The 144,179-nt window shown below is 39.2% G+C and overlaps 5 protein-coding genes across 12 annotated transcripts in view; 1 reads left to right on the forward strand and 4 right to left on the reverse strand.

Annotated features, from left to right (window-relative positions):
• Window positions 1-760, reverse strand: part of GPR135 (G protein-coupled receptor 135) — a 3,600-nt gene extending 2,840 nt beyond the window's left edge. The window contains 1 exon segment of the mRNA XM_027111759.1: window positions 1-760. This exon segment is cut by the window's left edge and continues 117 nt beyond it. Coding sequence (XP_026967560.1) covers window positions 1-295 — 295 coding nt within the window. The 5' untranslated portion in view covers window positions 296-760.
• A 4,539-nt stretch (window positions 761-5,299) lies between these two features.
• On the reverse strand, window positions 5,300-17,872 carry L3HYPDH (trans-L-3-hydroxyproline dehydratase). Of its 3 annotated transcripts, none has more exons than XM_027111390.1 (5): window positions 17,253-17,872; window positions 14,345-14,514; window positions 11,742-11,864; window positions 11,515-11,652; window positions 5,300-6,601 (listed from the first exon to the last, which is right to left on the reverse strand). In XM_027111390.1, exons 1-5 carry the CDS (start codon window positions 17,758-17,760, stop codon window positions 6,476-6,478), a joined length of 1,065 nt encoding a protein of 354 aa, XP_026967191.1. In that variant the 5' UTR covers window positions 17,761-17,872; the 3' UTR covers window positions 5,300-6,475. The 3 variants fall into 3 exon arrangements, with proteins under 3 accessions (XP_026967191.1, XP_026967189.1, XP_026967192.1); XM_027111388.1 differs by having other exon boundaries at window positions 11,488-11,652; XM_027111391.1 differs by lacking the exon at window positions 14,345-14,514 and having other exon boundaries at window positions 11,488-11,652; window positions 17,131-17,872.
• A 55-nt stretch (window positions 17,873-17,927) lies between these two features.
• Window positions 17,928-36,388, forward strand: JKAMP (JNK1/MAPK8 associated membrane protein). Of its 4 annotated transcripts, none has more exons than XM_027111392.1 (7): window positions 17,928-18,033; window positions 20,017-20,108; window positions 20,682-20,836; window positions 26,321-26,527; window positions 29,771-29,952; window positions 33,422-33,498; window positions 35,381-36,388. In XM_027111392.1, exons 1-7 carry the CDS (start codon window positions 18,030-18,032, stop codon window positions 35,597-35,599), a joined length of 936 nt encoding a protein of 311 aa, XP_026967193.1. In that variant the 5' UTR covers window positions 17,928-18,029; the 3' UTR covers window positions 35,600-36,388. The 4 variants fall into 4 exon arrangements, with proteins under 4 accessions (XP_026967193.1, XP_026967196.1, XP_026967194.1 ...); XM_027111393.1 differs by having other exon boundaries at window positions 17,963-18,033; window positions 20,035-20,108; window positions 35,381-36,285; XM_027111394.1 differs by having other exon boundaries at window positions 17,973-18,033; window positions 19,985-20,108; window positions 35,381-35,662.
• Window positions 36,389-42,159: 5,771 nt separating this feature from the next.
• CCDC175 (coiled-coil domain containing 175) lies at window positions 42,160-111,793 on the reverse strand. The gene is made up of 19 exons (XM_027110758.1): window positions 111,622-111,793; window positions 109,789-109,874; window positions 107,681-107,792; window positions 103,935-104,070; window positions 101,072-101,300; window positions 94,727-94,849; window positions 84,969-85,078; window positions 81,377-81,458; window positions 73,216-73,352; window positions 70,921-71,031; window positions 70,018-70,089; window positions 62,458-62,593; window positions 61,777-61,908; window positions 56,197-56,335; window positions 52,184-52,263; window positions 50,561-50,713; window positions 47,272-47,374; window positions 43,635-43,678; window positions 42,160-42,330 (listed from the first exon to the last, which is right to left on the reverse strand). The coding sequence occupies exons 1-19, from the start codon at window positions 111,779-111,781 to the stop codon at window positions 42,160-42,162; spliced, it is 2,316 nt and encodes a 771-aa protein (XP_026966559.1). The 5' UTR covers window positions 111,782-111,793.
• A 14,096-nt stretch (window positions 111,794-125,889) lies between these two features.
• RTN1 (reticulon 1) overlaps window positions 125,890-144,179 on the reverse strand; it is a 246,872-nt gene continuing 228,582 nt past the window's right edge. For 2 of the 3 annotated variants that reach the window (XM_027111396.1, XM_027111398.1), the window contains 6 exons: window positions 144,070-144,179; window positions 141,372-141,510; window positions 139,871-139,940; window positions 139,315-139,361; window positions 139,172-139,230; window positions 125,965-126,759 (listed from right to left, as the gene is read on the reverse strand). The exon at window positions 144,070-144,179 is cut by the window's right edge and continues 98 nt beyond it. In XM_027111396.1, the coding sequence (XP_026967197.1) occupies window positions 126,717-126,759; window positions 139,172-139,230; window positions 139,315-139,361; window positions 139,871-139,940; window positions 141,372-141,510; window positions 144,070-144,179 (468 nt within the window). In that variant the 3' untranslated portion in view covers window positions 125,965-126,716. Of the gene's footprint in view, window positions 126,760-139,171; window positions 139,231-139,314; window positions 139,362-139,870; window positions 139,941-141,371; window positions 141,511-144,069 lie in introns of all 3 variants that reach the window. The other variant, XM_027111397.1, reaches the window with a different exon arrangement.

Consider the following 144,179-nt stretch of genomic DNA (forward strand, 5'->3'; position numbering starts at 1 on the left):
TCCCCGCCGCCCCCTGAGATAGCAGCGGCGCCGCCGCGGGGCCCAGCGGTGGCCTCTCCGCCGCGCCGTGCCCGCCGAGGCCGCCGCCAGCCGAGGCGCCAGTGTTGTCGCTCCCGCTCCCGTCGCTCTGGTTCCCCAGCGCCGCGGCCGACGCGGTGCTGAAGGAGAGCACGGCCGTCGCCGTCGCCGCAGAGGAAGTCCGGCCAGGCGTGCCGGCCGCGGATGGGGCGCCGGGGTGTGGGCTGCCCGACAGGGTTGTGCTCACTGTTGGGCGCACCGGCGGCAGCTTCTCCATGGGGCCCCGCGGCGGCCGCAGGTCTGCTCATCCCGCACCGGGGGAGGCGCCCGCAAGCCCGAGATGGCTCGGGGCCGGCGTCAGGGGCCTCTGCCTGGAGTTGCGCTTGGCCGAAGGGTTGACCGTAGCCCGCGACCCGCGGAGCTTTTGACGTGCGTTCCAGGTGTTGCCAAGGAAACCGCGTGTTTACGCGAGAGCGTGGGGCGGGACGCCGGCCGAGTACCCCCTAGAAAAGCCGGTCCAGGATGTCACCTCTCCCCGAGGTTATGCGGCCAGGGAGGTGGGCTTCAAAGAGTGCCAGGTCGACCCCCTCAGGGACCACTGCCCAGCCAGATCAGATAAAGCGGGACTGGTCCTCACACAGATGGCCAAATTCAACAAGGGTTCACTCTCAAGCTTTCTTGGATACACATGTCCTACAGAGAGGCGAGACGCGGGGGGCGGGGGGGGGGTTGCTTTGCTTCCTGTGGGTGTTTCTGGCATCTACAGGTAGGAAAGGAATCTAGAACCTGAAGTGGAAAACAATCTAAATTCGGAGATCTTAAACCTGAGGGAGCAGAAAAACTTAAACCAGGTGTTCTCAAACTTGAGCATGCAACAGAAGCACCTAGGGCTTGTTAAAACACAGTTGACTGGGCCCAGCCCCAGATGTTCAGATTCAGTAGATCTGGGGTCTTGTCCGAGAATTTGCATTTCTAACAAGTTGCTGGGTGGTGATGATATTGCTGGTCCAAGGACCACACTTTGAGAACCACTGATGTAGTAAGCTTATTAAAATGCACATTGGCTGGCTGACTCCCAGGAGTACTGAAGATGGGCCCATGAATCTAAACGCCAAAGGTGATTCTGATACAGGTGCTTTGAGGAGCTAGGATATGGATCCTGGAGGCAGGATGTCACCTTGTCTTCAAGGACCTGGACCCCAGGACCATTACTCTCTCACACGTGTCAGGGAAGAGGGGAGAGTCACTGGTTCCTTGCCCTGCTGGCAGCCTTCATCAGTTCTCTGGAATGTGGTATGTTTTGAGTTTAAGGTGCTGGCAGCCAAGCAGTCGCCACAGACGCAGCTCCAGGTATCTGGCGGGAAGATACAGGAACAGGAAGGGCCTGCCTGCCCAGGGAAGCTGCATCTCAAGTTTCTGGGCATGGCCTCTAATGAGGGAAAGTGTGATAAACCCTTGGGTTCTCTAGAGCAGTGGTCTGCAAAGTGTGGACCCTGGACCAGCAGCATCAGCATGACCTGGGAACTTGTTAGAAATGCAGATTCTCAGGCCACACCCCAAATCTACTGAATCTGAAACTCTGGGGATGGAGCCCAGCCATGAGCCCTGCAAGTGATTCTGATGCTCGTTTGTGAAACGCTGATCTCAGGAATGACTAGTATACCTTCAGGTCTTAGAATCAACAATATTAGTGTTTTGGGCACTTATTTTAGTGAGGAAAAATATCCTACTGGAAACTTACAGTATAAGTAAAGTTCATTTAAGGTGGTAAATAAGACTGGGTTTCTCGGTCTCAGCATTATTGACATTTTGAGCCAGGTAAATTCTCTGTTGTGGAGGCTATCCTAGGCACTGTAGGATGTTTAACAGTAACCCTAGCCTCTACCCATGAGATGGCAGTAGTGACAACTAAAAATGTCTTCAGACATTGCCAAATGTTCAGGGGGACAGGGGAGGCCAACCTCAGCTGAAAACCACTGAACTAAGCCAAAAATATATAACAGATTAGTTTATTTAGGTTTTCAGAAACAACAAATAAGGATCCTAGCCCAAAGACCTTAGTTTTAGGCAAACAATGTCATAAATGTTTAAAAATATAAGGACTGTAGGAAGAGAATCTGGCAACTGGGAGACCAGTTAAGAAAAGGCATTGTGGGACTTCCCTGGTGGCGCAGTGGTTGGGAGTCCGCCTGCCATTGCAGGGGACACGGGTTTGAGCCCTGGTCCGGGAGGATCCCACATGCTGTGGAGCAACTAAGCCCGTGCACCACAACTACTGAGCCTGTGCTCTGGAGCCCACGTGCCACAACTGCTGAGGCCCGCGTGCCTAGCGCCTGTGCTCTGCAACGAGAAGCCACCGCAATGAGAAGCCTGCGCACCACAACGAAGAGTGGCCCCCACTCCTCACAGCTAGAGAAAGCCCGCGTGCAGTGGTGAAGACCCAACACAGCCAAAAATAGATGAATAAAAATAAATGAATAAATAGATTTGGAAAAAAAAAGAAAAGGCATTATAATAGCCTGGGGGAGAAATGAAAGAGTCTGAACTAAGGCATTTACAGTGAAGAAGGAGGCAGTATATGGATTAGAGTCTTTGGATATAAACAATACATTGAGGGCACTGTCTCATTTAAGCAAAAGCAGAATTTACTGGAAGGATAGGGGGAGTTCAAAAGGACAGTCTAACAGCCAACCCCAAGAACAAGAGAAGTCAGGGCAGCTCTACAGGTAGAGATAGCAGAAAGGAACTGAGGGTGATCTCTTTAGGGCTCTATAGAAATAAGTCTGCTTCAACCATTTTTCAGACCTTATGTCATTTCTCTCAAGATCCCAGGTCTTAGAGGAGACAGTCTGATTGGAGTACCCCTTGTCTGGCAGCCCCATCAAGGCTATGTGCAGGGGATGGATGGTTTCCCAAAGGAAAAGGAGAGTGTTGTTGATAAAAGAAGGGGAAAGGAATGATGCCGGCCAAATCCACAGACGTCCACCTCAGAGCATCAACAGAGAGGACAAAAGAGCATGAAAAAGGAGCCAAGGATAGATCCCAGGTTCCTGGCTCGATGGATGGTGGTACCATTGATCAAATTAGGGAATATGGGAGGAGGGGCACATTCTAGGGGCAGATGAGTCTGCTTTGTCCACCAAGTAGTGAATCTGCAGTATGGCTCTGGAGCTTAGGATTTAGAGACTTGGGAGATGTCAGCCTCTCTGCAAGAGAGAAAAACGTGGGCATGAATATGACTTAGGAACAGAGTATTGAGTGAAGAGAGAAAGGAACCATAGGTGGAATGCTAGGGAGTAGCAAAAATTAAGAAGCAGGTAAAGGGAGAAAAGCTAAGCAGGTGAGTGATGTATTTGATGAGGCATATTTGGCCAACTGAGAAATCAGCTGTCCTGTGTTTTGGGGTGCTTTGTTTTACTTTTGCTTTTCAGAAAAGAGGAGAATGTAAGTTTCCAGCCTCTTCTCAGAAAAGTTGCTGTGATGATGAGGTCAGCTCTATTCTTTACCTTCAGGTAGGGAGGTAGCAGGCTTCTTATGTATCTCAGAGCGAAGAGGAGAAGTTTCCAGGTAGGGGAGACTCACCTGTAAAGCCTGGGCCCAAAAAGGGAATTAAAATCAATTGGTTAAAACTGCAGTCCTCCTACCAGCAGTACCAGCATCAGCTGGGAACTTGTTAGAAATGCCCCACCCATGCCTAGGAAATGAGAATCTACATTCTAAGATCCCTGGGTAATTCACACCTACACTGAAGTATGAGAGGCATTGTCCTAAGGAGGGATGGTACGGAAATTGTGGAATTTAAGGGACGAAGAGGAGGGTGCCCCAACTCTTACAGAGTCTAGAGGACCTGGAGCAAAGATTTGCAAGTGCATGGTGAAGAGGAGATGGACCTGGGCCCACACAACTGCAGCACCCGATGGGTTCTAATGGGGCCTGAGTACTAACCTATGGTCTTGAGAACCTCAGTGGATGGCTCTGTGTCTGAGCTCTGCACCAAGGGAGTAGAGGTTGGTGCTCTAAAATGTACCACACTTGCCTGCAAGAAGCAAGGAGCAGCATCCACCATGGATTGCATAAACCCTTGGGTGACCATTAAATCTGGTCGTTAGATCAAGCATAGTTTCCAATGAGTAATGAGGTCGAAACCAGATTGCAATAGTTGAGTAGCAAATGGAAGATGAGAAAATGTACCCAATGAGAAGAGAGTAAGGAATCTAGGAGCTTGACTGCAAAGGGAAGGCAATAGGGGTGACAGACAGCAGGCTGAAGAGGGAAGGTGGACAAGGGGTGTTTGTTTCATTTTGCTTATGATGATACTCAGTAAGACCTTAGAGGAAGGAACCAATGAGGGGAAGGAGGTTGCTTGAAAGAGGTTAGTGATGAGACAAAACCCTTAGCAAGGATGGGAAGGGATAGATGTGAGCAGTATTCAGAAGGTAGAATCAACAGGACTTAGTGACTGATTAGACACTTGGAGGTGAGAGGAACAGCAGTTGATTTCCCTAGTGGTTTTGACTCCACGGGAGACACGGTGAAATACAGAAGGAATGAATATTTTTGCAAGGGTTTGGCTCTGGTTTGGATTAGAAGTTAGGAAGATTTAGGCAGTATCTATTTTTCAATGTTCAACAAACATAACATTTTTGTTAAAGTATTATCATAGAACAAGTTCTGGCTGTCCTGTCTTAGAGGCAGAGGAAGTGTAGCAGGAAAATACTGGACTTGGGGTCAGAAGCCCTAGACTGACAGCCTTAAATGCGACCTGAGGGAGTTAGCTGACACTTCTGGCTTGCATTTCTCTCATATTCATGAATGAGACAAAAGCAGTGGCATATCATGGGTGGGCGGAGGGAGTGCCGGCCTGGGTGCAGTTGATCAGGGGGTGCACTGTCTGTAGAGAATTTTGAAACAATAATAAAACTGACTAAATGTCAGTCCGCATTTTTGTTATCATCACGTGCTAACAATTCTAAAGAATGTCAGTGATAAATACTCCCCACCCTCGGTAGCCATAGAATAACAATCAAATTTCACAGTGTACCTCGTTAGAGCAGGGGAGATGTGTGTGCACATTACAAAATGCTATAAACTTCTAAACAATCTATGTGTCTTTTTTTCTTCAAATTAATGTGACTTGTGAAATTTAGAGAGCAAATAGTGGTTCTATTTCTATTAAAATAAAGTACAGCAAATCTCCCTAATCTGTAGAAAATTTCTTGGTCATATTTAGTGTTATTTTTTGGAGGTAGGTGAATTTTTTACCACAGATTTTAAGAGATAATGAATGGAAAACATTAGTTTTTGTGTATTTAATAGGGAAATCAAGAACATTAACTTTACAGCCTTCCTTTTGGTCAGGTAATTCAATCAGAGACCTGATAACTGGGTCTACACAGACTTGCTGGATGACACAGCCAGTTGAAATGAATTGATTATTTCACTGTATGCTCGAAAAAAGAAATACTATTACTTACCTCAAAAAAGAGTCTACTGATTCAAGGCTGACAGAGTTCAGAGCACAAATTAAGGTCAAAACAATGAATCTAAAATAAACTGAGAAAATACCCCCCACCCACCAGAAAAAAAGTCTACTGAATATTGAGAAAATTACATGGTGAATAATTTTTAATACTTCATTTTATAATGCTGATAATGATCAAATTTTATTTTTTAATAGGTTCACAATTAACTAGCAAGAACGCCAATAGTTCACATGTCCTTCATGTTTTAAATTACCTGGCATGTAGTTGGCAGAGTATGTTGACTTGCCCCACTGTAGAGATTTATTGATTGACTCCTACTGTGTACCTATACTTCAGTAATGCAATAAACAACCCCTTTTATAAGAGCCTTAACGATATATCAAAAGCCTGATTCTTGATCTTCTCTCACGAGTTTATGGGTATAGGAGCTGGGCTCTGCAGCACAGAGGACATCCCTGCAGCAGCTACAACAACTCTCACCCAGAGAAGCTGACCACCCCATTACTTCCCAGTTTATGACTGCTAAGTGTTGAGGACTTTATAATAAGCTGTCTCCCTTGCATGCTGCTTAGAGAGAGGGCATTATTTTACTCAAAAACTGGAAGACTAAAATAATGAACTTGTAAGACTCATTGCTGTGAGGGCTACAATTGAAGCTATTACTCAAAGAGCATTTAAAACAGAATATTATAGTAATTACCACAGAGGAATATTTAAAAGTAACAAGAACTAAGGTTTTAATTTTACCTGATATGTTAATAATTAGAAAAGTATTCTGCATTTTGTATTCTATAAGCAATATACCAATACACATGTATAAACAGGAATAATGACTTTATATTTAACCACAGTGTATTATTTTAAGAAGAATGTTAGTTGGCTTACATGTACAATTTGGATACAGTTTTCCACGTAATTCAGAGAAAATTTACTTATGATAACAATTTAAAGAAAGCCCTTAAAAGTCATATAAGTCATTTGAGAAGAAATCCATCCCTCAGTGGGTCATCATCTTCTACTATAAAGTTTGCTGTACCTGTGTAATGGGCTTGTCCAGATACTTCCACTATAACAGCTTTAAAATCACCACATTTTACTTCCTGAAAAAGGAAGGTAAAAGGAGAATATCAAGATACTGCCCTCATAGTTTATCTAGCCTAAAAGTTGTATTCTCAATTTTTATCATTTTAAAGAGAACCCAAGAGTTAATCATATAGGCAATGGGAGGTTTTTAAGGTAAGTGACTGGATTTGTGTTTTTTATTTAGTTTAGCTGTAAAGTAGGGAACAAATTGGAGAGGAGAGAGACTAGAAACCCAGCAATGTGTTAAGAGGAACCTTAATTCATCAATTAAATCTAGAGACAGGAGGGCAGTTTTTAGAGAATGGAGAACAAAATATAGAGATACTCTGGAGGCAGAATTGATAGACCTGGGGACTGATGTACGTAGGAGGTGAGGAATAGAGATGAGTTAAATATGACCATAGTTTCTAGCTTGGAAGTGAAGCTGGCGCCACCATTAGCTGAGATGGGGAATGAGACAGGAAGAACACATTTAGGAAGGAAGAACTTGTAAACAAGTTGAGTTTGAGATATCTCTGAGACAATCATCTTGAGATGAGTTTAGTGGACAGTGTCAGACTCAGGAGAGAGGCACAGGTAAGCATGGTAGGGATGAAGCTTTGGGAGTCATCATTAGTGGGTGGTTGAGAGTTGAGTTCACTCTCACGTGGGTGAAACTGCCCATCTGCATCAAACGTTTGCCTAAGAGCAAGAAAATATGGTGGTTAACAGTACAGGCTCTGCTCAGAGAGACCCACATGCATAGTCTGGCTCTGTTACCTGTCTGTTTGACCTCTGGCAAATTATCTAAACTCTAATTCTCCATTTTATCACTTGTGAAAAAAGGATGATAACATTACTGACCTCAGAGGATTCTTGGGAGAATTAAAAGAGACGGTATATGTGAAGTGCTTAGCTTGGAAATTGACACATAGTCAAGCACCCAATAAACGTTGTCGATTATTATTTTGTCTTGAGTCTCAGACTTGAAGATAACGTATTCCAAGTTTTAGCATATAACATAAATGGTTTCATATCCCATAAGATCAGCGTATTATATATGAATCCCTAACTTAAAGCAAATTCCATATTCAGAAAAGAACAAACTTTAAAAACAGCTACATTAGGATATAAAACTCTTTATTAGGATAAGTTATCTGCTATATTAAAGGACTCTTTGTGAGTAGATTCATTTATTAGATGCAATTTAATCATACTACAGTAGATTTTACTTACTACTATGAGTAAATTCATTAATTAGCTGTTAGCTCATTTATAATTTGATTCCGTTACAAAAATACTTTCCACAACTTTTCAGGACTTTCACATCTTATTATATAAAATGGAACATTCCTATAGAATAAAAACAAAAAAAATCCAAACCCTAATTTAATGGTTCTCAAACATTTTGGTCTCAGGATCCCTTTATACCCTAGGATTTGAGGACCTCACCCACCATTACCCTGATACCAAAACCAGACAAAGACACTTAAAAAGGAAAATTACAGGCCAATATCTTTGATGAATATAGATGCAAGAATCCTCAACAAAATATTAGCAAACCAAATCCAGGAATGCATAAAAAGGATCATACACCATGATCAAGCTGGATTTATACCAGGGTCACAAGGATGGTTCAACATATACAAATCGATCACTGTGATATATACTACATTAACAAAAGGAAAGACAAAAACCACATAATCATCTCAACAGATGCAGAAAAAGCATTCAACAAAATTCAACATCCATTCATGATTAAAAACTCTCATCAAAGTGGGTATAGTGAGAACATATCTCAACATAATAAGGGCCATTTATGACAAACCCACAGCTAGTATAATACTCAATGGTGAAAAGCTGAAAGCCTTCCCACTAAATTTAGGAACTAGACAAGGATGCCCACTTTCACCACTTCTATTTAACCTAGTATTGGAAATCCTAGCCATAGCAATCAGACAAGAAAAAGAAATAAAAGTTATCCATATTGGAAAGGAAGAGGTAAAACTGTCACTATTTGCAGATGACATGATACTCTATATAGTGAACCCTAATGTCTCCACTCTAAAACTATTAGAACTAATAAATAAATTCACCAAGGTTGCAGGATACAAGATTAATATACAAAAATCGGTCACGTTTCTAGACACCAATAATGAAATATCAGAAAGTAAAAAACAATCCCATTTAAAATCAGGTCAAAAAAATAATACCTAGGAATAAACTTAACCAAGGAGGTGAAAGACCTATATGCGGAAAACTATAAAACACTGATGAAGGAAACTGAAGATGATTTAAACAAATGAAAAGATATCCCATGCTCTTGGATTGGAAGAAATAATATTATTAAAATGGCCATACTACCCAAAGCAATCTACAGATTTAATGCAATCTCTATCAAAATACCCAGGCCATTTTTCACGGAACCAGAACAAAGAATCCTAAAATATATATGGAACCATAAAAGCCCCCAATCCTGGGAAAAAAGAATGAAGCTGGAGGTATAACCCGTCCAGACTTTGGACTATACTACAAAGGTATAGTAGTCAAAACAGCATGGTATTGGCACAAAAACAGACAAATAAATCAATGGAACAGAATAGAGAGCCCAGAAACAAAGCCACACACCCACAGTCAACACACGACAAAGGAGGCAAGAATACACAATGGAGAAAAGACAGTCTCTTCAATAAGTAGTGCTGGGAAATCTGGAAGAAGAGAACATAGGCACTCTTTGACATAAGTAGAAGCAATATTTTCTTGGATCTGTCTCCTAAGGCAAAAGAAATAAAAGCAAAAATAAACAAATGGGGCCTAATTAAACTTAAAGGCTTTTGCACAGCAAAGGAAACCATCAATAAAACAAATAGACAACCTATGGAATGGGAGAAAATACTTGCAAATGATGTGAACAACAAGGGCTTAATTTCCAAAATGTACAAATACCTCATACAATTCAATATCAAAAAACCCAAACAATCCAATCAAAAAATGGGCAGAAGGGACTTCCCTGGTCGTCCAGTGGTTAAGACTTTGCCTTCCAATGCAGGGGGTGTGGGCTTGATCCCTGGTAGGGGAGCTAAGATCCCACATGCCTCAGGGCAAATAAACCAAAACATAAAACAGAAGCAATATTGTAACAAACTCAATAAAGACTTAAAACATGATCCACATCAAAAAATCTTTAAAAAAAAAATGGGCAGAAGAATTGAATAGACATTTTTCCAAAGAAGACATACAAATGGCTAACAGGCACATGAAATTGTTAGAGAAATGCAAATCAAAACCACAATGAGGTACCACCTCACACCAATCAACATGGCTGTCATCAAAAAGTCTACAAATAACAAATGTTGATGAGGATGTGGAGAAAAGGGAACCCTCCTATACTGTTGGTAGGGATGTAAGCTGGTGCAGCCACTATGGAAGACAATACAGAGGTTCCTCAAAAAATTCTACTCCTGGGTATATATCTGAAAAAATGAAAACACTAATGCAAAAACATGCATGCACCCCAATGTTCATAGCAGTACTATTTACAAGAGCCAAGATGGGAAAGCAACCCAAGTGTCCATCAACAGATGATTGGATTAAAAAGATGTGGTACAGGGCTTCCCTGGTGGCGCAGTGGTTGAGAGTCCGCCTGCCGATGCAGGGGACACGGGTTCGTGCCCCGGTCCGGGAAGATCCCACATGCCGCGGAGCGGCTGGGCCCGTGAGCCATGGCCGCTGAGCCTGCGCGTCCGGAGCCTGTGCTCGGCAATGGGAGAGGCCACAGCAGTGACAGGCCTGCGTACCGCAAAAAAAAAAAAAGATGTGGTACACACACACACACACACACACACAATGGAATATTACTCAGCCACAAAAAACAGTGAAATAATGCCATTATTATGGATGCCATTATTATTATTAACGTGGATGGAGAGAATATTGTGCTTAGTGAAAGCCAGACAGAAAAACACAAATACTATATGATATCACTTATTTGTAGGATCTAAAAAATAATACAAATAAATGTATATGTGAAACAGAAACATACTCACCGATATAGAAAACAAACTTGTGCTTACCAAAGGGGAAAGGAAAGAGGGTAGGGACAAATTAGGGGTCTGGGATTAACAGATACAAACTACTATCTATGAAATAGATAAGCAACAAGGATATACTGTATAGCACAGGGAATTATACCCAACATCTCATAATAACCTACAGTGAAATATAATCTGCAAAAATACTGAATCACTATGTTGTATACCTGAAACTAACAAAATACTGTAAATCAACTATACTTCAATTTAAAAAGATTTTAGGACCTCAAAGAGTTTTTGTTTATTTCAGTTATATCAGTTAATATTTTCTATATTGAGAATTAAAGATATTTGTTAAGACCCTGCTGTATAAAAACAGTAAATAAAATTCTAAAATTAAAAAAAAAAGATATTTGTTCATTAATGCATTTAAAAATAATAAACCGATTACATTTTGTCATAAACAAATTTTTGTGAAAATAACTATATCTGCCAAAACAAAAAAAAAATTAATGAGAAATATGGCATTTTTTACATTTTTGCAAATCTCTTTAATGTCTGGCATAACGAAAGGCAGCTAGTTTCTTGTATTTGTTTCTGCATTCAGTCAGTTGGTATACCACCCATCATGTAGCTCCTGGAGAACTCCACTGTACATTTGTGAGAGAATGAAAGTGAAAAGGAAGCAACGTCTCAGTATTATTATGAATATATCTTTGATTTTGTGGACCCATGGATAGGACCTCAAGGTCCTTTCCACACTTTGAAAACCAATATCCTAGCTGAACGGAAGTTTTTTCAGGCCTGTCTTAAAATTCTCTTCTAAGAGCTAAGTGAAAAACTTATGTAACACCCACCTTAGTTCTCCACAGTCTCAAAAGTAACATACTTACAAATGAGAAGCTAAGGGTGCCACTCACCCTCACAGCCTTCCCTGTGAATACTGAGCCGGTTGCACTGCTTTTAAAGGCTCTGGTCTGGTTCAGTTCTAGAAGCCCTTTGTAATACTGTAGGGCAATTCGGGCTGTCACTCCTGAGCCGGTAGGACTTCTGTCAACCTGTCGCAGAATAAATGAAGATGAGAGTGTTCACAGTGTTCTAGTTCCATATTACCTGGCTGTGTGCCTAAAAATTCCAGTTTTAATACCTGTTCATCTGCAAACACACAGATGTTGGTGGTTGGTTCCTCACTATAAGTGTCTTTTCCATCTGTTAATATAGTTCCATATAGAAAGGCAAGGTCTTCGCTGTCAGGATGATTAATTTTAAACTGTAAATAAAATAATTATCAACCACACATAAAATAAATATTTTCATTCAAACTTATCTTTTAAATAACATATATGGGGTACTTAGACATAATTTTTCCATCTTTATCATTTAAAAAATATTTTTTGGGTCACAGCACTAAATACTAGAAATTATGTCTTTCTCTAGATGAATAAAGATAGTTTTGTTGGAAGTTATGATTTTTATCATAACTTTGAGCCCTTTCTAAGGAAGTCGGCCTGCACATAGCCTCTACTAAAGGAACAGTCCTATTTTATACACATACCTCCCAAAACACATACTCTTTTAACCGCTGACCCCAGCACTGACCCCAGGATGGTCAATTCACAGGCCACCCATGGCTGCTCAAGCAGGAGGAGCTAAGGCAATCCTATCTCACCCTCAGGAACTTGAAGGGGATAATGTAGAAAAATCAAGCAATGAGTATCTAGAGCTGAAATTAATACCACTGATAGATACAAGAACTGTCAGAGGCCATGAGCAAGCAAAAAGTATAAGGATGCAGAAGCTATTAGGTAAGAGAAACAATTGGATGGGTCAAAAAAGACTTAGAAAGGATGAAGTCAGTATCATAAAAAGCAGCAGGTACACACAGAGAGAAGCAGGCACTGGCAGGGGAGCTAGGGCACGTCAGTGGTAAAGCTTGGTCAGGTCCAAATGTGCGATGCTTCCTGAACTTGGGAGGTCTGGTTGTTTAACTTCTGGATTCCTGTAATGCCTGGTAGCTTGGCTGAGATTACTATAACCTTACTTCCATTGTATCCTTACAGTTAGTATATTCCACTACCACTTACTTGTCATTTAAAGCAGTTGAAGAGATTTGGATTCTTAAAATCCAAAGAGTTCATCTATAACCCAGTTAAAGAGGCCCGTATATTGGATCTTTGTTCTCTGACCTCTTAAAGCCCCTATGCCCCACCTCCACAATAGCACCAGTACATCACACTGCCCACAGGGATGCTTCCCCCACTAGACTGAGCTCCTTGAAGGTCGTGGGGTTTGGTCTTCCTCTGGGTCTCCAGCATCTAGCATGGTGTCCGACATACAATAAGTCCTTGGTAAATGTTTGCTAAAAGGACAAAGATGAATTTATTTTATATTTACTTTAGCTCCCTCCCCCCGGCAAATGGCCTTTGCCTAAATCTGCATTAGCAGTATGAATAATCAGCAATTCACAAAGTAGTCCTACTGCCTGCTTCACCACTGACAGAACTACTCATATTTTTTTCAGAATCCTTCCTCTCTCAAAGTCCACCCCTTGCCACCTTGGTGAGAAGTTCTAGCTTTGAGAACTTCAAAATTACTCCTTTTATTAAGAAAACAATGCCTTTTTCTCTTGATTTTATTAAAAATAAGGTCAAATTATTTTGTGTCAAACTGTTAAACTATTAGCTGTCTGCTTACTAGAACAGAAAATGGATGTAAATTCAGAGTTTCAGAAGTGACTATGATAAAATAATTCTACCTATTGGTATTGACAGTCCTGGAAAGATGATAATTTAGAACAGGGATATGGTATATATTCATTTTGTTATTTAAGTTATTATGTTAAAATAAAGCCTCAGATATGTTAAATAGGCCCATAAATAACTAGTAGAAGTATATTAGATTCTATCTTTCCTAAGTTATTTTTTACTTAGAATGATAAATTCTCATATGCTAAAATATGTATATGAGTTTTATATATAGATCCCAATTAGGTAAAATTGAGTTTTATATATAGGTCCCAATTAGGTAAAAAGGCACACTTGTGCTAGAAAGGAAAGAATATTCTAGAATTATTTATTATCTAAACTGATTTTATAACAATAGTTTTCCCAAGCCAAACTAGAGTTACTTGAGTGGTTATTTAAGTAACTTCTTAGCAATATAGGAAAAATTCACTAACTAGGAATTAATGTTCTCTGTGAAATAAGAGAAAGTCTGATCAGATTTAATGAAATCTATTTTGTAAGCTATATTTTACATTCATTATTTTCAAGGTTTGCAGAATGACCACATATATCAAAGCATTTCAAATTAGTGGAATATTATATAATACATTTTCTATGTTTAAGTAACCACAAATTATATTATTATTATGCATTATTAAAGTTAATAACAGTTACCATTTATTGAACATTTACTATGGCTAGGCACTATTCTAAGTCGTTTACACATATTGACTTATTCTTACAACTCCCTATGAAGCAGGTATTTCATAATTTCCATTTACAGCTAGGAAAACTGAGGCACATGGAAGTTATGTAACTTGTTCAAGGTTATAAAAGCTACAAGTAGCAAAACTACAACTACCAGGTAGTCTTGCTCTAGAGTCTAAGATTATAACCAGTACCTTATTCTTAGTACTACTGATAATTTGAACTCAGAGATATTTAATTTTCTGTATAGACATGTCATTTTTATCCCCTCCATGTCACAGAGGAGGGTATCTGCTATGATAGCAGCATCTGTACTGACCTGAGCTTTCACCGCTTCTGTCACTGCACTTGCTGCATCCATGAGGTCCCTTGTCTTTGTGGAACAAACATCAAGTCCTAACTTTTCAGCACTAACAAACGCATAAAATGCGCCACCATATGCAATGTCCACCACCACCTTTCCATGACCGGGAACATCCACTAGGAGATCTAAAAAAGATGTGTTTGAAAACAAGTTTGTTTTAGTATTTCAGCAATAAAAATCAGAGCATTTTAAATATATGTGTATTTCTGGGGGTTGGGGTGGGTGTATTTTTTCCTACTGTAAAAAGGAATGGAGCAAAAATCCATTTTCAAAATGAGTATGCATCATGTAATTAATAATAGACCTTTAGCTCAGTACATCTTTCTATTTTTAAGTTAATGAGGTTTGTATAAGTTTTAGAACATGAATGCCATGTTTTTCCTAAATCATACATACATATTTTGTTAACTATTCTGAAGATCTTTTCTAGAAAACATCATAGAGGCAGAGAGAGAGGAAATTCTGGGACATGAATGTGTGAAAACTATGAAGGAAAATGTAGGTGCCTCTCATGCAATTATCAAAAAAGGGGCCAGCCTGTGGAAGGATGAAGCTAAGTCAACCAACAGGGCAGAGAGGGGTCTCAAATTCAGAAATTAAGTTGTGAAAAATAAAATAGTTCTGGTATTCCTGAGTTTGCACAGTGAGTCATACAAAGATACCAGGGGGCTACCAGTTAGAGTAGAACCACAGGACCCTTTTAACACATGATGTGTCAAAACAGAGCAAGTTTATAATCAAAGGAGTAAAACACACCTGTGGAACTTAAGAGCAAAAGTGAATCAAAAATGTCTTTATCTTGATGCTGATGCAACATGAAAAGCAGGTTTAATGAAAGGAGACTCAGGAAATAGATGGAAATGTGGGACTGCCAGAATGGGGAAAGCTAAGTGTGGCTTTGAAGTCCTCATGCGTAAAATGGAATTGCTGTTTCCGTCCTAAAGGGATTGTTTTGAGAATTCCATGTGATAATGTGTGGGGAATAGTGGGCACAGCTTAGGAATACAATAAATGTTAATATTAAAGCCAAAAGTTTAACTTCCAAATGGAACAGGGCTCTTAAGAGGACAGATATTTACATTTGCCAATCAGCATATTCTTCTCTGAATTTCATTTATTTACACAACAAATAGTCACTGACTGTGTACTGTTCTAGCACTTAAATACAGTGAATAAAACTAAAGAGTCTTCATTTTAGCTGGGTGGAGTGGAGATGAACTCAGCAATCCTGAGGTAGGGACTGTTGTCATCCTCATTTTATAGATGACATTGAGGCATGGAAGCCCTTCCACAAGGTCACAGAGATGGGGAGGGGCAGAGCCGTGATCTTGGACACTACCCATCTGCCTTTTATGCAATTTTCAAAGTAGAGAATTTAAGGATTTCATTTTCTTAATGGCTCAAAGTGACCATTAATGCCCACTGATTATAGTATGGTCACACAGTGATGCTTTCAGGAACTACTGTGCTTGTGGGGTTGACTGCCCCTGCCCTAACCAACCCCAAACTATGATGTACGTAGTTGGCGATCCTGCTGCCAGCTGTCATTTCCCACAAAATCTAGAGTGCTTCTAATCTGCTGCTGGGGTGGCCTAAGGGGAAATCAGGTAGCCAAGCTAGTTAACTGCTGAGGTTTTTAAAGATGTAATCCTAACATAAATTCCTGTCTCCCTCAAGTTCCCTCCCAATCCCGACGTGACACCATTCTTTCTGGGAAACTGGCATCAGTTTGCCCAGTGGCATTCTTTATCAACTTGTGTGTTTCAGCTGCCTGAGGTATTCTAAGACTCTCAAACACCTGGGCTATTACTGCATCATTCATAACATTTATAATCAGGCTAAACTTGAACCCAAATCCACGAGGAGGATCAAGATCAAATTAACGGAATGATTTGCACAGCTGGAAGACTTTGAAGAAAAGGAATGATAACCCTATTGCTGGATTGACTAAATTAGCTCCCAGCTCACTTCCAGTCAGACTACTAAAGCATCTTGATAGAATTCAGCCTTTGCTGATGGAATTTGTAGCAATCTCCCTCTTTGTAAGGATGAATAGTTACACTGTTTTACATGACATACAGGCTCTGTACTAGAGAACCCACCAAAGCCTTTTAAAGGCTCTGCACACCTAGAGAACTGTAACTAGCAACCCTATATATTCTGCAGTCTTTCTATGTCTAGGAAGATGTTTTTTAAAAATTCTAAGTACCTTGTATACTCATTAAATCCTCAAAAAAACCTCAATGAGATAACAAATGAAGATACAATGGACACGGAGGGCGTCAGTAATTTGACTAAGTTCGCATAGCTTTAAGGGTGTGTCAGGATTTGGACCCAGGCAATGTCTGTACCTGTTCTTAAAGAATTAGACCAGCAACATCTGTATCTTCTCGAAAATATTTAATTCTTCCCCCAATAAGTGGGAAAGGCAATTTTTACAGATGACTTTTAGTAACGTGTTTACTAACTTGTCAGGGTGTAATAATGTGTCTAGCAATCATATTCTAGCCAGCCTGGAGCTCCGGTTCTTTGCACTTTCCTTGACCCTAGTGGACCTTGCCTTACCCAACTGTGAAATCTCTAGGAATGCCTGACGAGTGGAGAATGAGTCGCTGAGTATGGGAAGCACAGAATTCTGTACCCCTCAAGACTCTCCCCAAACCACAGACGGATAGATCTGCGGGGTAATCAAATTGCATGCACCAAACAAATTCGCAACACTTACAGTTATTTAGAATTACCTTTTTACTGATTGTAAAGGCTTTGTGGGGTGGGTTAGTTGCGGTGCGTGGGTTCCAGCCAAGAGAGACAGTGTAATTAGTTGGGTCCTGGGCTGCAGGGCCGGAAGGGTCCCGCCGGTTACCTGTGGCCAGCGCGAAGGCCGGGACGCTGTGGAAGCGCACCGGGCCGCCACTGCGGCCGCCCTCGCACTCCACGAAGGCGGCTACCAGCCCGCACGGGCAGTGGATGTTGACCAGGGCCTCGCGGGCGCCGGCGGGGGGCGCTGGCACCAGCCCGAAGTCGAGCGCGAACCGGCCCAGAGCCAGCACCGCGTGGCCGCACATGGAACTGTAGCCCTCGTTGTGCAGGAACAGGACGCCCAGGTGCGCGTCAGGCAGCTCGCTCGGCACCAGCACAGCCCCGTACATGTCCCGGTGCCCCCGGGGCTCGAACATCAGCCGTCGCCGCACGTGGTCGAGGTGCTGGCGCATGTAGCGCTGCTTGGCCAGCAGCGTGGGGCCGACCACCTCCGGACACCCAGCCAGCACGATGCGCAGAGGCTCGCCGCCCGTGTGCATGTCCACCACCGACAGAGCCGGCGTCCTCGTGTCGTGCGGAGGCAGCCGGGGCACAGCCGGCGGGCTCGCCATCGTCTGCGTTCAGACGGGGAATCGACAACCGCACAGCCGCTCGCGTTTCCAACCCGCCTCCTCCCCGCCAGAGGGCCAGGCCGCAGCGCCACCTGAAGGGCGGGGCCTTCGAGCCGAGACCCGGAAGCCCGAGGCGGGGCGGGGCTTCGGAGCGGTCGCCCGGGTTACCAGGAGGCGGAGCCGTCGAGGCGGCTTTGGCCCGGATGTCCGGGCGCTGCGGCGGGGTCGGCTGATCCACGAAACTCTCCAAGGAAACCTACAAGCTGCCGATGGGTGAGTGATTGCCGAGGTCCCGGGAAGCATTTATCCTAGTCTCTGCTTCTTCCCTACGCTCCCAGCTCTGGGCTCGGCCACAGCGGGTGGCCTCCGGATAGCGGCGAATCCTTGTCCCTTCCTCCCAGCAACTCTTGGCCGGGCCGAGGTGGGATAGGGGTAGTCTCTGCTCCAGACAGGCTGCAGCGAGGAGACCGACTGCAGAGGGGACGCCGGCTGCGTACTGGGGGAAGAGGCCAGGCCTTTGTTGTTTGTTCAAAATGTCACCTCAGTCCCTTTGTTTCGGTCCCTTTGTTTAACATTCCTGAGAGTTGACTTGACAATTTAAAGCGCGGGCGTAAGTGCAGGAAAACAGGAAAGGAAGCAGAAGCTAATTGCTGCTTAACGGTTGAGTCCTGCTTCAGCATCAAACGTTAAGTTTGGGGGGCCTTTCACAAAGGGGCATGACGGTTGCAAAACAAAAAATCTAGACCTCCTTTACTAAAGGAAATCAAAGGGGAAAGTGAGCGTGCAGTGGGAGCTAGGGTTTTTTTGGTCGACGGTAAGCTGTTGCGTTCAGTTTATCATACCGGTTTTCAGGCCTTGGATTTTGAGAAATTTTAGAATATTTACACTCAAATGTATTTATTATGCATCTGCTAGATGCCAAACCGGTATAGAAGGTTTCCAGTTCTTTACCTTCTGCCTGCTCAAAAAATCTGAAACAACTCGTTTCCGTCTATTAGTTTAGAACATTGTGATTACAACTGGTTTAAAAATAAGTGTCAAGTAAGGTAAAGAAGGCCATGGGTTTTTTAAAAAGTCAGAAATTTGATAAAAGTGAAAATATTAAACTTGAGACATTTTAGTCAGCGCCATTTCTATTTTTCTCTTAAGCACAAGGAGAAAGAAAAAAGTCTACTTGAATTTGAAAGAAGAAAGAGTATGGTGGATCAGGCAGTCTCTAGATTGTGAATTCATGAAGAATTTGGGAAATGATTGTTCAAGAATACCCATAGAATGCATAATTTCCCAAGTTAATTCACATTTGGCCACAGTTGTTTTGGATTTATTCCACACGAGGCTGTAGGTTCTTTGCGGGTAGGGACTCTGTCATGTTCCTCCGTGAATCTTTAGGGGCCCTTCACCAGTGGAATCAGACACTTAATGCATGTTTACTGAAGGAATGAGTCAATGATGGAAGGGAATCAGATGTCACTGATGAAACAAACTCCTTCGATAGTTTCTCCCTGTAGGTGAGGTCAAAGACAATCTGTAGGCCCTGAGTTTTTTGGTTAAAAAGAGCTGCTTTTTATGTTGTCCAAGCCTTGAGATCAGAGGGTTGATTCTAATGCAGTGGTTCCTAAGTATTGGTCAGAGGCCCAGTGACAGCCTTGATGAAATCTTCACTTGTCCTCTACAAAAATGACCAAAGTTAGGATAATTTACAAGCTTCTTGTAAGGTGAATGTATTTACTTTAAAGGCCTTCCCTTTATTCTGAACTTATGTCCTTTCTGCTTTTCTGGTATTAAAGGGTGTTTTGTCATGAAGGAAGGTGATAATAGATTTCGTGTGTATGCTTGCACTTAATGTCCTGACTGGGCAAAATAAAAAGTATCCATCCTCTCTTAGTCCTCTAGTTAAAAAAAAAAAAAAAAAAAAAAAGGAAATTCAAAAGGCTAGGCCATCTAATCAAGGGGAATGGCTGGTTGGAGCCACTGGAGACGTACCAGGTTAGGCTTTGAGTTGTGGGCATGAAGTCCGCTCTGCTGGTTGAGGACCTTAATCTTAAGGAACAGTATTAGCAATAAGGTTCCATGTAACCTTCAATAGTGTCACAGTGTAAAAGGAAACCTTTAAATAAATGCATCAAGACTTTTGTCTAATACATATTTTTTAATTGAAAGTGTGTTGAGATATTTCTGCCAAATGTTTCAGCTCTTATTACCTTATTTTTTATAATCACAAAAGATGTTACTATACTGGCATTTGTTTTTAAAAAGCTGTCGATATTCAACCAGCATGCCTTGGACTGTATTGTGGGAAGACCCTGTTATTTAAAAATGGCTCGACTGAAATATATGGAGAATGTGGGGTAAGTCTTAACATTTGTATGTTATTTCATTTGTAAAATCTTTTTGCTTCTGAAATCTTGTCACATGTAGAATAACTTTTTTCTTCGATGTATTCAACTTGTAAAAGAATATGGAGGCATTAATAAAATCCTTATTTGTGTTGTCATATTGATTATATATCTATAATACATCTTGACGGTCACAGTTACTAAGTTTTCTAATTTGATAGTTTTATAATAATTTCTAATTACTTTTTATTAATATAGAAAAGTGATTTGGACAATAATTTAGCATTACAACTCCAGAGCATTTCTCTGCAGTTTTTATATGGTGTTAATAACTAGGTTTTTCATGTAATATTAGTCAACTATTTTAGTAACTTAATAAAGAGTCCTTTAATAACCTTATACAGGTATAGCAAATGCAATGTAGATTGCTTTTTATTTTACTTATGCTTTCTCTTTTATTTTTAAAAGATGCACATGTAAACAGATGTTTAAACTGAAATGTGATGTCTTAGTGAATGATTTTTTGGAGGTGTTAACGTTCTAGGATAATACCTCTACATAAAATACTGTTCTTATATATCATAGGTGTGTCCAAGAGGACAGAGAACAAATGCACAGAAGTATTGTCAGCCTTGCACAGAGTCTCCAGAACTTTATGATTGGCTCTATCTTGGATTTATGGCTATGCTTCCTCTGGTTTTACATTGGTTCTTCATTGAATGGTACTCAGGGAAAAAGAGGTTAGCACTTTCTATGAATGTAACTGGGTGGACTGATGTTGGAATAGCTATCATTTAGAAGACCTTATCAAGTAATTATACTTCTGTTTTTGTAAAAGTGGCAAACCTGTTTTTCCTTTATCTTCTGATTACTTTTGACTGTGGCAAGGAAACTTAATGCTAGGGCATGCCTCAGTAAATATTAAGGGAAATATCCTTTGTCTGTTTTACTCTGAGTGATGCTGAGGGAGTATTTTAGTTATATTTTTATTTCTTAATTTCATTGGTTTTCTACAAAGACTTGGCTATGATTACAAACTGTTTATTGTTCTAAAACAAATACTTTGCAACTTAATACTAGTAATCTAGTATAATGTAGTTAAAATGTTATAGCTGCAACCTAATTATGAAAACTCATACTAAAACAAATCCAAAAAATTTACTGAGCATTGTGTTTTATGTTGAAAAGATCAGGGAAGGAGATACAAAAATAACTGATGTGGTTTATAGTCATACTCTTGTAGAGAAGACAAATGTATACATAACTAATTATAATACAAATCAGTCTTAAAAGTATATAACAAAAAGTATATAAAAGCTTTATAAACAAAATGCTCTGGAATCACTAAGAATGGAAGAGATAAATTGTGCCTGGTGGCACCCGAAACACTTCAAAAAAGGAACATTTTAGGCAGAAGCAACAGCGTGAACACTGGCAGGGAGGTATGAAACGTGATCTCTTGTGAGTGGGAATGGAAGTAGTTGGGTGTTCAAAGTGTGGATTGCATATGAGAGAAAGGTAATAAAAAGGAAGGTGGGAAAGGGGGTTGAGGCCAGAATGTGAAAGTTCTTGGTGATGTTGTGAACCTCATCCCCCTGGGAATGAGGAACCATATTCTACTGTAGTACATTTCAGCCATCCTGGCTGTTGGTTCCTCTGACATTTCAGCATCTTTCCTGCTTTAAGTCCTGTCCCTTTCCCCAAACTCCTCTCTACCTGAAATACTCTCTTCTCCCTGCAACTTTTTACCTACCTGCCTTTTCTTCCTTCAGATCTCAGGTTAAATTACACCTACTCGGAGAGGCCTCCCCTGACCCAATCTAATGTAGGCTTGTCCCCGTTATTTTTCTTTTTTAATAGCACTCTCATTTTTTTGTTGTTTTTGCTTTGTATTTAGCAGTCAACACAATTTGTAGTTATGTTTGTCTCCTCATTTAATGTTATTTCCCACCCCTGACCATAGGCTCCATGAGGGCAGTGGCCATCGCTGTTGTTGTCTATGAAATCTCCAGAGACCAGCACAGCCGCTGGCACACGGTAGATACTCACTTAGTATTTGCCAAGTGAATGATGTATTGGTGAAGGTTTTGGTTTAGAGAAACAGCATCTTGGATGTATGTTTTAGGAAGATAACTTCTGTGGAGGGCAGATTAGTGGTGAGACATATTAGAAAGCTGTTGTCCAAGAAATAGTGATGGCCAGTGGTAGGAACGGAAGTGAAGAGAAGGTCAGGTGGAAGTAGAATCAGTACTTTTCTGGATCTACCTAATAAGTCCACAGTGATTATTTACGTTGGAAGAGCATTCATTACTTTTTCAGAAGACTCTATTAAAAAATTTTTTTAAAGCAGCTTTCATCCTGCTTTTAATTTCTGTTAATAGAATGATGAGAGATGAGGGCTAGAAAAGAGATGTGATTAACAGAGCTAAAATAGAATAATTGCTCATTTGGAACTTCTCAGCCCAGAGTGGAGAAGAGGTGGGTTTAATGGATGTACCTCACCAAATGCATTTGAACTAAAACATCAGATATGTTTTGAGAGAGAATTTTAGAGCAGAGGGTAGAGCCTTGGTTTGGGGGTAAAGCAGAGGTGTGATCAGTGCTTAGGCAGGAAAGGAGGTGGGTTTAAAAAGGAGGTTGCATATCCATGCTTTGCCTAGGAAATTGGTAGCAAGGAAGACAAGGACTATCTCTTGCATTTTCCTGAGACATTGCACTTAAAATCAAGGAAGCAGTGGCCTAGCTGACTGAGGCTAGACTCATGTTTCTCGACATTTTTTTCATTCTTTCCTCCTTAAAGAAGCTTTTTAGATACCTTTCTTCCCTCAATTCCACCTACCCCATAAAATTTTAATATCGCAGATATATTGTTTATTGGTTTATATAGTGTATGTATACATGTGCTTTATATATAAAAAGTGTAATATTATTTTATACCCAAGGATCCATTCTTGTCCCCTTGGGAGTGCTAGTGCCCATTGAGAATGCATGGGCTAGACACTAATCAAAACTTCCCTTTCTGGCCTGCTTGCTTTCCCCAAAGTTTAGTATTAAATTTGTTTTTCTTTTGAGGCCAGGGCAGAGATAGGCAGAAATTGCATGTTTTTTTATATAATGAAGCCAGAAGCTGTGCTTCTTCTGTAATTTGTTTTTATGTAATTTATAGCTTTCCAGATGTATTCATGCAACAGTCTTTAGGGATGTTTGCAATGTGCCAGGTGCTGTGCTAGGTTGTGGGATTCAGAGATGATGAAGATGTGGGTGCTCACAGTCCAGCGGATGAGGTAGACAGACCATCACAGTGTATGTGAGGGTCTATAGGAGAGGTGTGTACAGAGGTTTAAGGCTAGCTTAAAGAAGGAAGCAGTCAATTCTGTCCTCTCAAAATAGGGTGGTGTCACAGGAGAAGAAACTGACTTTAAGTTGAACTTTGAAAAATGAATAGTTTTTGAGAGAGGAATTGAAGAAAGAGTCAGACAGTAGGAAAAAGATGTGCAAAAGTCTAGAGCCAAGAAAGAGCACAGCATAACCAAGAAATGAGAGCTGAGGGTGCTATGAGAAATAGGGACTAAATGAGACCAAGATATAAAGAGGTTTGGGGCTGGGGGAGTCTTAGGAAATACTCCTAAGACCTGGGGACAACCCCAGAGCTGATCTTGAAGGATACACCATTTGCCAGATAGGTGACATGTTTTCAGGTGGAGCATGAAGCATGCTGGGATGAATGGAGCAGTGAGGAAACAAAGTAATTTCGTAAGGGCAGGAGGTGTGGGAGGTAAGGCTGGTAGGAAGTATTTTTCCTGAAAGGCAGATGGGATCCACTGAGGTAGTTTAATAAGGGGAGTTTTCAAAGCAGATTCCATTTTGTAAAGATTATGTAGTTGACTGCAGATGGATTGAAAGGGAGCATGATGAGAAGAGGAAGCCAGTAAGAAGGTTGCCAAAGTCATGGCAAGAAATAATGAGGTTGGGATTTGGCCTCTAAAAATATGAATTCTGTAGGGAAGCAAAAGATTGGATTATGTAATATGAAAGTGTACACGTTTACTTACATATTTTGTGTCTTCATCTGTGTAAAATGGCACAGGAGTTCTGCTTCCAACACCATGGGCTAATTAGGAGCTCCAGGTCACCCTCCTGCATGAAATAACTAAAGTCTGGAAGAGACATACTGTTTAAGACATTGCTGGTCTCACAGGAATAAGGGGGGATCTCCGAGAACTCTTCTTTTTCAGAAAACAAGCAAACCCACCCTGAGCTGGGGCCAGAGTGACAAACCAGGCAGTAGCGTTGGGAGGGTGGCCAGAGGTTAACTGCCGATAGCAACTGGGTAGTCCTTTCTGTTCCACGTGATGTTGAGTTGGGATGCACCCATCTAGAGGCTGGACTGGGCTGTGGTGTTCAAAATGAGTAAATCATATGCTGGAGTAGGTGCTGGCTGTCAGTTGCGAGCACATGGGGGCTGCTGACCAGCTGCTCTTTTATCTTTGGTATTCTGCAGCTTAATTATAATGTGAATTTCTTTTTATTTATTCTGCTTGGGATGTGTTTTGCTTCCTAGGAAGCAATTCTGTGAATTTGTTTTTCATTCTTTCAGATGAGCCCAGTCAAACCACAGAACAGTGAGAAATAATCACTGGTGGTTGTTTCAGGCCATTGAGTTTTAGGGTAGTTTGCTGTGCAAGTGATAGGTAACTGAAACATTGTGCAAATAGAAAACTCAAAAGCATCTATAGAGAAGCAATCATAAATAATGAGAGTTTAGTGAGGAGGCTGGCTGTAAGCTAAGTATATAAAATCAATTACCTCCCTATATTTCATTTACAGAATCACAGTACTGTGAGGTAGCCAAGACCAAGGTAGCTAAGCTACATTGGATTTATACTGTGGAACTTGACAAGCTAATTCTCTAATTTATATGGAAGTTCAAAGGCCCAAGAATGACCAAGACCACTGAAAAAGTAAAAGAATGTATGTAATATCAAGAATTATTGTCATATTCTGTTGTCTCAGGGATAGATAAATGGACCCCAGGAACAAAATAGAGAACCTAGAAACAGGCCGGTTATATAGGAGACTTGATATGGCAGAAGTGGCATGGCAGCTTAGTGGGAAGAACAGTAACTATTCAAGAAAATGCTGCTGCTGGGACAATTGGATATCCAAATGGGAAAAGCTAAAGTTATATACTAACTTAGACACAGAAATCTCTTCTGAGTTAAAGATTGAAACATGAAAAGCAAAACCTTAAAACTTTTAGAAGAAAATGTAGGATAATATTTTTCTTAGAGTGAGAATCTGCTAACCAGAAATTTAAAAATTGATAAAGGCAACTATATTAAAATTTAGAACATCTATTCATAAAAAGACATCACAAAGAAAATGAAAATTCAACCCGCAAACTGAGAGGAAGACATTTGCAACACGTTTTACTAACAAAGCAGAATGGATAAATAATGGAAAGATCACACAATGGATTATTATACAGCAATGAAAATGACTGAACTTCAGATATAAGCAAAACCATGAATGAATCTTGGAAATGTAATTTTGAGTGGAAAGAAAAATCTCCGAAAGCTTACCTCACTTTATCATGTTGAAAAATAAGCAAAACTAAATAGTGGTTTTGAAGTATAAATACAGTTGGAATAAAAACTGTTTAGAAAAACTGATAAAGAACATTTAGTATAATGGTTATTTCTAGGGGAGAGACAGGAATATGGAATGGGGAGGAACAGGTAGATATAAATTGTTAATGTTTTAGTTGTTGGGTTAGGTGGTGAGCTTACGATGTTTATTATATTTTATAACTAATATGTATTACATATAATCTTTTATGTACTTTTAATGTTTAAGATAATTTAAAATGATGCGTAGATAACTTTAAGACATTTTTAATAATTTGGCGAGTTACTGAAGATAAAGGTAGATCTAATTTCTGCTCTTCTACACATTTAGACAATATTGGCACAGTGTTACCTGGGATGAGTATTTATCCCTTTTTAGTAAACCTTTAGTAAACCTTTAGTAAAGGTTAAATCCTTCTCAAGTAGTTTTCATATGTGCTTGGCTTTACTTACCTATTTAGAAGATTTTTTTGTTTCAGGATTTATCAGTTAAAACTTCTTTTTAGAATACATATTTTGAAGCATATACAGGTTTTATTAAAAGCCACGTAACATGCTGAGAATTTTCTGGTGATTGTGCTTCCTTTGTTTTACTAGTTCCAGTGCCCTTTTCCAACACATCACTGCATTATTTGAATGCACTATGGCAGCTATCATCACCTTACTTGTGAGCGATCCAGTCGGTGTGCTTTATATCCATTCATGTCGAGTATTGATGCTTTCTGATTGGTACACCATGCTTTACAATCCAAGTCCAGATTATGTTACCACAGTGCACTGTACTCATGAAGCTGTCTACCCACTGTAAGTATTTATTTAGATGTAAGATCTTTTTTTTTTTAAATGATGATTATAGATTTCATTCATTTAAGCAGATTGAGCCTTGCGAAATGGCTCCTAGGCACTGGGGGATATATACAGAAATGATTTTCTTCTTTTACGTGATACATAGTCTGAGAAGAGGAAATAGAAATACATCTTAGTATAATAGAAGTGAAAGTATTTTTGTGTTGATGTTGAAGTATGAGCACTTCTAAAATAAGCTATATCTGTTTCTTAAAAAGGGAATTATAAGGAAAACCTTTTTCTTATACAACAGAGAAGCAATATCTGACATACAAGAAGTAGTATAGGCTTTGGAGCTAAAAACAGGCTTGAGTTTGAATCCCAGGTCTGTCAGCTGTTAACTTGAACATGTTAAGAGCCTCTTAACCTCGGCTTTCCTGTTGGTAAAAATGGGAATAATGTTACCTTATAAGGTGACTTAAATAAATGCCTTACATACAGGAAGCACTTATAAGTAGCTGGCATTATTATTAGAGTGTTTGGCGTCATGTTCTGTCTTTCTTTTTTTTTTTTTTTTTAAATATCAAATTCATAAGATTCTGTATAATATTACCCTGGCCTACATTTTTAGAATTTCTGTGAATTAGTGTTCATTCTGATGTGTTTTTCTCAGTAAATGTATAATAGAAGAGTCTGGTATTTGTATTCTCATAGTTGTAGCAAGTTACCATTATGTAATATGCTCAACAAAATAGTACTTTTTGTGCAATTCTTAATAGTACTAAGTGTCAAAAACAAACATGCACGTATGTAAAAAGATACTTTGCAAAAAAAGAGATCCAAAAAAAAAGTAGAAAAAAAAAGCAACAACAAAACAAAAAACGAGATCCAGATATAGAGCTATAAAAATCTTTTCCACCTGCCTACCTTTTAAGTCCTGCAAATTATTTATATATATACAGAGACAACCAGACATATTTATATATATAAATTGTATCTAAAAGACTGATACTATCTTATTTGTTGATTTCATAGAGCTATAACCCTCAGCTTTGATTATTCTCTTGTCACATGTTGTCCTGGGGACTTGCAGAACTTAACCTGGTCCTATACAGAGAAGTTAATTACTGAATCAGATATTATATTTAAATAAGATGTATTTAAAACATCTTATTTAAAACAAAAATCAGACTGATTTACTGCTATTCACATCTATAGTGTTTTGTATAATATCTGTAAATCCTGTAGTAGGAGAGTCAAAAAATATGAGAACAGAGATGGCAAATAGGTACTCGCAGCCCTCATTCTGCAGTCATAACAGCCACTTCTAATTTATTACAGCACTTGTCCTGCTGAGTTGGGTGTAGCCTCAGAGCCTTGTCACAGCACTCAGTCAGACTCATCACACAACTTCATTGATTAGGACATTTTCCATCTGTTCACCATCTTTGAATTAAGTAGGTATTTTTTTTTTCTTAGCAGCTTTACCAATAGTCACTGTGGAATGGACTGTCTGCCTTGTTTTACTAATTATACAAAACAATGTTTTATTAAAAGTATGAGAAGATTTTATAATACTAGCATTTGAATTCATACATGTTACTTTACATAACCATTTAAACTTACATATATGGCTAGACTGGGGCTAAACATTTCTGAAAGCTGTAGGACTACCAAAGTCATAATGAATTTTTTTTTTTGTAAGTCAACAAAATGTAGTGGCGCAATATTAACAGAAACCTTTGGAACACTATTACATTGACTAGTGGAGGATATCTTCTCCATTGGTATATATAAATTCCTTACAAATTGAAAAATATCAGAATGCTTTTACTGATAATTATAGTTTTGAGGGAAAATTAATTAGATAAGATATGGAAAAATATGCAAGCTTCTATCATTAGAAACTTACTGCAAAAGGTAATGTTTACTAAAACTTTGAGTTATTGACAATGAGCAGTAATTACTGTTGTAACAAAACTTAGCTTTAGCTTGTCAGATTTATCCTATGTGCATATGAGGGGCATGGATGTGGGGGGGGAGGTAGAGGATGAGGTCTTCTGGTGGAGAGCAGGGGCAGGAAACAGGTATCTGCTTCCAAAGGCTAGTTTCCTAGTTCTTTAGGACAGGTAGCACATGATGGTTTCCTTCTGATTAAAATAATAGTCTTTTTGGAGCTCTTAAGGAACTACAAGCTGAAGGAATAGACAGATTTAATTTTGTTTTGATATTGGTAAGAGGTAGCCTAAGAAGACAAAACTCATCATCCAAGAAGTGAGGCTTGAAATAATGCAGTATGGTACAGGGCTGGACCTAAAAGCATCATGAGAGCACAGCGACCCGGTATCATTAAGCTGTGTGGAGAAGAGGCATGTGGTCAGTTATTCGAAACAACTCCTGTGCTTCCCTTGACTCCCCCCTGCAAGGGAGAGGGTTTGCGTATAAGATAGTAAAAAAAATAATTTGAAAATCCTCATGGAAAGGAAGTTAAAACTATGTGCATAGAAATATAAATATTCAAAATAAGGAGCTAGAAACTATAGTCTGCTGATACAGAGATCTTTTTGCAACTTTTTTTCTGGTTGTAAAAATTACATTATAGGATATTTGGAAAACAGAAAAGGCATACCCCAAATAAAATAATCCGTAATTCCATTTCTTAAGATGATCACTGCTGAAAATGTCTTTCCAGCTGCACTTTTTATTTTTTTTATTCTTTTTTAAAGAATATTAAGGTTATTCTATGCACATGCCGTTTTGTAGCCTGTTCTTGTCACTTAATGTATGAGGCACAGTTGCTTTTGTTGTTAACATTTCTTTCATAACTGGATTTTTAATGTCTGCATGGTATTCCAGCATAAATGTACTCTAAAATTTAACCAACTTCCTATTGTTGAATATTTATTTTCTTCCTGAGTTTTCTTTATTGTGTGATTCAATAAAAATGCTTGTTCATCAGGTTTTTGTGTATACCTGATTGTTTCCCTTTGATAAATTTCTACAAGTAAAATTTTTGAATTAAAGGATATAAACATCTTAGGATTTTTGATACACATTTCCAAACTGTCTACCGGAAATGACTCAGCATACACTTTGCAGTGGTATTATGAGAGTCTTTTTGGTGAACCCTCCACCAGTCTGAATATTCGATGGATAGACTTTTTAAACCTTTTTCAGGATCTTTGATTTTAAAATGATCAATGATAAAAATACATTTTAAAACATATTTTTGATGTTATAATTTTTTATTTTATTTTCCAGATACACCATTGTATTTATCTATTATGCATTCTGCTTGGTATTAATGATGCTGCTCCGACCTCTTCTGGTAAAGAAGATTGCCTGTGGGTTAGGGAAATCTGATCGATTTAAAAGTATTTACGCTGCACTTTACTTCTTCCCAATTTTAACCGTGCTTCAGGCAGTTGGTGGAGGCCTTTTATGTAAGTTTGTTGGGTAAAGTCAATGAAATATATTTACTATATGTGATAAACAATATTTTCTCTGAGTATAATTTTGGACCTTTTTCTGTAGTTTGGTTTCTGTTTTTTATTCTTGAAAATAAACCATAGTATATATTTTTGCTAAAACATATCATCATTCTTTATCAAAACTGATTTCTGTTTAGAGAATACTTTGTATTTGAAGCTCACGTCAATAGGAAGATTTTTAAAACCTGAGTATAAATTAAAAAACATATAATAGATGGAAATTATTCTTGATATAATAGATGGTTTTTACATATAATAGATGGAAATTACTCGTGATAATATATACTGTTTACCATTAAGTCTTAGTTTTCTAAATTCCTTTATGAAAGACTTAGATATAGTAAAAAATCCTCAATATATTTTTTTAATATATCCACTCATTTATTCAGCAACCATTTAGACTGATCTGTGACTCGAAAGAAGAATGAGAGAAAGTTGGTGTTAAAGAGCTCATATAGTACTAGGAAAGCTATAAGTAGCTGAGAGAACATAGTGAGGGACTTTTTGAACGTGTGACATTGAACATTGCAAGGATGTTGGATACCATCTTTATATGGAGCCTGCCTGGGTGCAGAGGGCAAGCTTCTGGCCTGAAGGAACTGGGCAAGATGGCATCACTGTGCAAGTAATGTAGCTTAGTAATGAATTTGATTCAAAGTTAGGAGGGTGGAGCTGAGGATAAGGCCACGGGAAGAAGAAATTGGAGACTAGTCAGGGGTCTGTTATCCCTCATATTCTGGTTTTACAGATGTATTGTTTCTTTTGGCCTGCATAGCATTTGAAAATCTGTAGTTTTTCCTAGCTCCTACCATTTCCTATTTTCTTAGATTTGGCCCACTTCAGTCATTCTCCTGGATGACCTCTGTAGGCATTTGAGGTTGCTATTCTTGCTCTAGGGACTAGAGACCTGCTCTTAAAAGGATTTCAGGAGGAAGAGTGACATAACTAGATTTGCATTTTAGAAAGATAACTTGGTAGCAGTGTGGAAGATGGATTGGCAGGGAAGAGAACCTGGGGGATCAGTTAAGAGATGACAGCCATAGGCCAGGCCTGACTGTCTGACCTAAAGCAGAGGAACATTAGGAAAGAAGAACTATTTCAAAGACAGAATTAACTAAGCTAGGTAACTAATTAAATATAGGGGTTGAGGAAATGGGAGGAGAATACGATAAAGGAGCTTTCTGACTTAGTAACTAGTGAATGTATGAATAATGAATGTTAGAATAAGCAAATAGGGTGGTGAGAAGTGAATTCAGTTTTAGGTATTCATGGAATATTCAAAAGAGCACAGGTAGTCATTTATCCTAGACAAGCTTGGGAGAGCTGACTAGGCTTAAAGATTTAAGAATTGCCAGCCCTCAAATCCCTGTGTCCTAGACTGCCACTGGTGCTATTGTATAGAACCTCTTGGTTATGAAATGGGGAAAATGGAAAAGCTGTGGAAAGCAGGGAAAGGTTTGGAAAGTTAACCTAAGGAGACTGCCAGACAGTGTTACTTCCTATGTTGTAGCTGCCCATATGGAAAATGCCTTTTCCCACACTGAAAGTCTTTGGATCATTTTGTTAACAAGCCTCCACTCAAAGCACATTCATAGGAGGATCAAGGAGTTATTGTTTATTTGCACTAAGTATAAACTTGTGCAATCTGCTGAGATTAGTCACAGAGGGTATCATACCAACTCATAATTTTATGGTGTTGAAAAAAGGCACCAGCAGATTTGGAGTTTGGTGAGGACTCATTTCTTGGTTCATTGATGGCTGTCTTCTTTCAGTGTCCTCACATAGCAGAAGAGGGAAGAGGTCTTTGAGGTCTCTTTTATAAGGGCACAAATCCCATTCATGAGGGCTCCACCCTCATGACCTAATCCACCCCAAAGGCCCCTCCACCTACTAACAGCATCACATTGAGGGTTAGGATTTCAACATAAGAATTTGGGGAGCGGGGTCACAAACATTTAGTCCGTGACAAGGGAATATAGCAAGTCTGAGCAAAGTAGAGCACCAAGAGGCTTCTGGTAGCTCAAGATACCAGGGTCTAGGGAGAGAGACACTGGGGTAATTAGGAAGATGTCAGTGACAAACTTTTACCTGCTTGGAAGTATTATTGAAGCCAGTTTTTAAGTGTGATCTTCCTCTGAACCACCAGCAGAACTAAAATGAAGATTTCCAGGCACTACCCCCAGCCAGACCTAGTTGCTCAAAATATTACATTGTTTTAGACCCTAGAGTAAGAACCACTCTAAATCCACAAGTTTGGGGCTTGTTGGAAATTTCCTCTTTCTCCTTTTTACTACCATTTCTTTCTCTACCAGTTCTTACTATCATTAGCAACATTGTTTAGCTATTTATAAGTTAATTGGGATTCTTTTGAATGGCTGGTTAGGACCTAATCATTGTCAGTTATTTAGTAATTGGAATCAGACCTGCATAGATAATTCAGAGACTCGGGCTGCCATATCCTTAACTAACATTTGAAAATGTTCCAGATGGGTTCCACTGCATTGTATTGTAGAATGATTAATAGTTTTAGTAACTGAAGTTAATCGTTTTAAAATAATAATTGTATAAAAATAATTCAAGGTATCTTTCTCAATTTGTCCATTTGTTTTAGTGAGCTATAAATTTAGAACATTTTAAGAGGTGGTATTTTTAAGAAAAAATTTCACTTAAAGTATTATTTTACTGTACTGTATTTGAAGTAGAACTGTCTAGAAATTTGACATTAAGAGCACTGAATGATCCATTTAGCCTTTGAGGTTTATTGGTATATGACCTTTTAATTAAAGTTGAATTACTCTTATATATAGCCTTTCTCAACTGAAGTTCCCCATCTGGACCACAAAACACAGAAAATTGAGTAATTATTTTGCCAATTCTCCCAAGTTTGATACATAACTAGTATCATGCGAGATGCATAGGAGAGAAGTTAATTCTTTACAGCAGTGGAAGCCTTCAGGCAGGGGTCTTCAAAGCTGGGCCAATGATAGTTTTACATTTTTTAACTGTTGGGGAAAAAAATCAAAAGAAGAGTAGTATTTCTTGACATGTGACAATTATATGAAATTTGAATTTTATTGTCTGAATAACTTATAAATAAATTATAACTTACAAACTTATAAAGTAAGTTTTACTGGAACACAGACACATCCATTTTCTGTATGATCTGGCTGCTTTCCCACTACAACTGCGGACTTGGGTGACTGAGACATAAACTGCGTGGCCCACGAAGCCAAAAGTACTCACTATCTGGTCCTTTACAGAAGAAGTTTGCTGACCCCTGCCTTAGAGCATTAGGGCTTCACTCTCTCCCAAGACTGGTTGAGAAGGTTTTTGTCTGTGGAAAGAATTATACTGTTTGAATTTTTTGATGGTTTATTCAGAAAATTTAATTTTCAGCATAATACCAATGTTTGTCTTTCAGACTATGCCTTCCCATACATTATATTAGTATTATCTTTGGTTACTCTGGCTGTGTACATGTCGGCTTCCGAAATAGAGGTAGGACATCTTTTTTCCTTTGTTAAAGACTTTTTTTTTTTATAGATTTGATAACTGAATAGGAGAATAGTGCACACTATATGATATGATATGTTACAACTGATTGTTTTAGTAATCCTTGGCTAAACGATGCCACTCAGTGGCTTTTGGCTCATTAGTTCATGAAAAGTTGTATACTAGACAATATTTGCTTGGGAAATTAGTGAAATAGTCAGGCTTAACTCCAGCATGTTAGAGAAAAAAACTCATTTCACATCATTTATCCACATAGAAAATGTATAATTATTGAAATGTTGAACCCTATTAACACTATTTTGAAGGAAACATAAAAATGCTTTATTTTATATAGAACTGATTCTAGGCTTTTTTTTTTGCAGTGAACACTAACAGTCATCAATAATTACAGTGTACATTCCATACCCGTCTATGTTTTGTCCCTAATTTTATTTTCTTGATTACGGATGTCTACTTTTGCCCTCTAATATCTGTAATACTTTGGTGATTTGGAAATATTATTAACACTCACATTAGTTCCGATGCTGTTCCTATCTTGAGATATCCTTTTTGTGCCTCTTTTTAATATTTCAGTGGAAGGCCACTGTTAGAACTCTTAGAGAGTAAACTCTAAAGGAATAAAAGCGTAACATGTCTTAGTACTCTTCCATTCTATGCTTGCTAATCTAGTGCCTATGCACTGTTTTCAACCGCCCACTACAGTTGATATGTGCTCTCTTATAATTCTTAACATAAAAAAGTTCACCCCAGAGAAAGTTGTTAACTATTTTGGAGTGGTTGCTCTTGAAACTCCTGTTTCTGTTACATTAGTGAAAGAATGAGAAGGGGGAACAAACCACCTAGAAATCATAGTGACTTTTAGGTAGACTAGCAGTAGAGGAACTAGACAGTATTTTTATGGTGATTTTTCAGATGCTTCCGTTTGTATTCTACTCCCATTTCTCCTTGGTAATCTTTAATCAACTTTGCAGTATAATTAAAGATAAGCAAATTAGTATTGGCACTTTTATCAACTCTAGGGAAATGGGGGGAAAATGATTGGATATTTGAATAAAATGAAGTTTTTGAATTTTTGTTTATTATCCATAGTTACTATGGAAAGTTCGATTAGCTTGAATCATATTTGTTTCTCTGCTGCTGGGAATCCCCCATATATAAAACATTCATGTGCTACAATTAGCACTCTATACATGAATCAGAAATAGGGATTCAAGTCAGGAAAAGACAGTCAAGTTCTAGGTGAGCTGATGAGCCATTTAATGAGGGATAGTTGCTAAGTAACCAGTTGCAAATTACATTTTAGTGTGTTCATTAGCACATTTAGATATTACTTTTATAATAATTTGTTCCTTCCAATTTCTGTATATTGTAGAGCAGTATTAAAGATACAAGGGAAATCAGAGTAGTCACATGTCATTTCTGCTCCCTTCTAAGGGAGTTAAGGCAGCAGACTCTAGGAATGCTGGAGTTAAGGAAGTTGGGTGTATGTACCTCCTCCTTCGCACTGGTAGACTCAGCTGCTGTGGATCAGGGCAGGAAGAAGGCACATAATGTGGCGTTCCCCTTCCAGTTCAGGTCTTTCAGAAGAAGCGGTAGTGTTTCCAGGGTCGAATGGTGGTGTAGACCAGAACTTAGAGACGTGGGCTCCCATCTTGGTGCTGCCGCTGAGTGCTGAATGTAGGAAGCCTCAGTTTCCTCATCTGTGAAGTGTAGTAGCAAGACTGGGTGATTTCTTAGGTCCCTGTGATTCTGAGGTTATGATTTTGTGTGACAATAATATGTTTTAAAGTAAAATGTAATAAATTATCTAGCCAATTCAGCCCAATAATCTGTATTTCTCTTTTCTTTCTTTTATAAAATTATGTAGAACTGCTATGATCTTCTGGTCAGAAAGAAAAGACTCATTGTTCTCTTCAGCCACTGGTTACTTCATGCCTATGGAATAATCTCCATTTCCAGAGTGGATAAACTCGAGCAAGATTTACCCCTTTTGGCACTGGTACCCACACCAGCCCTTTTTTACTTGTTCACCGCAAAATTTACCGAACCTTCACGGATACTCTCAGAAGGAGCCAATGGACACTGAATGTAAAATGCCAAAAAACCCTAAGAAGTGTTCTTAATAAAAGGAAGTAAAGAAAGAAAAAAATGTATTAGTACTCTTCTGTCATACATGGGAATATGATTGTCAGTACACCTCATGTTACGGGGGGGGGGGGGGGGTGGTTGTTGTTTGTTTTCTTTTTTTGACTTAACAGATTTTGTGGTTTGATGGAAAATACAAAATCCCATAATTCTCCATTATGTAGTATAACACACCATACACTTAGAGCACACAGTTATATTACCCTAGAAACCTATTAGGAAGCACTTGCCTCTCGCAATAATTTAGCTATTCTTTTGTGCAAAATCATGTTTCTGTGTACCTAGCAATGTGTTGTTCCCGCTTTTATTAAGAAAAACTGTAACAAGTATAATCTGGAATCCTTAGCATTGGCATAATTGTGCATGCCTGTTGTGTTTCAGTGTTTCAAGTATACTGAATTATAAAGTCAAACGTACTTGTGGGGTCTGATAGCAAACATGGAAATCAAGTATGTTGTTTTTTGTTATCTATTTATTTTCACCAATACAGTATTTTGATCTATTACAAAAATAGAGCATAATTTATATAACAGGTCTTTTGTTTTAGGTAGTTTGGTTGAAGACATCTTCAGGTTATTCCTGTTCCTGTAAAGAAAAATGATAATAAAATGCTTAACTACAAAAAAATCTCAAATATCTGGCATTTAATTGTATTTGCCACACTAATTGTGGAAATAATTCAAAATGTTAAGTAGTAAGATTAGTGTCTCTTTCCCAAATGAATAAATATACTTCCTTCCCCCATATCTCATTTTTGAAGGATATATGCACGTGCCATATTTTATGAATCCTGAGACACAATTTTTGTCACATTGTGATATCTCAGTTGGTGGCTTCCTAGATTTAACAAAATACAGAATATCTACAGTACATAAAGATTTCCTGTGGTTGGCTGGTAATACGTGTGCTGTGATTTTTATGCTCTGAAGTCTTCAGGAGACTCATTATTGGGAGCAAAATAAGATTTTTGCACTTAATAATCTGACCATGTTTATCCATTTGTATTTTTAGAAGGTTATTTCCTTTTTCTGCTCCTTGGCGAGGGTTGCGTGAGTTTGTTAAATCTCAAACTTCTAAGACTTCCGTTGACAGTTGCAAAATACAAAAGAAAATGCACTCACTTTTTCTGTAGTTTTGTACCTTTTAAATTCATAGCAGTTGTATCCTTTAAGTTATTTTGTTAGTTTTTCTTTGTTGATTTTTTTTCATAGTACATTCAACCACTGGGAGATGGATTCTTTTGATAGGACTCTGTTTCTTCTTATTTTCTGTAGGAATAAATAAAATGTAAAAAGTCTACATGTATCTTATATAGGTTTATGTAGTTACAATTTTAAATTGCCCCAAGAATCCTCAACTGGACGATTGTATAATGGGCGGGGGTGGGGTGGGGGATGGTGCTGAGGGATCATGCATCTGATTACCAGGACTATCTTTTTGTCGCAGTACATTTGGAGTCATTTTAATAATTATTTTCCCCTCCAATGTCCTCTTCTAGCAGAAAAGTGCGTATGCAAAAGGAGAAATTGTGCAAGTAATATGATTACAAGTCCTCAAATGCAAAGAATTTCGGAAATAATACATATTTGCATTTTTAATTTGCTTCCTTAAGAACAAGACTAGAACAATTCATAGCAACTGTGGTTGCTAATGTTACTAAATAATTTGTTAAAATGGTCATTAAATATACACAAAAAACAACCCTTTTTCTAGCTCGGCTTTGTTTTGTCTTAGATCCTTGTTCTGTATTACTACTCTGGCTGCTACAGTGTATAGTAATTACTTTGCTAACTAGCACTGGATAGGTAATATAAAAGTTAAAATATTTTCTTAATTTGGGTCAACTGATAAAAATAACAATTACATTGTTATATATTTGTCTCAAACCAATAGTTTTCAAGACTTGGCTGCCCAATGGAGCCAGCTGGAGAGAGTTCTAAAAACACGCCGGGGTCTCACCCCCGGAGATTCAGGGTGAATTGGTCTGGCTGAGCAGAGGGATTTTTAAAACTTCCTCCAGGTGACTCTAATGTTTGAAAACCATGGTCTAAACTCTCTTCCTAGTTCAGATCTTAATTTTTCGAAGAGATCTTTTGAAAATTTCTGAGCAAATGATTTTTTTAAGTATTTCTTACTGAAATTTTGATTCTGCTTCAATAATTAGGTTCTTTTCCAGAATTAAATGATCAAAATAAATTATATCAAGTCCTTTTCATCACAATAACAAAAAGATAACTTTAACAGAGAGTTACACAAATTTTTTGATCTTTCTCTAAAAATATTTCTTGGCCTAAAAAAGTCTTCTGTAGAGCACATATCAAGTTAAAATATTTGATTAGCACACAAAGTGTTTATCTGTAACCTAAGTTATAGTACATGGTATAATACTCAGGGATTTTTGGAATTTTAAAACAAAATTATTTTTAATACTTCTTTACAAATAATCTGTACACAATTACTATTTGGTTTAGGTATACACCAAGAATTAACTTATTTACCTTTAATTTACAAGAAAGAACGTTAAAGCAAAAAGTAACGATTTTAGTTTTCAGGGTGAAGTCTGGCATTTCACATTCGGCCAAGCCTATCCCCCACTCTTGCCAACTGGTACCCCCAGCAGATCTCCACTCAGCCACGCTATTACTGTTCCTGGCCAGCTTACGTCAGCTGCTCCTTCAGGAAGACATCCCTGTATATTCCCTACGCCCCAAAAGATTGAGAGGTGCCTCTTTACCCTCCATAGCCACTCACTAGAAGGAATCCACCATATTCTAATCATCTCTTCGTTTGCTTCTCACAGTGTATGACCAGTTTCAGGGACTGGTCTTGTTCGACTCAGTAACTGGGCATGTGCTCTAGTACAGGGCTCAAAGGTATTCAATATGCTAATACAGATAGCGCAGTGACCCTGAAGAAGCACCAGGACCTGCAGGGCCACAGTGACACATTGTGGCCAGAAGAGGGCAGGAGAGGGCTGTTAAGCTGGAAGAGATCAAGGGCTTCTCTAGAAGTCCATCAGTGACAGAATACTTTCAACGCGAAATATCCAAGAGCTGAGAGGTGCCTCAGAGATGTTCAAGTGATTCAAGGAGCCAGGGTGACTATTATCTCCTCAGGAGGGCAGAAGATTTCAGGGATCTCAGTGCCTAATTTGTGTCTGAGGCATTATTTATTATTCCTGTTAGTTAGCATTCATATTTAACCAGGGCAACTGAAGAGTGGAAGTTAAATAACATGTAAGAAGCAGAGCTGAGATTCGATCCCAGGTCCACCTTCCTCCAAAGCCCATGTGGTGGCAGTGCTCCAGGAGCAGAAACAAGTGGAGTAAGGGAATCCAGAAATCCTTTACATCTCAGCTCCATTTCCAGTTCTCCAGAGACCTCTCCCGATTCCTTAACTAGGTCAAGTCTCTCTCCCTCTAAGGTTCTCTCATAGCTCTCATACCCCACCTGTAAAATTCCTATGACAAGAGGTTTTACATACATTTGCATAATACTTGGTTCTCCCACTGTGTCAGGGGTGGGCAAACTACAGGGGCAATTCTGCTACAATGGCAGACCTGAGTAGTTGCTACAGAGACCTTATGGGTGACAAAGCCAAAAAATACTATGGCCCTTTAACATTTGCCGGCTTCTGTACTAGACTGTGAATTCCAGTTGGGCAGGGATTATACCTGTTTTCATTCACCACTGTAACCCCAGAGCCTAACATGGTACTTGGCACAGAATAGGCATTCAGTAAATACTTGTGGAATTCAGTTTAGTGTTAATAGTGAAACATGGATGAAACCTTAAAAACAGGAGGAATTTCAAGTATCAGTATACCCAGTTAGGAACATTTCAGTGGCTGCAAACAGTACTGACTTTTTGAATTGAAATTCCTCCAATCAGTAATCTATTGACTGAAAATATTTTCAGTAGAAATATGTGTTTTTTCTTATAAAATTAAGTGATATTCTTTTCATTTCCAACAACAAAAAGAATATTTTAATTTTTTCCGGAATTGGTCACTGTGTAACAGAGCATGTTCATCATTGCATGGCCTAGGATGCTTAGGGTTTGCCATGTTGCCAAAAAAAATCTCACCCACTCCATGAGTGATCAAAGGAGAAGATGCAATACTCTAGCTCAGGGTTTGGCAAACCTTTTCCGTAATAGATAATTCAGGTGTGGCGAGCCACATGGTCCCTGTCAGTGTCTGCCATTGTAGCACAAAAGCAGCCATATGTAATGTGTGACTGTATGAGCATGGCTGGGGTTCAATAAAACTTTATCTACAAATATAGGAATTTGAATTTCATATAATTTTCTGGCACCAGGAAATATTATCCTTTTGATTTTTTCCCAACTATTTGAAAATATAAAAACCATTCTTAGCTCTGAGCCCTATAAAAACAGGAGGGGGCAGCTTTACAGAAAACCCTGAACAAAAGTTTTGGCCAAGCCAATACTTTGCATACTTGCAATACTTCATAATAAATATTAACTGGAACTTGTTCCAGTTGTCTAGAATAAGAACGGTTTAATTAAGAGTCGTATATACGGATTGCCTATCAAATGAACTTAAATTTTAATTAAATGATTGTACCATTTGGATGAAATAAAAATGAATGGCACATGCTGAACTGGCCTATTATTTATATTTTATTTGGGTTGGTTTTCACTCAAAGCAACTATTACTCTATTCTGAACATGATACTTTAAGTTGAAAATGGAAGTAAAAATTAAGATCCATGCTGAGGCTGAATATACAAACCAACAATGGCCACACCATACATGACAATAGACCCATGCAATGACCATATATGTAATGAGCCCAGAACAGTCATAACTTGATCAATGACCACCAACTTCCCTCTTTTATGACCCTTCTTCTAACTTGGCACCAACCAGAGAAAAGCCAAGTATGCTTACTAATCAATCACATAGGCTGTCCTCCTTCTAGTCAGCCTGTTACCAGCCTCCCCATGCAAACAACCTCCAATCGGAACACACCTGAAACCTTCCTTTTTTTCCCCACACTAAACCTCTCTCACTCCCGCACCCGCCTCTGAATCTCTGGCAAAAACAAGCGATGGTGACTCTGACTCCCTTGTTCTACCAAGCTTTATGCCTCAGCTTGTTCTCGTTTGGGTGGCCTGCAATTTTTTCCATGCTGCAATCCTCCACTTTCCATAGGTTATCAATAAGACAGTACTCAAAATAAATGAAAAAGGGAATATGGTATTAGTTATTCCATGGGTTTAGCTTTTCAATATAGTCTATTTTTTTGCTCCAGTGCAAAGATTGCATCAGGTTTCAGACAAAAATGGAAGATTTGCTCGTGTGAAAACAGTGCAATTGACACCTAGAGATGATTTGGCTCTTAAAATTCTGCTTGCTCTACAGTTGCTCGGGATGGCCTGACCTAGCAAAGAAAATGCAGAGTTAAGCAAGATTCACCAGGGACCCTTGTGCACTAAGACATAATAGGTATCACCAACCTGGAGCAGGACCACCAAGACAGCTTTTAGGTTGATAAGAAGGTTCACCCACAAAGTTCCTTATTGGCTGCTAAAACATTATTTCTTTTGTCAAGCAATACCCTCAGAATATTGGTTTTTACCAAATATTGAGATGTTTTTAGTTGTACCACTTTCTCTCATTTTACTTTTATTTCATCTTATTTGTAAATTTTCTACAACCCACCTTTAATATTGCTTATCTAATGATGATGCTTTTAAACCTTAATAACCTCTAACAGATCTGTACACTTGCCAGATGAAATTATTTTCATTTCACCACTTCATCTCTCCCCTACGCTCTATTCTCCTTCCTTCTCACCAGCCCCTTCTACCTCCACCATCCCACCTTCCCAAGGGATTCCAGCCCTGGGACCTCTGGGCTGTACTGTGCGAGGATTCACCTTCACTTCTAGCTGCAGCCCTGATCTGGAAGGAGTTCTGTAGCCCTTGTGTCTAACATGACACTAGAGTAGGGATTGAGGATGATATTCCTCTGGAGAGCCCGGGTTGCTTGCTCATGAGTCAATCGTGTTGCATAGGATGTGTTATCATCTCAGAAGCCCCAGAAGGCATCACTAGAAAACAGCAACTATTGCTGTCTTTAATGCTGCTGCTGTTTTTAATGCTAAACTCAGCTCAGGAAGAAAAGGGAAAATGATGTTCAATATCTTCTGTTTAAGAAGACAAGGAAGTATGTAAAAGAGTTTAAAAAGATTTTGGGAGGAAAATGTTTTAAAAAATCAGAAAGAAGTTGAGATTCAGTTATTTAGGAGATTCACTCAGATGGAAGGGAGACTTGCCCAACACTGCTGCATTACCATATTCAACCCCACAAATGAGAATCAACATTCATTGAACATATGTGACATTATTGAGAATGGATTACTGGGGATAACTAAATTTTTGATAGGCATTCTCTTTTTTTTTTTGCTATTTTAGATGTCACCAGCTACAGTAGAATAGCAGAAAGGTCTTTGTTACCCAAAGCTCTTGAGGTGTTACTTACTGAGAAGGTCTGTCTGCGATTCCTGTTCCATAAGAAAACGCATCTCTTCAATTTCCTCTTGAAGCCAAATACTGATTTGCTCAATTTTTTCATCTCTTTCATGCAGCTTCCCTATCAGATTTTTTATTTCTTGCAAGGTCTCATTACCACTCTCTACCAATTCCTTTAAAAAGTAGCATTTGGGGGTATGTGAATATAAATTGCAACAAAATAAATAAAAACATATTTTGTATAAGTGAGTCATGCACAAGACAAAAATACACAGGCAAAATTGGTACTAGTCATGTAAAATAAGTGTCTGTAGACAGCAAATTCACAAGGTTCTGTAAAGGGTCTCAGAAAAGTGGATTAGCAAATGAGAAGATTTAACAGAGTACTCACTGAACTCCAAATTTTAACTGGGTAGGGTAGTGGTGGTGGTATAAAAAAGCCAGCCCATCTTAAGAGCAGCACAGAATTGCAGAGGAGATTCAGCATGGCTTAAAGCTTAAGAACTTTGGAATCAGGCTGGATCTGAGCTTTAAATCCCCATAAGTTCATCAACTGTTTGGTCTTCGGCAAGTCACTTAAACTCTCTGAGCCTCTGTAGCTTCATCTAAAAAAGGCACTACTAACACTTCCCTTAGCCACTGTTTTAAGGGTTAAACAAGGATCACATGTAAACTTTAAATACTTAGAAAGTAGCAGAACCAGGATTTGAACTACAGCCTACCTCCCTCTAAAGGGGGGAGGGTTGGAGGCGGTGAATGGCTGGTAAAACATGGAGGAGAGATGGAGTTCAGAATTGACAACTTTGTCCTAAAATGATCTGTGTTCAGTTTGCGCTTGAAAAAAAAAATTGTAATTCCCCCATTCCCACTTTAACTGAAGTGGTAGAGTGGGAAGACAGCTTCCCAAAGGATTAAGATTTCATAGTGATATTTGGTACTCTTAAAAATAAGACAACAGGCCCAAAATGGAGTCACTTACTCTAAACCCCATGTCACCAAACTGCGAGACTTAATTACAGTTTCAGTTCTCTCAGAAATGGAATCTTAAACCAGTCAATCAGGAATCTACCTGATCAGTACTAGTCAGGTAATTTGCCTAGTAGACCCCTGCCATCCCTGAGATGAAAGTGACCTTGCAACAGCCAACCTGCCTTTTTTGCCTGGAATAACTTCCTTGTTCCTGATCCCTTCTGACTATAAAATCTTTCATTTGTACAGCTCCTCAGGGCTCCTTCCTGTCTGCTAGCTTGAATGATGCCTGATTCATGACGTGTTGAATAAAGCCAATAAGATCTTTAAATTTTACTCAGTTGAAATTTGTTTTCTAACAGCACAAAGGATACATTTTAGGATATGATGATCACACCAGCTCTGTCACTCCCCACAAATCCTGACCTCTTTCCTTACACACACACTTATTAGGTAGGTGAATATCTTATAAGTATGATACTTATGGAGGCAACACAAAAAAGCTCACCTTAAGTGTAGTCCAAAATTCAGTCCACAAATCCGAATATTGTGCTAAATTAAAGATTTTTAAAATGCAAAAGTTAGTGAAATAATTTGAACATTTTTATTCAAGTAACACTATTCGTTTTTCAAAAATTATTTTTATCTAAAAATTCCTACTTCCAGGGCTTCCCTGGTGGCGCAGTGGTTGAGAGTCCGCCTGCCGATGCAGGGGACACGGGTTCGTGCCCCGGTTCGGGAAGAACCCACATGCCGCGGAGCGGCTGGGCCCGTGAGCCATGGCCGCTGAGCCTGCGCGTCCGGAGCCTGTTGCTCCGCAACGGGAGAGGCCACAACAGTGAGAGGCCCGCGTACCGCAAAAAAATAAAAAAATAAAAAAAATAAAAATTCCTACTTCCAAAATGTCAGAACAACACTTGCCCTCCCACTTTAAACAAGGAGAAAATGGGACTAAATGTATAAAACAAGTATATTTGTTTCAATATCCAGTTTTCAGATACTGGAGAGTGCGCAGTACAGAACTGTGACACCTGAAAGAAGGGGGAGAAATGTGAGCGCTATGACCACTGGGCTCTCTGCTGGGGGTGTGAGCAGAGCAAGGCAGTCTCACACAGATAGAGAAATCTGCTCAAAGATTAGCAAATCAAATCCAGCAATATAGGAAAACAATACTAGGTTTTGAACAAGTGGGTTTTATCCCTGGAGTGGAAGATTGGTTTGACATTCCAAAATCAATCAATGCAATTTCCCATACTAACGTCGTAAAGGAGAAATACCACCTGAGCATCTCGGTAGCTGCTTGAGTCACTGAGGTCATTCACACAGGCACTGCATGTCTATGTGACTGACCCCCTCCAATAAATACCCTGGACATCCAAGCCCCTGTGAGCTCCCCTGCCTAGCACCACTTTGCATGTGTCACATGTCATTGCTGGGGGAATTAAGCGCATCTTTGCAACTCCACTGGGAGAGGATGCCTGCAAGCTTGCACCTGGTTTCCTCCAAGCCCTTTTGCCCTTTGCTGATTTTACTCAGTACCCTTCACTGTAATAGACAATAACTATAAAGTATAACAACTTCTGAGTCCTGTGAATCCTTCCAGCTAATCACCAAGAATGGGGACTGTCTTGAGGACCTCTAAAACAATACGAAGAGCTGTAAAATCTTGCTGAGAAAAATTAAAGAAGTTCTAAATAAATGGAGATATATACTGTGTTCTTGGATTGGAAATCTTCATTTTGTTAAGATGTCAATTCTCCCCAAATAGATTTACAGATTCAACACAAACCCAATTAAGATCCCAGCAGGGGTATGTGTGTGTGGTGCGTATAGATTAATAAGCTGATTCTAAAACTTATATGGAAATCAAAAGATCTAAAATAGCCAAAATAATTCTAACAGAGACGCACAAATGTGGAGAACTTGCATTACATGATTTCCAGACTGAATATGAAGCTATAGTAACCAGGACAGTGTGACACTGGTGTAAAGTTACATATTTAGAATAAAGGAAGAGACTCATAAAACTGATTTTTTAAAAACATCGTTTGAGTAATACAGTGCTAAAAGGAGAGTCTTTTCAAAAATTGTGCTGGCACAATTGAATATGCATAAGAGAAAACCATGACATTTCAACCCTTACCTCATATCATATGAAAAAGTTAACTTGAAATGAATCAGGGATCTAGACATAAAAGCTAAACTAAAAACTCAGAGATACGTAGGAAAAAATCTTTGAGAACTTGGCTTAGGCAAAAATGTATTAGACATGAGCACATGTGATTCATTATTCTATGCGCTACTTTTCAGTAAGTTTTAAATTTTTCTTAATAAAAAGTTGAAAAAAAATGTATTAGACAGGACACAGAAAATACTAACCCTAAAAGACAAACTAGATAAAGCAGTCTTTGTTCAAAAGAAAATTTTTAACTTCTTTTCTAAGACACCATTAAGAAAATGAAAAGTCAAGCCTCAGACTGAAAAAGGAATCATTTCCAGACTATATAACGATTTTAACTCAATAAGAAACACAAAGAACACAAAGCAATACGCAAAAGATTTGGACAGACATGTGGCAGATTGTATTTTCCAGAGATGGCTCCACGATATATTTCATCTCAAATGCTCTTCCCCCAACATGATGCTGACACTCTTCCCATTAGAAGTGATGTCTCTGTCCCCTCCCCTTTTGCCTGGTGACTGCCTCAACCATTAGGACATTGTGGAAGTGGTACTCTGACTACCAAGGTCAAGTCACAACAATGCCATGAACTTCCACTTTGTTTTCTTGGGATGCTAACTTTTGGAACACAGCAGGCCAAGCAGCTACATGCATGGAGTGGCCACATGGAGGTGTTCTGGTTAACAGTCTCCCCTGAATTCATCTGAGAGCCAGCATCGACACCAGAATTGTGAGTGAGTGGGTCTTCAGATGATTCCAGTCCCCAGCTGCTGAATTACCCCCCAGCCATCAAGTGGCCCCAACCGATGTCATGTAGAACAGACAGGAGTTGCCTCCACTAAGTTCTAACCAAATTGACAATTTGTGAGCAAAGTAATTTGTAACGTCATGCTGTAATAGATAATTTGTTCACGACACTTCACAAAAAATGATATATAAGTGGCCAAAAAGCATATGAAAAGATACTTAACAACCTTAGTCAACAGGAAAACTTAGTCAAGAGGAAATATCATGGGGCTTCCCTGGTGGCGCAGTGGTTGAGGGTCTGCCTGCCGATGCAGGGGATATGGGTTCGTGCCCCGGTCCAGGAGGATCCCACATGCCGCGGAGCGGCTGGGCCCGTGAGCCATGGCCGCTGAGCCTGCGCGTCCGGAGCCTGTGCTCCGCAACGGGAGAGGCCACAGCAGTGAGAGGCCCGCGTATCACAAAAAAAAAAAAAAAAAAGAGGAAATATCATTACATGCCTAGTAAATGGCTAAAATGTTAACAATTTTAAGGGTTTTGACAATTTTAATTGTTGGTGAGGATGTGGAGTATCCCATTGATAGTGGGATGATAAATTTGTACAAGTACTTTGGCAAACTGGCCATTTCTTATAAAGTTAAACCTGTTACACTAACGGTGTAACCCAGCGATTCCCCTACTTTGTATATACCCAAGAGAAATGAAAACAAATATTCTCAAAAACACTTATAAACAAATAGTAACCCCAAACTGGAAACAATCCAAATGTCCTTCATCTAGAGAATGGATAAACAAAATATGGTATATCCATTTAATGGAACACTACTATACAGCTGCAAAAAAGAGCCAATGATGATACATGCAACAACATGGATGGATCTTAAAAAACACTTTGCTGAGTGAAAGGAGCCAGGTACAAAAGAGTGCATGCTCTATCATTCCATTTATATCTAATCCTTAGGGACAGAAGGCACCTCAATGGTTTCTAGGGACTGGAGGTAGGGTGGGAAATCAACCACAAAGGGACACAAGGGACGTTTTTCAATGATGAAAATGTTCTATATCTTTCTTGTGGTACTAGTCGTTCTAGTGGTACGTACATTTGTCAAAACACATTGAACTTAAGATGGGTGCATTTTATTATATGCAAACCAGTAAAACTGATTTAAATAAAACTTTATTTTTTATATGTAAAGGTCATTCATGACACATTACTTACTCTGAAGAGCTGTCAGCTGAGACGACAGGTCACCTGAGGTGCACATGAGGTCTTCTGCTCCCTTTCTGTATTGCTCTGTGCTGTTCTTTATGTATGCAATATACTGGAAATTAAAGGCATGTGTTTGCTTTAAGCCATTTAGTTAATTATCCATGCAGTCACTTAGCAAACATTTATTGATTCCTCCTCTGTGTGACCTACCATTCTAGGTACAAGGGTAACAGTGGTGAACATAGCCCTTGTTAAGCTTACATTCTGGTGAGGGAGGTAAAGGACATTACTTCCTGGTAAGCATTTCAACAGCCAAGTAAACATGGTATTCTGAATTTGCCACAAAAACGAATTAAAAGGTATTCTGCCTAAACACACTGTCTTCACAGGAAAAAAAAATGATTTTTTTTTTTTGCAAAATGTGTGTTCAGTACATGTTACAAGGCAGCACTGATGCCTCACTGGAGGCGTTCATAAGACCTCACAGAGATCAAGTCAGGAGAGCCTATGGAATTGCTCACTCTAGTTGGATGTTTCATTGCATTGGGTGGCAGTGGTAGCAGTGGTTTGAGTGTTAAAGTCATGGCTTTCTGTTCTGACCACCCAATGCTCAGGACCTCTAAAGTCTCTGGGAACTCTGAAAGTATGGGCTTTGGGATATAATGTTGGCACTGGCCCAGTTTCAAGCGAGAATTAGTCAAATACTAGAAACTACTGATAAAAATCTTAGAAATAGTGTCTGGTACCGTTGGAGAAGTAGACATGGAACTGTTCCAGAGGACTGTGTTTATAAGCATGTTTCAGAGGGTCTCTCATGCAGCCTTGATCTTGTGGCAGTCTTTGCATGGCTTGCTGGAAGGTTTTGTAGTAAACCAAAGTGCAAGTCACCTTACGCCAAGTCCAAGTCATCATTCTCGCTCTCTTTGAACATGGATCACTATTCGTAGACTTGCCTAGCTCAGCAGGCCTCTCGTAACTCTCCAGCTTTCCTCTCTTAGTCCCCCTTTTTGGTCTCCTCTTCTGTTGACTCTTTAAAAGCTGTCTTTCTCCAGAACTCTGTTCACACCTCACTGTTCTCATTCACTATCCCTGAGGAATTTCACCATCTCCCAGGTGTAAAGCCTACCTCTATGCTAATGACACCCTGTCAGACTTTTCCCTGGAGCTCCTCCCGTGGTGTGATTAGGTGCTCTTGCTCTGGGTGACTCTGTATATGCACCCTGTGTAGACTGTCACACTTAACAACCAAATTGTAATTCCATTTGTATACCCATCTCCCCAGTTAGACTGCGAGCTTTCTAAGGGCTTGGGACCGTGTCTTACTCATATTTGTATTCACTGTGCCTTCCCTAGAGTTTGGGACTCACTGATGCTTAAAATGTTTGTTGAATGAAGGGATGCGATCATTAAAACAGAGTGGTAAGTGAATAAGATAAACGAATAGGGTCATCCAGGGACTAGTAGGTGGACCTTGAATCCAAAAACAGAACTTTTAGAATCAGTCTTTAACATAGTCAGTCATCCATTTGCTCACCCATTGCCAAAACAGCAATGAAAATTCCAGTTAGATTAATAAATAATCTACATCATCTTGATAGAAGACAGCCTGGTGGAATATTTCACAGGTGGATGAAATTTCTTACAAGGTTGTTTCAAGGGCTAGAATGAGGATGTGTCAGATATGTGCAGGTTCTTGCTGATGGTACCTGGGCTCTGCAGAGCACATCTACCTTTTCAAAGTACATTAGTACCTCTTATGCCATTTTAATTCTACCAAAAAACACATGATATTAGTGGGAAAATTGTTGCCATTTAACCAATGGAAAAAAATATTGCTCAAAGAGGTAAAGAGATTATCCCCTTACTTAGAGTCTTGCCACTGTAGGACTGTTTTCATTTTTCCAGTTATTAAAAATTCAAAAAAAACCCCAAAGAGACTCAGTTTCCTAATCTATAAAAGGGACATAATGTAATATCCACATACATTATCCAGGTTATTGTGAGCATCAAATGGGACTGAATTCCTTTTACATGTGCGGCATTGTGCAAAACTCTTGAAATACATTGATACAGATCCTGATCTTTGAGGTCAATAAGGTTTACCAGAAAAAAATATTTTTTAAATTGCATTCCTTTTGCACTTTCAGTTTACAAAGAAGTCACCTTCACACTATGAATTTAGGAGTTATTCCCATTTTAAGGGGAGAAAAATGAAGCTCACAAGTTAAGTGATCTGCCCAAAGTCACACAGGGTTACCAGTGAGTGACAGATTCAAATAAGTAACTCAAGTATAAATAAGTAAAATTTAATCATTTGAGATTGAGACCTTAACTTTAGGGGTTGGATGAACAAATTCCTTTGCTTTAAAAAAAGCTGCAATCAATATGAAACAGACAACCTAACTTTTTAAATAGGCACAAGATCTGGACAGGTACTTCACAAAGAGGGCATCCAAGTGGCCAACAACCTATGAATAGATGCTTCATTAATCATCAGGAAAATGCAAATTAAAACCACCAAGGGACACCTCTATACACCCTCCAGAATGATTAAATTGACAAAGGCCGAGTTTCATAGAGAATGAGGAACAACTGTGCTCTCATACACTACTGCTGGCAGTGGCAGTGAGCGCAACGTCTTTGGGAGACTGGCACTGAGCACTAAAGTGGACCATATGCCTCCCTATGGCTCAAGAATTACACTTGAGATGTTTACCCAAAAGAAATATGTAATTTTATTCACTAAAAAACAGGTAGTAGAATGTTCATAGCAACACTCTTTGTAATAGTCCAAATTAGAAACTCTCTAAACCCCCATCAACAGTAGGCTGTATAAATAAACTGTAGTATTAGTTATACAATGGAATACAATACATACATACAATACAATACAATACAGAACTAAGGAATGAATGAATCATACCTTCACTCAGTAATAAGAATGAACCTCAAAAACATAATGTTGGGCAACAGAGTGCATATTGTATCATTTCATATATATAATGTTCAAAAACAGGCAAAACTCGCCTATGGTATTAGAAGTCAGTATAGCATTACCCTTGTTAGGAGGTTAGTGACAGGAAGGCACAATGGAAGATATCTGGATTCTGTTGATGCTTTGTTTCTTGATCTAAGTGTTGGTTACCCAGCTGTGCACTTATGATTTGGGCACTTTTCTGTGTGTACTTTAAGTTTCACTTAAAAAGTTTTAAGAGTTATTCTCTCTTCTCTTGTAACTAGTGCAGGTGTAGACAATCAACCAAGACCATTGTGCAAAGTGAAGTGCACTTGAACTTACCTCTTTTAATCTTTTATTTGCCAGAAGCAAATCATCTGTTTTTAGGTCATGTACATAGATTTCATTTTCTAAGTGCTTTAGAACTTCAAAATGAGCTTTGATTTTATGGCTTTCGTGATCTCTTAATTGTTTTAATTCTTGCTTCACTTTATTCTGCTCAAACATAAAACCCACAGTTATTGCATAGAGTTCAACTAGCAGGGCCCCAGTGTATTAGTTCGCCTGGACCACATTCAGAGAGGGGTTCTAATTACAACTGACCCTTGAACAATGCAGGGGTGAGGGGCACAAACCCCCTCCACTCAAAAATCTGCGTGTAACTTTACAGTTGGTCCTCTGTATCCCCAGTTTCACATCCGCTGATTGAACCAACCACAGACCGCGTAGTACTGTAGTACTCATTCACTGAAAAAAATCTGCATATAAATGGACCCACAGAATTCAAACCTATGTTGTTAAAGGGTCAACTGTAACTCCTTGACCATCAGCAGAGGTTATGGACACCTTCCCTTGAAAAACTTTATATAAACTCCAAAGCGAATGGACTCTGGGAAACGAGTCTATGGATCCCAAGTTAAGAGCCAAAGTTAAGTTGTTGAGACAATTTCACAAAATAGAATATACTTTGACATATGAACAATTACCTGGCAAAAGTGGGGAAGCAGGGAGTGGAATTTATTGAGGCTCTTTCAGTGAGGACTTAATATTTCTCAAAAGAAGAAGAATATTACTTTATGGATTTTTCAGAGTTCTCTACAGTTTTCTCTACTGAATTCTCTAAGCAGTTTTCTATTATTATACTGCTATAAATCACATAATCTTTGTACATTGTATAATCATCCCTAGCAGCATCTTATAAAGAATATAGAATTATATATATAGTATACTTACTTGTAATTTTCCCCTTCATATGTTTCTATTTCCATAATGCACTGAAAGTTACTTTTGAGATCAGTGACTCTCAAAGAATACATTTTATTTTTAATTAACCAACTCCACATACATATGTTTATCATTAAGTATTGATTATAAAATTTGAAAAGGTAGTAAGCATCTATTCACCTGCTCCCATCTCATTCACCCCCTCCACACCCACAACTTTGGCCCACTTATCCTTGTCTTCATAGGAATTTACCAGAATAGCAGATCTGAAAAGAACCTTAGGAAGCATACTCTGATCTCTACCTTTTAAATAAGGAAACTGAATCCTCCCCAGTGATTTTCCAGTTTTTTGTTTTGTTTTGTTTTTTGAAATTTCGGCCACGTGGCACGGCACTTGGGATCTTATTCCCTGACCAGGGATCGAAACTGTGCCCCTGGCATTGGAAGGTGGATTCTTAACCACTGGACCACTGGGGAAGTCCCAGGTTACATGTTCATTGCTTCTGAAGTTGCTCTCTCTCTACATACAAACACACACACACGTATGTATATGTGTGTATATGTATATATCTATATACATATGTGTATGTTGTGACTAAAAATTTCAAAACATTGATATTAACAGAGTAAGTTTAAAAAATGTGAATTTCTTGAAAACTCTAATGTGCTAGGTAAGTATCACTGTCTGTATATACCAATATTCTAATAAAAGAAAAAAGAATGAATACATTGACTCTTTACCGTCTTGTTAAGGTATCTTAAAAAGTCTCCTGACAATTGAGAAATGTCATAATTCAGTAAATTCTGCTCCTGCTTTTGTGCTATAAAAAAGAGAGAGAGGAAAAAATAACCACCTACAATGTTCTTTGATTAAAAGACAATAATCAAAACAAGACATATGCCTGGTTTTAGAAGCCATACACTATGATAAGGCTTATAACAAACACTGGAAGTCAGGCACTCCCCAATGCTGCATCCACCCCTGTGTTTGACTCCTCAGAATCAACCATTTTAAACTCATTTTAACTTTTTCCTCTTACATTTTCTTAAAAATCTTTTTCTTAAAATTTTTTCTTTAAGAAACTTTTCTTTCTTAACTTCTTCTGCTCGCTTCCTAACATAGTAGAGGACACAGCCCACTTACCCCCATCCCTACACCTCCCGCCCACACCCGCAGCTCCATGTTCCCTCCCTCAACCTCCTCGTGAAGTTGTGGATTTTGTTTAAATGAATTTTAACTGTTTGGATCATTATGACAATGTAAATATTATTCACTGATGAGACAGTGTAGTATGATTACACTTCCTTTCTTATATAGTTTCTTGTTTTTCCTGGAGGTAAAAATTACCTCACTTTTTAAAAGAATTGCTTAGTTTTCCATGTACATGTCATTAATTCATATCAAAATCTATAACAGAATTGTAAAATCTTTCTGAACATTACTTCCCACGTGGTCAAACACGTTACGTAATCCATCAGTTCCCCTTCTCTACCCTCTCCCACTACCTTCTGTACATTTTTCTTTAGTCCTGCCGCAAAGGTGACCTCCTGGGACTTCCCTCTGCATCTCTCTCATGTTGGACCTCCTGCTTTCTGAATCTCATACCTTTTTTTTTCTCTTGATTTATTTCCTCTGTTTATTGAAGCAAATTTTATGTAGCTTCCTGAGACAGAGTAAATGAGATCTTGTATATCTAAATATATCTCTATTCTAAATCTATACTTGACTGGTAGTTTGGATGGGTATCTAATGTTGGAAATTATTTTCTCTCAAAATTTTGAGGTGATGTCTTCTAAATTCTATTATGATATTGATGTAAAGAAGTCTGAGACCATTCTCAGACTTGTGTGAGATCTGCTTTTTCTCTCTAGAAGCTTTTAGGATCTTCTCTTTTTTTTTTTTCTCCTGAAATCCAACAGTGATGTAGCTTAATGTCTTTTCTTTCATATATTGTACTGGGGATTGACAGGCCCTTTAAAATAGGAAGTTCATATTCTCCAGTTCTGAGAAATATGTTTGTAATATTTCATTGATAACTTTATACTTCCCACTTTTTTTCTGGCCTCTTTTTCTGGCCTTCCTGTTAGTCAGATATTTGACACCTCAGAACAGTTTTATAATTTCCTTACCATTTTATCCTGTTATCTCCTTATTTTTTGTTCTATTTTTGGAGAGATTTCCTTAACTTTTCTTATAATCCTATTGAATTCTAAAATTTTAGTTGCTATATTTTTTATTTTTAAGAGCTCTTTTTTGTTCTTTGTTCTTTCTTTTAAGCATCTTGTTCTTTTTCATAAATGCAATATCTTATTTCTCTAAGAATATACTTTAAGATACATTCTCTATACTAGAGAGAACATATATTCTGAGCAATATACAGAGAATATATATGTATTATATATAATAATATACAGAGAATATATACTGAGAATTTATCTTTAAAAGTATTCTTATGTTATTTGTGTTTATGTTTCCACCAAGTTCTGTTTTTCTATCTGCTTTAGTTTATGTCATTCATGCTGGAGTTTTTCCTGAGATGTCTGGTGATCTTTGACTATCTAATCCTACTTAAGGGTGAGGGACTAAAAGGTTTGGTTCCTGGGTGGACTTCACTGTACAGTGATCAGGAAGTGATCACCCATTTTGTTGGGGGGCTCTCTAATGTTAGATTCTGTGGAGCTCTTTGAAACTGTTCAGTGTCCTTGGGGAAGAATCCAACCATCTTCAGGGTGGGGAAGGGATCACAGAAGAGTTATAACACAACTGGCTGGCAGCCTTCATCAAGCTGAGCAGTGGAAGGGGGTCTCAGAACAGCACCTGTTTTCTGCACTCAGCCATATCTGATATCCTGAAGTTTAGAACCCTCTTGCCCAATTTCTCTGCTGGCATTGTGGAGGAATAGTCAGTCAGTGGCACAGAAGAGGACATTTGACCTGGGGGTCTAACTGCTTGCTATAAAGACTTCCAGCAAATCTTCAGCCCCATGACTCATCTCAGGCTTCACAGTATCCCTGTCCTCCAATGTCCAAGACTTCCCTGGTCCTGAGGAGAGAACTTCTTGTCCTCATGCTATGCTTCTCCGTGAGCACTTGCTAGTTAAACTTCTTTTTCTGCTAATACCTCTATCCAATTACACCTTCCAACAATTTGCTGTTAGTTATTATCTGTTGATGTCTTCTCTGCCAGTCTCTTTGTACTTGTGGGTTTATATCTTTAAATAAATCTTTTGCACATATTTTATGAAGTTTTATTAGGGAGCAAAGATAGATGCATGTGTTTTATCCATCATATTTAATCACAAGTCACAACATTATTCTTTATGTGTACTGAGCCTTTATATTCTACCCTCTATAAGTCTCACTCCTGGCAGGTGAAGTATACTTTCCTACTCTCTGAAGCACATTGTTCTTGTGTCCCCTTTCCTTCTTTTCTCCTGCCTTCCTCTCTTTTCTCTACTTTCTTCAGTATTTTATCCCTTTTCTTTGACTTAAGAGAATCAGTTCTTGCAATATACTGCAATATATTGCCTATTTTTATACTCATTGTGTTTCTTATATCCTCCAGCCAGTGCAAGAAGGGATGAAGGAAGGGTGGGGGAGTAGAAAATTGGGAACGGAGTACATATATGATGCAAGTCTTGGTAAAAGTGGTAAAAAAACAAGAAAACCTAACTGAGTTGACTAAATGAAAATGTGGCAAAAGTGGAAAATCAACTGAGGAATGGGAACCAGACCCAGGCACTTTTTCTTATAATATTCTTATATTCTTAAAGATCCACCTTCCTTGAAAATTACCACTATTCACTTTGAATATCTGTTTATTTCACACTTGACCATATTGGGTTTCCACATGACTACCCTGTTTTGACACACTGCTTTAATTCCTATCCCCATATTCATCTTTGCCAACTGGTCAGTCCCACCACAATGCACATTTTTTACTCCCATTCCAGTAAAAAATGTGCAAATTTTCTGTAATTTTGGTCCTGGCCTGATTCCAATGGCACTCCTTCCATCATCTAGAAGATAGAAGTTCTAGAAGTTGTCCTTCTTAATAACCTAAATCCTTGGATAATGATCCTTTACTCCCCAAATTCAAAACAAGACTCTAGGGATGGTTCTGGATCTGTGAAATTTGGGGTTCAGGGTTAGCTGACCACATCCAATTTTTGTGGAGAAAATAATTATCTTCTATATTAAACACACACATGGTGTGCCATGTAATAAAATGCAAAATATGCATACTTTCAGACACATTTCATCTTCTCTATGAAGCCCCCAGATCTGAGACAAGCTCTTATCTATCTCTGCCTTAGGGGCAGATTAGTGAAAAAAGTGTAAGGAGTACATACCTTATAAATGATTAAAGTCATAGCTAGAAAATGATTAAAGTCAAGCTGTAAATTCATGTTAAGAAACAAAAAATTTTCCACATGGCAGGAGATAAAGGAGTTGGTTCTACCTTTAGCAAGTACAGAGAGAAACCATATAATACAGTTGCTACTAATTCTTAATTTTAAACAGTTTTAAAAGAGAAAAGGAGGAATTTGACAAGAGTTAACAGTAAGATTGTGGTGCAGAGAAGAGGAAATTAATAGAAGAGGCAAAAACTAGAGAACAGAGAGTTAAAGGTGATGGGAGAAGTTGGGAGAATTTCACCACTGGCTTGTGATGAATGATCCACTTTGTGTTAGCAGACAACAGTGAAATCCTTACCTGGGCTTGAGTTCAATTACTAAGTGCTTCATATGTACCTGTAAGAGTATCAATGAGATTTTCAAACTGTCTGTTTTTGTCCATGTATTCTTCTTCTGCCACCTGAAGCTGTGGAAGACACTCGACTAGTTCACTTTCCTTTTCTTTGTTAATTTGTGTTTCCTCAGCGAATCTTTGCTTTAAAGACAGTAAAGCTGATTGTGAGTATGATTTTGGAGAATTCACACAGTATTCTAGAGTAGAAGGTAAGTTCTTTGGCGGGGAAAGTTCTGTCTGTCCTGGACTCCTCTTACCCTAAGGTGCATAGAAAGGTATCTGGCACATACTAGATATTTAATAAATATTTGTTGGCTGACTCACTGACTCTCTGGCAATCTATACTGTTAGGAGATTAAATTCACTGGGCTCTCCAAAGATCCTTTCAGTTCTATAGCTGTACTGCTATGGTTCTATTACTGCTACCTAATGTGTACCTCAAAAACGTATTTGAGAAACTTTCTCTTGATTGATCATATTTTATGAAAAAGAACAAAACAAAACCAGGCAGAAAAACAAAGTATATACCAGCTCTAAGAAATGTGGATGTTAGTAAGAAAGGGAAGGGAGTAGAAATAAATGGATATGATACTACAATAAATGGGTTAAAAGTGCCGAAAGTAAAACATGAAAATGCCTGCGTATTTATTCAAACTCAGGTTTTATTTAGTTTCAAGTGGAATATGGTTGAATCTCTCTTAGAAAGTCAGGGTGGATTTAAAATAGCGACTAAGGCAAAGACAGCCAACTGACATTTACTATCCACTCTCCTGCCCTTCGATATCAGGACTCTTTGAGTTTTAGCTGAGCATATGGCTGCCAACTAGAGTGAGTTCTCAGCTTCCCTTGCAGGTGGGTGTGACCAATGAGTTTGTGAGCGGAAGTGGAGTGTGCCATTTCTGGGTCCTGCCCCTCAACAGGAAGGGGTATATGCCCCCTGGGTCCTTCCTCCTTCCCCTGGCTGGAAGAGGATGAGAATGGAAGCTGCCACTTGGACCCACAGATGTTAGTCTCATGCCGAGGGTGGCAGAGCTACCCTTCCGGCCCGCCACCCCTTCCCTTCAGCCTATACCGGGAAAGAGAAATAAATATCTCTCTTCTGTAATGACCATGTCAGAAGTATCTGAGTATCTGTCTTAAATAGATACTCAGACTCAAAGATTTAAACTGGCCATAATTGACCCAGTTTACTCTTAAAAACTTTTTTTATTTTTATTTTTATCTAAGTTGCATACACACATAATTTAAAGGAAACCCTGAGGACCAGCAGAGCAATGCCAGACATGCTTCCCCAGTGGGAGATGCCCTCACAACATAGCCTACCAGAGGCTAGTTTCCATTGACCCCACCAAAGTGGTAAGTTAGTGCAAGAGAAGGAGATCCACAGGGGTAGATGTGAAGGACTCCCTGGTCTAGAAGCCCCATGTTTAAATTGGAACCAACATCTCTTGGACATACCTTCTAGGTCTATACAAGGGACATGCCCATTTAAAAGAGGCACCAAATCCAGGAAAGCCCAATGCTCTGGTTTCCCACTAGTTATTCTCCTGGTCAAGATGCAGCATACTAATAAAGGGTTGTTCTATATAAGCAATGTTGCCTGATAATACAACTGATAATCCACCTTTATCAGGCTACGAGGGGAAGAGCCAGAAAGTTAAGCCAAGGTCGATTTCCTAGTAAAGGTAGAGGATTGTTAACCCTTTAGTACACATCTTGCTTATGTTCACCGCATTCTGGCATCTCTTTGATAGAGCACCTTGCTCGCACCCTAATTAATACAGTGATATGCTGTCCCATTCCAAATTACCATTAGAATCCTTATGAATAATACAGAAAGACAAAAACATACATAAAACACCGTAATATAAAAATATTACTATGCAGAATCAGGAGTAAATTCTCCAGACTGCAGTATTAAGAAACGCATATCTATACTATATTCTGTAAAAAAAGAATGGCCTGGGGGGATAAGGAGGCATGTGAATGCATTAATTCATTCCCATTGCCTGCACAAGGCTGAAGCTGCCAGCAGCACCCTGACAAGAAACCACGCTCTTCTTTATGCTAGGAGTGAGGGTTTGGGTATCAGCTGCTGCTGCAGCTCAGGCAAGGTGGTGTTTGCTGGCTCAGCTTCTTGGAGTTGGGTGACCTGTCAGGCCCACAGCTTCTTCAGATCATTCAAATCTCCCCTCAGCTTCCCTGAGTCCTGAGCCACGTGCATACGTAGCCCAGTGATGAAAGGCTCCGGCTTCTGCTGCAATTTTGGGGCGTTGAAGCCTTGGAAAGGAGAGTGGCCAATGCAGGTACCAGTCCAAGCTCATGAGTTCCACTCATCCTGCGACTTCCAGTTTGACCTTGCTTTCTCCACTTCCTGTCCATCTTTCCTTCCGAACTGCCTACCCTGCTGCCTTTGGGCCCCGGCTCCAGATGTAAAGCTAAAAGACTCACTAGACTACATAAGGAGCTCCCACAATGGCAGAAGGTCAAATCCTCTAATAAACCCCTTTCCTGGTAGCTCTGTTTCTCTGACTGAACCTTGCCAGACACAGGGCTGAAGGACCCAGCAGATCCAACCGTGATCAATGTGTCAGTGCTAGATCAGAGTGATGCAGAAGGCTTTGCAAGCTCTGACAGGAACATTGTAGTGGAGGCCCCTGGGTATCGGAGCCAAGTCTACAGAAGAATTAGTCACAGCACCACCTAGAAGAAAACACCTCTCAAGATTTGGAAGTTTACATTCTGAACCAGTGACTAATATTCAGGGCTCTTTCCCTTGGGAATGCAGTGGGCCTTCTCACTATTAAACCTAATGATTTTGCTCCCCCTCCCTGTGAATTTGGCTCTGTCAGTCCAGAGATCTTACTACTGGTGAGAAGAATGATTCTATCAAGGGTACAATAATGGTTCCATAAACCAAAATCTGAGGGTGGTTCCTCTCCAATTTGGGCTCCTCATGCCACTGAACTAAAGGCAGAAATGGGATTCCAATGTGCCCAGGGTTGCTGATGATGATTTTCAAGGGGAAAAGGGATTTATAATAATGGCGCACAGGCTGCCATCTGTCTATGACTTTGTGTAAATGAGGCAGAGGTGGACAGAGTCCTGCAGGGAGCACACAGCCTGGCAAGCAGACTGTCTGCAGAAATTTTCTCATCTGCAGCCTTATACTTCTAATTTACTTACTTTGCCTAATTTCATTGTATAAGCTTGAATGCAATGTTAAATGGTGTCCTTGTCTTATTCCTGACTCTAAGAGGATTGCCTTCATTCGTTTACCATTAAGTACGACTGGTAACCTCCGTCAGCTCTATTTCAAAAAACGTCTGAGATGCTGACTACTTCCAACCACCTCCTCAGTTATCATTCTGGTTCAAGCTACTTGAACCACCTGGTGTATTGCTCTAGCTTGCTAATTGGTCTTCCTGCATCCACCAGTGCTTTCCTAAATTCTGCTCAACATAGCAGCTAGAGTGATCCTATTTAAATGAAAATCAGATTATTTCAGAATAAATAATCTTCACTCAGAACCTACTACTGGCTTCCCAGCCCATGCAGAGTGAAAGACAAAGTTCTCACAAGGTGTGGCAAGCCTGGGGATGCCCCTTTTAGATCTACCCTCAAGGAAGAATTCACTGTCCTGTGGCAAGGAGTGTGGTTAGCTGACAGCCTCCAGTGTGGTTGGCTCCTTCAGAGTGGCCTTGGCTATCTAGCCAAGACCATGTTCTTTGAGGGGTGGCTTCCAACTAACTGTGTGAGCGAAGAGATGGTACAAGAGTATAGCCATTTCTGCCCAAGGCAGGCCTCTTCTAATGGACGATCCTTGCTCTGGAGTTCCCCAGAGAGTTTGCAGTTTACATAATGGTCCCTGCCCAGTCCTTTCATAGGCATTACACCCTAATAAACCTTTGCACTCCTAATTCCATGTCAGCATCTGCTTCTGGAAGATGAGTCCCTAGAACCTACAGCACTCTCCCCCATCTCTGCTGCAGCCACACTGCCTCCTTGTCAGTCCGCAAATAGGACAGTCCTGTGTCAGAACCTGCATGCTCAGCATGTCCTCTGCTTGCAGCCACCTTCGCCAGATATCTGCACATCACACTTCCTCATAGCCTTTGGGGCTATACCCTTCCCTGATTCCCTGTTTAAAATGGCACACAGACCGCATCACACACACTCACCCTATCCCACTTCCCTGTTTTATTTTCTCTAGAGCATTCATCACCACTGAATATATTACATGTTCTACTGTTTATCTTGTTATTTTCAATCTCCCCCAACCCACTAGAATGTAAGCTTCATAAGGCTTCTGTTTCTTTCCCCCTTTTTAAAAATTTCTGTTTTTCAGCATCTAGAAAAATACTGGGTACCCACACATGCTACAACCAATGGAGAAATGCTTTCCGCCTTGCTTCTTCCTTCTGTTCTTCTAATTTTGTATAGGTTTGTGCAATGCTTTCTTTCCCTGGTTTGTTCCCTGAGTTGTGCCAGTTCCCATTTCCCCTCTTCCTATTTCTGGCCATCCCTTTCTGACGTCTCTTCCCTGAGTTCCTGTATTTCCATATTGCTAATCTTCCTTGGCACTTCTATGAAATTATTTTTTTCTGAACTCATGGAGGGATGTTGAGTCACAGTTTTCAACACCATTTCCAGCACCATTTTTCTGAGTGCTCTTCATTTGATGGAAAGTTTCATTGCCCCTTCACTTGTTTTTCTCATAGTATTTTTGTGTGGAAGACATATCTGCTTCTTTTTTGCTATTTACATCAGAAAGAATTGGCTTTTTCTGGGACCAGTTATCTGCAGAGGGTTTCTGCAGGATGTGGCAGGGTGTGTGTGGTGGGAGGAAGAGTGGGCTTGGACGAGGGTAAGATCTAAACTTTGAAGTGTAAGGACTCCCTATTCCCTTGCCTTCAAATAAAGCTTCTCTTTGGGGTAGTCAGGCCTTCTTTTCCCTCTTCAAACTGAATCAAGTTGAGGAAGTCTTCTGCTACCATCTCTTTTCTCCTCAGCTACTCTTCCAATGGTGGTCTCCAAGAAACATGGCCTTGTCTATCAAGGTAACACCATCACCTTGAAAAGGTTTGTTTTCTGCTGTGTTTCCAGAGACCTAGCCACTCTGGGCCCCTAGGGTCCTTGCAGTGACTTTTCTCTCCACTTCCCCCATCATCCATGCTCTATTCTACCTCAGGTCAGCCCTTGGCAGTTCCCAGGTCAGTGCCATGCCCTGTCTTTAAGGAGGACTTCTGAGATTGGCCTCCTTGGTCTCCCTCACCCTTCATTACTCTCTCCAGCCTCTCCTGTTCCAGCTCTTCATGGTTTTATCCAACACTCTACCTGTCTCCATGCATTTTGCCAGCACTTCCACAAAACTTGGAGTGTGTGATTTTTTTTTTAACTGAAAACATATTTCTTGTTGTTCTATTTCTTTTTTAGAAAAAGAAGAAAGATTCATAATTTAATTGTAGCCTTGTTTATACTAGAAGATTTACTTTACTTCTAACTGATTAAAATAGCATGAAATACACCCTCCCCTGCATATCACCATCTAAAATTATTCTTAGAAGTAAAATAAAATTTACCTCATACTCGCTCAACTCTTGAATTAACTCTTTTTCTTTGGCAACAAATTCCTCTTCCTCTTGTTTTAATTCTAATGTAAGTTGTTCGATCTGTGCCAAAAACTCATTGACCTCATTTTCTCTAAAACTGGTCTAATTAGGGGAAATAAATGAGGATTTATCATTTGTTTTGTAGCAGTCAGCATTAAATTTTCAAACAGCCAGGTAAATTAATATTTCTGTGCATGAGACTTGGCTCTGATTTCAGGTTATATTATTTCTCAATAACCACTGAGGAGGATCTTTTTTTCCCTCCAGAGATTAATTTCTTCACCAAACAATAGCTATAAATGACTTGAGGAAATGGGGAATGGGAATAGTAGGGGATGGAGGATAGGCACAGGATGAATATAGGAGCTAAATAAATGATGTTTAGTCTCCTTATTTTTAGATAGTTTCCCTAAACACTATCTTCAAGTTTCAGTTACATGCTTCAAAATCATATTCTGGACAGAACTGCTACTTTGCTAAATTCCTATAGTTAATACAGAGCAATTGTCTACATTTCTCAAGGAAGTTACATAATTCACTCTAAACATGAAATCAGCAGAAAGCAAAATACCTTTTAATAAGGTAAGGTTTAATGAAATATTGAAGAATTACTGACATGCAATATAGGGAGTAAATACTAAGTTCCTTTACCTCTTGTAATAATTTACTGCGTCTAAGTTCAGCATCCTGCATTTTCTCTAAAATTTCTTGTATTTCAGCCCTTATCTTGTTGGTCCAACGTGCATGTTTTTTTAGCAAACAAGCTATTTTCCACTGAGTTATAATACTAGAGATTAGAACAAAAAGAATTATCATCAGACTGACATCACAGTTTACTGAAAAGATGAAGGAATTCAAAACAAAACAAATCCTACTATGATTATATAAAATTGTTTGTGCTATTGATGTTGTAGACTAGACATATTAGCTGAAAAAATAAGACAAAACATTAACTGCCTCAATGCCATCTCTGCAAGTTGCTTCACATTAAGTTGTGTCAGTACATCTAACAGGACAGTGGACAAACCACACTTTACCTAGAGCTTGCCTCCTCTAGGTAAAGGATAGAAATGGGGAAGGCTCAGGGGTGTTGGAAAAAGAAGAGTCCCAGACAGAAATAGTAAAAGAATTACCTAAACTACTCAAAGTGCTAGTAAGAAATTTCAAGCTTCTAGGTTCTCAAATTTTTCTCTCCACTCTAACATAAAAAAGCTATATAACCAGAGAAAAGTAAAAATGTGCAACTGGAGTCTTAAAAATAATATTATAATAATGACAACAATAATAAAATATAGCTATGTTTCTGCAAGTGCTTTCTAGGTGTCAGGCACTGAGCTACATACTGTACATCGATCATCTCATTTACCATTCACAACAACCTTACAAGGCGGGTGCTACTATCATTCCTCACTTTATAGGGATGGGAGCAGAGAGATTATTAAATAACTTAGCCCCGGTCACAGAGCCAATAAGAGGCAGAGCAAACAAAGTAGTCCATCTGTAGAGCCTGTGTACTTAACCACTCTCCTCTGTCCCTGCACATCACCTTCCTTACTGGTGCAAAGAGGCATTGCACATCTTGGCAATTTTACTCTTTGGTGACTTGCCATGATTAGAATGAAAAACTCTGTTTCTGTTTAATGCCAAAAAAATAAAACTAACAAACACATCTAGATCCAAGAAAACTCACAATTTAATTTGGGAAAATAATTTCCTTGGACTCTAGCAAGCACTCTGACATCCTTCCAACTTTGGGGCACTGTTAATTAAGATAACATATACTGAGATTGGTTCAAGATGGCAGAGTAGAAGGACATGCACTCACTCCCTCTTGTGAGAGCACCGGAATCACAATTAACTGCTGAACAATCATCAGCAGGAAGACACTGGAACTCACCAAAAAAGATACCCCACATCAAAGACAAAGGAGAAGCCACAATGAGACAGTAGGAGGGGCGCAATCAAATAAAATCAAATCCCATAACCATTGGGTGGGTGACTCACAAACTGGAGAACAATTACACTACAGAAGTCCACCCACTGGAGTGAAGGTTCTGAGCCCCACGTCAGGCTTCCCAACCTGGGGATATGGCAATGGGAGGAGGAATTCCTAGAGAATCCAACTTTGAAGGCGAGTGGGATTTGATTACAGGACTTCAACAGGACTGAAGGAAACAGAGACTGCACTGTTGAAGGGCACACACAAACAAGTGTGCACATCAGGACTCAGGGGAAAGAAGCAGTGACCCCATAGGAGACTGAATCAGACCCACCTGCTAGTGTTGGAGGGTCTCCTCCAGAGGTGGGGGAGGGATGTGGCTCACTGCAGGGACAAGGACAATGGCAGCAGAAGTTCTAGGAAGTACTCCTTGGTGTGAGCCCTCCCAGAGTCCACCATTAGCCCAACCAAAGAGCCTGCAGGCTCAGGAGCTGGGTCACCTCAGGCCACACAACCAACAGGGAGGGAACTCAGCCCCACCATCAGCAGACAAGGGGATTAAAGTTTTACTGAGCTCTGCCCACCAGAGCAACAGCCAGCTCTACCCACCACCAGTCCCTCCCATCAGGAAGTTTGCACAAGCCTCTTAGATAGCCTCTCCACCAGAGGACAGACAGCAGAAGCAAGAAGAACTACAATCCTGAAGCCTGTGGAAAGAAAACCACATTCACAGAAAGACAGACAAAATGAAAAGGCAGGGCTTCCCTGGTGGCGCAGTGGTTGAGAGTCCACCTGCCGATGCAGGGTACATGGGTTCATGCCCCGGTCTGGGAGGATGCCATATGCTGCGGAACGGCTGGGCCCGAGAGCCATGGCCACTGAGCCTGCGCGTCCAGAGCCTGTGCTCTGCAATGGGAGAGGCCACAACAGTGAGAGGCCCACGTACCGCAAAAAAAAAAAAAAAAAAAGAAAAGGCAGAGGACTATGCACCAGATGAAGGAACAAGATAAAACCCCAGAAAAACAACTAAACAAAGTGGAGATAGGCAACCTTCCAAAAAAGAATTCAGAATAATGATAGTGAAGATGATCCAGAACCTTGGAAAAAGAATGGAGGCAAAGATCGAGAAGATGCAAGAAATGTTTAACAAAGACTTAGAAGAATTAAACAAAAAACACCTAGAAGAATTAAAGAACAAACAAACAGAGATGAACAATACAATAACTGAAATGAAAAATACACTAAAAGGAATCAATAGCAGAATAACTGAGACAGAAGAACAGACAAGTGACCTGGACGACAGAATGGTGGAATTCACTGCCACGGAACAGAATAGAGAAAGAAGAATGAAAAGAAATAAAGACAGCCTAAGAGACCTCTGGGACAACATTAAATGCAACATTCACATTACAGGGGTCCCAGAACGAGAAGAGAGAGAGAAAGGACCTGAGAAAATATTTGAAGAGATTATAGTTGAAAACTTCCCTAACATGGGAAAGGAAATAGCCACCCAAGTACAGGAAGCACAGAGTCCCAGGCAGGATAAACCCAAGTGAAACACACTGAGACACATAGTAATCAAATTGACAGAAATTAAAGACAAAGAAAAACTACTAAAAGCAACAAGGGAAAAAGGACAAATAACATATAAGGGAAGTCCCATAAGGTTAACAGCTGATTTCTCAGAAGAAACTACAAGCCAGAAGGGAGTGGCATGATATACTTAAAGTGATGAAAGGGAAGAACGTACAACCAAGATTAATCTACCTGGCAAGGATCACATTCAGATTCAATAGAGATATCAAAAGCTTTACAGACAAGCAAAAGCTAAGAGAATTCAGCACCACCAAACCAGCTCTACAACAAATGCTAAAGGAACTTCTCTAAGTGGGAGAAGAAAAAGACCTACAAAAATAAACCCAAAACAATTAAGAAAATGGTAATAGGAACATACATATCAATAATTACCTTAAATGTGAATGGATTAAATGCTCCAACCAAAAGACACAGACTCACTGAATGGACACAAAAACAAGACCCATATATATGCTGTCTACAAGAGGCCTACTTCAGACCTAGGGACACATACAGACCGAAAGTGAGGGGATAGAAAAAGATATTCCATGCAAATGGAAATCAAAAGAAAGCTGGAGAAACAATACTCATATCAGATAAAACAGACTTTAAAATAAAGAATGTTACAAGAGACAAGGAAGGACACTACATAATGATCAAGTGATCCATCCAAGAAAACATAATCATTATAAATATATATGCACCAACATAGAAGCACCTCAATACATAAGGCCATGCTAAGAGCTATAAAAGAGGAAATTGACAATAACACAGTAATAGTGGGGGACTTTAACACCTCACTTACACCAATGGACACAACATGGACACATCATCCAGACAGAAAATTAATAAGGAAACAGAAGCTTTAAATGACACAACAGACCAGAGAGATTTCATTGATATTTATAGGACATTCCATCCAAAAACAGCAGATTACACTTTCTTTTCAAGTGCACAAAGAACATTCTCCAGGATAGATCACATCTTGGATCACAAATCAAGCCTCAGTAAACATAAGAAAATTGAAATCATATCAAGCATCTTTTCTGACCACAATGTTATGAGATTAAAATCAATTACAGGGAAAAAAACATAAAGAACACAAACACATGGAGGCTAAATAATATGTTACTAAATAACCAAGGGATCACTGAAGAAATCAAAGAGGAAATCAAAAAATACCTAGAGATAAATGAAATGACAACAAAAACACAATGATCCAAAACCTATGGGATGCAGAAAAATCAGTTCTAAGAGGGAAGTTTATAGCAACACAATCCTACCTCAAGAAACAAGAAACATCTCAAATAAACAAACAAACCTTACACCTAAAGGAACTAGAGAACGCAGAACAAACAAAACCCAAAGTTAGTAGAAGGAAAGAAATCATAAAGATGAGAGCAGAAATAAATGAAATAGAGACAAAGAAAACAATAGCAAAGATCAATAAAACTAAAAGCTGGTTCTTTGAGAAGATACACAAAATTGATAAACCTTTAGCCAGACTCATCAAGAAAAAGAAGGAGAGGACTCAAATCAATAAAATTAGAAATGAAAAAGGAGAAGTTACAATGGATATCGCAGAAATACAAAGCATCCTAAGAGACTACTACAAGCAACTCTATGCCAATAAAATGGATGACCTGGAAGAAATTCTTAGAAAGGTATAACCTTCCAAGACTGAACCAGGAAGAGATAGAAAATATGAACAGACCAAGTAATGAAATTGAAACTGTGATTTAAAATCTTACAACAAACAAAAGCCCAGGACCAGATGGCTTCACAGGTGAATTCTATAAAGCATTTAGACAAGAGCTAACACCCATCTGTCTCAAACTCTTCCAAAAAACTGCAGAGGAAGGAACACTCTCAAATTCATTCTACAAGGCCACTATCACCCTGATACCAAAACCAGACAAAGGTACTACAAAAAGAGAAAATTACAGACCAATATCACTGATGAATATAGATGCAAAAATCCTCAAGAAAATACTAGCAAACAGAATCCAACAACACATTAAAAGGATCATACACCATGATCAAGTGGGAATTATCCCAGGGATGCAAGGATTCTTCAATATAGGCAAATCAATCAATGTGATACACCATATTAGCAAATTGAAGAAAAACCATATGACCATCTCAAAAGATGCAGAAAAAGCTTTTGACAAAATGCATCACCCATTTATGATAAGAACTCCCCAGAAAGTGGGCATAGAGGGAACCTACCTCAACATAATAAAGGCCATATACAACAAACCCACAGCAAACATCATTCTCATTGGTGAAAAACTGAAAGCATTTCCTCTAAGATCAGGGACAAGACAAGGATGTCCACTGTCATCACTATTATTCAACATAGTTTTGGAAGTCCTAGCCACAGCAATCAGAGAAGAAAAAGAAATAAAAGGAATACAAATTGGAAAAGAAGAAGTAAAATTGTCACTGTTTGCAGATGCCATGGTACTATACATAGAGAATCCTAAAGATGTCACGAGAAAACTACTAGAGCTAATCAATGGATTTGGTAAAGTTGCAGGACGCAGAATTAATGCACAGAAATCTCTTGCATTCCTATATGCTAACAACAAGGTATCAGAAAGAGAAAGTAAGGAAACAATACCATTCACCATTGCAACAAAAAGAATAAAATACTTAGGAATGAACCTACCTAAGGAAGTAAAATACCTGTACTCAGAAAACTATAAGATACTGATGAAAGAAATCAAAGATGACACAAACAGATGGAGAGATATACCATGTTCTTGGATTGGAAGAATCAATATTGTGAAAATGACTATACTACCCAAAGCAATCTACAGATTCAATGCAATCCCTAGCAAACTAGCAATGGCATTTTTTTACAGAACTAGAATAAAAAATCTTAAAATTTGTATGGCGACACAAAAGACCCTGAATAGCCAAAGCGATCCTGAGGGAAAAAAACGGAGCTGGAGGAACCAGACTCCCTGTCTTCAGACTATACTACAAAGCTACAGTAATCAAGACAATATTGCACTGGCACAAAAACAGAAATACAGATCAATGGAACAGGATAGAAAACCCAGAGATAAATCCAAATACCTGGTCAGCTAATCTATGACAAAGGAGGCAAGGATATACAATGGAGAAAAGACAGTCTCTTAAATAAGTGGTGCTGGGAAAACTGGACAGCTACATGTGAAAGAATGAAATTATAACACTCCCTAACACCATACACAATAATAAACTCAAAATGGCTTAAAGACCTAAATGGAAGACCGGACACTATAAAACTCTTAGAGGAAAACAGGAAGAACACTCTTTTTTTTTTTTTTGTGGTACGTGGGCCTCTCACTGTTGCGGCCTCTCCCGTTGTAGAGCACAGGCTCCAGGCGCGCAGGTTCAGCGGCCATGGCTCACGGGCCTAGCCGCTCCATGGCATGTGGGATCTTCCCGGACCGGGGCACGAACCCGTGTCCCCTGCATCGGCAGGCAGACTCTCAACCACTGCACCACCAGGGAAGCCCCAGGAAGAACACTCTTTGACATAAATCACAGCAAGATCTTTTTTGATCCACCTCCTGGAGTAATGGAAATAAAAACAAGAATAAACAAATGGGACCTAATGAAACTTCAAAGCTTTTGCACAGCAAAGGAAACTATAAACAAGAAAAGAAGGCAACTCTCAGAATGGGAGAAAATATTTGCAAATGAATCAATGGACAAAAGATTAATCTCCAAACTATATAAACAGCTCATGCAGCTCAATATTAAAGAAACACACAACCCAATCCAAAAATGGGCAGAAGACCTAAATAGACATTTCTCCAAAGAAGACATACAGATGGCCAAGAAGCACATGAAAAGCTGCTCAACGTCACTAATTATTAGAGAAATGCAAATCAAAACTACAATGAGGTATCACCTCACACCAGTTAGAATGGGCATCACCAGAAAATCTACAAACAACAAATGCTGGAGAGGGTGTGGAGAAAAGGGAACCCTCTTGGTCTGTTGGTGGGAATGTAAATTGATACAGCCACTATGGAGAACAGTATGGAGATTCCTTAAAAAACTGAAAATAGAATTACCATATGACCCAGTAATCCCACTACTGGGCATATACCGACAGAAAACCATAATTCAAAAAGACACATGCACCCCAATGTTCATTGAAGCACTATTTACAATAGCCAGGTCATGGAAGCAACCTAAATGCCCATCAACAGACGAATGGATAAAGAAGATGTGGTACATATGTACAATGGACAGACAAATGGATAAAGAAGATATGGAACATATACACAGTGGAATATTACTTAGTCATAAAAAGGAATGAAACTGGGTCATTTGTAGAGATGTGGATGGACCTAGAGACTGTCATACAGAGTGAAGTAAGTCAGAAAGAGAAAAACAAATATTGAATATTAACATATATATGTGAAATCTAGAAAAACGGTACAGATGAACTGGTTTGCAAGGCAGAAATAGAGACACAAATGTAAAGAATAAACGTATGGACACCAAGGGGGGAAAGCTGAGGGGGTGTGCAGGGGCTGGGATGAATTTGGAGATTGGGATTGAAATAAATACAGTAATATGTATAAAATACATAACTAATAAGGACCTGCTGTATAAAAATATAAATAAATAAAATTAAATTTTAAAAAGATAACATATACTACTTATAATATAAATGAGTTTTCTTTTTTTACCATCTCTGAAGTTTTCTTTCCAGGTTATCGTTCAGGACTTTTATTTGTTTCCGATATGCTTCCTTTGTTGCTCTAAAAACAAGAAAAATATATTGGATTTTGCATTTGTGGGAGCTGTTAAAATGTATAGTAGACTGTATGTATAATTCACATGCACAATAAGGCTACCATCTAATTGGGAGACAAAACAAACCTTGTGAAACAACTGATTTTATTGGCAGACTAATGGAAAGACAATTACAATTTTTGCAAGTGTAAACTGATTTTGCAAGTATTCCAGCCAAGGATAGGGAAGAACGGATTTTGGCGAGGCAGTTGAGGAAAGGTTATTAGAGGATAATGTTTAATAGAGGGAGGAACATGGATTGCCAGAATGGAGGTGCAATCTCACCAAGGAAAGGACATCATCCTATAAAAAGAAACAGAGGAAAGGAGCAGCAAGTCAGGACTCTTGTGACTAAGGCAAACTTGCTGCATACAGAGGACATGAAGGGAAATAACACTGACATAGGAAGGGTTAAGGTCAACAAATTGGTGAGGAACTCTGGGTTCTAGACTGAGTTCTGATTTACTGTCATGTATAATTTAGAAAGCCAATAAATATTCTTGAATTAGGGATAAGTGGTAACTAAGGATAGAAGATGTGCTTGTGAATCTGGGATGAAGGGGAATGTGAAGGCTGTAACAGAGGTATTAGACACAGCTTATGTACAACTCAGTGCCTGTCTATCCTTTCAGTGAAAGATTCGATGATAATGACTTTTCTGGACTGTAAAAGAGAGTCAATTATGAACCTCCTTTTCTATAGTATATTAGAAATTGGCATAGATTTGTTGCTACCATTTATTAAAAAGATAAATGTAGAGGAATGAAGATTAAAATTTTCAAAGGCAACAAACATACCGATGAAGCTCATTGAGTCTGATAAGTCCTTCTTCCATATTTCTGATGTCTACTTTTCTTTTTGATAGGAAGTTTTCTTTCTGAGATATAAATGCCAGTTGTTTCTGATTTCTACCATGAAAAAACAGAGTAATCATATATTTAAGGTTGAAATAATCATTTTTAACTCCTCAGCATAAGAAAATATGCAACCACAAACAAGAATTTAAAAAGTAGTTTGGAAAGTTTAGTTCATGAACTGTTTATCAAATAAATTAGTAAAAATAGAAACAAAGTCTTTTTGCTAGTGGTGGCTAAATTTATGAAAATCTCTAAGCCACGAAAGGAACATTAACTGCAATAGTAACCATAAAAGCACAAGAACAATTCTATAGTATTTTATCATGCTGAGTGGGTGTGTCTCTTTTAATGAATTTATCAGTTCTGTTATGTTATTTTGTAAAAGGTGAAGGAATCAATCAGACCGACTTTGGATAGTGGTCTACCTCTTCCTAGTAGTGTGACCTTGAAAAGAGACTTCACCTGTGGATGAGCCTCAGTTTCCCCATCCATAAAGTGGGGATCACAATACCTATCTCACTGGTTTTAAGGATTAACCGAGATGTGAAGTGACAACGCCAGTGGGTGGCACTCATGAGGCATTTTGTAAAGAGTGGTTATTTTTCATCTCTAACTTACAGAGAGAATAATGGGAAGTTTATGATTTTGTTCAAATTTCTAGACATTGATAGGAATGTGCTTGTAACAGGAAGTACTTTATCTAAGTGTCTCATCTTCTTCAAAACTGCTATGGACTGAATTGTGTCCCCCCACAAATTCATATGCTGAAGCCCTAGGCCCCAGTGAGATAGTATTTGAAGATGGGGCCTTTGGGAGGTGATTAGATTTATATGAGGTTATGAGGATGGAGTCCTCATGGTGAGATTAGTGCCCTCATAAGCAGAGACACCAGACAGCTCTCTCTCTCTTGCGCTCTCTCTCTCTCTCTCTTTTTCCCCTCTATGAGGACATAGCAAGAAGGTGGTTGGCCATCTGCAAGTCAGGAAGAGAGCTCTGACCAGAACCTGACCATGCTGGCACCCTGATTTCAGATGTCCAGCCTCCAGAACTATGAGAAATCAATTTCTGTTGTTTAAGCCTCCTGGTCTATGGTAATTTGTTATGGTAGCCCAAGCTGAAGAAGACACAAACCAACAACAGTAGTAAATGTTTTATTGTTACAATTATTTGTCATCAGCACATTTTGTGATTCAAACTGGTAACTTAGTATGGATCTGAGGAAAGTTTTTGCCTGAAGAATACTATTAGTAGGCTATTCAATTGGATGATACAAAATGATTGCAATAACTCTCTGCATCCTAAATGCTGCAACAGTGACCATAAATTCAGCTTCACATAAGTGGGCCTGGACACCATAATTACACTTCCATGTGATTTAACTTTGAGTGTAGTAATGTATTACTACTTACATAACTCATACTTGCAAGATGTTATTCTGTAATACTCATCAGGAAAACACTGGTGAAAGCCCACTACCTGCTAAGCAATGGACAAGATCCTGAAGATACAGTGCTGAGTAAGACAGAGCAACTGCTCTGATCTGTTCATAGTTCAGTGGGACAAAGGGATTTGTACCCAGCTGACAACAATGCAGTGACTGATAAAAAGGAATGACCTCAGAGGGACGTTCCAGAGGATCATTGTGGTGAGAGGGAGGTGGGTAAGTTAGGAGTGGTAAAACAGAAAGTGGGAAGAACTTATGAGAGGCAAGCCAAACCAAAGAAGCTAAAAGGGGTGAAAAGAGTGGAGTTGGAGAGGAGGATAGGATATTTTTGAGAAATATTTGGGAGGTGGAATTGACAAGCCTTGGTACTTGAATGGAGTCCTAGTAAAAGATAGGGGTTTCCTTGAATAATTTCCCAGTCTCTGGGTTAGGGGATTGTGTCAATGACAAAACCTTTTTCTGAGAAAGGAAATGTAGGTGCAAAGCCAGTTTCTGATGAAGGTAGATCTCATAGTTTCTCTAGGCAGTCTCGTGGGGTAAAAGCATGATTATTCTTTCAAGAGTCTGATTTAGAAGTAAAAATAATAGATTTGGCGTTTATGGATTTGATCTGACCCATATGAGGAAAGCATTATTCAGTATATATAGAGGCGCATTAGGAGTGTATTTACAATTGGGTAAAGAACATTTCATTGTTATCAATAGATTTTAAACTAGGATAAGCTTAAGTGGAGAAGTAACCCATAACTAAAGCATGTTGAGTCATGTATGGATTATGGATAGAAACATACTCAGAATAAATTTTCTGTTTCTGCATAAAAACTTTATCCTCCTCATTTAGGACAATCTTATATTGTCTCGAAACAGTATGCAGTTTCTCTCGTAGATCTTTGTTCTTGAAATGACATTTGTGTAGCTTTTCAGCCATCTAGAAAAAAAAGGAATTGAAGTAGAGGATTTGTTTCACGGCTCTTTCGGTGGGCGACTCTCTAGAGCACCGGGTATATTATTTAACATACAATGACTATGCCTGAAATGTTGAGTGATCTAATTCTATATCAAATATGTAACTGTACATTTTGGGGCCTCTTCTATAAATTATGACAAATGTGTAGAAAGGTAGTAAACACTGATGCCATAAAGTAAAGTAATAAACCATAGTAAAGTAGTAAACCATAAAGTAATAATTGATATTAAAATAAGAATTGGGATTAATAAACTGGGATCATTCAACAAGATCTGTATGTCCTTTTCCCAGAAAATAAACTACACCAGGGAAAAGAAAATGTAACATCCATAGGAACTCTTGTTCAAAACCTCTTTGACTGGATATCATGCTTAACTTTTGTTAAATATTTCTATTCAAGGACAAAAGATAGTACCCATTAGTGTTCTGAATGAGGTGAGAACTTTGTGCTTGGATGTCTCTACTGAATTGCTTCAAATGAGGTAAGAAAATTAGGTTAGGTAGGAATGGTGGGCTAAGGATCACTAAAATAGATGGATGAAAAGAGTTCTTAAAAGTGTTGCAGAGGGGCTTCCCTGGTGGCGCAATGGTTAAGAATCTGCCTGCCAATGCAGGGAACATGGGTTTGAGCCCTGGTCCGGGAAGATCCCACACACGCCGCAGAGCAACCAAGCCCTTGCGCCACAACTACTGAGCCTGAACTCTAGAGCCCACAAGCCACAACTACTTCCACAACTACTTCCACAACTTCTACAACTACTGAAGCCCGTGCGCCTAAAGCCCGTGCTCCGCAACAAGAGAAGCCACTGCAATGAGAAGCCTGCGCACCACAATGAAGAGTAGCCCTCACTCGCCACAACTAGAGAAAGCCCGCGCATAGCAACAAAGACCCAACGTAGCCAAAAATAAATAAAATAAATAAATTTATTTAAAAAAAATTGTTGCAGAACTAACAAGATAATGAGGAATTAGTAAGCCTAATTCTACAAGAAAGTAAGAATCCAGACTGGTAAACCTAGCACTGAAAACTCCTTTTACTCTGAGGACATTTACCGATATAGAAGAAGCCACTTGGAATCTGAGATTTGGTTCTCTTACATGACAAGGGGGACAAAAGTCAACACTTAGAGCTTATCCAGGTGTTACGCCTGATAAACCTCCTGCCACATTAGTCTGGGATTCCAGAGAGCTTCACCCTCTGAAGAAGAGTGAATTAGAAGCTAACAAGCTATGGTCCAGCCTGACTTAGATCACCAGGGAACCTAAAGGTGGATTAAGGAGGTTTAGGACTGTTAACATCCCAGGTATCTGACAGAAGTGAATGAAATCTGTTCCTGAGAAATACACTGTCATCCTAGACCTCAAATTGTTTCTACAAACACCTTTTTTGAAATACAATGTCCAGTGTACAGTTTTCCAACAGAAGGAAACAAGACAGCATGAACAAAAATTGGCAGAAACAATAGATGACAGAACCAGTCCTACAAAAATACCAGGTATTGGAAATAGACACTGAAATATAAAAATACTGTATTTATTATGATCAAAGAATACTAGACATGCTTGAAAAATATGGCAAGGAATTGGAAAAAATAAAGAGCAACAAAGCAGATTTGAAAATTACCAGTTGAAAAATACAACAACCAAAATTAAGAATTGAAATAAGACCATTCTGCCCAGAATGCAGCAGGGGTAGACAAAAAGTAGAAAATAGAGAAGAGCGAGTAAGATACAGACAGGATATTTTATTAGTACAAATAAGTGTGTTCATATAACTGGAGTCTCAGAAAAACAAGAAAAAGCATGGGACAAAAGAAATATGTGAACAGATAATGGCTAAGAATTTTGCAGAACTTACAAAATACAGCAACTCACGGATTTAAGATGCCCAATAAATCCCAAGCAGGATAAATAAAAAGAAAAACTTGGACATATCATAGTGAAATTGAATAACTAGGTCAAAGGGAACAAAAAAGACCTAAGATAAATGAAAGACATGCTGTGTTCATGGATTGGAAACTTCAATATTGTTAAAACATAAAATCCTCCCCAAATTGATCTATAGATTTAATTCAACCCCAATCAAAATCCAAACAGGCTTTTGGGCAGGACTTGACAGACTGAAATTCAAAGGGCCAAGAATAATGGAAGCAATCTTGTAGAAGAACAAAGTTAAAGGATTTTTACTACTAACTATAAAGGCTTATTTTAAAGCTACTAATTAAGAGTGCATGGTTTTAATGTGAGAAGAGATTAAGTCCAAATGAATAAAATAGATGCTACAGATTCACACATATACTTATAATATATTTATGATCCACAGTTGATTTATGACAAAAGTGCCACTGAAATATAGTGGAGGAAAGTACTATCTTTCCATTTAACAGTGCTAGTTAATTGGACAATCTTATGTGAAAGTATGAATCTGGACTACCATTTCACAGAACACACACACACACACACACACACACACACACACACACACACACATTCCAGACAGCTTGCAGTACTTAACGTGAAAAAGCAAACACTAAAGCTTCTACAAGATCACGTAGGAGAATATCCTCAAGACATAGGACATGAAAAGCATAAGCCAAAAAGGAAAAGATTGATAAACTATACTTCATTAAAATTAATAAACTACATTTATCAAAAGATAGATATGTACACGAAGACTGTACACTTACAGTAAATATTCTGTTCTGTATATGTGTAATATTTCATAATAAAAGTTAAAGTTAGAATAGAATTTTGTGTCATTATTGAACTTGCCTCCTATAACTCACGAGAATTAAGATTGGATGTCAGGAAAAGTTCAGTTTTTATCCAACACTTATTTGTGGTCTTTTTGACGATAGCCATTCTGACAGGTGTGAGGTGATATCTCATTGTGGATTTGATTTGCATTTCCTTGATGATTGGTGATGTTGAGAATCTTTTCATGTGCTTGTTTGCCATCTGTATGTCTTTGGAAATATGTGTATTCAGATCCTCTGCCCATTGTTTAATCAGGTTGTTTTTTAGATGTTGAGTTGTATGAGTTCTTTGCATATTTTGAATAGTAACCCCATGTCAGATATATTGTTTGCCAATATTTTCTCCCATTCAGTAGGCTGTCTTTTCGTTTTGTTAATAGTTTTCTTTGCTGTGCAAAAGCCTTTTAGTTTGATGTAGTCCCATTTGTTTATTTTTGCTTTTGTTGCTATTGCCTGAGGAGACATACTCAATAAAAATAACTAAGACTGTTGTCAAAGAGTGTACTGCCTATGTTTTCTTCTATGAGTTTTATGATTTCAGGTTTTACATCTAAGTCTTTAACCCATTTTGAGTTGATTTTTGTATATGATGTGAGGAAGTAGTCCAATTTGATTCTTTTGCATGTTGCTATCCAGTTTTCCCAACATTATTTATTAGAAAGGCTATCTTTTCCCCATTGTATATTCTTGCCTTCTTTGTCATAGATTAATAAACTATATATGCAGCTTTAGTTCTGTGCTCTCTATTCTGTTTCATGATCTATGTGTCTGTTTCTGTGCCAGTACCATACCATTTTCATTACTGTAGCTTTGTAGTATAGTTTGAAATCAGAACGTGTAATACCTCCAGCTTTGTTCTTCTTCCTCAAGATTGTTTTGGCTATTCAGGGTATTTTGTGTTTTGGTAAAAATTTTAGAATTATTTGTTCCAATTTTGTGAAAAATATCACTGGAATTTTAATAGGGATTGGATTGAATCTGTAGATTGTCTTGGGGAATATGGTTATTTTAACAATTTTAATTCTCCCAATGGTAAAATATATATCTTTCCATTTGTGTCATATTCAATTTTTTCATTACTGTCTTATAGTTTTCCAAGTACAGGTCTTTTACCTCCTTAGTTAGATTTACTCTTAGATATTTTATTCTTTTGAATCAATTATAAATGGAATTGTTTCCTTAATTCCTCTTTCTGATAGTTTGTCATTAGTGTATAGAAATGCAACAGATTTCTGTATATTAATTTTGTATGCTGCAACTTTACTGAATTCACTGATGAGCTCTAGTGGTTTTTTGTTTTGGTGGTGGCTCTGGGATTTTCTATGTATAGTATCATGTCATCTGTAAACATTGACAGTTTTACTTCTTCCTTTTCCACTTGGATTCTTTTTCTTGTCTGAAAAAGACTGTGGCTAGGATTTCTAATACTATGTTGAATAAAAGGGGTGACAGTGGGCAGCCTTATCCTGTTCTTGATTGTAGAAGAAATACTTTCAACTTTTGACCTTTGAGTATGATTTTAGCTATAAGCTTGTTGTATATGGCCTCTATTATGTTGAGGTATGTTCCCTCTACACCCACTTTATTGAGTTTTTTTTCATAAATGGGTGCTGAATTTTGTCAAAAGCTTTTTCTGATCTATCAAAATAATCATATGATTTTTTAAAATTTTTTTTATTTATTTATTGTTTATTTATTTTTGGCTGCACTGGGTTGCTGTGTGTGGAGCACAGCAACTTTCTCTGGTTGTGGCAAGCAGGGGCTACTCTTCATTGCAGTGCACAGGCTTCTCACTGCACTGGCTTCTCTTGTTGTGGAGCACAGGCTCTAGGCACTCAGGCTTCAGTAGTTGTGGCACATGGCCTCAGTAGTTGTGGCTCGTGGGCTCTAGAGTGCAGGCTCAGTAATTGTGGCACATTGGCTTAGTTGCTCTGTGCCATGTGGGATTTTCCCAGACCAGGCCTTGCACCCATGTCCCCTGCACTGGCAGGCGGATTCTTAACCACTGCACCACCCGGGAAGTCCCAATCATATGATTTCTATTTTCAATTTATTAAAGTGGTATATCACACTGATTGATTTGCAGATACTGAACTATCCTTGCATCCCTGGGATAAACCTTGCTTGAGCATAGTGTATGATCCTGTTAGTGTATTATTGAATTCAGTGTGCTAATATATATATATTTTTTTTGCGGTACGTGGGCCTCTCACTGTGGCGGCCTCTCCCGTTACGAAGCACAGGCTCCGGATGCGCAGGCTCAGTGGCCATGGCGCATGGGCCCAGCCGCTCCGCGGCATGTTGGATCCTCCTGGACCAGGGCACGAACCCCTGCCCCCTGCATCGGCAGGCAGACTCTCAACCACTGTCCCACCAGGGAAGCCCCAGTATGTTAATATTTGTTGAGGATTTTTGCAACTATGCTCATCAGTAATTTTGGCCTGTAATATTCTCTTTTTTGTGGTGTCTTTGTCCGGTTTTGGTATCAGGGTGATGCTGGACTCATAAAACGGGTTCTTAAATTTTGGGGGAAGAGTTTAAGAAGGATAGGCATTAACTCTTCTTTAAATGTTTGGTAGAATTTACCTGTGAACCTGTCCAATCCTGGACTTTCTTCATTGACAGTTTTTTTTTTTTTTCTGATTCATTTTCATTACTGGTAATTGGTCTGTTCATATTTTATATTTCTTCCTGATTCAGTCTTGGGAAATTGCACATTTCTAGGAATTTATTCACTTCTTCTAGGTTTTCCATTTTATTGACATATTATTATTTGTAGTAATCTCTTATGATCCTTTGTATTCCTGTGGTGTAGGTTGGAATTTCACTTCTGATTTTATTGATTTGGGCCCTCTCTCTTTTCTTCTTGATTAGTCTAAATAAAAGTTTATCAATTTTGCTTATCTTTTCAAAGAACAATCTCTTAGTTTCATTGATCTTTTCTATTGTTTTATTTTTAAGTCTCTATTTCATTTATTTCTGCTCTGGTCCTTATTATTTTTTTCCTCTTACTTTGTTTTGTTTGTTCTTATTTTTCTAGTTCCTTTAGATGTAAGGTTAGGTTGTTTGTTTGAGATCTTCCTTCTTTCTGAAGTAGGCCTGTATCACTATAAACTTCCCTCTTAGAACTGTTTTTGCTGTGTCCCATATATTTTGAATCATTGTGTTTCCATTTTCATTTGTCTCCAGGTATTTTTAAATTTCCTCTCTGATTTCTTCAGTGACCCATTGGTTGTTTAGTAGCATATTGTTTAGCTTCCATGTGTTTGTGTTTTTTGCAGGGTTTTGTTTTGGTTTGGTTTTGGTAGTTGATTTCTAGTCTTATACATTGTGGTCAGAAAAGATGCTTGATATGATTTCAATTTCTTAAACTTGTAGACTCTTGTTTGTGTCCTAGCATATGATCTACCTTACAGAATGTTCCATGTGCACTTGAAAATAATGTGTATTCTGCTGCTTTCAGAAGGAAAGCTCTCTCTATATATATCTGTTGATTCCATTGGTCTAATGTGTCACTTAAAGCCATTGTTTCCTTATTGGTATTCTGTCTGGATGATCTGTCCATTGATGTAAGTGAGGTGTTAAAATCCTCTACTATTATTATGTTACCATCAATTTCACCCTTTATATTTGTTAATATTTGCTTTATGTATTTAGGTGCTTCTATGTTGGGTGCATATATGTTTACAATTGTTATTTCTTGTTGGATTGATCCATTTCTCAGTCTATAATATCCTTCTTTGTCTCTCGTTACAGTCTTTGCTCTAAAGTCTATTTGTCTGATATAAGCATTGCTATCCCAGCTTTCTTTTTGTTTCCATTTGCACTGAACACCTGTTTCATGCCCTTTCAGTCTGTGTGTGTCTTAGATCTGAAGCTAGTCCATTATAGACAGCAAATATAGAGAGTTTTTCTTTTTTTAAATCTGTCAGCCACTCTATGTCTTTTGATTGGAGTATTTAGTCCATTTACATTTAAAGCAATTATTAATAGATATGTACTTATTAACAATTTGTTGGCTGTTTTCTGGTTGTTTTGGTAGTTCTTTTTTGTTCATTTCTTCTTCTTTTGTTCTCTTCCTTTGTGATTTGATTACTGTCTTTACTGTTATGTTTGGATTCATTTCTCTCTTATTTGTGTGCACCTATTATAAATTTTTGGTCTGTAGTTACCATGAAGTATATATATAACAACTTTTTTATATATGTGATTAAGTTGATGATCTTAAGTTTGAACACATTCTAACAACCCTGCATTTTTATGCGCCCCCACCACATTTAATGTTTTTGATATCACATTGTCCATCTTTTTGTTTTTTGTATCCCTTAACTACTTATTGTGGATATAGATGATTTTACTACTTTTGTCTTTTGACATTCCCACTAGCTTTTATAAGTAGTTGACCTTTACTCTATGTTTGCCTTTACCAATGAGATTTTTCCTTTCATAATTTTCATATTTCTAGCTGTGGTCTTTTCTTTTCCATTTAGAGAAGTCCCTTTTATGTTTCTTGTAAAGTAGGTTTAGTACTACTGAACTCTTTTAGCTTTTGTTTGTCTGTAAAACTCTTTATCGCTCATTGAAATCTGAATGATAGCCTTGCCAGGTAGAGTATTTGTGGTAGGTTTTTTTCTTTTCATCACTTTAAATATATCATGCCACTTTTTTCTGACCTAAAAAGTTTCTGCTAAAAAGTCAGCTGATAGTTTTATTGGAGTTCCCTTGTACACAGCCAGTCACCTTTCCTTTGCTGCTTTTAAGATTCTTTATCTTTAATTTTTTCCATTTTAATTACAATGTGTCTTGGTGTGGTCCTCTTTGGGTTCATCTTGTTTGGGAATCTCTATGCTTCTTGGACTTAGATCTGTTTTCTTTCTCAGGTTAGGGAAGTTTTCAGCTACTATTTCTTCAATTATGTTCTCTGCCCCTTTCTCTCTCTCTTCTTTCTGGGACCCCTATAATGTGAATATTAATACACTGATGTTGTCCCAGAGGTCTCTTAAACTATCCTCATTTTTTAAAAATTCTTTTTTCTGCTCAGCTTAGGTGATTTTCACTATTCTCTTCCAGTTTTCTGATCAAATCTTTAAATCAATTACTGTGAATGATCATGATTATTATTAGTTAATGAAAATGCTACTTTTGGAAAATTTCACATTTTTCACATATACTTAAAATGTTAACTAAAAATTAATTATAATCTTAAAGCCATCATTTCTGTCTTCCTACCTGTTTTATCTTCAGCAATAATTCTTTTTTTTTTAAATTAGATTCATCATCCAGTTTTTCCTTGTTATTCCTAAAGAAAAGCCTATGAACAAAGGAAGCCAAATAAATTCCTATTAGGACATGTTTTCCAGCAAAGCCACATTTACTTATGACATCAGAAACTTCCAGTCTCCATCTCCCTATACAATATATTTATTTACAATTCATTAAAATAAACAAAATTTTTACTCTTTTGAATTGATGTATTAATATTTCATTTATTTATATATTAATTTAAGAAGCAATTTTTGAACACCCACACTCTGGGAGATACAGCACAAAGTCTCTACCCTCATGGAAATTACACTCTAGTGGAGTAGACAGACTATAAGAAAGTTATCAAAAAATATATATATATTTCAGACAGTGTTAAATGCTCCAAAGATCACAAAGTAGGGTAAAGGACAGAGAAATCCTGAGAGTGAGGATGGTACTGTAGACAGGTGATTAGGGAACATCTCTTGGGATAACTTGTGAAAGACCTGAAGGATGAGAAGGAGCCAGATATTTGAAGATCTTAAGGAACAGCTTTTCATATAGAAGGAACAGCAGGTGATAATATCCTGAGATAGGAACAAGCTTGGTGTATTGAATATTTGATGAAGACAGGAGTGTGAGAAGGCTGGAGAGTTAGACACAGCCCAGATCATATAGGGTCTTGAGGACAAGGTAGAAGTTCAGATTTTATTTTGAAGGGAACCAGGGGAGGATTTTTTAAGGAAAGGAGTGACATGAACTGATTCACATCTTGTAAAAATGACTCTGGCTACTTAGTAGAGAAAGACAATAGTATAGGAAGATAGACTACGTAGAAGTCTATGGCAGTGGTCCAGAAGAGATAATGGTGGCTCAGATTAAGGTTGTAGTGGTGAAGCTGGTGAGAAACAGCTGGACTCAGGATATATTTTAAAGATGAAGGCAACAGGACATGCTTTGGATTTGGCTGGAGTTAGAGTTGGGTTAGGGTTAGGTTAGTTGGTTAGCTGGGTTAGGGTTAGGTAGCAAGGAAAACAGGAATGGTGGATGACTCCTAGTTTTTTGGCTGGAGTAACTAGGTAAATAGTGATACGGAAGACTAAAGAAAGAGCTATTTCAAGGAGATGGGAAATTAAGAATTCTGTTTAGGACATGTATATTTGAGATATCCTCCAAGTGGAAAGGTCAAATAAGCTGTAGACTATATGCAGTTAGAGGTCAGGGTTGGATATATAGATATGGAAGTCACTGGGGTACAGAAAGTATGAGACTGAATGAAATCACATATGGAGAGTATGAGCAGAGAATAGAGAACAGTGAAGGGCTGATAACTCCTAAATTTAGAGACAAAAAGAAGAACTGGAACAAGTAAAGGGTCCTGAGAAGAAGCAGTGTAGTAAATGAAATAAGAGAATGTGAAGTTTGGGAAGCCAAGTGAAGAAAGTATATCAAGAAGATGGAAGTGAACATCTGTGTCAAATTCTATAAAGAATTTAAAAACTTTGAGGAATAGATCAGATTACTAAAATTTGGCAGGATGAAAATCTTTGGTAACCTTGACAATTTTGAAACCATGTCAGTCCTTTTTAAAAAGCATCTATAATTTTTATAGCCTCTTGCACTATAATGGTAAGTATATACTTTGGGTCACAAATTGGATGTCATTTATACACAATATTTAGCTTCCAATTCCCCACTTCCCACATGTTGATAACCAGCTGAATGACGAAAAATGTCATAGCAATTTAGAAAGATAGGCACTGATTTGCCTTTATTATGCAAATACATCATGCTGGATATCAGTAATAGCAAAGAAGGATTAAACTAGCAATGCCTCCTGTGGATCTGTGAAGAATCTGAGGTACCCTTAACTGTCCATATATAGAATTTAAACTTGGAGTTGAGTAAATTTGCTTTCCCTCAATATTTTGACCTCAAAATAGATAATGAGCTTGCAAGTTAACGATTTCATGGTGGGTGGGATGGGGGAAATTAAGACTAATAGATTAATAGGAAGTTGAGTTATATAAATTATTTGTTTCTTGTATAATTTATTCTTAAAGAATCTTATAGAATATTATAAAACAACACTGTTTGATTCTTCAAATCCACCAAACAAGAACTGAGCTGCCTCTCCCTACCTCCAAAGATAGAGAAAAGGAACTAAGTGAGAAAATAAAAATACAGAGAATTTTCTTTTAATTTGCCAAGTTATAAAGAAGAAAAAGTAAAGTTTTATTAATAAAAGGGGGGGAAACTTATATCCTCAATCACCAAATTAATCAAAAGCACTTTTCCTCAGTGAGATTCCACATGAAAACCCTTGAAAGGCTGGGACTGAAAACAAAAAGATGAGCCATTCAAAATGAAAGATCAATGAATCCCCATTTTTATCTTGAACATACATTTAAAACCAGTTAGCTAACATGAAGTCTGCTTATAAATAAAACTTTATCAGTGTTTCAAGGCTTTTAATCATAATTCCTAGAAATAAATTAAGAGCTAATCTATATTTTCCACTATGACTCTTCGCCTAGTTTTTAAGAAATAGATATCAACTAAAATTATCGAATCACTTTCAAAGAAAAAGATTTTTTATTCTGATTTTTAATTGTTGTATTACTTGAGCTTTCCAATTTTAAATCTGGTACTGAGTATAAGGATTATTGCATATTTTATGGACTGTTGATGATAGAGTAGAATAGTACTGTGCAGTTGTTATTTTAGAAGACATAATTTTAATCCCAATACATTCAAATCTATGTAGACATGAGCCATATTGTAACAGGATCCCACATGTGGAATTACTTATCTTTTGCGGAATCTGCTCAGACCATAATTTGTCTTTTAAACTGTCAGTAAACCCTGGGGGTAAGCCCAGAAGCCATGTTTATATTAAAAGACCCCACCTTCCTATCCAGAGCTGAGCCAAACAGCTTTTGATGGGAAATCTGGGAATTCTCCTGGGAGAGAATCTGTTGGTCAGTCTCTAAAGATAGATGGATCTGTGACAGGTAAACTCAGAGGGTTTGGAATGGCCATGCTTAGCCACGGACTCACCAGGAAGAGAACACAGCATGTAGATAAAGAGAGAATCGCAGAAGGAAGCAAACACTAGGCCTTGAGACAGATGGAATATTTCCTTATGTTTCTGGTTTCAGTTCCATGGTAAAAGTTTTTGCCTTGAGGCTTCCCTGTATTTTCTCAATAAGTGCTGCAAGTCCCCCTTGACTAAGAACAACAACTGTAGCAGCATGGTTAGGTGAGTTGTAGCCCTATGGCAGTGCCTTCCTCCAGGCGCGTATTTGTAGGGAGTAAGGAACTGAAATAAGGATAGTACACACCCCAAATTCCCTCCCTTTTCCTAAACTAACCACATCATCCTCAATTTTTTTCTCTTGATCATCTGAAAGACTGTTTAATTTCAAAATGAAGAGGTGATTCTATAAAGCTGACAATCACGCAACTTTTAGTAAAATAAGAGAATAATTTTCATCTACTATTAAATAATTTTTTTTTTAATGAAAGGAACATAACATCTAGAAGTGCTTCTGTAAAGATAAAGTATTATACTTACATTTTATCCTCCAGGATCTTACAGGATTTCTTCATGTCTTCAACCTGTTGTTCCCAATGTCTTATTGATTCTTGTAGTTGTGATATCTCTAAATTGTGATCACTAAGAACCTGTTGAAAATTCAGTAAAATTGGGGCATTCAATCATCATCAAATGATTCATGACAGAAGTCCAATTCACTAAATATTCATGTATCATCCATTCAACTTTTACACTGGGGGTGTCCTTTAGTTAAAATAAAAAGCAATCAGGGGCTTCACTGGTGGCGCAGTGGTTGAGAATCTGCCTGCCGATGCAAGGGACATGGGTTTGAGCCCTGGTCTGGGAAGATCCCACGTGCCGCGGAGCGGCTGGGCCCGTGAGCCACAACTACTGAGCCTGCGCGTCTGGAGCCTGTGTTCCGCAACAAGAGGCCGCGATAGTCAGAGGCCCGCGCACCACGATGAAGAGTGGCCCCTGCTCACCGCAACTGGAGAAAGACCTCGCACAGAAACGAGGACCCAACACAGCCAAAAGTAAATTAATTAATTAATTAATTTAAAAAATATATATATATATATAAAGCAATCATTATACTGCTTGTTTCTTTATAAAACAAACTGAGACAGAAATAATCCTGAATTCATCAGAAAAGAAAACAAAATTTGGGAGGGAGAGAAACCAATTATAGCAATGTGAAAACTATAAAAACAGTTTTCAAGACATGAATTCATCTTGACTACCATTTAAAAAAATTAAATATACATTTTCATAATTATTTTCAACATGTTATTCCAGGATACTAGAATGAGTATTATAAAAAGAAAAGTCAAAACAAATTGGGTCTTTCACCTTAGTTGATAGCTATGTCCATGTTGCAAAGATTTTTTTCTTAATATTTAATCAGTAATTTAGAAATGGAAAAATTGGGTACTATGAAAAAATGTTAGCATGATTAAAAAGGAAATACGGATGGAGAAAATTCATAGTGAACATATTTTTACAACACAGTTTTGGAATAAAGAAAAGGGAAAGCAAACTTATCAGAGCTTGGGTCTGCATTTCAGCTTGTGAGGGAAAGTGGAGCTGAGAGAAAAGCTGATCAAACAAATTCCTTTGCTCTCTGGCATAGAGCTACCATGGACAGATTATTTAGAGCCACCTAACCCTGCACATCAGTGTGGGGTCAGAAAAACACCTGTTGGGGGTATAGAGGTTCTTTCAGTCATGCCAGGTGAGACAGGTGGGTGAAAGCTCCCCAAACTATTTTTTTTTTCCTCTTAAAGCACTCATATGACTGAACTTGTGGGCTATAAGTAGTTCCAGAGTTAACAGGAGTCTGAAATCCTAGATATGCCATCAAAAATTAGCAGAATGTCCAAAGAACTCTGACCAATAATCAGGATTAATGACTATACACTGAAGGCCCGTCCTGCCTGACATCCATAACCTCTAGCCCTCGATCCTCCCCGCCCTGGACATGTAGGGCACCTTGAGAATCACACATCATTATTCTTTTCTGCCAGCATCACACCAGTTTGACCTGGCTGCAGAGTTTTCTAAACTAAAAGCACCACATGAAGATGAACCTGAAATTCCCTGTAGTCTCAAGTCCATAGCCAAAATGTTGTTTTCTAATCTCAGGCAATAACAACAACAAACTTTACCAAATACAAAACACTCAGCTAAAAGCCTTATAGGCATGACCTCATTCTATCTCCACAAAAGCCCTTTGAAATAGGTAATATTATTACCACCATATTATAGGTGAGGAAACTTCGGGTTGGTAAAGCCAAGACTTGAACCCAGGTCTCTGTGATACTGAAGTTCGTGCTTTAAACACAATTCTCCACTGGTAAGGTGGGGTGGGGCGCTGGATTGGGGGGAGGAAGAGAATGACACTGGAGCTGAGTTTACCCCTGCCACCTCAAGCCTTGACTTATTTGTCTTTAGAGATCTTTGAAGAACAGGTTAAGGAACATATACTTCATTTTTCCAAACCAGGTGGTGTGCTTGGCATAATTTATGAGGCCCCAACTGGGGATATGAGCTTAGGCGTGCCGATAAGATCTGTTTTATACAATCCCCATGTTCTCCTTTGAGCCTAGCCTGACTCATGCTTCCTTACTATGTTGATATATGAAGAAACAGATAATCACCTTTTTAAATGCACATATCTGGGGGAAGTTTTTGATTTTACTAATGTTTTGTAATTGGATGTCATAATAGATATATTGTAACTATAATGGTCAAAATCACACTATAAATAGTATTGATATAATGGAATTAACTGAAGACTCTGATAAGCAATGCGATGTTTTAGTATTACTGTTGCCCCACATAGTTTTACATGTAATTCTCAACACAAATAGAAGAAATACGCTAGACTCATTAATTCAACTGTGATAGATTAACAGGTGTTTCTGTTTTAATTAACGTAGAAGTAGTATTAACATTAACCTCTTCAATTATAGTCACTGCATAAGCTTCAGTTTTCTTATCTTTAAAATGAGGGTAATCCTCACAAAATATTTATCACAATACTGGCTTTCACTCGATGTTGTTAATTTTTAAAAATAGAAGTACACACATCTACACGTGGAACAACTCCTACAGAACACCTACTGAACGCTGGCAGAAGACCTCAGACCTCCCAAAAGGCAAGAAACCCCCCACGTACCTGGGTAGGGTAAAAGGAAAAAATAGAGACAAAAGGATAGGGACGGGTCCTGCACCAGTGGGAGGGAGCTGTGAAGGAAGAAAAGTGTCCACACACTAGGAAGCCCCTTCGCGGGGCGGAGACAGCGGGTGGCGGAGGCGGGGAGCTTCGGGGCCGCGGAGGAGAGCACAGCAACAGGGGTGCGGAGGGCAAAGCGGTGAGATTCCAGCACAGAGGATCAGGGCCAACCGCCACTCACCAGCCGAGAGGCTTGTCTGCTCACCCGCCGGGGCGGGCGGGGCTGGCAGCTGAGGCTCGGGCTTCAGTCGGAGCGTAGGGAGAGGACTGGGGTTGGCAGCGTGAACATAGCCTGCAGGGCGTGAGTGCACCGTGCGGCTAGCCGGGAGGGAGTCCGGGGAAAAGTCTGGACCTGCCGAAGAGGCAAGAGACTTTTTCTTCCCTCTTTATTTCCTGGTGCACGAGGAGAGGGGATTAAGAACGCTGCTTAAAGGAGCTCCAGAGACGGGCGGGAGCCGCGGCTAAAAGTGCGGACCCCAGAGACAGACATGAGACGCTAAGGCCGCTGCTGCCGCCAGCAAGAAGCCTGTGTGCGAACACAGGTCACTATCCACACCCCCCTTCCGGGGAGCCTGTGCAGCCCGCCACTGCCAGGGTCCCGGGATCCAGGGACAACTCCCCCGGGGAGAACGCACGGCGCGCCTCAGGCTGGTGCAACGTCCTGCACTCCGTGACCCTCCCTACCCCCCCGGCCTGAGTGAGCCAGAGCCTCCGAATCAGCGGCTCCTTTAACCCCGTCCTGTCTGAGCAAAGAACAGACGCCCTCCGGCGACCTACACGCACAGGCAGGGCCAAATCCAAAGCTAAGCCCCTGGAAGCTGTGAGAACAAAGAAGAGAAAGGGAAATCTCTCCCGGCAGCCTCAGAAGCAGCGGATTAAAGCTCCACAATCAACTTGATGTACCCTGCATCTGTGGAATACATGAATAGACAACGAATCATCCCAAATTAAGGAGCCGTGTGGATGAAAGGCTCTTGGTGCTGCAGCCAGGACTCAGTGCTGTGCCTCTGAGGTGGGAGAGCCAACTTCAGGACACTGGTCCACAAGAGACCTCCCAGCTCCACATAATAGCAAACGGCTAAAATCTCCCAGAGATCTCCATCTCAACACCAGCACCCAGCTTCACTCAACGACCAGCAAGCTACAGTGCTGGACATCCTATGCCAAACAACTAGCAAGGCAGGAACACAACCCCACCCATTAGCAGGGAGGCTGCCCAAAATAATAATAAGTCTACAGACACCCCAAAACACACCACCAGACGTGGACCTGCCCACCAGAAAGACAAGATCCAGCCTCATCCACCAAAACACAGGCACTAGTACCCTCCACCAGGAAGCCTACACAACCCACTGAACCAACCTTAGCCACTGGGGACAGACACTAAAAACAACAGGAACTACGAACCTTCAGCCTGCAAAAAGGAGACCCCAAACACAGTAAGATAAGCAAAATGAAAAGACAGAAAAACACACAGCAGATGAAGGAGCAAGATAAAAACCCACGAGACCTAACAAATGAAGAGGAAATAGGCAGTCTACCTGAAAAAGAATTCAGAATAATGATAGTAAAGATGATCCAAAATCTTGGAAACAGAATAGACAAAATGCAAGAAACATTTAACAAGGACCTAGAAGAACTAAAGATGAAACAAACAATGATGAACAACACAATAAATGAAATGAAAAATACTCTAGATGGGATCAATAGCAGAATAACTGAGGCAGAAGAACGGATAAGTGACCTGGAAGATAAAATAGGGGAAATAACTACTGCAGAGCAGAATAAAGAAAAAAGAATGAAAAGAACTGAGGACAGTCTCAGAGACCTCTGGAACAACATTAAACGCACCAACATTCAAATTATAGGGGTTCCAGAAGAAGAAGAGAAAAAGAAAGGGACTGAGAAAATATTTGAAGAGATTATAGTTGAAAACTTCCCTAATATGGGAAAGGAAATAGTTAATCAAGTCCAGGAAGCACAGAGAGTCCCATACAGGATAAATCCAAGGAGAAATACGCCAAGACACATATTAATCAAACTGTCAAAAACTAAATACAAAGAAAGCATATTAAAAGCAGCAAGGGAAAAACAACAAATAACACACAAGGGAATCCCCATAAGGTTAACAGCTGATCTTTCAGCAGAAACTCTGCAAGCCAGAAGGGAGTGGCAGGACATATTGAAAGTGTTGAAGGAGAAAAACCTGCAACCAAGATTACTCTACCAAGCAAGGATCTCATTCAGATTTGATGGAGAAATTAAAACCTTTACAGACAAGCAAAAGCTGAGAGAGTTCAGCACAACCAAACCAGCTCTACAACAACTGCTAAAGAAACTTCTCTAGGCAAGAAACACAAGAGAAGGAAAAGACCTACAATAACGAACCCAAAACAATTAAGAAAATGGGAATGGACACATATATATTGATAATTACCTTAAATGAAAATGGACTAAATGCTCCCACCAAAAGACACAGATTGGCTGAATGGATACAAAAACAAGACACATATAGTTGCTGTCTACAAGAGACCCACTTCAGACCTAGAGACACATACAGACTGAAAGTAAGGGGATAGAAAAAGGTATTTCATGCAAATGGAAACCAAAAGAAAGCTGGAGTAGCAATTCTCATATCAGACAAAATAGACTTTAAAATAAAGACTATTAGAAGAGACAAAGAAGGACACTACATAATGATCAAGGGATCGATCCAAGAAGAAGATATAACAATTGTAAATATTTATGCACCCAACATAGGAGGACCTCAATACATAAGGCAAATACTAACAGCCATAAAAGGGGAAATCGACAGTAACACATTCATAGTAGGGGACTTTAATACCCCACTTTCACCAACGGACAGATCATCCAAAATGAAAATAAATAAGGAAACACAAGCTTTAAATGATACATTAAACAAGATGGACTTAATTGATATTTATAGGACATTCCATCCAAAAACAACAGAATGCACATTTTTCTCAAGTGCTAATGGAACATTCTCCACGAGAGATCATACCTTGGGTCACAAACCAAGCCTTGGTATATTTAAGAAAATTGAAATTGTATCAAGTATCTTTTCCAACCACAACGCTATGAGACTAGATGTCAATTACAGGAAAAGATCTGTAAAAAATACAAACACATGGAGGCTAAACAATACACTACTTAATAATGAAGTGATCACTGAAGAAATCAAAGAGAAAATCAAAAAATACCTAGAGACAAATGACAATGGAGACATGACAACTCAAAATAAATGGGATGCAGCAAAAGCAGTTCTAAGAGGGAAGTTTATAGCAATACAATCCTACCTTAAGAAACAGGAAACATCTCGAATAAACAACCTAACTTTGCACCTAAAGCAATTAGAGAAAGAAGAACCAAAAAACCCCAAAGTTAGCAAAAGGAAAGAAATCATAAAAATCAGATCAGAAATAAATGAAAAAGAAATGAAGGAAACGATAGCAAAGATCAATAAAACTAAAAGCTGGTTCTTTGAAAGGATAAACAAAATTGATAAACCATTAGCCAGACTCATCAAGAAAAAAAGGGAGAAGACTCAAATCAATAGAATTAGAAATGAAAAAGGAGAAGTAACAACTGACACTGCAGAAATACAAAAGATCATGAGAGATTACTACAAGCAACTCTATGCCAATAAAATGGACAACCTGGAAGAAATGGACAAATTCTTAGAAAGGCACAACCTGCCAAGACTGAATCAGGAAGAAATAGAAAATATGAACAGACCAATCACAAGCACTGAAATTGAAACTGTGATTAAAAATCTTCCAACAAGCAAAAGCCCAGACCAGATGGCTTCACAGGCGAATTCTATCAAACATTTACAGAAGAGCTATCACCTATCCTTCCCAAACTCTTCCAAAATATAGCAGAGGGAGGAACACTCCCCAACTCATTCTGCGAGGCCACCATCACCCTGATACCAAAACCAGACAAGGATGTCACAAAGAAAGAAAACTACAGGCCAATATCACTGATGAATACAGATGCAAAAATCCTCAACGAAATACTAGCAAACAGAATCCAACAGCACATTAAAAGGATCATACACCATGATCAAGTGGGGTTTATTCCAGGAATGCAAGGATTCTTCAATATACGTAAATCAATCAACGTGATACACCATATTAACAAACTGAAGGAGAAAAACCATATGATCATCTCAATAGATGCAGAAAAAGCTTCTGACAAAATTCAACACCCATTTATGATAAAAACCCTGCAGAAAGTAGGCATAGAGGGAACTTTCCTCAACATAACAAAGGCCATATATGACAAACCCACAGCCAACATCATCCTCAATGGTGAAAAACTGAAAGCATTTCCACTAAGATCAGGAACAAGACAAGGTTGCCCACTCTCACCACTCTTATTCAACATAGTTCTGGAAGTTTTAGCCACAGCAATCAGAGAAGAAAAGGAAATAAAAGGAATCCAAATCGGAAAAGAAGAAGTAAAGCTGTCACTATTTGCGGATGACATGATACTATACATAGAGAATCCTAAAGATGCTACCAGAAAACTACTAGAGCTAATCAATGAATTTGGTAAAGTAGCAGGATACAAAATTAATGCACAGAAATCTCCGGCATTCCTATACACTAAGGATGAAAAATCTGAAAGTGAAATCAAGAAAACATTCCCATTAACCATTGCAACAAAAAGAATAAAATATCTAGGAATAAACCTACCTAAGGAGACAAAAGACCTGTATGCAGAAAATTATAAAACACTGATGAAAGAAATTAAAGATGATACATAGATGGAGAGATATACCATGTTCTTGGATTGGGAGAATCAGCATTGTGAAAATGATTCTACTACCCAAAGCAATCTATAGATTCAATGCAATCCCTATCAAACTACCACTGGCATTTTTCACAGAACTAGAACAAAAAATTTCACAATTTTTATGGAAACACAAAAGACCCCGAATAGCCAAAGCTATCTTGAGAATGAAAAACGGAGCTGGAGGAATCAGGCTTCCTGACTTCAGACTATACTACAAAGCTACAGTAATGAAGACAGTATGGTACTGGCACAAAAACAGAAATATAGATCAATGGAACAGGATAGAAAGCCCAGAGATAAACCCACGCATATATGGTCACCTTATCTTTGATAAAGGAGGCAGGAATGTACAGTGGAGAAAGGACAGCCTCTTCAATAAGTGGTGCTGGGAAAACTGGACAGCTACATGTAAAAGTATGAGATTAGATCACTCCCTAACACCATACACAAAAATAAGCTCAAAATGGATTAAAGACCTAAATGTAAGGCCAGAAACTATCAAACTCTTAGAGGAAAACATAGGCAGGCAGGACACTCTATGACATAAATCACAGAAAGGTCCTTTTTGACCCACCTCCTAGAGAAATGGAAATAAAAACAAACATAAACAAATGGGACCTCATGAAAGTTAAAAGCTTTTGCGCAGCAAAGGAAACCATAAACAAGATCAAAAGACAACCCTCAGAATGGGAGAAAATATTTGTAAATGAAGCAACTGACAAAGGATTAATCTCCAAAATTTATAAGCAGCTCATGCAGCTTAATAACAAAAAAACAAACGACCCAATCCAAAAATGGGCAGAAGACCTAAGTAGACATTTCTCCAAAGAAGATATACAGACTGCCAACAAATACATGAAAGAATGCTCAACATCACTAATCATTAGAGAAATGCAAATCAAAACTACAATGAGATATCATCTCACACCAGTCAGAATGGCCATCATCAAAAAATCTAGAAACAATAAATGCTGGAGAGGGTGTGGAGAAAAGGGAACCCTCTTACACTGTTGGTGGGAATGTAAATTGATACAGCCACTGTGGAGAACAGTATGGAGGTTCCTTAAAAAACTACAAATAGAACTACCATATGACCCAGCAATCCCACTACTGGGCATATACCCTGAGAAAACCATAATTCAAAAAGAGTCATGTACCAAAATGTTCATTGCAGCACTATTTACAATAGCCCGGAGATGGAAACAACCTAAGTGTCCATCATCATAGGAATGAATAAAGAAGATGTGGCACATATATACAATGGAATATTACTCAGCCATAAAACAAAACGAAATTGAGCTATTTGTAATGAGGTGGATAGACCTAGAGTCTGTCATACAGAGTGAAGTAAGTCAGAAAGAGAGAGACAAATACTGTATGCTAACACATATATATGGAATTTAAGAAAAAAAAATGTCATGAAAAACCTAGGGGTGAAACAGGAATAAAGACACAGACTTACTAGAGAATGGACTTGAGGCTATGGGGAGGGGGAAGGGTAAACTGTGACAAAGCGAGAGAGAGGCATGGACATATATACACTACCAAACGTAAGGTAGATAGCTAGTGGGAAGCAGCCGCATAGCACAGGGAGATCAGCTCGGTGCTTTGTGACTGCCTGGAGGGGTGCGATAGGGAGGGTGGGAGGGAGGGAGAAAAAGAAAAAAAAATAAAATAAAAATTAGCAACAACAATAACAAAAGAAAAATAGAAGTACAGAGCTCTGAAGTATTTTCTAACTCAAAGAGACAAATAGTCTCCTTTCCATATTAGTGTACTCAATATAAATGGAGAGCCTAAATTCTGTTTTATTATCACACATTCAGAATTAAGGAATCTGCCCATGTTTATTCACTTTGTTATGTAAAATAAAGCAATCTCACACAAACATTACATATGATTCTATATCCATTTGGTCGGTTCTGTATGTATTTTTTAAAAAACATTTTTACAGTATTTTGGCCCATCAAATGCAATGTGTACCTAAGCATTCCAAACTTCCTTCTTTCCATCATATTCCTAAAGAAGAAAACACAATTGCCCTATAACACTTTAAATGTCAGAAAAGATTAACATGCCGAAAACATTCTCCCCCGAATGGCATGAAGATTAATTAATATCAGCTCCTTTTTTAAACCACCTGCTATTAGTTGTATTCAAGGCAGTGTATATTGAGGTGCTTGGGGTCGGGCTTGAAGAAACATAGTTTATTCTTTCTTACCACTCTTCTGGCAGCAAGGGTTTCTCTCATTTTTGTCATTTTAAGCCTTAATGTATCCAATTCTTTCTTCTTTTTGTAAGTCTCCTTTCTCTTTAGTTCACAGAGTTTTTTATATTCATCAATCTGTAGTGACAAACATAATAAACAAATCAAAAAGCTTAAGAGGACAACACAGTTTAGGAAATCTTTTTTTAAATTTTGTCAACCTAATTCATATTTAAGTATACCATATTCAATCTAAGTACATTATCAAATTTAAAAAAACAGGTTTGCTTAGTTTGAAGCATCAGAGGAAAAATAATAAATCACAAGGATCAAACTGTAATTATAAAATGTTGAACTAGTAAATTTAGAGGAACAATGAAACAATGATCATTAACAGCAAATTATAAAGGCAACTGCCATTGTAAAATTTACTAGTAAAACATCATAGCAATTGTTACCAGATTTACTGTGCGCTAAGCACATCAGAAGAGTCAAAGGAAGGAATTAAGAATTGTTTGGAAATCTAAATTCACGTTATTTCATGAGAAGTAAAACAGACCAAAAACAAAATCACTGAAGATAGGGCAGCTCACAATCCTAAACAACTTACCATTTTGTCATCCATACCAGCCCCTGAGAGCTAAAGGATCCTTATCTCCATTTACCTGGGCTTGTTTCAAAAGCGCCCAGTATTTGGTAGAAATGTTTTGCAGCTGTGTCTTAAGAGATATTCAGTGGCCAAATGCCCTGAACTGACTGTGACTTGACCACAGGAGTGCTCTGCCTGGGCAGATGAGGCCTAGAGGTGTCAGAAAGTTACCTTTGCTTCATTACCATGTTAAGATCTCTGCCCAAAGGGGGCATTTATACTCTGCTAGGCACAATTCATGCCCTGTGCGAGGAAGCATGGAAGACTGTGCATGCCCTAGCTGCTCTGGCTGCCTCTGTAAATCTCTGCCCCCTTCCTAGAGCCCTGATGACCACCGCCTCCTAATCCTTAAAATTCCCTTATTCCCTTCCCTTCAGGGAGATGGTGCTTTTAGAGCACAAGCTCTCCCTTCTCCACTCCTTGATCAATGACTCGAGTTTCTGATCTTGAACCCGGTCTCGTTTGATTGGCATTTGCAACACTGGGCAAAGGACCCATTGAGGGGGTCGCTGATCTGTTGGGGATTGATAAAAGAAATTTTCACATATTGAGACATAGGAACGCGGAGCGACTAGGCCCGTGAGCCATGGCCGCTGAGCCTTTGTGTCCAGAGCCTGTGCTCTGCAACGGGAGAGGCCACAACAGTGAGAGGCCCGTGTACCGCAAAAAAAAAAAAAAACTATACTGAAAACCATGCTTCTCTGGAGCAGCTTCTCAGAGTAATCTGGGAAGATGGCTTCTGAGCTAGTCCTTAGTTTGGCTCAAATAAAAAACTCTTCTATTCTTGTTACAGATTGATTATTGATTATTTTCACTAACAGGATAAATAACAGTTTTCCTATGATTAAACATATTGTGATTACCTGTCAGATCCTATTGAAATGAGTCACCTTATCAAAATCAGACACATCATGGATTTGTCTGGCAAAATGAATTATGAAGAAAAAGGTAACTGAATAGTAAGGCCAGAGAAAGTATATTTAACTCTGTATTAAAGAGTTATGAAAACATGTTTGTGTGTCTTTCCATCAAAGCCACCAGCCAATTCACCCAAAGTGGTTACTCTGAATGAATGTGATCATTATCAGTTATCTCTGCACTAGGGCACAGGTGCATTAAAATGAAACTTGGTGATAATAAATTTTGTTGAAAATTGAAATTCTGTGCTCATACTTTGGCCTAAGCCTTCTCCCAAGGTCTTGGGTCTTGCAATTATAGAAGTAATATTAGCAAAAACTCTTTTGTGTTAGAAGAGAACTTACGGTTTGAAGACTCTGACAGCTGTAAACAGCTTTTCCTTTCTCATTGGAAACAAAGGGAATTAACAGGCTGTTACTATGGCATATGATGTGCATTTAGTGAGCATTAGTGGTTGAGTCCTTAATATCCACTCCCAGTTGGTCTAGCCCACTAGTACACGTTTTCCCTTAGGATCCACTATTGTTCTGGGGTGGGCACTGTCTTAACCTGGCCGGATCAGACATAGCAAGAAACTTATGTCCTTGGTTGGGAAAGATTTTCTTCTTTCTACTTGAGAAAGGAAACATAGTCCAGTTGTCACTGGCAGCCGTCTTGTGATGAAGAGGGAAACCAGCCTTAAGATGAAAGATGGAGGAGGGATGAGCTACTGAATTAGCTAGTCCTGCAGTCTGCCCAACCTTGGGAATTCCTACTGTGTAAGATAATAAACGTCCTTACTATTTAAGTCAGTTTGAGTCAGGGCTTCTGCTATTTGCATCTGAAAGTATCCTAACCCTTTTTCAGGGAGATAGACCAGGGGTAGGCAAACTACTACCTGTAGGCCAAATCCAGCCTCCACCTGTTTTTGTGAAGCCACATTCATTTATTTAGGTAGTGCTCTTGGCTTCTCTGTGCTAAAACGGCAGAGTTGAGTAGTTGTGACAGAGACTGTATATGGTCCACAAAGCCCTATTACTCTCTGGCCCCTTTCAGAAAAAGTTTGTGGATCCCTGAGAAACACTATTCACAAAAGGAAGGAGAACCTATCATGTTCTCAAATTCTCAATTTGAAGCCCCTCTGGGCTTCCTTCCTTTTAACATTTATATTAAAGAATAGGAAGGGGCTGGGGAGGGTAGAAACTTCCCTTTAGAGCTTAAAATGAAGTTAGAAACTCAATCATTCAATACAGTGATATTATAGAGTGCCTACAACATGCGAGAGGCACTGATCCTGATGCTAGAATTTAGCAATGAAAAAAGCCAGACAAAATCCCTGCCTGGTGGAGCCTTCCTTTTGGTGGGCAAAGCTCAGATCCCATGCCACTACTGACCATTGTTTCAGCCCCTGGGGAAGTAAAGAAAAGGGACAAGGCTCTCCCCACTCCTAACCTATACTGCCCTGCACATCGTCCCTCCCCTGTGTCCATGCAGACACATCCCACTTTCTGCCCCTATAACTTCAGTGAACCCCTCCAGTGTGGGGCTTCCAGACTGCTCATAGAGAAAGTCCAGCAGAGGGCTGGAAACAGTGGGTGAAATGAAGTCCTCTCATCATTGTTGTGGGTAGAGAATGAAAACAGGAAAACCCCTTTAGGTCCTTGTTGTCCTGACTCTATTTCATTGCAATAACAAAAAATCCAAGCAAGGTCTAGTCCAATGATAAGAGTCAGGAATTTCAGTTGACTCCACTACTGCAATGCAGGCTAACAGCTGCCTTCATCCCCGGAAAAGGTCCAGGGAACTCAACTTTTACAAATTCTGTTTAGTGGCTGCAGACTGCCCAAGGGACTCTTTGCCAGCGGCTTCACAAAGTGCCTGTTCTGAGGATGACTAGGGCTGAACTGTCTATACTTAAGAAAAATAATCCATGGTTTTAGTGTAAAACTGTTTCTGAAGCCAGGGGCACTTTAAAGGATAGAGACTCTCAGACCTGACTGGAACTTATGAATAGTCTTATCATGAAACCAATCATCCCAAGAACCAAATTGAGACAAAGGGAGAGGGCAGGGCAAAACCATTAAAAGAATGAGGAAGGGGACAAAGCTGTTGGAGAAAAACAGGATACTCTAAAAACTGGTTAGGGGCTTCCCCTGCCAACGCAGAGGACACCGGTTCGAGCCCTGGTCCGGGAAGATCCCACATGCCGCGGAGCAACTAAATCCGTGCACCAGAACTACTGAGCCCACATGCCACAACTACTGAAACCCGAGCGCTTAGAGCCCGTGCTCCACAACAAGAGAAACCACGGCAATGAGAAGCACACACACTGCAATGAAGAGTAGCCCCTGCTCACCACAACTAGAGAAAGCCCCGAGCGTAGCAACGAAGACCCAGTGCAGCCAAAAAAAAAAAAAAAAAAAAAAAAAACTTGTTAGAATCAATAGGCCCAGGATGGTGGAAGACTTCCAGTAGACCTTAAGCCTCATTATACACTCATTGTAATACATTAGCATATGCTAAATGACATACCCACAGGCACCGTGACAGTTCCCAGGCTGACCATAAAAGGCCAGAAAGAGGGAAGTGGCCCAATTCCTGGAAATCCTCACCCCCTTCCCCAAAATATTGCAATAGAATATTCCTCCCACTTGTGATCGTATAAAATTACTCAGCCCATAAAAACTAACCACCCGCACACCCTGAGGCCACTCTCGCTTTCTGAGACAGGTCGGCATTCTGCCTAAGGAATGTGTATCTCGCTAAATAAACTTGCTTTCCCTTTACTTTGTCTCACTCTTGAATTCTTTTCTTTGCGAAGCCAAGCACCCTCACTTGGCAGTCTGTCCCAGGGGCCTGCACTTCCCAGGGAGTGATATTTCTCTCTCTTGCATCAAAATGTTGATCACTGCCAGATTGTATTCTACTAAATTTTAATTAAGACTCAAGAAGTGCAATTTAATAAATGTTCTTTTCTTTCTTTCTTTATACATATATATATATATCTTTATGCATATTTAATATGGCAGGGTTGCAAGCCCAGGTCCAATTTCCTGCATTATAGTTATGCCAGTTCCCATGATGCAGAGGGCAGCACCAGGAGCTCAACAGCAATTTCCATCCTGGGCTAGGCCCTCACTGCATGGAGGAAAAGAAGGCTGCTGCTAGGAACACCTAGCACAGAGATAGCCCTGCTTCCCCTGGGGCAACCGGAAGCAGAACAAAGAGGAATCAATCAGAAGCCATTCTGAGGGTGAATTATTTAGAATTCAGGATGCAGTAGCTATCTCCACTGACCCTCACAAAATTGCTGGTCTCAAAATACCCTTCTCTGTTGGGGCTGTGGACAAAAAAATGTGGCCTGCCATTTCAGTAAACAACGAATGTTACTCACCATCAAGCCATCAGCCACTGCGCAGCCTCAGCCTGATGGTGTGCCCTGAGGGGCTTCAGGATGGAGAAAAACAGGATACTGACCCTAGGTAGTTAAGATGGTATCAAAGGAATGATTTCAATGAGTCCAGACTCTTGCATCTTCCCATACAGAGAAAAGCACTAAAATCATTACCTTGAGATGCCTGTCTTTTTGTGATTAGCAATAATCTTTTGATGTTGGACTATCTGTTTTTTCCCCCGGCAAAAACTTCTACATATCCTGGCTCCTCCATTACCTCTTTGGAACAATTCCTCAGAACTATCTGAGAGGCTGCCTTCCCAGGCTACAGTCCTCAGTAAGGTCCTAAAATACAACATAATTCACAACTTCTAGGTTGCACTTTTTTTTTTTTTTCAGTCGACAGGGCCCTTGGCTCTGCCTAGACCCTCTGCAGGCCTCTCCTCTTGGATTCATTCAGTAAGAGGCACAAGTTCTGAAACCAAGCAGTACACTCTGGGGCTCCCGGGCACAAAAGTCTTTCCCTGTCCCCTGTTTCTTGTTTGTAGGAAATACACTTCAGTCAGCCTCCATGACCTTCCCTGAGTTCCAAAGAGCAGGTTTAAACAGTTGCTAATCAGGGAAGGGAGGGGATCCAGAGACAAGGGAGGAGCAGTGAGGAAACAATAGTGTAGCCTAGGGGCAGGGTCCTGGTTCCTCCCCAAGGGACACACATAACAATATCTCTGAGCTCTTCTACAGCATTAAAACCCACACCAAACGGAAGATGCTAACTACCTGTCGAAGCGCTCTTCATTCCAGAGAGAAGGTCACAGTTCGATAACCTTGAGAACCGCAGAAGCCATCACCAGACCACCAGACTCCAGATGATCTCTGGGTTGAAGGGATGCAGGCCCCACACGCACCCTGATCCTTATCAGCAACCCTTCCCCTCACAACCCACCCACCCACCCAGGCTGGGGACACACAGTTTTGAGAGCATTAACCCGCTGTGGCCCCCCTTTCTCGGCAAAGCAATAAAGCTATTCTTTTCTACTTCACCCAAAACTCTGAGACTCAATGTGGTGACGGTGCACAGAGTTCGGGTTTTGGCATCAGTTCCGGCAGAGCTGAACTGGCTCATCCTGTCTGCAGAGACAACCAAGTGACACAGAAGCAAATTCCTAGTACCTACGGTGCTGCATATAAGCAAGGGGCCACCCCAGTGTTACCACTCCTGTCATTCATATTCTTTCCCATGAACTCAGATGCCGCTACACAATCAAACATCTTCCCCACGGGCTCCAGTGTCCTTGAGCCTCTGCTCTATTCCTGCAGAAGATACCACGGGAATGCTTGCTAGCTTCAAGGACAAATAAGTTATTTCTCATTTCCTGCCCTCAATTCTGTATTTTTTTAAAAAATAAATTATGCCACTTACCTCTTGACTCAATTTTTGTTTTTTTTCCAAATATTCTGCTTTTTCTCTTTCCATTTGCTCCTCTACTTCTTGAATATATCGTTTTTGCAATTCTAGTTCTTTCTTCTCTGAGTTAACTTTGGTATAAATCTCATTGATGTAAACAGTGATAGTGGCTTTTTCTTTCATCGCATGGTTGAGTGACAGGACAAAATTTTCATAACGCCTCGCTAGTTCCTCTTGCTGTTCACTAGGAGAAAAAGAATCGTTCTTGGCATGAAAAGGATGGCTTTCCAGGAAGAAATTTAAAGTCGGCTTGATGAGATGAACCACCATAAAGAGGGAAATTTAACGAATACTTATTTTAGAGTTGAATTTGTGATTGTCTAAAGTTGGTTGCGATGAAGGACAGAAGGAAACACAAGTGTCAACCTTGTAACTCTTTATCACTGCAAAAGTGTCTTGTGGTCCTGCCTCACCACACCCATTCTCACACACCAGGTAGTAACTATGGGATATTTTAGTTTAAAACATACAATGATTCAAAACCAGTTTTGAACAGGTGAATGGAATCTGGCCGGACAAATGGTTTGATACGTAGCATTGCCATAGCTACCTTAGCATCCTGAGATATGCAGTTTAAGCCAAGGAAAGCTAAACATCCCACCACTCTTCTAGCCACCTTCTGATGCCATTGCCCTGCAGAGAAGGCCCAGGAGAAGAAAGCTAACCCTCCTCTGATGGAAAGGAGTTGGCGAGGAGGGATCTGAGTCTGTCTTCACTGCTCAGAGGGTGTTTGAAATCTAATTTGAACCCACTTATCTTCTCACAGCTGTAGCCAAATCTGAGTTCAAGAGGAGACATTAACCTCACATATCCATTGCTGGCCACACCCACCTTAAGACTGTGAGAAACATCTACCCCAGGGCTAACAATAAAAGATTTGGAGGAAGGACAATTGGTGACATTTCTCTATTTTCCTTTTTTCAAAGCTCCTGCAATGTAATGACTTTTTTCTTTTTCTAATCTCCAAGGCTAACACTCTAGTTCAGGCGGACTGTGTGAAAGGCTCAGGAAAGTGGAAACAGGTTGTTGGTAAGTTTATTTTCCAGAAGTCAACTCTACCACAGAAAGGCAATTAAGAGAAGCTCAGGCTACATGGGGCCAGATAATGGGTGCCTTGTAGGTTTAGTAGAGGAAGGCTTCTAAGAATGAAGCAAACTAAGGATTGAGTGGCCTTAACGAAGCAAAGCAAAACAAAACAAGTCAAATCAATACACCTGACTAGGTGTATTGTGCTGGGTTGGGAAAGCTCTCAGAAACGGAATGTAGGACCCAAGGAAATCCCCATCCCCAGTTTCTAAGGACTGTGTCCAGTTTTTGAAGAGTGTCCAGGAGAGGATCACTTGTCAGAGAGTGTGGGCACCTTGATATACATCTTTCTTGAAAAATGGATGCAATAAGTGATTGTAGCTTGATGATGCTAGCTCATCAGGCAACCCACATTATGTTCATTTGTAATTTGACTTTCCATAAAGATTTCTCTAGAGCAGTGATTCTCCAAGTGTGGTCAGGACCAGCAGCAACAGCAGCATCTAGGAACTTGTTAGAAATTCAAATTCTTACCCCCATTTCCCAGACCTACTAAATCAGAAATCTGGGGTGGAGGTCCCAGTAATTTAACAAGAGTTCCAGGTGATTCTGATGTACACTCAAGTTTAAGAATCACTGGTCTACAGGGGTGTGATGGTGCTGGTCAGTTGATATGAGTATTCCAGCCTGGATGTTATCTTCCTTGTTATTAGTTTAGAAATTGATAGTCTAGTTGTGATCGTGGCTAGCATGCACCATGCACAAATCTGCACGTGAATCCCTAAGAGGAGTTAGAGTACGCAGTCTTTCTCAAACTTACGTGGTCATGAACTTTCTTTTTCATGGAGCATCTCCCAGAATAGGTGTTCTGAGGACCTACTTTGGGAACCTGTCCCTGGGCCTTGAGGTCCCCACCTAACTCCTGATGCTTTGATACCTTGTGCACCAAGCAACCTTCTGATTCTTTTAGCTTCCCAAGAAGATTTTTTCACTATGATGAGGGCTCTTTGAGTATTTCTTACTCCAACAAACTGAAAGTCCGACATTTATACATTACTTTTGAGAATTTACTTGTAGTACTGAGTTATTCTTCAGGGTTTTATTGTTTTTTTTCTTTCAGAGTATCTCTTCTTCCGTGGGCTAAGACAAGATTTGTAATCTCCATTTTATAGATGGAGAAAAGCACTTCTTCCACAGAGGGGGAAGTGCTAACAACACAGCTGAGGAATAAAGAAAAGAAACTAACAGGTGTCAGCTCTCATTTAATTGAAGATAAAATCTAGGGCCAATCCCATTTTCAACCCTCCAGTAGATTATAACTGAATGTCTTTAAGGAACTAAGCTAGCTACAATATATCAGGTTTGATATTATATTTGCAACACAATACCCAGAAAAATTTCTTGCTTTGGTGGTTGAGGTTTGTAAACTTAATTTTACTAAAAATGAAATGAAAACCACTGTTTCTACCTTTGGAGGTGGGGGGCGAGGCACTGTGTGATTGACAGAGTAGTTGCTGCTGGGAAGCTGAGTTCCCTCTTAAATTTTACAGGTCTCCTGGCTGTGGTGGTAGAAGAGTTTCTGCTCTCTTCCCAGCTCTCTGCAGCCATCGCACACCCCTCATCAGCCCAGTCATCTTCTATAAGTGATCTCCACCTCTCAACTTGCCCTGCACCAGTTCGGACCAGAGGACAATCCCTTAGGAAAGATTTCCCACTTTAGCCCCAGCCCCTGACTCCCTCAAATACTAAAAAAAAAAAAAAACCCAACAAAAAAACCCCTGAAAAAACCTACCCCAGAGCTTTATTAATTTTTTTCAGATCAAGTATTTTCTTCTTCAGAAACTCTATTTCATCATTTATCTTCGTAATTTTCATGTGTAATTGATTTATCTCAACAAGATTTAATCTTCGGGCATCCCTGACACATTCTTAAAAGTAAGTGGAAGAAATGTTATTCAGTTATTTGAGAAACTACACAATTGTAGATACTGACTTTTCAAATAATAAACAAATTATGTTTTTCTTTGAAATATTCTTCTAATTATGTTCTTGGATCAGACACCTCTTAATCATCCCTTTGGACCCTCTCAATCTTACCTATCAATTATTTCCCTTATTTCAGCTGCTGCTATGGTCGGTGACCAGCTTTCTATGAGCTCTGCACAATTTCAGGCGGTACAGTCTGATAGCACCTGATTCCTGCCTGTCCTATCCACTTCTTACCTGTCTAGGACGTCCTTGTCACCTCTACCATGGGACTTCTTTAGACACTCACACCCCCCATGCATGTGTAACTGAAAGTTTGGGAGGTGTGGCAAGCATTGGACCAATCGCAGACAGGAGTCACTGCTTAGGTGTTCCTGAGAAGAGGTAACACTTTGAGGGTGTATTCTCATACTCAACTACCTGCCGTCAGCGGCAGTCAACATCATACTGCACGCCATATTAGCTCTCCATTCTCCCTGCTTTGGTTCCTTATCCCACCCTCCTCCTCTTTGGATTGTATGTCCTAATAAAATAATAGTGCAAAAGCCATTGCTTCTGGCTGTGCTTTCAAGGGAACCCAGTGTGTTAAAGAACTAATTACTCATTAATAAATAACAAATCAGTGTAATCACATAAGACTTCAAAGGATTACCTCAGCGCTTGATAGATACATGGTTAAAATGCATGAATTTTTGAACACTGCTGTTTAGAAATGGATACTGGGCCGTCCATTTCTATGCAACGAATTCCCTAGAAACTGGCTGGTAGCTCCCCTGAGAGAGTTGGATCCTTTTTTTGGAGGCTACAGTTAAATTGCTCACTGTAGCAGGGCTTTTCAAACTTTGTGTCTTGAATATGCATGTGTATCACCTGGGGATATTGTTGAAATAGAGATTTTGATGTAGTAGGTCAGAGGTGGACCTAGAGATTCTGCATTTTGTAACAAGCTCCCAGGTGATGCTGATGCTACTGACCCAAGGACCATACTTCAAGCTGAGAAGCTTTAAAACACAAGGTCAATTAAATTTACTTGGCTAAGTATTCAGTGTGTATCAAGGACCTTACAAGCTAGCATGGTATTTCTTTTTCCTTCTAAAATATTTTTCCTGCTTATAAAAGTAACCCAGTCTGGACAGTAAAAAAAAAAAAAGGCAACCAAAGAAAATAAAACAAAAACATTCTTAATTCTGCCTTGAGCACAGATTAAGTCTTATTTTTTATCTGCATGTAGGAGTTTGTTGTATTTTCCCTGCCAAACTAGACTAACACTGTGCAAATTCTTTTATAACTATGTCACTCAGGGTCTAATCGGGAGATAGAAATCTTATATTGAATAGGGAAATTTTAATATAAAGAATTATTAACTGTAGCAGAGAAGTAGAGTAATGAGGGAACGAATACTAAGAAAGTAAAGAGAACTCTGAAGACTTTAGGAATACTAGGTACAAGGAGCAGCCCTACGGGGGCAGTAGGAAGCAGCACCTCCAGACCTGAGATCTAGACCTCATTGAAGAGGTCTGTGGCTCATTGGATGGCAAAGAAGTTCGTGAAATGTTCCGCTGGCAGAACTTACTAGAAATATGGCTTCTGGGGGCACTGGGGGGACTGGTCCACAGGGAATTGCTGTACTTCAGAACTCACTGCAAAACCACCTAAACGGTGCCAGGGTACCTGCCTCACAGGGAGCAATCTACCATGAAGCCACTCAGGGGATACTGGAGGGAGCTTCTGGGCACCAAGGACTGTTGCACGCCACTGGCAGAAGCTATCTGCACTGCAAGAGTCGGCCAAGCTGAGCACACTAGAACAGGAAGACAACCCCTTTTTCCTCCAGTAACCCTTCAGTGCTCTGTACTGACAAAGCTTAACATTGCGCCAGCTGGCAAGAGGGGAAATTTACAGCGCCCCAGCTCCCTTATGACAGAGCAGACAATGAACGTAGACTTGGAGCTGCAAGGGAACATCTACTTTAAAAATCTTTTTTTTTTTTTTTTAAATTTAGACAACTGTTTTAGGTTGGGCTCCCTGGGAAACAAATCTTAAAATTTGTGTGTAAAGCTCTGAGGAACATCTCCTCTGAGGACATAAGGGTTGGGCAAGGGTGGAGCGTTTAAATGATGATGAGCTGGAGCTGTGATGACACTTCAGAGTTATTCCACGTGGAACGAGGGAGGCAGACCTTTGTACTCTCTTGGTGACCAATCACTGAATGTGAGCAGCAGCTGGGGAGGGAGTCTAACTTGAAGTGAAGCTTTTCTCTTTTGTCTAGGGCAATTCCTGTAGAGGAACTGAGCTCTGAGCCTCAGCCAACACTCCTGGCAGCTGGAAAAATAAAGTTGGAGCCTGACCTTACACCAAATACAAAATTTAACTCAAAATGGATCAAAGACCTAAATGTCAGAGCTAAAACTATAAAACTCTTAGAAGAAAACATAGGGGAAACCTTCATAATGTTGGATTTAGCCATAATTTCTTCGCTATGACACAAAAAGCACAGATAACAAATGAAAATATAGATAAACTGGACTATGTCAAAATTAAAAACCTGTGCAACAGAAGTCATTATTAACAAGAGTGATAAGGTAACCCATGGAATGGGAAAAATACTTGCAAATCATATATCTGATAAGGGGTTAACATCCAGAATATATAAAGAATTCCCACAATGAAACAAACAACCTGATTAAAAGATGGGCAAATGGTCTGAACAGACATTCCTCCAAAGAAGATATACCAATGGCCAATAAGCACATGAAAAACGCTCAACATCACTAACTATTAGGGAAGTGCAAACCACAATGAGATACCAATTCTTATCCATTAGGATGGCTGTTATTTAAAACAAAACAAAAACAGAAAATATCAAGTACTGGCAAGAATGTAGAGAAATTGGAATGCTTGTGCATTGTGCAAGGGACGGTAAAATGGTGAAGCCACTGTGGAAAACAGTATGGGAGCTTCTCAAAAAATTAAACATAAAATTACTATATTACCATACAATCCAGCAATTCCCTTCTGCATTTATACCCAAAAGAATTGGAAGCAGAGCCTTGAATAGATATTTCCACACCCATGTTTGTAATAGCATTATTATTTACTATTTCATTGTTATTATTATTATCTTGTAACAGCATTATTTACAACAGCCAAAAGGTGGAAACAATGCAAGGGTCCATTGATGGATGAATGGATAAACAAAACATGGTATATACATACAATGCAATATTGTTCAGCCTTAAAAGGAAAGGAAATTCTGGCACATGTTACAACATGGATTAACCCCAAAGACATGCCAGGTGAAATAAGCCAGTCACAAAAGGACCAATATTGTCTTTAGTCTATTTACAATACTTATATAAATTCAAGTCATATATATTATTTCCACTTAAAAAGTAAGGGAAACTTATTATGGATCTCACTATATTTGTGTTGTATACTCTTTCTGGCTATTTTTTGATATGAAACAACTATTAAACTCATCTTGTTACAAGTACTAGGCTCTATTTTCTTATAAGATAAACTAAATTTCCACAGTTGATAACCTCACAGTACCTTCGAATTCTCTGCTAACACTAGCGGGAAGAGTTTCCAGTAGAAAATATAGTCTGCTGAGTTCCATGCTTTCAATTTCCAGAAGATCAATTGTGGATTTTCTCATTTCTTCCTGAAAATGTAAATTACATAGTTAAAAAGTTAAGACATTAAAATAATAAGATTGATTTCCTAAACAAGGCCCTGTAAATGTTTTCAGAGATCAAAATTTGCTTTTCAGTAAGTACCTTTTGCCATTATTTTTATTTGGAATAGTAAGTGGGAAAAATAACTGTTCTTCAATGAGTTTTTAATGTGTCATTGTTAATTTATCTTTTAATTTCTGCTGATTTTCTTCTACTCAGAAATTATCTTTCGCTATGTGTGTGTGTCCCTTGTATGCAGTTTCAATAAATTTAAAAGGAAAGACTCCAACAAAAGGGTGACATTGAGAAAGGAAGCTTCTTGGGACTTCCCTGGTATCCAGTGGTTAAGATACTGTGCTTCCACTGCAGGGGTGCGGGTTTGATCCCCGGTCAGGGAACTAAGATCCCACATGCGAAGAGGCAAAAAAAAAAAAAAAAAAAAAAAAAGAGAAGGAAAGGAAGCTACTTAATTTAAAAATGGAAAATGCCTATAAAACTATGCTTAGATATAAAAAGAACAGTGGTTTTCTTATACCTACCTAAAAATATCTCCCTGCCTATTTGTTTGGAGATATATATATATATGGGGCTAGTTTCAAAAAGGGAAAAACATTCAAAAATCTGCTAGTGGAAAGAACAGATAAATCACCTCTTAAATAAACGGTCATAATGGGTATAGTTACTTTATGACCTGAAAAACTGCCATTGTATTTTATGAATAATAAAAAAGCAGGTTGCATAATTGTATATTTAGTAAGACCACTTTTCTGTAAAAAATAAAATTCAATACAGGAATCATCTATATCCTGAAAGTAGTCAAGACATTCAACAAAGAGTCAATCGTGATTGTTTTAGGGTGGGATCATGTTGGTTTTTACATTCTTCCTTTTGCTTGTCTATTTTTTTCTAAATTTTCCAGAATAAACATGCAATGCTTCTATAATAGTGAAAATGTGTTACTTTAAAAAATGGGAGGATTTATCTCTATTTAAGAGATTTCACAGCTCAGATATTAAATGGAGACATACTAGATACTTTAATAAGCCACAATAATTATTTTGAACACTTCAAATCCTGGAGAAAGACATAACTAAAAGAACGAAACAGAGGAAAGGGTTTCCACAGGACCACAGTGCAGTACAATACACACAGACTCTCAGTGTTTACATATATGTACTTAACTGGGATTATAAACTATAATTCTGTAGTATACCTACAGAACTATATATAATTACATAAAAATATAATTATAAAGTAATAAGATTAACTTTTCTCAGCAGTCTGTAGACTCAAGCTCATTAACTTTATAGCCATATTTCTACATTTTTAGATATTTAGGTAGTAGATTCTTATTCAATATTTTTAAATCAAATGAGGAGACATTGCCATTCTGAAACATCACTCAGGACCAGGGCCAAACAGAGACACTTTTGTGACACTTCAAGAGGCAATTCTTTAAATATTTCTTTGATGGGGCCAAGTTAGTATAACTGAAAGAGAACCTATTTCTTTTCACTGAAAATCACTGTGTGTCAGTGGAGTAGGTGCCAAATAATCTTTCACCAGTTTTGTGAGGAATTGCTTACAGAGACCTGAGAAAATTGGCACTATGCATGCAGTTTATCCCAGAGGTTGTTTGCTGGTTTTAAGCAATGCTCACATATTGATGTCACAAGCATTTGCCCATGTGGCCCACCCCTTAACTGAGCTCTGTTATCAGCAGGGTCTCTTCTCTTGAGCTGTCTTGCCCTCATCCATAGCACTGGTCCTTAATTCAGTGCTCTGCATGGGAAATCGGGCAGCAATCCACTACTGATCCATACTGGTGCAAATGCTTAGCAAACTGAGAGAAATTTTCATTCAGGGCAAATATTTTCCCTATTCATCTATTGAAGTATGTTGAACAGAGCTGGTGCTAAATTAAAGTTTGATGAAGAAATAAGTGAAAGATTGAAAAAGTAGCTCTTATAGATAATACAATACCAATTTCTTAACAGCAATAGCAACGTCCTTAAGAAAGGTCTTCGCTTCTTCATTGCATTTAAAGTAGTCACTTTGCAGTGATTGTTCTAAAAAAAAATTAGAAAATTAAGATCTCTTATTTATCTATCCAAATCCTGTTTAACCTTTAAGATCCAACTCAAATGCTTACTCAGCTGAAAATTACATCTTCTATCTTTGAATTTCTATAGTACATCATATGAATCTCTTTTGTACTTGTTATTTCTTATTTTACAGTGTACTAATTTAGGTATATACTTTATGTTTCTTGAGGACAAACTCCTCTTAAGATTCTATTTTTGTATCACTCATGGTAGAAAGGAGGACTGTATAGGACAAGACCAAAAAATTCCATATATATTTATAAAAGGGATAAATATAACACACCCATAGTGTAGGTTTAAGAATGTCTTCATATAAATTTGTATACGTATATTCTAAATGTAATATTTTACAAAACAACACTTACTTAATTCTTTAAAAATTCATTATGTCATTTTCACTTCCATGCCAATATTTTAATCATGGGATGAGAGTAAGTATTTGTAAAACTGGTAGGTGTGAGGTAGATAGAGTTTCTAACCCTTTTCATTCATTGACATATGAAAGATAGCGCCTTTTCTCTCACACACTGCAAGTTGAAATCACATGGGAAAAGAGGCTTGGAAAATGTTGGCAGGCAAAGGAAGACAAGATACATGCAGAATGGGAAGAAGGAAGGAAAAATAAAATATAAAAGGAAGAGGAGAGAGAACAGAGGAAGCTCTACTCACCTTGGCTCTGTCACCATTCCATTATACAGATTCTGTCTAAATGGATTCCAGGCCCGTACCCACATGTGTGGGATGAGTTTGATGTGTATAATGTTTCACATGTATGTATAATCTAAGTTGATTCTTATAACTTCATGATGATTCCCATCTCAGAGGTGAGAAATCTAAGACTTTTGAGGTCATGTCATGTGCGCAAGGTCACAGAGCCCATCACTTATAAGAGGTCTGGATTCAGACACAAATGGTGTGACTCCAGAGTCCATGCCCTGAGTGGCCATCCTCGACTCTCAGAAGAGTAAATAGCAATTTCTGCCCTCAGTTCCTGAAAACTTGGATTCTCTTAATGAACTAAGCTCTCAAACCAAGTGAAAAATCAGTTACTGAGTTTCCAAGCAAGTGTGTGTTAGGGAGGGACAGGTATTGCCTGCTGTCTCTTTTCCTTTTTTCTATGGAATGAATAAGCACAAGTGTACTCCCACTTGCAAATGGGCTGGAGAGCCACACACTTTATAACTCACACTCAGGGCAAGAAAGCATAATGAATTTTTCTCCTATGACAAACTTTCTGAGCATCAAGAAATTATTAGCAGAAAAAGTATTTGTGCCTAATGCACAATTCCTTGCCGAATGCAACAGGTGTTTCTTCCTTTCTTATTTACCTGTTAAATCCTCCAGTTTGCCATGCCAAAGTGTTGGAGGAAATTAACTTGCAAAGAAAAGGCAAGAAGGGACAAGATGAAATTAAATACATAATCTAAATGCAGGTGGGCACTCCAATCACAGGCAAATAGCAGTGGCCTGGGAGTCCAGGGATTTGTCCGCAATTTGTCACCAGCTACTAGTGTGAGTTGGGCCAAGCCACAGAGCTGAGCCCTGGGTCCCACTCTTTTGTCCCCCTCTCCCCCAAGGAGCTGGAGAAGGTTCTGCCCTACCAGGGATGCCCTGAGTTCTGGGAGGAGGGTCCCCACGAAGGTTCCCGCTTAATGCCGCCTAGGCGCCACCTCCGAGATGACGTCCCTCCGGGAGCCCACGGGCCTCTCACCGACAACAAAGAGCTGCTCCAGGGCGGCAGCCGCGACCGAGGAACACAGGGTGGAGGGGAAGGTGCATAATTCCAGAGAGGGGCCAGTGGAGACAGCGGCCGCCTGCAGCGCCTTCTCGCTGCCGAACCCCAGCTTTGAGGACCAGGAGCTCACAGCCATCTTGCTGCCCCTGCGCAGCGCCTACCGGGCCAGAGGTATGGACTGCCGGTTGCCACGGGCAACGAGGACGCCGAGGCAGAGCGCCAGCGCGCCACCTGGGGTGGGTGCCTCGCCAGTTTCTCTAACTTTATACACAATAATCAAGCGATCCTATAAGGATGAGTCCCTCTTTAGCCGCCCTTTCCTCCTTCCACTTCCATTTCTTTAGTTCAGGACTTGTGCCTGAACCCTTGTACACTTCTCGTGGACCGTGGGAATCATAATAATGATCACTTTTGAACGCATTTCTGTGCTAGGTACTACAGCTGTATGTACAGCTCCCTTAATGTTCACAATGGCTTAGTGAGGGAAGTTCTTTCATTATCTCCACTTTTACAGACAAGGAAACTGAGGCAGGGATGACTAAGTGAATTGCCCAGCGTCACAAGAGAATAATTTTGGGTTTAAAGTGGAGTCTGTATAAATCTTTCCATTATGCTACAATACCCATCTCTGTACTCTTCTAGACCTTTCCCTGTATACATTCTACCACTGTGCACATTTTAACTTGAATCAGTGATTTTCTTCTGCCTTCTCATCAAACAGTGAGCTCTTTGAAGGCAGAGATATTATTTTTCTCTGCGTCTCCAAACTCCAGCCCTGCATCAGGATCAGATTGAGTGTAACTATTAGTTCCCCTTTCCTCTGGTTGGTTAGAGAGCAGCGAAGATGATTTAACCCTCTCCTTCTTAAGTTTTCTTTACAGATGGCAAAATTGAAATCAGAGTGAAAGTAACATGACAACAGCTATCCTTTACTGAATGGAACTATACTCCAGGCACTGCCCTAAATACTTTACCTACAGTAACCTATTTAACCCTCATAACAATCCTTTGAGGTAGGTGTTATTTCCCACTTTGCATATGAGGACACAAAGTTTATGCCCTGAATCACTATGCTATACTGCCTTGGAGAGGACACAATACAACAACAGCCTCCTTCCTCCAGGGAGAACCATATCCTGGCTTTTAACACTCTCCTGGGTCCCCTCTTTTGCAAGATTTGGCATTCAGATCCATCCGTGTCCTTCCGTGCTTTTCTCTGTGAGGCAGGGGGAGGATGCCTAGAAACCACATTCGTCAAACACACTCGTCAGCTGGTTGGAGACACTGGTGGGAGATTAGCTGGCAAAGAAGCCACTCTGTTCGTCTCCTGGAACGGCAGTTTCAGGCCACCACAGTTGACTGCATCCCAGCAGTTTGGGTGGCTCCAGAGGTGGCAGGAGTGGGAATTGGTGTCTCCAGCTGCTTATCAGTGAGTGCAGGCATGTGGGAACTGTACAGGTTTGTGGCAGCTTCCTGGTATCTGGGATCTTCTTTACGTTACTTCCCTTTGGTTTCTATAGCCCTTGCAGCATACTTCCTCTGATAAATTCCCCTCTTCTTGAACTACCTGGACTGGACTGCCCTAAGCCAACCTTTATGCTGCCACCAGAATATTATTCCTACTCATCACCTCATCTGGATCATGTTGCTCTCCATTGTCTATGAGTGAGGCCAATCCCTGAGGGGACATTGCATGTATAACTTTGTAATTAGAAAAGAAAGTAAAGCTTTTTTTTTTTTTTAATTTTAAAAAAGATACAGAAGATAAACAAAATAGTTGAGAGTATAAAAAAAGCTTTCTGATCCTTCAGTAGCCATAGATGGTGTTCAGTGAGCCAAAAGTCATGTCCTACTTCTCTCATGTTTCCTTTTTACTCTGGTAACATAACAGATACTTTCTCTTCCAGTCAATATTTTTCAGGCAGACTTTTGCTCAGCAGCAGAACAGCATATTAGAATATGCCAGTCCCACGCTGACACTGATTTTTAAGTTATGGTAAGCAAGTTTGCTTCCATTTCCCCTGCTGCTGACAGGGCCAGGAGAACCCAACTGCTGCATGAATTTGACCCCTACTTGCAAAGGAACGTATACAACACTGTATTCAGGCGTATTTGCAGTTTCTACAGTATTCGAGGTGTATATGGTATTTGACGATGACATTGCTCTTGTTCCTGCCTCTGCGTAAATCTAGTACCTCTAGAGAAAGCATCAACTTCTTGGTTGTGTTTCTAGACCCTGGGTTAGACCAAGCCAAGGTCCCAGTCTCTGTGATGTGTTAAAACATCTCACATATAGGAAGTAGTTGCACACTTCAGTGCTTTGTGCTCAGCATTTCAGCATCTCTGACGGTTCAGTATTGGACCATGCTCAAATCCTCCTGAGAAGTAAGAATTCAAGAAAATAGAGTCTCTGTCTTCCTCACTCTGATCTACCAGTACCAAGCATAGGGCCTAACATGGGCACATGGCCCTGCCTCCCCATCATGGTTGTCAGTAGGATTTTCTTATCTTAATGCCTTGCCATCTTTTGCATGTTGTGTTTCATCTTCAGGCTTGTTGCTTCATGGTCACAAATGGCTACTGTAGCCCCAGACCTCATGCCCTTGTACAAAGTGGAAAGGAGTAGAAAGGGTCCACCTGTGGAAGCCCTTCTTCCCTTTCATCAGGGAAGGAAATTTGTCTACTTCCTTTTATGTCTCAATGGCTAGTACTAGATCACAAGGTCACCCATGAAAGGGAGGTTAGGCCAAGGGGTATCCACATTTCCAGCTTCTGTGGAGGTTGCAGGAGAGAAGAGGCTTCAGAACAGTTGGACAGTTACCCATGGAATGTCAGACACACATTCATTCTCTGAACTAATATTTGTCAGCCCCAACATTAGGTCTAAACCAGCTGGCTGGGTGGGCCTTTCCTAGGTAAAGGAATCAGTGACGCTTTTAGCATTGAATAGAAAGGCATTCTTGATCCTTGCCCACTGGGTACCTTTTAAGCCTTCATATTGGCTTTATGCCTATGTCTGCAAGATGGTTATACATTAGACAAAGATTCCATACCCCTTGGGCTTCTCACAGCTTCTAAAGTACCTGTCCTGTGATCAGTCTGCGATTCTTAGTTCCTGCGACTCCATCACACAGTCATTTGTGGTAAAATGGCAGGAAAAGCATGTCCCCTAGGTAATGCCAGATGGTTAGAGAAGCAAACAGATGGATTAGTGTCCCTGATGGAGCTACGCCAAACAAGGATAGGGCGGTGTCTCCAAGAAAGGGCAGGCCATATCCTTGTTTGTAACAACACCTGACAAAGAGCCTCCTTTTCAACTTTGTCTCTTGACTAGTTTTTATCTGTAATCAGCAATTGCTTGGGGCTAAACAGATTTGAGTCAAATGCCCATTGCATCATTTGCTGGTGGTTTTTGATTGGCTCAGGTAGTTAACCTCAATCTCCATTCTTCATCTGTAAAATTGGATTTTACATCCTGGGATTATGAAGCTTATGTAGAATAATGATGTACTTACCACAGAGTACATGCTATTTCCCATCTTTTATTTCTACTAAATGGAAAACAAGAAACATTTCTTCGGAAATACAGATGTTAATGTCCTTTCTGCATCCCTTGCCTTCCTTAAACCTCTTGGTCATTCAACCCTTAGTGACAATTACTGCAATTAAATCAACAGTTGCTGTCCCAGAGATGGGAAATTGGTTTTATTTCCATGTTATTTCTGCTGGATAGCAGTGACTGCCTGGAGTGCTCAGTTAAGGAGGTTCTGAGGGCCGAGTCTCTGCAGAGAAAGATGCCTGCCAGGTTACCAGAGAAAGGCACGGCCTCACGTGTGTTGACATTGGACTCATTGGTTTACGTGTTTGGGTTGTGCCTTCTGTGTGCTGGGCACTGTGCTGGGCACTGAGCTTATAAAAATGAGACCCATAGGTGGCACCAGTGAAGGCCTCTCTGAGGAAGGGGGACATAGTGGTGAGGAGTCAGCCTTCTTTTATTATTCTCTTCGTGGAGGAGAGAAAGAGGTCAGAGACAAGGCAAAAAGAGGAAAGAGAAATAAGAGGAGGAAGGGGAGACAGAAGGGGTAAGAATCTGGAGAAGTCAGCTGTCTACTCTCATGAGAGCCTCCTTTCCTCTCGTTTCCCCTAAAAGTTCACTTTCTCTGATGAATCCACTCAGCATGTATTGAGCTTTATTACATACCAGACACTCTTATCAGTGCTTTGACTAAACACATGGACGAGATTTGGCCCCTTGTTTTCAAGAAAATGGCCTTGAAGGTGAAAAAGAAGGGTCGGTTTTGAAGCACACCTGCAAAGCAGTTTGTGGTTTTAGAAAATGTACATTTTGTAACTGTTTCCATGCCTTACTTAATCTTTATCATAACTCTCTGGGGTGAATTATGATGATTACCCTATTTTTCAGAAAATCACCCCAAGATGAGAGCTTCAATGACCTTGGGGATAACCTCGGGTCAGGCCCTTAAAGTTGGACAATGGCAGAGCAGTCCTTCTGACTCCAGGACTGGGGCACTGTCTGCTATGCTAGAGCTGCATTGTGGCTTTGTGACCAGGGCAGGGGATTGGGGCTCAGGTAAGGAGTGCTCTGGACTACACAGGACGTCAGCAGAGCCATGGAAGTGTGCCAATGGGCATGGGGTGAATGGAGAGGAAAAGCAGGAGCCCAATCAGAAATTTAGGTTGTGATTTCACTACAAAGAGCCTTGAATTCCAAGCTCAGGAGTTTGGGTTTTATGCTGCGGGCAATGCTGCTGAGAGCAGAGATTAAGCAGTCCCTGCTGGCAGCTGCATGGTAATTCAGTTTATTTTTGCCTAAGGTAACATTTTATCACAGGACAGAATATCATCATCAATAACGGCATTCTGATTTTTTCAAGTGAGCATCTGCAGAGTAATCAGAAATTAAATTGGGCCTGAAACAACCCATGCCATATTTAGCAAGAATGTCTTTTACTATTATTAACTTAAGTCACTGAAGTTTCAAAGGGTATCCTCTTTTAGAAAGGTAGCTGGGGATAATTGTTAAGGCTGACTTAGCATTTTTAGACTTTTCTAACACTCACGATCTTTCAGGAGCAGTATTCTTATTTTCCTTATTTTTTCTCATTTTAGTTAACTCTTATTTTTGAAGAATAGGTAAGGTAATTCATATGAAGACGATTTGGTAAAGATAATTGGAGTAAGTACTCTCCATTTGATTTAAAAATCTCTTTTTTTCTTCCTTTAACAAATTTAGAAAATGTCAGATTAACGCTGGCTGACCATTCCCTGCATATATGATTGCAGTTGAGAATTTCCAGAGCTTATTCGGGAAAGTAAAAATACAAGCCATGGCAATTCTGAATCCCATTCCTTCCCACCTCCTCAAGGACCTTCCTCAATTAGCTCCTCCCTCACCTGTGTCTTCCTCTGACCTCATGCCCAGTCATCACTTCCTAAATTCATGCCTTTCCTCAACCCTTCGGCCACCCTACCTCTCAATTACCAAACTTCTTGAAAGTGTGGTCTACATCTTGGCTATAATGCATCCCTTCACCCTGAATTCTAAATTACCTCTTCCTCATCTTCTAATGGCCTTTTCTCAAGCCCCGATCCCACACGTCCCCTTTCCTGCAGTATTTGACACAACTGCCCAGCTCTCACCAACCCTTCTTTAGAAACTCACCTCCTAATTGGTTCTTGCTTTTCCTTCTTCACTGCCTTCCTTGGGCATGCTGCCTGGGCTCCGTCCTTGGTCTTCTCTTCAGGCTCTCTCAACCTTTCCCTTGAATAGAGTTGAATCTACACAAATAACTCTCAGGTTGTACCTCCTGCCCGACCTCTCCTCTAAGAATTAATCTTGTAGACGAGACTAAACATTCTCATCAGCCTATGCTGCCAGCATGTCAAATTCAACCAGTTCAGAATCAAAATCTGCATTGCAGGTGGTTTTTCTGCCTATTGAAAACATACTTGTATTGTCAGCCCATCTGAAAAGCTGTATCATCCACAAGTTTTTTTCTGGATCCCAATAATCTCAGTGCTTCCAGAGCACTTTATTCAAATTTTTTTATGGTTAGTCATTGTAGGCTGAGTGGTCTAATAGTTTTCTGTGTGATAGTCTTATTACTAAATAGCTGTGTAGCATTTACACCTCAGTTTTCTCATCTGTAAATGAGGCCTTAATTTAGGGTAGTCTTGAGAATTAAATAAATTAATAGACACTTTAAAGTGTTTAAAACAATGCCTGGAACAAAACAAACAACTCCATATATTTATTGTTTTCATCGCTATACTATGAACTTCTTAAAAGTGGGAACTGTGTTTTACTCATTTTTTAATCTCCTGTAGCACTTAGCATAGCAATTTTCACATAATAGATGCTTAAGATATTGTTGAAATGGATAACAGGAGAGATTCATGTGCTCAGAAGTTTTTTAAAATATAGAGCTCAAAATCTCCTGCAGTTTAGGTTTTAGTAGAAAAAAGAATAATACTGGAGAAAAAGGCAACTTCCTCAGGGTCTAACACCCCTTTTACATGTAGGCTGGTACAGCAAGAACTGACATTCATAAAAGTCTTACTGATCATTACCATTACAAGACCCTGAAGAACATTGTGAACCACCAGATTAAGCTGCACTTAACGTTTGCTTCTAAGTGAATTTTATTACATCAGAATTATTCCTTAATAATTAGTTTTAAATGATAACTCTTATTTAACCATGATTTCAGTTAATGAGAACTTTGGATTCCCAGCTCTGCAAGATCAATGAGCTTCTGGAGTTGAAAAATGAATTGTCACCGTGGCTCCAACATAACAGTTTTTTTTCTTGTTCCACTGTGAATTCATTCTGGTTCAGGATGAATCTGTATATAAAATTAAGCCATGATATCTTGAAGATTTGCGCACTCTTCTTTACTGCCTCTATTCACGGCAGGGTTGTTAGGTAATACCTGGATTTAAGCACTTTTGTCTTTAACTACAAAGGTCAAAGCAGCAAAATTGTATGTTTGGAAAAATACTCTACCTCCTGTAGTTAAGTCCTTGGACTCCCTTGTGTTATGCCTGTTTATAATTAATATACTTTAGTTGAGTTTTTATTACTAGCAATCAAATAGTCTTGCTGAGGCAGCATTGCTCCTGAGTTAGAGATTGTAGGGAGGGGCAGAGAAACACAGGAAAGGCGATGTTCTCAGTGGAAAGAGCCCAGGCCTCAAAATCAGACAAATAGTGATCCAAGTTCTTGTTTCATCACTTACTAGTTATGTAAACTTGTGCCAGTTATTTAAACATCTTGACATTCAGTTTCCTCATTTGGACAATAAAAATAAAAATACTAATCATGCAGGATTTTGAAATTCTGAGGATTAGAAGTAATGTTTGTAAAAAGCCCACCAGGCACAGTGTCTGGTTCAATGGTGCTATATTATTGTTAACAAGTTTCATTTTAATAGCTTCAAAGTAACCTTATTGACTAATAAATCATGCAGCTAAATTATAAAATAGTTAATTGGCTAAATACATTTAATATAATAACCAATTTAGGAATTAAGGAATAAAATTTTAATTAGGATACATTTTTATAAAAAAGAAAATAAATAAATGCACTTTACTTGTTAAGAAGAAACTCTATAAAGGCCAGGAAAAAATTGCTCTTGGTTTAGCACTATTCTTCCCAATGGAGATTAAAAATTCTACCATGAACTGGGCACCCAAATGAGTTAATGTGGATAACCTAAAATATAATAGAGTGAAGAAAGTTCCACTTATTCTGTTGGAAATACATTTTTTGGTAGCAAACATCTGGCTTTTCTCTCCCACTTAGAGGAAGCAAAGACACGAGCTAGATTCTACTGTTGAAAATTGGTTGACCAAATATGCATGGATTTACTTCTGGGCTCTCTATCTATTCTGTTCCGTTGGTCTATATGTCTGTTTTTATGCCAGTATCATACTGTTTTAATTACCATAGCTTTCTAGTATAGTTTGAAATCAGGGAGCATGATACCTCCAACTCTGTTCTTCTTTCTCAAGATTGCTTAAGCTATTCAGGGTTTGTGATTCCATTGCATTTTCTATTTCTGTGAAAAATGCCACTGGAATTTTGATAGGGATTGCACTAAATCTGTATATCACTTTGGGTATTATGTACATTTTAACAATATCAATTCTTCTAATCCATGAACAAATTTATTCCTAGGTATTTTATTCTTTTTGATGCTATTGTAAATGGGATTGTTTTCTTGACTTCCTTTTTGGATAGATCAATGTTGATGTAAAGAAATGCAACTAATTTTTGGATGTTGACTTTGTATCCTGCAACTTTACTGTATTTGTTTTTTAGTTCTAACAATGTGTGTGTGTGTGTGTGTGTGTGTGTGTGTAATCTTTAGGGTTTTCTACATACAGGATCATGTCATCTGCAAATAGAGATAATTTTACTTCTTCTATTTTGCTTTGGATGCCTTTCATTTCTTTTCCTTGTGTGATTGCTTTGCTAGTACTTCCAGTACTATGTTAAATAGAAGTGGTGAGAGTGGGCATCAGATCTTAGAGGAAGAGGTTTCAGTTTTTGCCATTGATTATGATGTTAGCAGTGGGCTTTTCATAAACGGCCTTTATTATGTTGAAGAAATTTCCTTTTATACCTATTTTGTTGAGAATTTTTATCATGAATGGATGTTGATCTTTGTCAAATGCTTTCTCTGCATCTGAGAAGCTCATGTGATTTTTATCTTTTATTCTGTTAATGTGGGGTATCACATTGATTGATTTGAGTATGTTAAACTAAACTCGTATCCCAGGGATAAATCCTACTTGGTCATGGTGTATAATCTTTTTGATGATGCTGTTGAATTCAGTTTGCTAGTATTTTATAGAGGATTTCTACATCTATGTTAATCAGAGATATTAGCTTGTAGTTTTCTTTTTGTGTCTTTGGCTTTTGTATCAAGGCAATGCTGGCCTCATAAAATGAGTCTGAAACTATTCTCTCTACCTCTATTTTTTGGAAGAGTTTAACAAGGATTGGTATTCATTCTTTGGATGTTTAGTAGAATTCAGCTATGAAGCCATCTGGTCCTGTGCTTTTTTTATTAGGGGGTTTTTGATTACTACGTCAATCTCCTTATTTGTTATTGGTCTGTTTAGGCATTCTATTTCTTCTTGATAAAGTCTTGGTAGGTTGTGTGTTTCTAGAAATTTATCCATTTCTCCTTTGTTATCCAATTGGTGTGCATATAATTGTTCATAATAGTCTCTTATGATCCTTTTTATTTCTGAAGCTTCTATTGTAATGTCTCTTTCATTTCTGATTTCATGTCTTTTTTCTTTTTTATCTAGCTAAGTATTTGTCAGTTTTATTTTTTGAAAAACAAATTCTTAGTTTTGTTGATTTTTTTTTAATAACTTTATTCAGTTGCTTATGTGATGCCCTTTACTTTGTTCCCTTACTGATAATGATTTTTTTTTTTTTTTTTTTGCGATACACGGGCCTCTCACTGTTGTGGTCTCTCCCGTTGCAGAGCACACGCTCCGGACGCGCAGGCCCAGCGGCCATGGCTCATGGGCCTAGCCGCTCCGTGGCATGTGGGATCCTCCCGGACTGGGGCACAAACCCGTGTCCCCTGCATCGGCAGGCGGACTCTCAACCACTGTGCCACCAGGGAAGCCCAGTTTTGTTGATTTTTATAAATTGTTTTTCTATTCTCTATTTGACTTATTTCTGCTCCAATCTTTATTATTTCCTTCCTTCTTCTAACTTTAGATTTAGTTTGTTCTTTTTTAGTTTCTTGGGGTGTAAAGTTACATTGTTTATTTGACATCTTCTTTTTTAATGTAGGTGTTTATCACCATAAACTTTCCTTAGTACTGCCTTTGCTGCATCCCATAAGTTTTGGTAATTTGTGTTTTTGTTTTCATATTTCATGAGAAATTTTTAAAATTCCCTTTTGATCCAGTGGTTGTTCAAGACTGTATTATTTAATTTCCATGTGTTTATGAATTTTCCACATTTTCTTTCTGTTACTGATTTCTAGCTTCATTCCATTGTGGTCCAAAAGGTACATGATATAATTTCTATTTCATTAAATTTTTTAAGAGTTGTTTTGTGACCTAACATGTGATCTATCATGGAGAACATTCTATGTGCACTTGAGAAGAATGTGTATTCCTCTCCTGTTGGGTAAAAGTTGCATATGTCTGTTAGGTCCAGTTGATCTCTAGTGTTGTTCAAGTCCACTGTTTCTTTATCAATCTTTCTGTCTGGATGTCTACCCATTATTGAATGTGAGGTGTTGAAGTCTCCTCCTATTATTGTATTGCTGTAAATTCCTTCATTCAGATTTGTCAATATTTGTTTTATATACTTAGGTGTTCTAAAGTTGGATGCGTATATATTTACAATCATTATATCTTCCTGTTGAATTGACCCTTTTATCATTATGTAACACCTTCTTTGTCTCCAAACACAGTTTTTTTTTAAAATCAATTTATTTATTTATTTTATTTTTATTTTTGGCTGCGTTGGGTCTTTGTTGCTGCACATGGGCTTTCTCTACTTGTGGCAAGCGGGGGCTACTCTTCATTGTGGTGCGCAGGCTTCTCATTGCAGAGGCTTCTCGTGTTGTGGAGTGCAGGCTCTAGGCATGCGGCCTTCAGTAGTTGTGGCACGCAGGCTCAGCAGTTGTAGCTCATGGGCTCTAGAGTGCAGGCTCAGTAGTTGTGGCACACGGGCTTAGTTGCTCCGTGGCATGTGGGATCTTCCTGGACCAGGGATCAAACCTGTATCCCCTGCATTGGCAGGCGGATTCTTAACCACTGCACCACCAGGGAAGTCCCCCAAACACAGTTTTGACTTAAAGTCTACTTTACCAACAAACTTCATACTTTATATTCTCATGTTGCCATTTAGTGTCCTTTCATTTCTACTTGCAAAACTCCCTTTAGCATATTGGGGAGCAACCAGAGAGAACTAATTCCAGCAGGATTCTTTTAAAAGGCAACTGGGACACAGGATACAAAATAATTCATTTCAATTTACTCATCAAAGAAAATGTGGCCAGCTAAGTTAATTCTGTAATATTGAATGTATTGAACTAAAGAAAAAATTTAAAGAAACAATTCATAGTGTGGAGCTTGAGATTGGTGCCAATATAAAGCACTAGAGAAGAAAGTTGGAGTGTGAAGAGAAAATGACCCTTTGCCTAGATCTACAGAGTTTGTTTATTGCTCCTTAGCCACAACCACACTGGCTGATGCCAAACTGCAGTGGGGTCTCCTGTATGCCCCACCCACTCCCTACACTCAGAAGAGAGTGCTAAAGTTTGGACGCCTGAAGCTGCCCTATACAATGACAAAGTGGCAGTTGCTGGAACCCCATAATAGTGAAGCAAGGCCCAACACTCGGCTACACTCAAGTACACTTTGGTAAAGGAGGAGCTGTCCCACTACTTCTCAGCAGTAATTCCTTACAGTGAGAAACAACTGGGGAAACAGAGCTGGGCTCTGCACAGAAGGAAAAATCTTCACAGTGGTGTAAGGGCCAGCATGAGGCTCAGGGGGTTCTATGAGTTGAACTGTGTCCCCAATAAAAGATATGTTTAAGTCCCAAACCCCAGAATGTGAGCTTATTTGGAAATAGGATCTTTACAGACCAATCAAGTTAAAATGAGGTCACTGGGGGCCCTAATCCATATGACTGGTGTCCTTACGAAAAGGGAAAATTTGTACACAGAGGGAAGATGATGTGAAGACACACAGTGAGAAGATGGCTTTGTGCCTGGAGTGATGCACCTACAAGCCAAGGAATGCCATGGACTGCTGGCAACCACCAGCAGCTAGAAGAGGCAAGGAAGAATCCTCCCCTAGAACTATCAGAGAGAGCACGGCCCTGCCAACACCTTGGTTTTGGACTTTTAACCACCAGAACTGTGCCAGAATAAATTTCTGTCATTTTTTTAAAACTTTTTTTTAATATATATTTTTCAACATCTTTATTGGAGTATAATTGCTTTACAATGTTGTGTTAGTTTCTGCTGTTTAACAAAGTGAATCAGCTATACGTATACATATATCCCCATATCCCCTCCCTCTTGCGTCTCTCTCCCACCCTCACTATCTGTCATTTTAAGTCATCCAGTTTTTGGTACTTTGTTAGGGCAATACAAGGAAACTGATATAGGTGGGGAAAGAGCAGAGAATATACAACTATCCTACTCCCTTTTTCCTGAAATCATCCATAAAATATACCACAGCTTCTTCACCTACTCACCCCCTGCTTGCTTAACTCATGTGTAGGCTATAAGAATCTTCTACTGTTCACTAGTTTCAGGATAACCTCACTCACTCTGTGTCCCTGAGGGCTCTATCCTTGGTTTGCTTCTTACCTGGGCATTGGATCCTCACATTATTTCCATCATCTCAAATATCACTCTGACTGATGCTTCCTGTAAAAGCAGGATCATATGTGCCCTGTGTTCCATCTGTTAAAATTCTGCATCCATACCTATCATTTTGTCAGGCCGGAGTTTCCTCAGGAAACTTTCTTCACCACTGCTAGCAAACAGAATTCCTCATTAGATCCTCTGAATGAGCAGCTGCTTGTGAAAGGAATTCTGGGCTCTCCGGAGGGAGGCAAATGCTGCCCATGCAGACCTTGTAGAAGGTTAATTTGACACAATAAAGCCATTTAGAAGAAACTTTATCTCAAAGGTTGTACACTGAAACAAACACACACACACTTCTCTTCTAACCTAGTAACCATAAAAAATAGCAAGCACCAAACCAAGCTTATTATCTTCCTTCCCCAGACAAGCTCTTCTGGGCTTTCTAACCTGAAAAATGGTATTGCACTCTGCTGATCAGCTAGTCTTTGACAGAGCTGGGGCTAGGGTGAGGCGAGCAAGCTGCCTAGGGTGCAGAATTTAAGGAGGCACTCACTCTCAGGGTCAGCCTTGGTCTTGAACTCCCACATGTAGTCAATCACCAACTCCAGTCCCATCCCCCTCCATGTCATCTCTCTTAGCGGCTCCTCTGTGCACAGTGGGTGCTAGGCATGCTGGGTTGATACAGAGGATCAGGAACAGATGAATATATCCTTTGTATTCTCAGCTGCCTTAGTAGAAGCCTTGTCGTTCATTTGTCACCTGTCTGCTGTTAGTTATGTCACAATTATCTCCTATATTCTTCTAATCTCCAGTAACATACATCCTCATTGTGTCTATGCATCTCTCTGAGATCTAAAAAATAGAGCACAAAATCCTTAACATTCAAGTTTCTTTTTAGTGTGGTTCAACCCACCCTTTCAGCCTTGCCTGGCACTACATTCCCACCCAAGCACTTTACAGCACAATTCAGTGTATTACTCACTGTTCTCTGCATATGCCATGTGCCTCCATGTCTTAGCACCTTAGTCCATGTTCTTTCTTCACACTGGGATGAACCTTCTCCCTCTGGAAAAAGCCAAATCAGAACCCAGCCCCAAAGTCCACCTCTGAGAATCCTTCTCTGTTGCTCTAGTCTTACACTGCAGCTCTTATTTCATGCTGCCTTTTACTTAGTGAGCATTTCCACATAGCTATCTCCCATCACCCCCAGTCTTGGCTGTTGGCACAGTGTCCAGTTAGTTAGCTAAGTTGTCATCACAATACTTTGCACAGAAGGGTAAGTCCATGAGTACTTATTGAATCCAAGTCCAAAACTGGTCAAAGCCAGCTTTTTTTAAGTAACTATCCTTTTTTCTCTAATTTTTATTTCTCCTATTGCTATTACTTTCATCCATTTCTACCTCATCATCTTTGACTTTTGACTTTAACAGTGAAATAACATAGGCAATTGGACTTCTGCAAAAAGTAGTGAACAATCCTTAGAAGACTTAGCTTGGTGAGGGCAGGTGGACTATCTCTCTTATTCACAGCCCTGTTCTGAGTGCTTGGCACACAGAAGGTGCTCCATAAATAATTACCAAAACAGTGAGTTCATAGCAATTGTAATTGTTTTATGACAATATTGTGTTGCATATTATTATAAGAAGTTTATGAAAGGATTTATATAACTTTCAAGTTTTTAAAAAACTATTTAAATTATCTGCATAAACCCCACAGAGTACAATATTAAGGGTGTTTTCCAGTTTTACCAGTCTCCAGTGATTTCTATTAATAACCCAAAGGAGCCATATACTACTTTGGAGTTGGACTATGTGGTCCTGGACACAGTAGTAAAGTGAGCACTTGGCCTCAGCCTTCCCAGCACGTTCACAGGAGATTTATTTCTTAGAGCTTTTGCATTTTCTGGTGAGATCATGAGAAGAGAGGGAGAAGTTTCTACATTTAGTAACATTTATTTATGCATTCAGTATCAAGTACATAAGTGCAAATATCCAGAGTCCATAATTAAGTCCATTAGGAACTACAGAGAAAGTAATACAAATTGTAATAAAGTTAACATGCTGGTACTTTTTAGTTACCATACATGTAAATCAGCCCGTCAGTCTCACACAACAAAAGTACTGCATGTTTGTTTTGGGTTTATTTGTTTATTTAATTATTTTAATTTATACAAAACTGATTATCCTAAGTACGGTCGACTTGTTTTTATTTTTATGTTGTGTGTGTTGGAAAAACACTTAAACATCGATCTACAAGTCTATATATTGTTATTAAAGATTAATTCAAGCAACAACCCAAGGACATATAAGCGATTTCCACTATTGCATCAGTGCACTGGGCAGGAAAGGCCTAGCCACAGGGAACATGAGAAGCTACAGAAGCATTGCAGAGAGAAGAACACCGACGAAGGAAAGATAAGTTGGGTTCTCACCATCATGCACTTTTTTTTAGCAACACAAAATTAAAAACCACATCTAATACACTTTTCTCTATGCTTTAGTGCTTGACACAGTGACTCAAATACCCTAAGAGTACAGAAACAGCCTAAAAACAGCTGTTTTAAAGTTTGTCTCTAAGATTATGATACTGGGGGGGAGAAACAATCAATTTATAGTAACATATAAGACAGAGCTGTTACCACTTCAGACATTCCTCTTGGTGTCCAGTCCCTGGTGGGGTACTGATTTACTCAGTGTGCCTTTTAGCGCCTGGGATTTTAGCCTGAATCCTAAAAAAACAATATCAGAAGATGGTAAATCACAAGTGTTATTAATGAAATCATTTAATGACATCATTATGTGTTGTTGCTTTAATTAACTAAGTGACCAAATCGCTTAATATTCCAAAAGATATAATTTTTATGTATGAGTGTCTATAAACACATTTCTATGCAGCAATAAGAAGAAAGTACAAATTAGATAATGAATGACCCAAGCAAGCCATATTCCTTAAATTATAACTTTTTAGGTAGACAAAGAGGTCAATTTATTTCAGAATTATAGAAACTGTGATATAGTTAGGTGATCATTTATCACTCAATCTGGGACACTTCTGAAAGAGAAAGAGGGTGCTGTTACTAACTACGCTAGGACAACAAGCATAAACATGGCTGATTCCAGGTAAAGAAATGTATGGTCACCCTCAGCGTAAACTGCCCAGAGCTAGAGTTAAGAAACCTGAATCCTAGTTTCAGCTCTCTACTAATTAGCTGTGTGACATAGGGCAGCTAATGAGCTTTCCTGGTCCTAGAGTATTTATTAGGTACAAATTAGACATCTCCAATGCCCCTAAAATTCTGCGATTCTCACAGTATTATTTTAAGGTAGGTTTATACTGGAAGCATTTTGTTTCATTAAATCAAAGCTTTATGAGCTCCCCATGCAGAGTCTGACTGAGACCTTCCTCTGTCTTAGTACCCTTCTACATGTTGGAATTCAGTGAACAGAAGGGAGAAGGTCCTGCTCTCATGGAGCTTTCATTCTCCTAGGGGTTGAGGAGCCATAAACAAACAAGTAGACAAACAAGAGAAGTACATATGGTGATAAATGCTATAAAAAAAAACCAAACAAGATGGAATGATAGGCAGTGAGGGGGCAGCAGTGATAAGGTGGGAGATGCCTACTTTAAATACACTTATGTAAGAAACAGATGCCCAAAGGGGCCACCAGGCAAACATCTGGGTGTGAAGTGTTTCAGGAAGAGGAAGCAGGGAGTGCAGAGGCCACAAAGTGAGGACAAGCTTAGGAGGCAAGGAGAGTAGAGAACAGTGTCCTTGGGGAGCGAGCAGGGGAGGCCTGAGAGGCAGGTGGTAACCCAATGGTGTTGGAACTTGTGGGCAGTGGTAAGGAATTTAGATTCTATTCTGTGGATGGGAAGCCATTGATGAATTTTAGGCAGAGGAATGATGTGACCAAAGAAGATCATGATGGTGGTTATGTGAAAAAACTAGGGAAACAGAGGTGAGAGAAATAACGGATGGGGGGAAACTATAGCAGTCCAGGTGCCAGATGGCAATGGCCTGGGTGTTATAGAACTGGAGCATTGGAAATGGAGTGAAGTGAACACTGGGGATCTAGTGTGGAGATGGAGCTGACAGAGCCCACCTGTCATGTTGATGGATTGCATGTGCAGGCAAGGGAAAGACAAGAGAATAATCAAGGAAGATTCTTTGATTTTTGGCCTGAGCAACCAGGTGAATGATAATGCCATTTACCAAGATGGTGACGACTGAAGGAAAAATAAATTCTGGGCTGAAATTGCAAGATCTGTTTGGCCACGTTGAATTTGAAATGTATTTGGGACTTTCAAGAGAAAACATCAGATAAGCAGATGAATAGACCTGGCTCTCAGTAAACCTTTCTTTTTTAGATTTACTTTTATTATTCATTTATTTATTTTTGGCTGCATCAGGTCTTAGTTGCAGCACGCGGGATCTTCGTTAAGGCATGCAGGATCTTTTCTTGCACCGTGCACGCTTCTCTCTAGTTTTGGCATGTAGGCTCCAGGGCGCGTGGGGCTCTGTAGTTTGTGGCACACAGGCTCTCCAGTTGAGGGGCGTGGACTTAGTTGCCCTGTGGCATGTGGGATCTTAGTTCCCTGACCAGGGATCGAACCCACATCCCCTGCATTGTAAGGCGGATTCTTTACCACTGGACCTCCAGGGAAGTCCCTCAGTAAATTTAGACTTTATTTAGACTTTATACATCTATTCATAACATCTAGACTTGCATTGATTTTTAAAAAAATGTCTCAAGCACATCACTGACTCATATTTAGCTATGAACAGTTAACCAATTAAAACCCTCCAGCTATTTTTTTTATACATAGTACTGTTGTACCCTATATCATCCTCACCTCCCTCTCCTCCCATTCTATATTTGTAAAGCTGACTTTTAAAAACCTAAACTTGTGGAGATACACGTTTTGGAGTCCTTGACATAGAGATAAACTTTGAGGCCACAGGACTGGATGAAAGGTGAACCAGAGGAGGAGGAGCCAAGAGAAGACACTGGGAGAAAGCAGCTGAGGCTCGAGCAGTGTCACTAGTCAAGACTAGTGTTTAACCAAGATAGCAGCAGTGATGAAGAGTATCTGAGAGATTGAGAGGGATGAGGATGGAGTGATGACTGCAAGATATGGCAGTATGGAAGTCACTGGGTCCTTGACAAAGAGCAACTTCAGTGCTCAGGGTGAAGGCCTGATAGAAGTGAGGTGGGGAGAGATGAAAGAGATATCAAGGACAGAAGACTGGAGAAATTATGATTGTGGAAATAAGCATGTACAGGCAGAAACTGATAACGCAGCAGAGAGTGCGAAACATTCCAACAGAGACATCTTAGGTCTGTCTTCTCAAAAGTTTAAGATATAGAGCTCTACCCACCACCAGTCCCTCCCATCAGGAAGCTTGCACAAGCCTCTTAGATAGCCTCATCCACCAGAGGGCAGACAGCAGAAGCAAGAAGAACTACAATTCTGCAGCCTGTGGAAGGAAAACCACATTCACAGAAAGATAGACAAAAATGAAAAGGTAGAGGAGGTTTTACCAGATGAAGGAACAAGATAAAACCCCAGAAAAACAACTAAATGAAATGGAGGTAGGCAACCTTCCAGAAAAAGAATTCAGAATAATGATAGTGAAGATGATACAGGACCTCAGAAAAAGAATGGAGGCAAAGATCGAGAGAATGTAAGAAATGTTTAATAAAGATCTAGAAGAATTAAAGAACAAACAAACAGAGATGAACAATACAATAACTGAAATGAAAAATACACTAGAAGGAATCAATAGCAGAATAACTGGGGCAGAAGAACGGATAAGTGACCTGGACGACAGAATGGTGAAATTCACTGCCATGCAACAGAATAAAGAAAAAAGAATGAAAAGAAATAAAGACAACCTAAGAGACCCCTGGGACAACATTAAACGCAACAACATTCGCATTATAGGTGTCCCAGAAGAAGAGAGAGAGAAAGGACCAGAGAAAATATTTGAAGAGATTATAGTCAAAAACTTCCCTAACATGGGAAAGGAAATAGCCACCCAAGTCCAGGAAGCACAGAGAGTCCCATAAAGGATAAACCCAAGGAGAAACACGGCAAGACACACAGTAATCAAATTGACAAAAATGAAAGACAAAGAAAAATTATTGAAAGCAACAAGGGAAAAATGACAAATAACATACAAGGGAACTCTCATAAGGTTAACAGCTGATTTCTCAGCAGAAACTCTACAAGCCAGAAGGGAGTGGCACAATATATTTAAAGTGATGAAAGGGAAGAACCTATAACCAAGATTACTCTACCTGGCAAGGATCACATTCACATTCAGTAGAGAAATGAAAAGCTTTACAGACAAGCAAAAGCTAAGAGAATTCAGCACCACCAAACCAGCTCTACAACAAACGCTAAAGGAACTTCTCTAAGTGGGAAACACAAGAGAAGAAAAGGAGCTACAAAAACAAACCCAAGGGGCCTCCCTGGTGGCGCAGTGGTTGAGAATCTGCCTGCCAATGCAGGGGACACGAGTTCGAGCCCTGGTCTGGGAGGATCCCACATGCCGCGGAGCAACTGGGCCCGTAAGCCACAACTACTGAGCCTGCATGTCTGAAGCCTGTGCTCCCCAACAAGAGAGGCCGCGATGGTGAGAGGCCCGCGCACCGCAATGAAGAGTGGCTCCCGCTTGCCACAACTAGAGAAAGCCCTCACACAGAAACGAAAGACGAAACACAGCAAAAATAAATAAATTAATTAATAAACTCCTACCCCCAACATTTTAAAAAAAACAAAACAAAACCAAACCCAAAACAATTAAGAAAATAGTCATAGGCACATACATATCGATAATTACCTTAAAGCTGAATGGATTAAATGCTCCAACCAAAAGACACAGACTCACTGAATAGATACAAAAACAAGACCCATATATATGCTGTCTACAAGAGACCCACTTCAGACCTGGGGAAACATACAGACTGAAAGTGAGGGGATAGAAAAAGATATTCCATGCGAATGGAAATCAAAAGAAAGCTGGAGAAACACTACTCATATCAGATAAAATAGACTTTAAAATAAAGAATGTTACAAGAGACAAGGAGGACACTACATAATGATCAAGGAATCAATCCAAGAAGAAGATGTAACAATTATAAATATATATGCACCCAACACAGGAGCACCTCAATATATAAGGCAACTGCTAACAGCTATAAATGAGTAAATCAACAGTAACACAATACTAGTGGGGGACTTTAACACCTCAGTTACACCAACGGAGAGATCATCCAGACAGAAAATTAAAAAGGAAACACAAGCTTTAAATGATACAACAGCAGAGAGATTTAATTGACATTTATAGGACATTCCACCCAAAAACAGCAGATTACACTTTCTTCTCAAGTGCACAAAGGACACTCTCCAGGATAGATCACATCTTGGGTCACAAATCAAGCCTCGGTAAATTTAAGAAAAATGGAATCATATCAAGCATCTTTTCCGACCACAACGCTATGAGATTAAAAATCAATTACAAGGAAAAAAACGTAAAAAACACAAACACATGGAGGCTAAACAATACATTACTAAATAACCAAGAAATCACTGAAGAAATCAAAGAGGAAATAAAAAAATACCTAGAGACAAATGACAACGAAAACACGATGATCCAAAACCTACGGATGCAGAAAAAGCAGTTCTAAGAGGGAAGTTTATAGCAATACAATCCTACCTCAAGAAACAAGAAACATCTCAAATAAACAAACAAACCTTACACCTAAAGGAACTAGAGAACGCAGAACAAACAAAACCCAAAGTTAGCAGAAGGAAAGAAATCATAAAGATGAGAGCAGAAATAAATGAAATAGAGACAAAGAAAACAATAGCAAGGATCAATAAAACTAAAAGCTGGTTCTTTGAGAAGATAAACAAAATTGATAAACCTTTAGCCAGATTCACCAAGAAAAAGAGGGAGAGGACTCGAGTCAATAAAATTAGAAACAAAAAGGAGAAGTTACAATGGACACCACAGAAATACAAAGCATCCTAAGAGACTACTACAAGCAACTCTATGCCAATAAAATGGATAACCTGGAAGAAGTGGACAAATTCTTAGAAAGGTATAACCTTCCAAGACTGAACCAGGAATAAATAAAAAATATGAACAGACCAATCACAAGGAATGAAATTGAAACTGTGATTAAAAATCTTACAACAAACAGACATCCAGGACCAGATGGCTTCACAGGTGAATTCTATCAAACTTTTAGAGAAGAGCTAACACCCATCCTTCTCAAACTCTGCAAAAAATTGCAGAGGAAGGAACACTCCCAAATTCATTCTATGAGGCCACCATCACCCTGATACCAAAACCAGACAAAGATACTACAAAAAAAAAGAAAATTACAGAGCAATATTACTGATGAATATAGATGCAAAAATCCTCAACAAAATACTAGCAAACAGAATCCAATACACATTAAAATGATCATACACCATGATCAAGTGGGATTTATCCCAGGGATGCAAGGATTCTTCAGTATATGCAAATCAATCAATGTGATATACCATATTAACAAATTGAAGAATAAAAACCATATGATCATCTCAATAGATGTAGAAAAAGCTTTTGACAAAATTCAACACCCATTTATGATAAAAACTCTCCAGAAAGTGGGCATAGAGGGAACCTACCTCATCATAATAAAGGCCATATGACAAACCCACAGCAAACATCATTCTCAATGGTGAAAAACTGAAAGTATTTCCTCTAAGATCAGGAACAAGACAAGGATGTGCATTCCTGCCACTATTATTCAACATGGTTTTGGAAGTCCTAGCCACGGCAATCAGAGAGGAAAAAGAAATAAAAGGAATACCAATTGGAAAGAAGAAGTAAAACTGTCACTGTGTGCAGATGACACGATACTATACATAGATAATCCTAAAGATGCCAGGAGAAAACTACTAGAGCTAATCAATGAATTTGGTAACACTGCAGGATACAAAATTAATGCACAGAAATCTCTTGCATCCCTATACACTACCAACAAAAGATCTGAAAGAGAAATTAAGGAAACAATCCCATTCACCATTGCAACGAAAAGATAAAATACCTAGGAATAAACTTACCAAGGGAGGTAAAAGACTTGTACTCAGAAAACTATAAGACACTGATGAAAGAAATCAAAGATGACACAGATGGAGAGATATACCATGTTCTTGGATTGGAAGAATCAATATTGTGAAAATGACTATACTACCCAAAGCAATCTACAGATTCAGTGCAATCCCTATGAAATTACCAGTGGAATTTTTTTACAGAACTAGAACAAAATATCTAAAAATTTATATGGAGACACAAAGACCCCGAATAGCCAAAGCAGTCTTGAGGGAAAAAAACGGAGCAGGAGGAATCAGACTCCCTGACTTCAGACTGTACTAGAAAGCTATAGTAATCGAGACAATATTGTACTGGCACAAAAACAGAAACAGATCAATTGAACAGGATAGAAAGCCCAGAGATAAACCCACGCACCTATGGTCAACTAATCTATGACAAAGGAAGCAAGGATATACAATGGAGAAAAGACAGTCTCTTCAATAAGTGGTGCTGGGAAAACTGGACAGCTACATGTAAAAGAATGAAATTAGAACACTCCCTAACACCTTACACAAAAATAAACTCAAAATGAATTAGAGACCTAAATGTAAGACTGGACACTATAAAACTCTCAGAGGTAAACATAGGAAGAACACTCTTTGACATAAATCACAGCAAGATCTTTTTTGATCCATCTCCTAGGGTAATGGAAATAAAAACAAAAATAAACAAATGGGACCTAATGAAACTTCAAAGCTTTTGCACAGCAAAGGAAACCATAAACAAGATGAAAAGACAACCCTCAGAATGGGAGAAAATATTTGCAAGTAAATCAACAGACAAACGATTAATCTTCAAAATATATATAAACAGCTCTTGCAGCTCAATATTACAAACAACTGAATCCAAAAATGGGCAGAAGACCTAAACAGACATTTCTCCAAAGAAGAAATATAGATGGCCAAGAAGTACATGAAAAGCTGCTCAACATCACTAATTATTAGAGAAATGAAAATCAAAACTCAATGAGGTATCACTTCACACCAGTTAGAATGGGCATCATCAGAAAATCTGCAAACAACAAACGCTGGAGAGGGTGTGGAGAAAAGGGAACCCTCTTGCTCTGTTGGTGAGAATGTAAATTGATACAGCCACTATGGAGAACAGTATGGAGGTTCCTTTAAAACCTAAAACTAGAATTGCCATATGACCCAGTAATCCCACTACTGGGCATATACCCAGAGAAAATCATAATTCAAAAAGACACATGCACCCCAATGTTCATTGCAGCACTATTCACAATGGCCAGGTCATGGAAGCAACCTAAATGTCCATCGACAGACGAATGGATAAAGAAGATGTGGTACATATATACAATGGAATATTACTCAGCCATAAAAAGGAACGAAATTGGGTCATTTGTAGAGACGTGGATGGATCTAGAGCCTGTCATACAAAGTAAGTCAGAAAGAGAAAAACAAATATCGTACATTAACGCATGTATGTGGAACCTAGAAAAATGGTTCAGATGAGCCAGTCTGCAGGGCAGAAATAGAGACACAGATGTAGAGAACAAATGTATGGACACCAAGCGGGGAAAGTAGCAGGGGTGATGGGGGTAGTGGGATGAACTGGGAGATTGGGATTGATATGTATACACTAATATGTATAAAATAGATAACTAATAAGAACCTGCTGTATAAAAATAAAATAAAATTCAAAAATTAGAAAAAAATTGTGCAAGATATATGTTTTAGTTTTGAAATGTTTTGGAATACCACAGTAGACTAGGTGTTAACTAATTCTACTCTTCTCCCATTGTGGAAGTCCTTTTTACCACATTTGTAACAATGGTCAACTAACTTTTATGTGAATACCTGAATGAGTGTCAGTGAGCTCACTGTTTCATGAGGCGAATGGTTTCATTGTTGAACAACTCTAATTGGTACGGTTTTCCCTCACGTTTCATTCAAATCTCAGACCTTCTGGACTTTCCATTCACAGTTCGTTAGAGAAAAAAAGGAAGACTACTTCTTTCACAATGTTAGACCTCCAAATATTTGTGGATAGCTATTGTGTTCTTTTAAAGTTATCTCTTGGGTTTCCCTGGTGGCGCAGTGGTTGAGCATCTGCCTGCCGATGCAGGGGACACGGGTTCGTGCCCCGGTCCGGGAAGACCCCACATGCCGTGGAGCGGCTGGGCCCGTGAGCCATGGCCTCTGAGCCTGCGCGTCCGGAGCCTGTGCTCCGCAACGGGAGAGGCCACAACAGTGAGAGGCCCGCGTACCGCAAAAAAAAAAAAAAAAAAAAAAAAAAAGAGGTTAAAGTTATCTCTTTTCCAGAGTAATCATCCCCTGTGAAGCTGGGCTGTCACTCGCCATTACTGTCAGATTTCCAATAGTTCAATACCCGGTCATCTTTCTGACATTACTCCAGTATATAACTGCAGCTCTTAATATGTCAGACTCTGAAATTTAACACAGATATGGAATGACAATATGGAATATGAAACAACTATGGCCTCTTTTGATTTTGATTTATACTTCTATTAATAACATCTAAACTTGCATAGATTTTTAAAAATATGCCTCAGTACATTATTGACTCATATTTGGCTGTGATCAATTCATCAATTAAACCCCCTCGGGTATTTTTTACACAGCTACTGTTGTACCCTATCTCATCTTCCCTTCTTCCCATTCTATATTTGCAAAGTTGACTTTCCTAAATATAGAACTTTGCTTTCCCTGTCAGTTTCATTTTATTAATTTCAGTTCACAATTCTACATTACTCAAGATCACTTGATTCATTTTGAATATTGAGTTTTGCGGTCTTCTGAATGTGCTGTTGCTCTAAGCTATGTGTCACCTAGAACTCTGATGAGTATATTTGATTTGTCTTCACATAGTCATGTGAAATACTGAGATGGAAAGTCGTGGAGTCAAGGGCAGAGCCCTCTGTCACATTACTGCACCTTGCCCAGACGGATATTTGATGGATTAATGAACATCCCTAGGGTCTACTATTTCAACCTTCTAGAACTCTACCAGTTGTGCTATCACCTGGACCGTACATCTCCATTTTCTCCTCAAGGACACCAGGAAGACTTTTCTAGTACTCCTACTGAAATCCAAATTCTTGCTGGCTAGAGCAAGCTGTATGATCCCTCAGTTTAGTGATCACAGAACGATCTGAGTATTTACCTACATTTTTACTAATTCATTCTGGAACTTTGCTTGAAAGTAGGCATTCGATTCATCAAAAGGTAATTTCTAGAATCTGTTTTTCTCATTTGAAAATCAGGACAGCTCCTGCCCAATTTTAGACTGTTTTACCATCCTAGAATATAACTCACCTGGACGTGGAGAGTTGTATTCACTTGAGGCAGATTTCTTATTAAGTTTTCAGTTATTTAAAGCTTTAATTTCCTCTAAAATATTTATTTTACCTTTTTAAATTTGTCAGTCTTCAGAGCTGGAAAACTGAGACACAGGAAGGTTAAATGACCTGGACAGGTTCATCATCCACTCAGTATAGAGAAGGGAGGGGCACCAAGGTCTCCTGACCCAGTCTGGGACTGTCCTCCACACCTCTCGTGAACTGATCTCTAAGCGGTAGGAGGAGGATGATCATGATCATGATTATTGAATATTTATTGAGTGCTTCCTATGTCCAAGTAAGAGTAGTTTATAGATGTTATCTTTTCAATGTATAGATAAGGAAACAAGCTCAGGGAGTCAAATAACATGCATAATGAACTTATATAGCTGAAAAATGCCAGAAATGGACTCAAACTAGTCTGATTCCAAAGATCATGTTCTTAACCGTTTCACTAAAAGGGTGTGAGTTCTTTTGGTGGAGTTATTCTAGCATGGAATCAGAATTTCAGAGGCTGAAGGAGCCTTAGAGGTAAGATCCCACCAAGAAATCTCCTTCAAAATTTAGTGTCAGGCAAAACAGATTCTTTTGAAGAACTGCTGTTTCCTCCTTTCTGATAACAAGAACTACGTAACTTCCCCAGTTTCTCTTTTTGTTCTTAGCTTCCTTCCATTTCTGCCATGTGAGGACACAGAGAGAAGTCTGCAGCAGAACCTGACCATGCTGGCAAAGGCCCTCATTTTAGTAGCTCTCTGTTATCCCCTCCAGGTAAGACCAGTAGTTTCCTTATCTCCCTCATTTTAATATTTTATGCAACTTTATTGTCATCCTTATACTGTCTTATAGTTATTTCTTTACAGTTTTGTCTGCACCTAAAGGCTGAGAGCTCTGCTAGGATAGGATCATCTCATTCCTCTTTATACTCTGTGCCTGTTACATGTAGTTCCCATAAAATAATAAGTATGTCTTTTTTTGGAAGCAAGCAACCAATCAGTCAAATAAAAAATTAAGAGATGTGATTTGTTCAAGATCCTCAAACTAAGTATTGGACGACTGAGCACTGAAGCTTCTATCTTCCAGTTTCCAAGCTCCTATTCTGGTGTTCTTTGCTGTAGTTCCTAAACACAGTTCTAACTGCCAAAAAGGCACCTAGGGAGTTCATTAAAACATAGATTACAGGACCCTTATTCTAGGAGTTCTATTTCCATAAGTCTGTTGTACAGTTTGGGAATTCATATTTTTAACAGGTTCCCCAGGTTTAGTAAACACCAAGTTTCACATTATACCATGCTGCCATTTCTTAGTACAAAGTAATGAATATCCTCAATTTGTTGATTTTCATTAGGTATTAGTTGCATTTGTGTCCAAGTTGATAATTTCAGGCATTTTGAAATGTGCTACAGATCTGATACAGATCCAAATTCACCATGAATTTAAGAGGAAGAATATAAACAATACAGAGTAAAAAACAAAAATCTTTATATACTTCAGGAGAGAACTGTAACTGATGATATGCAAATCAAATAGCAGAGGAACTTTAAATTGCTTGTTTTTTTCTTATTTGTTTTGTTTTATACATCTTTTACTATGTAAAATACTCTCCTTGAATTCTGACCATCACCTAGGTCTAGCCACATGATTCTAAGATTACTAGAGAGAAAGTCTAGTTTTTTGAGACATGTATTTGTAGTTGAAGCCTAGGTCAGCTTTTGATTAAAACAAAATCTTGAGTAATAAGGACAACATAAAAACTATCATTTTAGATGAAGACATATCTAAAAACACTAATTTAAGAATTAAGAAAACTACTAAGTTAATGACCATATTAACTGTAGGTACTTATAACTGGAAGCTTTATCTCCTAATATATAAAGTAGCCATAAAGTAGAGTCTATTTAAGACTCAGGTTTGGAAAGCAATGCTGTTAATAAAATAAGCAAACACACACATCTGTTGAGTTGAAATGGTGTAATTTAAAATGTAACAAAAGTTCTAAAGATTAAAAAAAGTTTTGGGCTTCCCTGGTGGCGCAGTGGTTGAGAGTCTGCCTGCCGATGCAGGGGACACGGGTTCGTGCCCCGGTCCAGGAAGATCCCATATGCCGCGGAGCGGGTGGGCCCATGAGCCATGGTCGCTGAGCCTGTGCGTCCGGAGCCTGTGCTCCGCAGCGGGAGAGGCCACAGCAGTGAGAGGCCCGCGTACCGCGAAAAAAAAAAAAAAAGTTTTAAAAATAATTTCAATGGTTTAAAAAGTTAGTGATATTTACTGTTTAAAAATTGAAAATGTTAACTTAATTGTTTTTATTTTGATCAAACTGTTATAAATTAATTTCACTTTCCTGAATCAGGCTTCTTTCTTTCCTCCAACCCATCTTATTCCTGGACATGAGCCAGCCCCCAGATAGAGCTTAATATCATTCATTCATTAAAATTCATTTCATTATACCTGAAATAAACCACTGAAAGTTTTGTTTAATTGGAAGTTTTAAAATTCATACTTAATTTACGAAATAACATAATTGGGAAGGGTGTGAATATAAGCCTCAAATAAGTGAATGATCATAAATCAACCTATTATTTTCTTATCCTTTTATTATTCCTATCTAATCCAGTCAAACACCTGCCTAAGGTGGTCTCTCCTTTTTATAAATTGCACTGTGTAACTTACTTTGCCACAACAGCATTTATGTGAGTCCTCACAAGTCCCAGATATTGGTCAATCTGTGCCTACAAAGAGGAAGAAATCATGAGTACATCCAAGGTTCACAAGGTCAAAACTTAACATGAATGTTTGACATACATAGAACTTACCTGGTGCTTAACATACACTACAGGTAGAGTAAACATTGAAACCACAGCTGGGATGAAAAACAAATATAGTATTAAAATTGAGAGTTGTCAGTAAGAATAAGCTTATAGATACATTTTTATATAGTCATGTGATATTATAACATTATTTGCAGTAGCCAGCATTCTAGCTAAAAGATGGCAGGACTAGTTCATAAGGAAAACAAAAATATGCTGAAGCCTTCACGGATATTAAGTCATTATTCCTGGAATGAGGGAATGACCTCCTAAGAAGAAAATGAACTTCTACACATAAATGCCATTGAAGCAGATATATATTTGAAGCGAAATAAAACCAGTTACAGTTGAAGAAAACTTCAGATTAAGAAATTCATTATTACTATGTAATATACATTATACTCTTTAACTGAACTATGATGGTCGGGGAAATGCTCCGGACGCAGAGAATCTGGCATTTGTTGCTAGGAATCCATCCAAGCAAGCTAACAGCTAACAGCCTAGGAAGCTTTATGCTCACAGAACGTGTGAGGGGAGACATAACACACTTGTCTGTCCTTACCCATGAGCAGCAGGGTCAAGCCATTGAAGAGAGCGCCAACGTAAGTCAGGAGCCACATCAGGACTGCAAACTAAAGAATGAAATGATGATCAGAGCTTCTAAAACCATCGTGACAGATAAGAGTCTCATTTCATTGACTTCTTTAGATTAAAACTTGAGGCAAACTACGTCATGGTTTCAATAGAAAATGTAAGAGCATTTAAAGCTCATCACAGAATTACTGAAAGAGGATCCTGTCTTTACTTCTCTCCGAACCCTTTGGATCTCTTTGTTGTAAGATTTGAAGGACTCAATGAAATAATAATCTAGGGCAGGGGTCAGCAAACTGGCCATTGCCTGTTTTTGTATGGGCCCACAAGTTAAGAATGGATTTTACATTTTGTAATAGTCAAAGAAAATCAAAACAGGAATAACATTTTGTGATATGTGAAAATGATATGAAATTCAATTTTCAGTATTCATAAACAATGTTTTATTAGCACACAGCCACAGTTATTCATTTACATATTGTCTTTGGCTGCTTTCCTGCTATAAAGGCAAAGTTGAGTAGCTGCAACAAAGACTGTGTAGCCTGCAAAGCCTTAAATATTTACTATATGGCCCTTTATAGATAAGGTTTGCTGATCCCTATTCTAGCCCACAATTTTTACATTACAAATGTCAAGAGAAATGTCACCTTAAAAGCCCTACGGTAAGTAATTAAAATCTCCCTGCTATCTCTTCTTTAGTCTTCCAGTAAAGCACCTTGAGGGTTAAGGCCTCATCACTCACTTTCCTTCTGCTCTTTCTTCCTCAGTTATGGAGCAGCCCATGGGAGACCCCTCCCTGGTGTGTACAAAGTGCTCTGGGGGAACGGGGAACTCAAAACATCCTTGCCTGGGCTCCCACCCCTCTGCTCATGGCCCTGTTGAATCATGATTGATTGACCTTGGTTTTACATGTAAGCCACGGGGTGGTCATAGCAGCTTGTTCAAAGAAACCTGATGAGTTCAATGATGGCACCAGGAATAACACCCAAGTGCCCAAGGTCCTCTACCCTCAGGGGTTCAGTCTCACAGCCCACATGTCTTATTATTAGCAGAGTCCAGCATTTCAAAGAAAAAGCATATATATTTTTTACATTCCCTAAACTAGATTTTTATTTTTAAAATAATTTTAGGAAATTGAGGAATTGAAAATGGTAAGGAGAAGCAACCTGGGATATTGTAAAAAGTACAGAACTAGAAGCTGTGTGACCTGGGTTTGATCCCAGCTCTATCAGTGACTCACTTGGCAACCTCAGGCAAGTATCTTAATCTCTCTGAACCATAGTTCCAGCATCTGTAAAATGAGGGGATTAGACTGGATGAGCTCCATGGTACTGTACAGCTGGAGATTTTCTGACTCTAGAATATAATTAGCACTTGTTATTTTATTCTCCATTGTGTCGCAGTTTATAATGTTACACGGTTAGGGAAAATAAAACCAAGACCGTCAAACGGAACGCCTTAAGCAATCGTACTTTTAAGGAATCCACCAGGTCCTGGACAAGGAAGAGCCTTCTCAGTTCTTTAAGCGTGTTGTTCACATAGAATTGCAGGCAGTCTGTGTACTTCTGAATCTGCTCCTGAGACAGCGTGATCTCAAGCTCCAAGTAGGCCCTGTCAACAAAGGACCCCCACAGAGAACTCCATCAAAGGGAATTCTGAAACAGCAAAGTTTTCCTTTTCCAACCCTGAGGATAACAGCCCGGTCATCCTGAAGGATTCATGCCAGCCAGAAGGCTACAGGGCACCACACACACACACAGCCGGTGCATTGGGGAACACAGGAATCACGGCACTTAGTGGGGCACTCTGACTGCTTCTGTCTCCCATAGGCAACATTACAGTGTGAGCTGATAATTCAGAGCAACTGGCTGAGAACAGAGAAAAGTCAATCCAAACCAGCTCATTTGCTGAATTCTCTGTATATCTCTGGCCCACCAGGCAATTGTGAAAGTCTTCCTTTCTTCTGGCTGCATGAAGATGAATTGTCTTTTTAAATAACTGAGATATCTGAAAATCCTACCTGCCAATTATTATCTGTCATCAAAACTCTAAGATTTCATATTTAAATTCTGGAAAGTACTTTCAGGTTTTATCTAGAGAACTCTGAAAATGCAAGTGAGCTGCACCATATTAAAATGCTCACTGGTTCTAGTAAGAGTGGTATTTTTAGTAATTGCATTTTCCATTTGTTCAAATGGTTAATTTGAACTCTTGGGTAGATAAACTCTTCAAGTATATAAAAATCAATCCATCCTCCTGCTTTGGCCATTTCCCCCCTTCCCCAGGCCCATCCTCTCTCTCTCCTTCCCCCACTCTACGATGTTGTCTATTTTGAGGATATTTCTAGAGTTTTTAAAGTGCTCACCTAACTCTGAGGATTGAGAAGAAAAGAGTAAAACAGAATTTGGCTTGAGTTTTAGAGAATTTATGTTTATATGCTTGGCTTTTTAGAAAAAAATAGAAAAACTGATTTGTCTAGATAATATGTTTTGATTCAAAATGTACTGAGTTATATATTCCTTTTGCTGATAAAAACAATTCAGCCAAAGGGGTGTTTTACATTTTAAATGTCTCCTAATGGAAGATAAAGTAGTTGAGCTAATTACAGTTGGACTCTTGGTCCTACAGCTGGGTGGTTACAGAAGAAATAAGAGAAGTGAGAGATGAGTTCTCAGTGTAACTTGACAGGCTTGGATCCAAGAACATGGCAGAAACCAGCCTCTCTCAGATGGCTAAGGATAGGGGCTGGGGCAGGGCAGGACTCTAACAGTGTGGATACTGGTCACAGGCTAGGGTCACTGAAGTAGGCATAGTGTTCACCCTGGTAAAATGACACTCCACTTCTTCATTCTTCCCACTTTTGGGATGGGAACATGTGTAACCAAGTTATGGCCTAGAAAACCCATTAACTCTGCATTAGAAGAAGGCCAAATACATCCCAAGGGCGAGAAAGATCAGACTGTAACTGTGTTTGACACTGAGGCCAGGAACCAGAGGCTGGGAAGAGAAGTCTGAAACAGGGCATTTTCCCTTTTGTCAACAAGGCCCCATAACACAGGAGTCTTTTCCCTCTTTTAAGAGCCTGGTGCCCTGACGCCTTGATTCAGCTGACTGGTGAGGGTGAGCCAGGAAGAATTCAGAGGCATCCCCAGTGAATTACTGGGGCTGGCTCAGAAGCCATCATGCAGCAGTATCTACAGGTCTCATTCGGGATGCAGAAATATCCGTCAGTTCCAGGAGGTGAGGACACCTGTAGTGGGGCCTGCACTCTGGGGCCAGCACCAGGTGAGGGGGTGACTCTGACAGTCAGTGCTAAAATACCTGGGGCTTACAAGCTATACTCACAACTAAATTGGGGTGGAGTTGGGGAGCATGCAGCTGGAAGTGCTAACATCTCCCTCTGCCACATTTCATATATCCTCTTAATACACTGCCTTAAAAAAATCCTCCTCTTCAGTGTTCATTCTAGTTAGACTTCCCCTGTATAAAAATATGCAAGAGGGTGCATAATACTGTTCACGAACCTTGCATCCCTCAGAAGTTTGGCCCTTTGATTTTAAACTTCTGGAAAGAGCAGAGAAATAAAAATCCAAACACTCCAGTCCTGGCTCTGTGCTATTTACTGCCATGTGACTTTGGGTAAGTCACTTTACTTCTTAGAACCTCTGTTTTTCCATCTGTGAATAGGGATTATAATGTTCTGCCTTCTTCAGAGAGTTGGGAGGAATAATTGTTGAAACACTTCAAACTATAAAACATTGTATACATATAATGAATTATGATTATTATTAGTAATAATATAAAATTAATATTAAATATAAATTTAATGTTTTCACATTTCATAAATTAACACAAAAGAATTTATATTATATAAATTTAAATTAAAGATAAATATTTAATATTTAATTAGTAGTAATAAAGGGTTACTTTATTACTAACCCTTTATTACTACTAATAAATCAGTAAGGGTTAGAATAGAGATAAATGAGTTTGTTTTAGAAATTTAACAGAAACATTAGGTATTAAAAGAGAGAGAGCATTAAAGGAGACTCTATGAGGCCTGTTAGGTGTCAGAGAAGCACAACCCATAGTGCACAGGAGCTGAAATAGAGGCAGATGAAAGAGCCACATGAGAGGTGGGGCAAGGGCTGGTCTGGTGGGGGCACTCACTTGAAAGGGTGACCCTCGTCGGTTTTCTGCACAGCTTGTAAAACAGACTTGTAGATGCGGAAACTGATGGTGGCTGAGAGCGCAGCAAGGGCCAGGTAGGCCACGACACT

The sequence above is a fragment of the Aethalodelphis obliquidens genome, unplaced genomic scaffold (assembly GCF_003676395.1).
Source record: "Aethalodelphis obliquidens isolate GAN/ISIS:26980383/991018 unplaced genomic scaffold, ASM367639v1 scaffold10, whole genome shotgun sequence".
Taxonomy (NCBI): domain Eukaryota; kingdom Metazoa; phylum Chordata; class Mammalia; order Artiodactyla; family Delphinidae; genus Aethalodelphis; species Aethalodelphis obliquidens.

Excerpts from the sequence above, each read along its gene's own strand:
- CCDC175 (XM_027110758.1), bottom strand. The coding sequence starts at position 111,781 with ATGGCTGTGAGCTCCTGGTCCTCAAAGCTGGGGTTCGGCAGCGAGAAG. Across the intron at positions 101,301-103,934 it reads AAAATTAATAAAGCTCTGGG|TGAACAGCAAGAGGAACTAG; the intron begins GTAGGTTTTTTC and ends TTTTTCTCCTAG. Across the intron at positions 56,336-61,776 it reads AAGAGTTGAGCGAGTATGAG|CAAAGATTCGCTGAGGAAAC; the intron begins GTAAATTTTATT and ends CTGTCTTTAAAG.
- L3HYPDH (XM_027111388.1), bottom strand. The coding sequence starts at position 17,760 with ATGGCGAGCCCGCCGGCTGTGCCCCGGCTGCCTCCGCACGACACGAGG. Across the intron at positions 14,515-17,252 it reads GGCCTTCGCGCTGGCCACAG|ATCTCCTAGTGGATGTTCCC; the intron begins GTAACCGGCGGG and ends CATCTTTTTTAG. Across the intron at positions 11,865-14,344 it reads CAGAAGCGGTGAAAGCTCAG|TTTAAAATTAATCATCCTGA; the intron begins GTCAGTACAGAT and ends TTTTATTTACAG.
- JKAMP (XM_027111392.1), top strand. Across the intron at positions 20,837-26,320 it reads TGGTACTCAGGGAAAAAGAG|TTCCAGTGCCCTTTTCCAAC; the intron begins GTTAGCACTTTC and ends TTGTTTTACTAG. Across the intron at positions 29,953-33,421 it reads AGTTGGTGGAGGCCTTTTAT|ACTATGCCTTCCCATACATT; the intron begins GTAAGTTTGTTG and ends TTTGTCTTTCAG.